The 132,433-nt window shown below is 48.4% G+C and overlaps 2 protein-coding genes across 3 annotated transcripts; one reads left to right on the plus strand and one right to left on the minus strand.

Annotated features, from left to right (window-relative positions):
• Nucleotides 1-1,934: 1,934 nt before the first annotated feature.
• On the plus strand, nt 1,935-45,625 carry LOC144115496 (26S proteasome non-ATPase regulatory subunit 5). 2 transcript variants are annotated; one of them, XR_013311412.1, is made up of 9 exons: nt 1,935-2,169; nt 13,524-13,668; nt 19,730-19,972; nt 21,320-21,572; nt 27,642-27,830; nt 31,405-31,514; nt 34,473-34,877; nt 39,402-39,563; nt 45,448-45,625. XR_013311412.1 is itself a non-coding variant. In XM_077649908.1 (8 exons), the coding sequence occupies exons 1-7, from the start codon at nt 1,988-1,990 to the stop codon at nt 34,860-34,862; spliced, it is 1,512 nt and encodes a 503-aa protein (XP_077506034.1). In that variant the 5' UTR covers nt 1,935-1,987; the 3' UTR covers nt 34,863-34,877; nt 45,448-45,625. The 2 variants fall into 2 exon arrangements, 1 of the variants encoding a protein (XP_077506034.1); XM_077649908.1 differs by lacking the exon at nt 39,402-39,563.
• Nucleotides 45,626-60,835: 15,210 nt separating this feature from the next.
• LOC144120793 (endothelin-converting enzyme homolog) lies at nt 60,836-93,889 on the minus strand. The gene is made up of 22 exons (XM_077653502.1): nt 93,810-93,889; nt 93,626-93,729; nt 93,253-93,294; nt 93,139-93,183; nt 89,775-89,930; nt 88,215-88,295; nt 80,135-80,310; nt 77,029-77,217; nt 76,886-76,945; nt 76,635-76,762; nt 75,724-75,943; nt 74,426-74,524; nt 73,920-73,997; nt 73,746-73,858; nt 73,501-73,559; nt 71,772-71,823; nt 67,633-67,700; nt 67,292-67,419; nt 67,122-67,187; nt 61,209-61,316; nt 61,047-61,126; nt 60,836-60,960 (listed from the first exon to the last, which is right to left on the minus strand). The coding sequence occupies exons 1-22, from the start codon at nt 93,875-93,877 to the stop codon at nt 60,843-60,845; spliced, it is 2,238 nt and encodes a 745-aa protein (XP_077509628.1). The 5' UTR covers nt 93,878-93,889; the 3' UTR covers nt 60,836-60,842.
• Between the last annotated feature and the right edge of the window lie 38,544 nt (nt 93,890-132,433).

Here is a 132,433-nt window from a genome sequence, read left to right on the forward strand (position 1 = left end):
CTGACGACGCAAGCCGGAAGGTAATGCGCTAAGTTGCACGTAAAGCTGCTAGACTGCTTCAAAGGCGATACCTGATCCCGCGTTTCCTTCGTAAAGTTTTTGAGAGTTACCATTGTCGCCACCGAAGCCACAATTGGCGCCAGAAAATGTGAAGCTGTGCCATATGGTTTCATCATATGGTCGGCCGCGCACTTTCCTGCAGCACTGTTTCTCGAGTCGCAGTGTTGACGCTCAACTTTAGTGGTACGCGCGAAAAATGCTCCCTGCTGTTAGTGCCATCACTTATGTAACGTGAGGTGCTGCACCATCTGCCTGAAGATAACACTGCGCGGACTACCTCAGCGCAACACGTCTTCAATTAATTTTCCTTTTAACTTTCTATCTCCCGCATTCCGTCCCCTTTTTTCAATTCTTATGCCTCATGGCACACTTTCCGAATAAAAAAAGTATATAGGGGTTCATGTATTCAATATCGCTGCGTGGTGACTCAAAACTTACTAAAATTAAAAGAAAAGTATTTATTGTGGAGTACCACTCCCATATGGCAGTAAAGCGTATGCCACTCTCACAGTTTCGCATACTTTCGCGAAAGGGGCTTTTTTGCAAAATGTTTAACTACGTCCTTGTCAGTTACATTGAACGCGTAGTTGCAGAGGAGTGGCCTCAGGAAAAGAACCGATTCATGAGCTTAAGCCTGTGCTCGTTGCTACCATCGCTGTTGCACTTAGCAACTTTGAAGCATAAAGAGATTGGACGGCGTTCTCTACTAATTAATGTAGTGAGACGCTTTTGCAAGGTCTCATCTTCCTGCAGGATGCGGTCAGCAAAAACTCTTATTGTGTCGAGAACGAAGAGAAGTTGATCTGACGGTATAGAGCAGCCCATCTCGGTCTTGGCTGCTGGTGAACTGAAAGAGTGGCTGGTTGCTAACGGCTTCGTACACAAAGTAAGGCAGTTCTCGCATTCTATATGCTCGCCGACAACTTGTGCAATGTAACCGCACACATAAGCGGTAGCCGAGTTCTGAAGCGATGGCAGGTGCTGTGTCAAAATTGTGGTAGTAAGCCTCTGATCGAAGCACCAATCTTACTCTAATAGCCTCGGCGCTGCTTGCACAGTCGACGCCAGGGGAGGCTTTGGAGCTGAGGTAGAAGTTGGCTGCGCAGAAAAGAGGAGATCAGCGGGTATAATTAAAGCCTTGACATCAAAGCACTTTCTCTGTGGGCAGTATTGGATGCTGAATTAGACGCAGCGATCATGGTCTTCAGTAGTTTTCCGAGACCTGACAGTGCAGCCCGAACATCCAACATGTCTTTATACACCCGGATGACATTCGCAAACTGCCAAACAGAGATTCAATTGGATCGCTGTTGAATTTTCGGTTGGGGACGAAAAAGAACTTCTCTTCTGTCAGCAGATATTTGACACACGCCACTGTGGAATACGTAGATCAGCATCACGTCTCGTCTGTGAGAAATTCACGGGTATGCCCACATCTTTTTTCTTTTTAGCGCTTCTAAATACATAGGGGCAGATTGCATGCGGAATACGAACTTGAAAAAGCCTCACGAAAGCATGAATACAATTAAACACGCATGCAAACGCGAAAGCAAGAATTGTACTGCGCGCGGCTGATGAGCGCCAGCCCAGCTTCTCGTATTCTCGAAGAGAGCGGAGGCACCCGAAGCGCCAGACGGCTGGATGGATGGATGGATACGGCTGAACTCTTTAAATCGGGCGGTGGCTCAAGCCACCTAGCCATGACTTATGAAATTTTACTCTTCTCTTGATTTTAGCCACCAATCAGATAACCTTCGCTTGGTTATTTCTATATTCTATTCTACTCACATTCTACTCTACTTTCGTTTTCTACTCACACAGCGCCGCCATGCGGCAGCCGCAAGCGGCGCTGGAGCCGGCGCCCGACGGCCTGAGTAGAGCGTTCGCCCAGGCACAGAAGAGGCACTGACTATACCGTCGGGTAAAGATGGCGGCTGATCTGAAGGTGGTGCTTGCAGCCTTACTGAGAGAGATTTCAGAGAGGGGTTCTTGCGATAACTTAGCTGAAGTGAAAACGATATTGAGTGCTACGCGCGCAGAAAATATTTACAACGTATCGAAAGACCTTGATCTCAGCCCCTTGTTCAACTGCTTGAACTCGTTTAGCGGGTAAGTATGTGTGCTTTCTTTCGGTGCTATTCTTTTTACTTTTTGAGTCTACTGTCTCGGTAAAAAGGCTGAGTTTCACGAAATAAGAGTTGAGTGAAAGCTAGAGCGAGAGAAGAAAGCCTTATTCAACTGTTCGCGCAAATTCCTGGCGTCAGGTGAGCATAAGGTACCGGTATCCGGTGTCCGGTGTCCGTGTTCTGACGTTGGCCCCAGCGAGTTTGTCGTAAGGTGTCAAAGCAGAGGCGCATTTGCGCGCTTGCATTCGGCTAAGCGTTTGCCTTAAAAATGTTGGAATGTCGTCGAACGCAGTGTTGGGAGTGTTGGGCAGTGGCCCGTGTCTCCTTATGGACTTAGTTTTGAATGTCCAGAACATTGGCTTGGAAAAGCTTAACTTGTATTGTTTTACCGCTTGCAGATGCAGTGGGGGCGCATCTTATTGTGCAGATCGGCCGAAAGAACGTTTTGAATGAGCATGCCGTTGATTTAATGCTTAGCACTTGCCGGAGAGCATAAGGTACCGGTGTCCGGTGTCCGTGTTCTGACGTTGGCCCCAGCGAGTTTGTCGTAAGGTGTCAAAGCAGAGGCGCATTTGCGCGCTTGCATTCGGCTAAGCGTTTGCCTTAAAAATGTTGGAATGTCGTCGAACGCAGTGTGGGGAGTGTTGGGCAGTGGCCCGTGTCTCCTTATGGACTTAGTTTTGAATGTCCAGAACATTGGCTTGGAAAAGCTTAACTTGTATTGTTTTACCGCTTGCAGATGCAGTGGTGGCGCATCTTTTTGTGCAGATCGGCCGAAAGAACGTTTTGAATGAGCATGCCGTTGATTTAATGCTTAGCACTTGCCGGAGAATGCTAAGCAATGAACACGTCCTGAATGCAGGGCGGCACTCGCATAAACAGTGCAGTCGTTCATTTGTCTCCTTCCATGGTGGTTGTAAATTGCGTCAACACCGTTTTTATTTGCGGTCAGCTTGGGTAAGAGAACGTTCTTTCAAGCTGTCGGGTGCACTGAAGCTACGAAAGAGCACAAAAAAAGAAAACCGAAGCAGTGTGCAGGGACCGATAAATCAAATAGACAGTCGACCAGCAACAGCGGATCTTGGTGGCTGCTGCTGCTTCGTCACCGCCTGCCTGCTTTGTTTCCTGGTGATGCCGGGCGTTTCCTTTGGTGAGGCCGTTCCACGTTCATGGGGTTTTTGCCAGGGTTCAGGGTAGCTGTGCTGACTCTGGTGTTGTAAGGTTGCCGGCGCGCTGTGTGTAGGCATGTCTTTCACCTCCCCGGGAGGAGGCTCGGCAGCCTGGTTTGCCAGCCTGCCGGCCGAAAGCTTGCCTTTGAATTCATTTCCAAAAAATGGTGTCGATTCAATTCCCGTGGCTTGTACCGATTGGAAATGGAATTCTCAAAACGAAGAATCTGAAAACAATACAGGAACAACTGAAAAGTCTAACCAGTCACTATCTCGACATCTCTGAAGTGCGACCTTTTGGAAGGCGTGGCATTGTTTGTAAGTCGGCAAACATCGAGTGTGTGTCGGATCTGCTCTGGTGTAATACCTTCGCTTCTCTGCCGGTTAAAGCCTTCATTCCTGAGCAGCTTGCGTGCACTAAGGGCATTGTCCGTGGAGTGGACCCATCATCTTCAATTCAAGAAATTTTGGAGGAGTTCCAGGAAGCCGGGACGGGAATTATTTCTGTATACCGCTGCTCTCGCGAGATGGCTGGAGTGCATGTTGCAACGGAGTCAGTCATAACAACTTTTGCTGGTCGCACATGCCCCTCGGAGTTGAAAATTTGGTAAATTGTCTACCGCGTGGACTCGCTATAGCCTCGACCTCTGCAATGTGCCAACTGTTGGAGATTTGGACATAGTGGTAGAGCCTGTAAGTCGTCGACCAGATGCCGGGTGTATGGCGAAGGTCACTCTTCCAACAGCTGCACTGCTGAACAACCAAGCTGTTGTCTATGCAGTAACAGTCAAAGCGCCGATGATGCCACTTGTGAAAGTCGGTCACAGGAGCAAAGTTTATTGGAATTAATTGAGCAGAATCGCTGCACTCACGGGTAGACGCTTATGAACTCCTTAACCGCAGAAAATATTCATATGCCAGCCTTGTGCATTCCTCTACTCCTGACCTCGAGGCCACATTGTCTGCCTCAATAGTGTCAACCGTCGGAAAAGCACTCTCAATTGTGGTCGAGCGCATGCTCAGCAGCTTCACGTATTGTCTGATATTGTTGCAAATCATGCTATTTCTCAACCTCAGCTTGTAGTTCCACCAGCATCAACATCACAGCAAGCCTGTGCTCAAAGTTTCGTTGCCACGTCATCACCCAAGGTGCCGTCTCATGTGCCACCTCTTGACAGCGTCCCTGTAAGTCTTTCTCGCAACACTGTGTAGAAATGGCTTGTCCTACGCAGAAGCGTCGTGCTTCAACCTCTCCTAAGTCCTCCGTTCCCCAGCTCGAAGACCAAAAAGGGGCCTTCTAGTGTGTCTTCCAAGTCAGGTATACTACAAGCAAGAGGCTGTTTCAGCCTCAATTCTCGAATAGGCATCATGGCTGGTGTAAAGGTTCTCCAGTGGAATTGCCGCTCTATTGCATCTTCTCTTCCTGATTTAAAAATTCTATCTTCTCATAACCCAGATATTGTGCTCTTGCAAGAAATTTGGCTGTCCTCTGTTAAGCCATTTTCTTTAAAAGGTTTCGTGTTTTCCATGCGGACCGCATAAATGGTAGGGGCGGCGGGTTGGTGACCCTGATTTCGTCAAAGTTGTGTCACTGGTCTTTAATAACTAAAAAAGTAATGGATTCTGATTGCGAGCTTCTAGCTATAGATCTCACTTTGCCGCACTGCTCTACTGTCACAGTCGCAAACGTCTATTTTCCAAATGGAGTATGCAGAACAGACCACCTAGACAGCTTACTTGCAAACTCTAGCAGGGTAATCATTGCTGGGGAGTTCAACTCACATCATGTCGTCTGGAGTTCCTGTACTGATTCACATGGACATATGTTATGGGCATGGATGTCTGCAAATGATGTGCGGTGTTGCAATTCTCAGGCCATAACCTTCATCCGCAGACACCCGCGCTCAGTTCTCGATTTATCCTTGACAGCAAGAGGAGTAGGGCATGGTCCACAATTGACTGTGGCACATCTAGTGACCACCTGCCAATTACTTTCACCATATTGGTGAGCCCCCTCCGAGATCATGGTTCTGCCCGAAAATGAGTTAATCTTGCAGCCTACAAATCATCTTTACGCGCCTCCCTTATATCGGATCCTTGTTCATGTAGGATCGAGAGGGCTCAGCGAGTGTTTTCTTCAGTTTTGAAGGCTACGGAGAGCTCCCAGTTCACTGTGCTTTCTGGTATTTGCAATAAATCACCATCCCCATGGTGGAATGACGCGTGTGAGACAGCTTTCCGTCGTAGGAAAGCAGCGTGGAGGACCCTTTCGCATAATCAGAGCCCGGCAAATTGGATCAACTACAAATTTTTCTCAGCCTTGTTTAAAAGAACCATAGCAAAGGCAAAGGATGACTACAATCAAAATTTGAACACATATTTGTCAAACCCAAAAAAATAGGAAGGCTTTGTATCGTTTTATGGAACGGAATGTGAACTCCTCAGCCATGCAGTTAACCAGCTCGGTGGTGCTCTCTCCACATGAGGCGAAAGATGAGTTAGAGCGAATTGCTCAAGGGCTTGCTTCACGTTTTCAGGAGCAGCGTAGGTCCCTCTGTTCGCCCCCTACCCCTGCTCAGACTATGTTGCGGTTGACAAATCAGAGTTAACAACTGCAGTTTTTTTAATGCAATCCTCAGCTCCGGGTTGGGATGGTGTTATGGTCGGTATGTTAAATATATTGGCGAAAGACTTCACTCAGGACCTCCTCGACCTGGTCAATACATCATTGGAAACTGCATGGTTGCCGCACTCCTGGAAGGTGGCGAAAATAATGTTGCTCTTAAAAGATTCAAAGAAAGGCTTCCATATTGATAACATTCGGCCGATAGCTCTAACATCCAATTTGGTAAAGCTGATAGAAAGAATTGTGCGCAGCCGCCTATCCGCGCATGTTTCAATAGTGAACGCATTGAGCTCTGCCCAGATTGGCTTTCGCCGGGGATGTTCCATTTGGTCTGCTCATGTCGATTTAGAGAGCAGAGTCCGCCTTGCTATGCGCAAGAAAGAAGTATCAGCATTAGTGACGCTTGACATTGCTAATGCGTACGACAATGTTGAATATTCGATCCTTCTCTCTAAATTGGCATTATTACACCCGCCATACTACATTTATGCATGGATCCACGAATTTCTAACAGGACGGCAGTTCTTTTGCTCTGACGGTTCCTTCACCTCGGTCACCTATGCCCAAACTAGAGGCGTGCTACAAGGTTCTGTACTTTCGCCACTTCTATTCAATTTGCTAATGTGCGACATTCCTGTGCACCCTGATGTTACAGTATATGTTTATGCAGATGACATAGCCTTCTTTGCTTCTGCAGCAGACATTCATGCCCTATATCGTTCTCTCCAGGATTACCTCAATGCGCTCGAGGTTTGGCTGGATACATTAAATTTGGTGTTAAATGTGCACAAAAGCAGCGTGCTGGTTTCTAAAACCAACATGCCTCTATATATATAGCTACACTATCGCTCGGACAGCATACTTCAGGTAGAATCGTTGAGGTATCTAGGCGTCATTTATGAAGCCAGTTTGGATTGGCTGCCCCACATCAAGACTAACGTTGAGAGAGGAGAGCGTGCACTAAGTAGGCTACTACAGATAAGTAATAGGAAATTTGGTATGTGCCGGGACACCCTTGTACTTCTCTACAAATCCTATGTCAGACTCATTTTGGAATTTGGCTGCATACTTTTTTCTGGCTCCTCTAAATATAAGCCTCATCAGTTGCTGCTGTTAGAAAGGCGCGCACTGCATCTCTGCCTAGGTTTCCCTCAATCAGTTTCCACCGCAGTTCTGTACTTGGAGGCTCGTATTCCCGACCTTAAGTCCCATTTTCACCTTTTAACTGTCAGGACTTTTTTGCGGGCATTTGAGTCGGCTCCTGGTGTGGCCACACCTATTTTCGTCTCGCACCCAGCACTTTTTCTCACTCCTCATTGGCCAAGGCTCCGCCTCCCTCAAGTTGTATTTACTCGGAACCTTTTATCCAACATTGGTGTGGGTCTCAATTTTGTATGCAGAATTGGTTGGGCAGCGACCCCTGTGGATACTACTTTTGGTTATATTTTCCCACCTAATGCGAAGCATCTGCCTGCAAGGACATTAACTGGAATCCTCTTTGATCACCTTGCCCAGTACCCGCAACATACTGTAATTGCTGCAGATGCGTCTGGGGCCGACCGGAAGGCAGGGGTTGGTATTTTTTCAGAGTATCTCTTGTGGAGCTTTTCGGTTAGAGTCCCGGATTACACAAATATATTTCTAGCAGAGTTTATGGCTCTGGGGCTGGCTGCTTTGAAAATTCCCACAACTGTTTCTCAGGTGATATTCCTCTCAGATTGTCTCTGTTTTGCTGGCGCTGGAGTCCACACGAGACACTTCTTTGAGACACTCATTAAAGTTTTTTATTCCTGGATCGGTGAAAGAGGTGCGCTTCGTTTGGATACCAAGCCACTGCGGTATTTTACAAAATGAAGCAGCAGACTTTTTAGCAAAATCAGCTCTAAATGCACCAGTTGCCTGTAGCGTCCCTAGTTTTGTTCTTTTCGGTATGACTCGATTTCAGCGTTTTCAGTTTATAACCGCCACGTGCAACGATCCCTTACTCTACTGTTGACTACCAGCATCTCATGTACCCTTGGAAGACAAGTGCGTGTAAAACCCGGCAGTGTGAGGTAGCGATGACACTCATGCGGTGCAGGATTCCCCGTTTAAATCTTTACTTATGTAGATGCGGATTCAGTCCCACAAACCTTTGTGTGGCTTGTGGTGAAGTAGAGACATTGGAGCATTTCTTACTCTCTTGCCGGAGGTTTGCACATCAGAAGTGAGCACACCTAGAAATTCCCATTATGAAGTTGGGTCTCACTTTGTCGGTTCCCCTCCTCCTCTCTTTCGGCACGAGTGCCAGGGGTTTTGCATTGCATCAAGTTTGCGAATACTTCCACAATTATATAACAGCTACCGGCAGATTCCCTTGCTAATTGTTAACAAAATTTCTGCATTCAAAAGAGCGTTTGGGTATTTTCATATATTTAATCATTTAATTCTCAGATATTCTCTCCCGATATTTTGTTTCTTCCTTTTCTTTTAAATTACTCTGAAATATCACGCAAGGCACAATCATTAGCTTGACACCAGTTTACCCTATTCTATGGGGTCTCCCCACTGAACCCTGGCCAATCCCCCGTCGTGGGTATGTGCCATGTGACCAAGGCAACAACAACAATCAAATAGTGTCATTCCTGTGGTCTGCATCCTGATATTTCATCGCGAGGCCGTTTCGAGTCATAGCTCTTTCTGTTGTCACAGGCCATTTGATGAGCTTTACCTCTCATATTTATATCTTCACTCAGTATTTGGTTACCTTGGAAACATTAGTGTGAGTTGCACTTCATGACAGTCAGAACTGAATAAATCACCTGGCAGAAGCTTATTTCTGCACATTTCTTTTTTTTTTTATAGCCAACACTTTAACCGCAGTGTACTGAGTAAGTTGCTTTGTGTGTGGGTGTTTTCTTTGCCTGTTGTAACATGCACTTGTGTCTCTTGATAGGATTGCAGCAGTTTTATGCTTTTTGCTCCAGTGGGGACCTGGTTATTTACCAGGTTCCAGCTTTTGCATTGAAACGCTGATATGTGGAGGATATCTTCTCCCAGCTTGCATTCAGCACTGGTGTAAACAGACGCTTATACTCCATCTCGCAAGTTGTCTGCAGCATTGTTAAAGCTACAGCTCTTTTTGTCCAATTGGAACTGAAGGAACATAACAAATAGGCCCTGAAGTATTGGAATGCAGTTGAACTGTTTTTCAAACAATTATTGCAATGATTGGAAAGGCAGTTATGACTTTTTTTTTTTAGGAAGTTACTGTCAGTGGCAAATGAAACGCGAACACCGGAGCTCTTGGCCAACAGATAGGCATGCTCTTCTGGTTTGCAATAGTTTTGCTTGTTTTCTTTGACGTTCATTTTCTCGTCTTGCCAGTGGAGCGCCACATTTTTGGTGGTGGTGCCGATAAAGTAGTGCTCACTGCCAGAAATAAGCAATATAGCAAAGGCCCCCATTGGACACCAACTGCAACCCGATCACTCTTTTTAACTCTTTGCATTGCAACAAGATGCTGATAACAGACAATGACAGAAGCAATATCAAAGTGCTGCAGGTCTAGGAGTTCATAGCACTCCCTTCACCTACGTGGGCTACAGTTGCTGCCACCAGCAAAGCTGCGCTGCGCAATTTGCGTTCGGTGGAAGGTATGAATTTGGCGCTGCAGTGGCAAAGCAAGAAAACGAATGTCGCAAACTATCGCAAACCGGATGAGCATGCCTATCTCTGATTACGACAAGCAGATGGTGTAAACTGGACCTTTGGCCATGTGCTCCGCTGGTCACACTTTATTTGACGCCGATAGTGCAATGAACGAAACTTCGCTGGTTAAATTAGAAGAGAGTGTTCGTGCAAACACAGCACTGTGGCGGCCTGCTGCAAAGTGGTGTGCTGCCGTTCGTTAGCATGGTTCCCATTGAGTTGACTTGAGTCTCCTTCGTTCAGCAGCTCGACAATGGTGCTCTTTCCTTCCATGTGGTGGTGCCGCCAGTCACGGGATGATGGGTGCGGAGGAACTCATTTGTGCAGCGTGCACCATTCTGATAGGCTTAGATGGCCATAGCATCCACAGTGCTTCAAACGGCTTGTGAGGTGGAGTATAGTTGCCTGTTACCCTAAAGGTTTTAACTGGAAGTCTCTGACTGAAGGAGAGAAATGACCAGTTCTAATTCATGTTGCAGCCACCGTGGCATTATACTTTTAGGCAACTCCACTACCACCAACTTTGTGGAAACCTATAGATTAGTTCTGTGCTGACACAAAGTGTAACCTGCTCTGAACTAACGGTGGGGCTGCTTGTTTTCTCTTTTATAACCACTTGTTATTTCTTATTCCCTTTTCTATAGCTCATGAGCATATTTGTTCTCACATAAATGCTAACTTCTAGCCAAAACTAAAAACTGGTGCCAGAAAAAGGCACCAAATCTGGTTAGGAAGGACATCCTCCCCATAGAGAAGCAACTGAATTTGAACCTCGAAAATAGTGTTCTTGCTAGAAGTCAATGTTAGAGCACCACCAAGGTTAAAAATGGGAAGGTATTGGGGAACAAAATAATTTTTGAAGTAAAAAAAAATCCTGCAAAAAAACATTTTACAGTGGCAGCAGTGTGAGCAACATGCTCCAGGGTAAACAGCATTGCTGTAGTATGCACATTCCCTCACATGAGTTGGCCTGATAGTGGGTGCAGTTTGAAGAGGCCATTGGGGTGGAGGACAGCAGTGCTTGGGTGGGCACAATTGCTGTCACTTCTTCGTTTTGGGTGGAGACTGGCCATTTTTCATGATGCTTGCACGATTGCTGTAGTCCTCCTGTTAATGGTAGGCAAAGAAGCTTTAGCTTATTAGATAAGTGTATTTACATTTCATCGGTATGCATTGTTAATTGCAATAAAGACACCTAATTTTATTGCGTGTTTTCTTCTGTCAAAAGATGCGTTAGACATTAGAATACATGGATTACTGGTGGTATTTACCTACAATCGCTATATAATTTATAATTGAATCTCTTCTCTCATGCTGTTTCGGTTTCATCGACCGAACGACGACTGTGACGTCAAGTTGGTGTTTTGGTCATGTGATCCTCTAGAAAAACTAATATAATCACTGATATGTAGTTTTAATTCACTACAACATTTAATCCAGCCTCTTCTAAGAACTGGAATGACAAAAAAATGACCTGTCAGCAATTATATAGCCGATTTTTTATCCATCATGTGACCTGAACACCAACTACGCGTCACAGCCATCGTTCGACTGATGAGACCGAAATATCGTCTAGATGAAATTAAATTATAAATTATTTAGCTACCATACAGGAATACCACAGGGTGCTTCATGCATACGAATGTCTAACGCATTGTTTGAAAAAAGAAAGTACGCAAGGAAAAATTTGGTGTCCATAGTCCTTTAAGGCTTGCCTTAAGTGAGGTCAGCTTGAGATCAAAACGAAGCCATGAATACAAATTTGACATGCGCTTTGTGTGTGTGTCAGATTCGTGTTCATGGTTTTCTTCTAGTGTTGGGCTAGTCCCACTTGGGCAGGTGTGAACCAGCTTACTCAGTCTGGACCCCCTTTTGAATGTTTTTTCTGTAATTTGGTGCATGAAGCAAATGTGTATTGGCAAAGCTACAATAACGGTGATAGGAGTTTCAAATAGAGAGAGAAAAAGTATGTATTGAATATGTCTGTGAGGATCAAAAACAAATGGTACAAATTGTCACATGCTGGAAAGTTGGTGCACCAAAATGTTCTGACCCCCATTTCAATTGCTGTACATTTTTGTCGCTCTGCTTGCCGTAGCTCCTTAGAATCCTAGACAGGTGCCTTTAAGAGGATTGTTGAAGCTGCCCGACGTGAAGTTCTTATCTTGCCTTAGTTTCTTTTCGTTATTTTCGTATCATGTACTAAATTCCTGAGTACTTAACTGGCACTGTTGTTCAGCCATTCTGACTGTAGTGTATTTTAGGCACATCAGTTCAATGGCCCAAAAGCAGAGATTGCAGATAGGAACATAGGGTGCGACTCCACTGCTGTTATAAATTGAGATGAATCATTCAGTTACAAAAGAACCAGCCAGCTTAGCTGCAGGACTGGTTAAGGGCTGCTTAAATAGTTAATGGAATATATTATTTCATGTCTTTTGGGAGACTGCCAAACTTATGTTTTCTACATTGTAGAGTCATGAAAGTTTGCTTTCTCCCGAGTTTTATTTTGTGAAAGCTTAGTGTCAGGAAAGTGTTTGGTGCCTTCTGTATAGCTCCACCTTGTGCATTTTTACACTGATATTTTCTCATGGTGGCTCAGTAAGCCTAGTATTGCGGGCTAAAATTAGGGTGCAGTGGGAAAGCTTAAGAAACAAAGATGGTCGATTTGCTTAGTTAGGCCAAATGCGAATTAGGTGCTCTAGCTTTGGTTTCGGCGTTCAGGTCCAGTGTTCACGGATGAGAGTTTTTGAGATAATGGAAATGGGTTAATGCCCATATATGTGGAATTGGTCATTCTTTCCTTTACATTGATAAATCCCTGGGAGTCCTCGCACCACTCCTGGCGCCAAGGTGCAGCCGTTAAGCGACGCGCCGCCACTGCCCTTCTATGGCAGGTGCTGCCATCGGTGGGACTTTTGGGTTGGGTTGCGACCCAGGTTGCTCCTCTCTAGCAGCCTCTTGCGATTAATAGAGCTGCCACCTGACATGGTGGCCAGGCTGCTAGGTTCTGTAAGCCTTCTGAAGTCTGCCACAAAGCAGGCTTCGGAAGTGAGATCTTTTGTGATGATGGAAGGGATTGGGGGGGGGGGGGGGGGGGGGGGGGGCGCGGCACGTGCTGTAATTTCTCTTTGGGGTGAGGATATGTTTGCTGCGCAGGCTTCAGACAAATGCACAATGGCTTAATGGGGGGAATGGCCACTATAAGTGCTAGTGCACTAAAAATGTGCAAAATTTTAAACATAGTTGATAGCATAAATTGGAAGTATGAGCGGGGAAGCGTGTGGGTCCTGATTCAGGCTCTGTTGCCTTGCACTGGCCTTCGCAGTCTGCACAGAATGACGTTTGAGGTTTGAAGCTCATTTTGGGGTGCGAGGCATTGAAACAGGCAGCCACTGATTACTTCTCTGGCATCTTGTTTCAGTGAATTACTTTCAAAGTAGTTATTTTTATCAACCAAAAGTTTTGCGTGGTTACCTGCCTAACTAGAGGTTAGGTGAACCAGCTCCAACTGCATAGAGGCTACTAAACAAATGCACCCAATAGGTGTCAAGCAATCTTTTTGAGAAATTTGTTGTATACAGCTGATGGGAATACGAGTACTTCAGGAGGACCCATGCACTTATCCTGAACATATTGTTTGCTTGTTTGCTGGGTTGTAAGGCTGCTCTTTTCTTTACTTAGATTTATGTTTGCCTCACAAGAAACAACAGTCGAGGTAGGATGAGTATTAATTTGTATGGTTCAAGTGGTGGGACTTTTTAAGTGTTGCTTTATGTACTTTAGGCTGCCGTTCATCTTCCTGTCTTCGTTTCTACACTTTTTTAATCATGACATTGTTCTTTTTTACAGGGATACTTTAAATGAACTCAGTGAGCTGCTTGGGAAGCTACTTGATGCATTTCCACCAACAGCACTGCTTGCTGCGCATAAGCAGCATTTTGTGGCAGCACTTGGCAGTTCTCATGACACACTCAAGGCAGTCATCTTACGCCAGGTAGGCTGTCAAAAGAAAATTTGCCTATTGTAGTGCATGTCGCCTTTTTTTTTGTTTGCTCTTTCTTTGCCTTTTGAACGTTCAATTGAATGTTGCCTTTTCCCTAATTGGACACATATGACTAGTGAAGCCGCCTGTGCAAACTGAACTGAGAGCTACCATTATTCATTGGTTATAAAAAAAAAAATGCTAGCTGTTAAGTGTTCTGCCTCAGCTTAGACTTGCAAACACTACAAATGAAATAGCATCAACATTCTGTTATAGTTCATGGTATCAGAAAGAAAAGGAGAGCTGAAACAGCGAAACCTCAATTCTTTTTTTTTTTCAATTTGTTTTGCTGCTCAGGCACTTGGAAGTCACTTGAATATGTTTGCATCAACCAGGCACTAGTGTGGTGGCTTTTTGGTCTGGGTAGGGTATAGTTGTTGACTAGTGACCTCGTATTCGTCCAGAAACCTTGTAACCTTTAGCCGCCACGGTGGCTCAGTGGTTGTGGCACTCAGCTGCTGGTCCGAAGACGTGGGTTCGACCCCGGCCGCGGCGTTGAAATTCGATGTAAGCAAAATTCTAGAGGCCCGTGTACTGTGCGATGTCCGTGCACGTTTAAGAACCCCAGGTGTTCAAAATTTCCAGAGCCCTTCACTGCGGCGTCCCACATAGCCTGAGTTGCTTTAGGATGTTAAACCCTCATAAATCAAGCCATTGTATATAAATAAATAAAAAAAAATAAGGTATTTGTCTGGGCTAGCTGGTACATGGTTCAAACTGAAGGCACAGCGCACGAAGGATGGGATGAAGAAAGAGACAAACACAGCACTGACTTACGACTAAAAGGCTTTATTGCTCGCACGCAGTATAGGCGAAAAGGACCACAATCAACAGATAGAACCACGTCAGTGATGATTGTCAAATAACAAATAAACAACAAAAGCACACAGTCGCACCCTACACTTAGCGAACTTAACTGTTAAGATAGTCAATTTCTTTTTGTGTTAGCGCGAGGGAAGGTTTGCTGCCGCAATTGTTAAGTTCCTGGGGAATTAAAAGAGCTTCCATGATTTCCCCCGTGCGTTGGTCCTTATGTTTATACAGTATTGTAGTACGGCTGAAAAAAGGAGTGCATTTACAAGAAAGCCAATGTATAACCAAATTGCTTTTCGGGGTGGTTTTAGGGAGCGTTTACGCTCACTTAGGCGATCATTGAGGCAACGCCCTGTTTGACCGGTATAACAACGCCCACAGGATAGCTCTATCTTATAGGCAACATTTTTATGACACTGCACATAGGGTGATTCGTGATTTTTTTCACATTTGGCAGGTGGAGCTCTTTCACGGTTGACGTATTTACACAAGCGCTGCAGTTTGTTTGGAGCAGAAAAGATGACTCTGATGCCGGCTTTTCCTGCAATTCTTTTCAGGCTATGTGATTCCTTGTGCATGTAAGGTATCACCGCAAAGTTTTTCAGCAACAAGGGAACTTGTTGTTTTTGTCCTGAATTCGGCAAGAATCTTCTCCGCTACAGCATTCAGGATGTGGTCAGGAAATCTGGCCTTTTTCAGACTCATGATCTGGCTTCTGAAACTAGATTTCATTTGATGGGACCATGACTTGGAAATGGCATTTTCTAGGGCGGCTGTCACGACACCTCGTTTTACTATTTTTGAATGAGAGGATGAGTATGATAAAAGCCCTTTTTGTGCTCGGGGTGAGTAGCGCCAGCATGTCCCTTTGTCGTACATGATTATCTGTATGTCCAGAAAGCGAATGCCGTCATGATCCGGAACTTCCATCGTTAGTTGAAATGGTTTTAGATTAGACCTGAACAATGTGAGGATATCACTGGCTTGATTTGCAATGCTGTGGCCACTTCTTAATCTAAAAATCATCAGAAAGTCATCAACGTTTCGGAACGCACGTACCACTGAAGATCCAAGTAAGGCTTTTTGCAAATTTTGGTCCAAGGAAGCTAGTAGACAGTCACTGAGGAACGAAGCGAGGCCCGAGCTTATACAAATGCCCTCCTTCTAGATAAAGTAGCAGCCGTTAAAAGACACGACTGTCGAGCGTAGATATAGGTCTAGTAGATCAAGGAGGCTGGCAACGTCAATTCAGCAGTGGTTTTGGAATTTGGTGCCACCATGCAAGTCAGTCGCTCGACCCACGGCAATGTGCACGGCGTCTTGAGGGAGGGAATAGAACATGTCCTCGATGTCAACAGACAATGTGCTGACAGTTTTTAAAGGCTTCTGAAAAAATTGAGACACAGCTGCTGGACGGAGCACAAAGGAAAGGGTCTTTGATAGTTTGTTCCGAAAAAACAGTTTTGAAGGTAGGACCCGAGGGCAAGTTGCCAGGTGCCCTTTTCGGTTACAATGACCCGGAAAGGATATTCTGTCTTGCGGGTTTTTGCTGAGAAGAAGCATTGCAAGCTCAAGCCAGTGCTTTTGTTTACAATGGTCGCCAGCTTGTCCAAGCCAAGCCTTTCACATCTGAGCAGTGCTTCCTTTTTTTGCCTAATTCGGGCGGAATTTCTTTAAAAAAAGAAAATTTTCACTTATGGCATCTTGAGCTTTCTTGTGGTAAACAGCCGACAGAAGAACGGCAAAACCACCTTCTTTGTCGGCCAGGACTAGCTTGAGATTGGCGTTTTTGAGAGAACCGGTCAGCTTGTTTAAATCCAAATAATTTTTGTTTACCTTTGTGGTGGGAAAAGATTCCACTGAGTCTACGAGGCACCGAGCGGCATCTGTCTTGTCCTTTGCTCTTCCCACTGTCTTCCTTGCCATGGCAAGTAGCTCTGGTTTACTTAGTGAGGGTGCTGAGCAGAACTTCGGTCCTTTTTGCAGTATTTTCAGATCGTCTGCGTGGATGTTCGGGTTTCCCACGAGGTGAATGGTTCGTTTCGCTTGCGCCCGTCGCTCTTTCTTTGGGAGCGTAGCCCAGATTTGTCACCACAGCCATTGAGTGCCGAGTGAAGCTGCGCGCAGTTCCTGGCTGAGACGTCGGGAAACACCACCTGGGGGGGCATTCTGCGAGCAGGCGATGTGCAGGCAGTCTAAAAGACGAACATTCCTCCACGCTTTGGTATGCGCAATGCGGCAAACACGTAAGCCATGGCCTAAAGAAGGTGGGAACGGTCCGAGTAAGTGGGAGACAACAGGTGGGAAGTAGGCGTTCTTCACCGTGAATGAAAACAGGTGGGCTTTGCAGGTTGCATGGGCTAAGAGGCTTGCACACAGAGTAGGATGCTAATAGGCACACTGAGAAAGAAAGCCCGATGTACTAGAAATGTATTGCAATAAGGTATTTGTCTGGGCTAGTCGCTACATGGTTCGAACTGAAGGCACATCGCACGAAGGACTGGACTAAGAAAGAGACAAACACAGCGCTTACTTAAGACATAAAGGCTTTATTGCTCGCGCGCAATAAATAGGCAAAAAGGAGCACAATCAACAGATAGAACTGCGTCAGTGATGAATGTCAAAAGAGCACAACAACAAAAGCACACAATCGCACCCTACACTTAGCAAACTTAACTGTTAAGATAGTCAATTTCTTTTTGTCTTAGCGCGATGGAAGATTTGCTGCCACAATTGTCAAGTTCCCGGTGAATTAAAAGAGCTTCCATGATTTCCCGCGTACGTTGGTCCTTATGTTTACACAGTATTGTAGTACGGCTGAAAAAAGGAGTGCATTTACAAGAATGCCGATCTATAACCAAATTGCTTTTAGGGAGCGTTTATGCTCACTTAGGCGATCATTGAGGCAACACCCTGTTTGACCACTATAACACTGCCCACAGGATAGCTCTATCTTATAGACAATATTTTCACGGCACTGCACATAGGGTGATTCGTGATTTTTTTCACATTCGGCAGGCGGAGGTTCTTCACGGTTGACGGTTTTGCACAAGCGCTGCAGTTTGTTTGGGGCAGGAAAGATGACTCTGACACCGGCTTTTCCTGCAATTGTTTTCAGGCTATGTGATACCTTGTGCACATAAGGTATCACCGCGAAGTTTCGGTTTTCTGCAACAAGGGAACTCATTGTTTTTGTCCTGAATTCGGCAAGGATCTTCTCTGCTACAGCACGCAGGATGAGGTCTGGAAAGCCAGCCTTCTTCAGCCTCATGGTCTGGCTTCTGAAACTAGATTGCATTTGATGGGAACATGACCTGGAAATGGCATTTTTTAGGGCGGCTGTCACGACGCCTCGTTTTGCTATTTTTGAATGAGAGGATGAGTATGATAAATGCCCTTTTTGTGCTCGGGGTGCGTAGCGCCAGCATACTTCTTCGTCGCACATCATTATGTGTAGGTCCAGAAAGCGAATGCTGTCATGATTCAGGACAAAAACAACGAGTTTCCGTTATTGCGCAGTGTGTCTTATGTCTTATTGCACAGTGTGTCTACTAGTAGCCATCCTTCTAAATGGCATTTTTTTGACAGCTTTGCAGAAAATTAAGAAGTGTTGCTCATGAGAAAGAAGCAACAATTTCGAAGCAGAAAGGGCCATTTGACATTAGACCAAACTTACCTCCTCTGTAACCTTTTTGTGGCAGGTACTTAGGGCAAAGACAAATAAGGTGATACAGGTTTTTTTTATTTATGTTGTACTTGGTGCTTGGTTTTATCCTAGTTACTCACAGCTACAGTAGCCAGATTTTGTTATTGCAAAAAGGAGTCTAAAGCACAGTGTTGCCTACAGTCTGTCTACAGTCTGTCTACAGTCTGTGTACAGTCTGTCTACAGTCTGTCTACAGGCCATCTACAGGGCGTCTACAGGCTGTCGACAGGGTAGGTAGTCTATGGGCCTAGCGGCAGGTTTCACCTTTGTATACCGGGTGTTTCTGCGAACACTTTCAGAAGTATTCTACAGTAAGCTTTTTAAGGTAAAAACATGGCTTTTGCGGCATAGTATTACCAGTGTTGGTGGACACCAGAAAACCGGTGAATCATCGTAAGTAGTAAGCTGGTTAACTAATTTTTAAGTATTCACTTTTTAACTAGTAGATTTAGACGCCCAGTTGCAATTAGGGATTTGTAGGCGGTCGGTTTTAAGAGCCTTATTAGTTTTTAGAATCGCGAAAATGCGATTACCCTCGCTGCTGTGGCTCGACAAAATTTGGCTGCATCGTGCGAAAATACATGTGCTTTCGAAAGCATGCAGGCAAAGCAACCCCTTCAGTGCACATAACTAGTCGAAAAGGCCAAATTTTGTCGAGCCACAACGCCAAGGATAATCGCATTTTCGAAATTCTAAAAACTAATATGGGTATTAAAAACGACCGGCTACAAATCTCTAATTGTAACTAGGCACCTAAATCTACTAGTTAAAAAGCTATTAAAAATTAGTTAACCAGCTTACTACTTAAGGCGATTCACCGGTTTTCTGGTGTCCGCCAGCACTGGTAATACTATGCCGCAAAAGCCATATATTTATCACAAAAAGCCTATTTTTGAAAATTTTTGAGTGTTCGCTGAAACATCCGGTATAATGCACTGTAGCCTGTTTGGCGTGTGGCTAGATTATGTGTATTCTTCCCTTGACTTTTAGTGTGTTAGCGTTAGAATGCCCTTGTTGCAAAAAGTGTCGGACGTTGGCATAGAAAGCGTTGGTTGGCAGGAAGCAAAGTGGAGAGACTGATGTCCCCCTCTCCACTCTCAGGGAAGAGGAGGAGGAGGAAGAGAAGGTTGGAGGTGACAGGTGGCGGGAGAGACACTGTGATCTTCATTCAGACTCTATAGGTGGGGAGAGTATAAAGAGGGGATAACGACGTGTCACACTGTGATTGTGAGTGATTGATGGACCGATTCATGCCACTTCCTTGTACAGTCTGAATCTGGCAGCGGCAGCTGCTGCTCTATCTGGGGAGAACAGTAATGCTCTTGCTTGCTCTGCCGCATGAATTGCATTGATCTGTGAATTTTTTTTTCTCGAGTATATGTGTCATTTCATTTCTGTGGTTTCAACTTGCACAACACCAGGAATTTTCACTTAAAATTTGAGGTGATGACTGAACTTTTTTTCCTCCAAAATTTTGTGTTCTGTTCAATGCAGCTGATCCGGTGTTCAAAGGACAATGCAACATTGTGCCAGCTTGCTCGTGACCACCGCATCCTTGAGTCAATTTTGTGGCTACTCGGTGGCGAGGACCTCTGGTCATCTAAGCAGAGTGCTACTCTGCTGAAGCAGATGATACGAGAAAAAGAAGTACTGAGTGCCATGCTGCATCCTCCTGTGGCACATGTTCTCGACAGTGTCATGGACCATGGTGATGTGTGCCGCTTTAGAGTGTTTGAGGTATGCTGATTTGGGCTCTCTGGTGTGCAAGTTGACTTAGTAGTGTAGCAGCACAAAATGTTTGCAGGTCTAGCAAACTTTGCATTTTGTCCTGTGAGGCTTGCTTTAAATAGAATTATTATACTTTGTGATCTGAAGGGTGCTTCATTCTGTTTGTTATTACAAAAGCTAACAATGAACGAAATGGAAGTGCTGTACAGACAGCAGTGCATATTTTTATATAAACTAAGGCTTTACATTTTTGCTGTGGGGTAGGGTGCTTTGTCATGTTAACTTGTCACAAGCTTTCAGGAGAACGTTAACATATTTACTTGGATTGATTGTGCTTCAATTGAACATGGACATTTTGTGTGTCCTGATATAACTGAGTTATATGTCACAAGGGCCCGCCGCGGTGGCTCATCTGGCTCAGTGGTTAGAGCGCTCGGCTGCTGTCCTGAAAGATGCGGGTTCGATCCCAGCCGCGGCGGTTGAATTTCGATGCAGGCGAAATTCTAGAGGCCCATGTACAGTCATTGACAAAAGTTTGCAGGATGCAGATTCGCTGAAAATATTTATTGCGCCGAGGTCAGGCATGGCCGATCTCTGAAATGCATACCTATATGAGGAGATGTGCCTATTCCATCTCCTGCAAAAATACAATCTGCCTGTCTAGTGTGACAGTGCAGAAATAAATTTTTTTCCGCAAATCCGCATCCCGCAAACTTTTGTCCATGACTGTTCTGTGCGATGTCAGTGCATGTTAAAGAACCCAGGTGGTCGAAATATCCGGAACCCTTCACTACGGCGTCCCTCATAGCTTGAGTCGCTTTGGGACGTTAAACCCAATAAACGAACCGACCTATATGTCGCTAGGACTGTGATGTCTACTTTCTGCTGCTTGTCTTTGATGCTCAAGATTCTTTGAAGCATTTTTGTGCTCATTAATGACAAACCTGATTATGACTCCATGGCCATGCAGCGTTGGGTTTATCTCACGACGTGAAGTTCTGTGTCATGGGCAGACTTCATGTCTTGGTTTTTTTCTTAGCAGTTTTCTTTTTAAGCAATAATTTAACCTGATTTCAAGTAATCAAACAGGGAATGTTAGTGCTGTAATTGTGAAGTTTAAAATATATCTAAGCTATAGAACTTATTGCACACCTAAGAAGCATATTCTCGTGCTGGATAGGGGATGATACTTTTAAATTCCATGCCGCATGGCAAAATTAACATGTGGCAGGCACTAAGGAACCATCGCTCTGCATTGTCAGTGCTTCTCAAGTGTGGTGGTTTCTGTTGAAGCCTTTTCAACTTTCCCAGTTTTATTGGGGATATGCAGCTCTTTAAGTGATATGTTTAATGCAGGTCTTTGTGGATGTGGCCAAGGCTTCTCCTGACAACCTCGAACGACTTTCAGAGAGTGGCCACATGGAGAGACTCCTGAAGGAAATGGACAAGAATGACGTTTTGGTTCAGCTGAATGCACTAGAAGTGCTCACTGAACTTGTGTCTTGTAGCCACGGTCTGGATTACCTCGAGCGCACTGGCATCATATCTAAACTTCGCCTGAAGGCACTCAACATTAGCTCTGACCCCCTTGGCAACTTTCTTGGCCCAGGTTTGTGCTTTTTCAGCTTCTTTTTTCCAGCTTTGTGCTGGTGAGCTTTGTCTCCAGCTTTGCTGTACAGGATGTGCGTTTTGTTGCAGGGAATGCCGCTAATAATAACACAGGTGAAAAATTTCTCTACTGATGGTCATTCCTGGTGTATGCTCTGTTTTATACTTATCACCCAATGCTGCCAAAGATAGCATGCCCATTCACGCTGGCTATGTCCGCGCCTGGAAAGTAGGTCATCATACGTCCAAAGTAGAAACAAGCATGTTTCATTGTGACAAAGTTTGAGTACCGTGACTGACAACACCCTGAACTTCATTTGACCTCTTCGCAAGTTTTCGTCCTCTTCTCACTGAGTCCTCAAGAAGAAGAGCGATTTGCGGCACTGATACACGGCTGGCTCGCCTATTTGCTCTGACTTCATTTGCACCCCAAAACTAGTTCGCCACCAGGGAAAATTATAATCAAAGGTTTCAGTAACTGAACACCTGATTCCTGTGTTCTTTTCTGCTTAGCACGTCGTTTTATACTGCTCGACGTTTTCGTCTAAAGCCTTACCGAGCCTTGGAAAAGCACGAGTGATGTACGGCGGAGCGATGTGGTTTTGTGGTGCGCTACTTGCTCAGCTTCTACAATTTTTCCCACAACATGTGAAATTCAGTGTAGCAGTGAAAATCAGGATGGTTTATTGAAGCAAATTTGCTCTTATGTAACCTGTGTAAGATTGATGCAGATAGGATTGCAGTCCTGGACACTTAAAGTAGTCAGGTGAAGAGCTGTATGCCTGAAAAAAGGATTTAAGAGTGCTATTAGTGCCCTGAAGCCTGTATGTTATGGTTTGTTTGGTATTTTAACTGCCGGTTGAAATTAGTGGAATGGCCTGTATCACCCCATTAAGAGCTGATAGACGGGTATGCCCTTGTGAAATGTTTGCACATTGAGTTAGGTGCATAAATGTACAAATGTACACCAGGAAAGATAGAATTATCATAGTCAACTCGTAATGAGGTTGAAGTATTAATATTTGTTGTGATTATGACTCTTGACTGAAATCATGTGATACTAAGCCATACCTGTAAAATTGCTAGAAATTTTTATTTTAGTGCTGCTCAGTTCCATGCTATTGTTACCACTGGGAACTGGATGTATTTTTGGCTGATTTGGTTCTGTTTAAATTTCTGCAAGACGTGCATTTTTGGCTAGAATTGTATTGTACATAGATTTCCCAGATGGGAACGGAATGGGTTATGCAGATCTTCATTCACTATGAATACTAGTGTTCAGCTTTCAACCGCAGCACTTATTTTGTGGTTCACTTGATTAATTTAGACTGCAGATGTGCACGGTTCATGGTGTTGTGAAATTGTAAGCTATCCAATTTCTGCATTGGTTGGGATGTACTATTGGGGACAAAAGTGACCAGGACATTTGAGTGGCAAAGGATAAAGGGCGAGGAATCGCTTTTTTCGCTGCAGTTGTGTAAAATGTCAGTCAACCATAAATGAGGGTGTGACACACAGGACTGAGTTTCTGCTTTATCAGTCTTACAGTGGTCAAGTTACAGCGCAGATTCTGTACTCTAGATATAATTTCATTACGTGCACTTGTCATTTTGTCAACTTTCGGTGTATAGGCTTCGCAGCTGTTCGTATCAACATGCAAGTGTATGGCCTTCGGCACAATAAGCACCATCCCTTGGTAACGACTGCAGTCATCAACGAAGTGCACTTTCTGTGATAGGCAAGCTTGTCTGCTCAGGAGTGTACCGTATTTATTTTATCTAAGCTGATGGTTTTTATTGAAATTCCGATTACGAAACTGGGCTGTCGGCTGAGATTCGAGGATGTGGCTGCGCAGTCGCCATCGACGATGTATGGTTGGAAGATGGATGGATAAGGTTGAACCCTTTAAATCGGGCGGTGGTTCAAGCCACCTAGCCGTGACTTGTGAAATTTTACTCTCGTCTCGATTTTAGCCACCAATCAGATAACCTTCGCTTGGTTATTTCTACTTGCTTGAAATCTACTTTTCCTTCACTGACCTTAAGCCCCAACGCTTTGAATAAATCAGCCCCGCTGCTTTCCACTTCGGGGTGAAACCCTTTACAGAAAAGTATCAAGTGTTCAGCTGTTTCCTCCTCCTTTCCACAAGCACCGCAGAACATGTCTATCTTGTGGTACCTGACTCTGTATGTCTTAGTCCGCAAAACTCGTGTCCTGGCCTCAAACAACAAAGAGCTTCCCCTGGTGGGAAGTTGCTCAGTAGGTTAGAACACAGAGGGCTGGTACTGTGCATGCAGCGCCTCTAGCGCTTCGTTCCTGCATGCTTTGTCAGATCAGTGGATCGGCTCGTTAGGCCTGTGGCTAACGTTGCTAGCGTGACTCTGTGATCTCGTCTCACGACGCGATGGCGCCAACAAATAAGCGGTGTCATTACACCGCTGCTTTCAGGCGAAAAGTTGTGCTTGATGTGGAAAGCTCGACCAATCTTCAAGCACAGCAAGAGTATGGCGTGGACAAAGCAAATATCTGCCGCTGGCGAAAACAATGGGACCAGTTGTTCAACTGCGCTGCAACACAAATGGCGTTTTCCGGACCTTGAAGAGGCTGTCACCATGCTGTGGAAGAGGAAGTTGCTCAGTTTTTAGGACGCAGAGGGCCGGAGCATTTCCTGTTACAACAGAAATTTTTCAGGCGAAGGCCAGGGAGGTCGCGAAAGCACGAGGCATCCCCCGCACCGCGTTCAAGGCAAGCAGAGGCTGGCTTCAAAAATTTATGAAGCGGTTTCGCTTTAGCATGCGGTGACGAACTTCAGTGTGCCAGAAGCTGCCTGGAGATTTTGAAGAGAAATTGGTATCTTTTCAAAGGTATGTGATAAAGAAGAGGATTGAAAAGGGACATGAACTTGGGCAAATTGGGAATGCCGATCAGACCTCAGTCTATTTTGATATGCCTATGGCGTACACAGTGGCCAAGAAGGGGTCTAAAGAAGTGAAACTACGTACTGCGGGCTACGAGAAGCAACGTTCGACTGTGATGCTCTGCTGCACTGCCGCTGTACATCATCTTCAAGTGGAAGACTCTTCCTGCGAAGGAAAAGTTTCCGAGAAACGTCATCGTTCATGCGTACGAAAATGGGCGGATGACCGCGAAAATGGTTGAAGAATGGATTAGGCTGGTCTGGCAGCGCCGACCAGGTGCACTGTGTCGGGATTCCCTCCTGGTTTTAGACTCTCACAGCGGACACCTGCCGAACGGTGTGAAGGCTGCGCTCTCACGAGGTGGGACAGATGTGGCCACCTTACCTGGCAGCATGACCAGTCAGCTGCAGCCACTCGATGTCGCCATCAACAGGCGCTTTAAATCTAGTGTGCAAGTATTACACTGACATGTTGACCGAACAAGATCACGAGCTCACTCCAACAGGTCGCATTAAGTGGGGACACTGGTCTTAGACCTATTTTCTTTATTTTTAGTCCAATCCTAATGAAACTGTGTCACCTTGCTCAGTTTTTTATACTGATTTCAAATATAGAATTGCTTTTCTAATTAATTCATTAGTTCCTAAGATAATTAATTTCAATTAGTCATTTATTAGTACCTCAGTACAGAAATATTGCCGCAATAAAAAACAATTTTTAACCCATGGCTACATAGTATGGCGAGTAAAGAGTGCAATAATCATAGCACTTTTTCCGTTTTGCCCTCATTAGTAACTTTACAGCACTTAGAATAGCAGCATTCAAAGTGTGAATATCATGCATCGATAAATTTAAAAAATTAGAAATTCTTGAAGCATGATTGAACCATTGTGCTTCGATTATTGCATACACTGTGCCTTCAGCTTCCCTTAGCAAACAGTATGACATGTCTGTCTGTCCTAGAGGTTGAGATATTGACGTACTAAGACAGCCAGGTGTCCAAAATTTTCATGGTGTTAAATCGCCTGCTCCTACACAAATTGAGCCCACACAGTGGTCTAAATTTAATATTATGGTCAAAGTACAAATTTCCTGGAGGAGAAAACTGGTAGAGTTAAAGAATAATAGCTATAGGCCCCAAAAATGTCATTTTTAAAAAATTGATTTTTGGGTCATTTTTTGGTCCCAAAGATCAGTGTCCCCCCCCTTAAACGCTCATCGTTCAGTCAAGTGGCCAACTGGTTTGCAGCATCATGGGAAGTTATTCTGGCAGAGATGATCGGGGGTCCGGTCATTCCACAAGTGCTGCATTTCAAACGCGGTGTGTGGTACTGATGACAGCGCGCTCTGGGATGAAGACAGTGACAAAGAAATCTCCAGCGAGGAAGAAGATGAGTGATCAGTTGATTTCATGCAGAGCACATCCAGCTTTCATTTGAATAAATGTCTTTCTTGTTCAGGGCAGTCTTTTTCTTTTTTCTGTCGGATTGTATGTGAGGTTTATTTTTCAGGTTCGCGATTTTTGGGGGGTTGGCTTGCAATCGCAGCTGGCTCAGATTCGAGTAAATATGGTATGTCAGTCCTATCTGGAATATCACGGGCAACACATGGCTGTGGACCTTACATTGGTACTCGGTGTACGAACGGCGATTGGGTGCTGACAGTGTTATTGACTTGAGTTGCTGTTAGCTGCGGTTAGCTGTAGCAGAAAAAAAATAAACACTGCTTGTTGAAGAGGGCTATTAGGTAACTTTGTGATAAATGGCTAAAGCACATTCTGTGACATTTTCATGCGCCATATTTTTGCGCAGGGCTCACCAGTTGAGCCATGCTTATGAACTGTTGAATTGTGTTTTGAGCAGCACTTCAGACAAGATGGAAGAGCCTGCCATTGAGTAGTCGAACTCATCTAGCACAGTGTGTATGCATGACCTTGCTTATGATGCCAGTGGTTGCCATAAGATGGTGCTGACTGTGGTGAAGGCCATGTATGTATTATTGTTAGCAGTTCTGACTTATTTTTTTTAATAATTGAGGTTAGTCAGGTTGCATGCATATACTTGGCTGGTGTATAGCCAGAGGCAAATAAATGTTCATTGTGAATACTATTTTTATATAACAGAAACAAATTTTGGTTCCATGCTTTTGTTTTTGTAATGATGTGTAAGACATTACCATTCATGGATCACGAAGCGGTAGTCGTCTACGACCACTACATAATTTATGATTTTATTTCTGGTGGCCAAGTGGTTGAACATCCACCTCGCATGCGGGAGGTGCGGGGTTCGATCCCCAGTGCCGCCAGCTACCCACCAGTGATACAATGGGTACAAGCTTTCCCCTGGCCTGGTGATCGGCTTGTCTGGGGTGAAATGCTTTGAAAATGGGTTTTTGACCCCATCTTGAGTAGACGAAAACACCTTGTGCGTGGCGCTCTTTGGCCACAGATGCCCTTGCACCTTAAAAATCCATCATCATCATCAATTTAATTTCTGCTCTCACTTGTTTCTGTTTCAACACCCAAACATTGGTGATGATGTCAAAGGTTAGTATAGGTCACATGAAGCATGAGAAAAACTAGTTTAATTGCTGCTGCTTCATTTGTTGTGATGCCAGCTCTTGAAGCAGGCTGGTTGGAGCATTGTAATGAATTAAAACGATGAAGCTGCTATTATATCGAAGTCGTTTTATGCCACACATGGCCTATGCTGACCTTTGATGTAATAGTCATCGCTCGACTGTTAAAACGCTAAACCGAAATAGGTGAGGGAAGGAATTTAATTATAAATTATTTATCTGTTGTAGGTGAATATCACTTGATGATCCATGTATACTAATGTTTTGCACATCATTACAAAGCAGAAATCACACAACGTTGAATTTTGTGCCTATACACGTTTAAGAAATGACTTCACATTTCACTCATGTATGATAAATTTTTACAAGCTAGAACTGTTTGTCACATTGATTCCAGTAATGTTGTAGCCCATTATGAATTAGGTTTGTCACTTGGCTACCGTCCAAGTGGAGTTAGAAAATTTCTACAAAAAGGAAAGAGCACTCTTATTTTTGGTTTTGTGCATCGGTAGTTGGTGATTAGTCTGTGTTTTGCCTCATCCGAAAGTGTGAAAATGCTATTGACATTCTTTCAGGAGTACTCAAGTTTTTTGGCAGCATGGGTGTGACAAGCCCCCAGCGGCTGCTGCTCGACTACCCCCAGGTGTTAGGCTTTATCTTTGAAAGTGTGCAGAGCGATGAGCCAACATACCAGGTGGTCGCTGCTGAAACAGTTGGCATTATTAGCTCTACAATTCAAGGCAAACGAGTCCTCCAGTCTCATGGTATGTAGTGCTACAAATTCTCTTAGGCCCTCACTATCGTTTCACTTAATTTCACCATCATTTCGCAGGTCTTGGTCTGCTCAAAATGGGGCTGCAGATTGCATGCATGATTTATGTGCATGCTGGTCATGCTTTGAAGATGTAAGAAGGACAGCTGAAAAAAGCAACTGCTACCTAGTCAACACTGGTTACTGGTTACTACAACCCCTTCATTAGAACATGAATTCACAGAGCTGCAAATTAAATGTTAATCGAAGTTATTAGTTTAGCCATTGATGTGACAATAGACGTCATTAGTACTGGCCCTGCACCACCTGGTCAAGAGTGCTGCAATTTGGTTTCCTTGCTCTTTGACACATTTCATGCAAGTTCTGCTTTTCTTGGAGTTAGGTTCAGCTTTTGTGAGTTTTTCCTCATCTTACTACAGGATTTAAGTGGCATTTAAATTAGAAAGTTTCAGCAGGCGTGCTTCAGGTGGTTTCGATCCTAAATCCTTTGTTGGGTTTAAGTTGCATTGTGGCATGCGTGCTTTGAAGTATACTGGGTGTTTCAGCAAACACTTTCAAAAATTTCTAAAAATAGGCACTTTGAAACAGGCAATCTTTTCAGGAACTGTCGGCCGCGGCGGACGTCAGTTACTATTAAAGTAATTGTAATTATGTAGCTAATTAATTAAAAATCAGTCATTAACTTCTGAGTTAGCACAGTCTGATGGATAGTGCCGATGGGAAGTTGGAAGCCATGAACAAGACGATGCTATATCAGTTTTTGAAGCAAAGAGAAGGCCGTTCTTTAAAGCTGTGGAGCGTGAGGAAATCTGGTACTTTTTGCTGGACAAAACCGAAACTAAGCGCATGAGGCTTATAAAAAGTCTGGTGCAAATGCAGCGTCCACTGATGACGTGTTGCAATACCCACAGCATCTAATTCAAACTGCGTGTGTTGTACCATGTCATGCACATCTTTTTGCTTTGCCGCTTGGTGCAGGGAAAAGGATAGTCATCGCCATTTGTGGGGTCGTTATTTTTGGGAGGGAGGGACCGAAAGAAAGTGCATGCTATGGTACAATGGAAAGGACAGTTCATACAAGGTGTTCCATATTTATCTGTCTGGGTTTTAAAATATTCTCTTGCGCAAACTGCTTTCCTGTTTGGGCTCAAGAACAAACCATAGGGTAGCTTAGGATAGTCTGCATTTTTCAATAAATAATGTAAACATCGGATTTTGATTGAATTGTCCGGATTCAGTGAAAAACTGCAGTCGTCTCTGCGGAGAACTTTCGTCTAGGCGAGCGGAGCAGCAGATTCAACAGGCTGCGCCATCTGGAGTACGGCGAGACCTACCCCAGCTCCGAGCAGGAATATTGGTTGCCTCGCTGTTCGCCAGATGGTGCAGCCTCTCAAATCGGCTATCCCGCTCGCCTCGATGAAAATTCTGCGCGTAGACGACTCCAGTTTTTCACCGGTTACGGGCAGCCCAGGCAAGTTTTGATGCTACATTATTTATCGAAAAATGCAGACTATCATAACCTACCTTGTGGTTTGTGCTTGAGCAGAAATAGACCGACGGTTTGCGCAGGATAATTTTTTTACAGCCCAGACAGATAAATATGAAACACCATGTATTTGGTGCTGTCGTTGCTATAAGTTATCAGTGGATGTTGTGTTCGCACCGGGCTTCTTGCGTGCCTCATGCGCTCAGTTTTGATTTTGTCTTGAAAAAAGCACTGAATTACCTCCCGCTGCAAAACTTTAGAGAATAGCTTTTTATTAGTTTAAAAACTGATATGGCATCATCTTGTCCCTGGCTTTGAGCTCTCCATTGGCACTAGCCATCAGACTGTGCTAATTTGAAAGTCAGTGACTGGATTTTAGTTAATTACTTACTTAATTATGATGTTTTTTATAGTTACTGACATCTGCCGTGGCTTACAGTTGATTTCTGAAAAAGTTTCTATTTCGAACTGCCTATTTTTAAGAGATTTTTAAAGTGTTCACTGAAACTTTAATCCTGGTGTACTTCATTGCAAAGCCACTTATTAATTTTAAATTCCTTTGGTTTGTTGGCTCACTGTGATCTGCACTCACTGTTTGTTCAAAAACTACACTAAAGCATATTTTTGGACTTCAGACTTCTTCTAGGTGTTACTTTTCCTTGAGGATATCTCATTTATGTGTTCAATATTATATAATTCAAAAGACAATGAAGGAAGAACAGGAAGTTACCGTATAAACGCATGTAAGGGCCGCATTTTTTTTCCAGATTTCAGGGCCAATTTTCGGGGTGTGTCCCATACACGCGATGTGGCAAAAAAATTTTTAAGAACTCACCAATCAGGGAATGAGCGGCATTTATTCTATGTTGAATCGTCATTTGTGGAGTATTCCGACTCCGAGCTGGTGCTGTGCTCAGGTGCACACTCTCATCCCACAAGAAGTGCAGCATTTCCACTGTCGACGCGTAGCCGTTGTTCCGCGCTTCCATCACTTAGCAGAGCAGCTCTTCTTCCAGTTCAGGAAACTTGCACGGCTTGCCTTGGAAAGCGCGGTTTTTACAGCTTGTGTTCCTCGATGCATCCTTTTGGTTGTACCATCGTCGGACGCACTTCTCAGCCACGTCGAATTTCCTGCCCGCCGCATGCTTGCTGTGTTCGACAGCAAACTCCCAGCCTTGTATCCATTAAGGTGCTTGCCTTATCGGGCTAAAACTGCAACGCTCGGCTACAGCACATGAAAGCCACAGCTACGGCAAACTACCATGCTACCACAACTCCTGTGCTTTTGACAGCCACATTGGAGCTAGTGATACTGATGCCGATATGGGTAGCGGGAGCTTGCAGCAGAGGAAAATGTTGATGATGATGATAAGCCGCCGCCTTAGGCGCCATCCGTGGGCGGCACCTGGAAGCTCCTGTGCGCATGCGTTGCCTCCGCGATCAAGTGCACCGTTGCTTTCAGCCGGAGCTGATCGCGGAGGCCACGGCGCCGCATGCATTTTTTTTTTCATTTATTGGTTTTGTTTGGCCAGTACAGAGACTGCAAACAAGGCTATTCTAAGGCTATTCCCGCTAAGGCTATTTCTAAGGCTATTCCCGCATGGGTCATGGAAAGTTTGGGTGCAGCCCTTACACAGATAATATTTTTTGGTAATATTTCCTTGGGGAAAACGGGGTGCGACCCATACACGGGTGCGGCCCTTGCACGCGTTTATACGGTATTTGTATGTTTCTGTGTTGGCTTTTCCTGTCTTTTTTCTTTATAATAACGAATCTACACCAGGTCACCCAAAGAACCACTCTTTCCAATAATGTCTGCTACCAGTATCACAGTATTTAGTAATATAGTGAAGTGGTAGCACATAAATCGTTAGTGCACATAGAAGGTTGGCGATACTAAGTCCTTAGTGTGGGTCAGGTTAGTTGGAATGAAATATCAAACCATGGGCCACTGAAAATATGTGGTTGTACCATTATGCATAAGTTCTCTTCAGTTACATTCTGTAGTAGATTGCAAAGTGTGACACCATGCTAGCTTTTGTGCAAAGCAGGTACTGCTGATTGTGCATTCTCATTTCAGAGGACCAGATGAGTCGCTACCTCAAGACTCTGAGGCAGAGAATTGAAAGTGGAAAGGTTGATTTTAAGGTGCGGTACCTTGGTGCCCTGTCTAATGTTCTGCACATACAGGTAAGCCTCCATGGAAAAGAGGATGATGACAGTGAATGAAAGAACTGGCAGATGGGCTTCGCCCTTTCCTCTTGAGGTGGTGCATTTCTTGAACCGCATGACTTAGATTTCCATAAATCACATGGTGACAAATAGTGATTTTCTTTGGCGAGCAGGTGAATGTGGCAGTGCTGTTTTTTTTTAGGTGAGATGGTGATTACATGATCACGGAGTGACGGTGTCCCTGAGTTTTCTGTTATGACAGACATTGTGCTATTAAACCATAAATACCACCGGACCTAGCCAGTGCAGCTATTGCTGTGAAATGTTGCATGCTAAAAAGCTAATTATGTGCTCATCTGCATGCCTTCAGACAGCTGACCTAAAAGCATGTAAGTGCACTAGAACCCCTTAATGGTGAAATCGCTCGGACCAGCAAAAATCTTCACTATATCTGTTGTTGGTTATTGCACGGCTCCGAGGATGCTGCCTTATAATTAATTGGCTAATTACTGAACTCAGGGTATATATATTTTTAAAATAAGCACTCAGTTAGCTTTCATCCTGTTCTTTGTCGTTCATTTATGTGGTAGTTTTTTTTTTTTTCAGTTCTATTGAAGTTTGTTAGGGTGTTATTGATTTAGTTTACGTTGTCTGGAAGTACCGCATTTGCACGAATACAGTGCAGGTGCTCATGCAAAACTTTGCATGAGCATGGTGTTGTCTTCCACGGCATCAGTCTCATTTAAGAGGCAGTAGTTAAGAAACGTGCACGACAGTCAAGCACGGCAAACCCAGCCACTTCTTGCCACTGTTGCCTCATGCTTCGCGCTGCCTAGTACTGTGAACGTTCACCCTTTTCTTCCCTTTTCTACTTCTCACTGCACTTTTACCGCCTTTCCTTTATCAGTGGGCTGTGCTGCCTTTTCCTACGTTTGTAGCCAGCTTTACTTTTTTTTTTTTTCCGCATGCATGCCACGTGTTTTTGCACATGGTCACAATGCCTTCGGAAAGTTGGCTTCTCCTCGCAACTCACCAGCTCTGTAGTTAAAGGAGTGTAAACACATAATTTTGGTGACATGTTTTCTTGTTTGCAATGATACATAAGACATTACTATGGACGCTGAATTTTTTATAATCGAATTTTTCTCTCCTGGTGTTTCGATTTTGGTTTCAACACCTCTGAGGTCAACGTTCCGTATAGGTCACAAGGGGCATAAAAAAACTGCAGTATAATTGCTGCTTCTTCATTCATTGTCATTCCAGCTCTTGAGGCAGGCTAGCTTTACTGTTGTAGGGAATTAAAACAACAAAGCAGTGATTATATCGAATTTTTTTATGCCTCGCGGGACCTATACGTGACTTTGATGTCACAGTCATCATTCGGCTGTTGAAACCAAAACAGCGTGAGAAAGAAATTAGTTTAGAAATTGTTTAGCGGTCATAGTTGAATGACGCATAATAACCCATGTGTACTAAAGCCTTGCGCATCATTACAAAGAAGAAAGCATGCACCCAAAAATTAGGTGACTGTACTCCTTTAAGCCACCTCAAAACATGCCATTTTAACATCTTCGGTATGCATTTGCTTCCGATTGTTGGCCTCACGATCCTAGACTGCGTGTGCCGCGATGTCTTCTTTCTGTGGGAAGTGCGCTGCCACGGCCAGGTGCTCTTTACTATAACTGTTTATTAAAAATGTGTCTATTATGGAAGGCAAAATGGGACCACAGTTTCCCTTCGCTATATCTGAGTTTACTATAGCAGGGTTCTACTGAACGTTTAAGATCTTCATAAGGAAAAATAAGCTTCATCTGGTAGCTTATTTTAAATATAGTTATATCATTTGCGTGTCAGTATTTCGTAATGGTGACACTTTGTTATTGTGCCAGGACAGCAGGTGGCTGTATTAGAAGGCTGAGAGGCTTTCACGTCAGTCAAGGCAACAACAGAACTTATTGCTCTCACAGTGATAGCTGTATATGGTAACTGCTCTAGTGTAAACAGTGTTGCTGTCCCTGTCATAGTGGTGTACTGTTGCTGAGAGCTCTCGCGTTCATGTGCCGGCCAATGAGGATGTTGTCTAAGTGGGCCTAGGGCACAAGGGACATACCTATTGCATTTGCAGTGTAGGTGAGGCATTCTGCTGCTGCAATAAAACAGTGTCATGGGATTGAACCCTGGCTGAAGCAACCGCATTTCGATGGAGACACCTGAAGGCTGGTGAAAACTTTTCCGCATCTGGCTGACATGTATTAGAAACTCTGTGACACAAGTGTTAATTTTGCTTGCAAAAGTTTCCACCACAGTACAACCTCAGTGCAAGCATGGCTTCTCTCTGCACTTTACATCTTGTTGAGTATGGGCAAACTTTCTTTATGCATGGGTGCTCCTTGAGCCTTTAGTTTTTGTGGTCAAAGCAGTTTACATCTTGTTTACTTCTGTCGCCTCTCGTCTTGTAAGGGTGAAGTCTTTGGTTAGAAAACATTTTTACAGTCTCAAGCTGAGACACGCAGGCACTAGTAACCTCAGAGCTGTTCTGGGCTCACTTGTTTCCTGCCCCTATTGATCTGTACATTGACTGGGTGCTTACAGTCGTACATAGGATTTTGTGAGGTGGGTGTATAAAGCACACTGTGATATTTCCGTCCTACCAGCTTGCATCTTCCGCTCTGAAATAAAACATCTTGTGGGGCAGAATTTGTTGCCCCACATCAGCTGTAATTTTTTATATGATTAATGCTATTGTGCTGTCCCTTTGTGCTCATCTTGAGGGAAGTGATTTATATTTCTTTAAGGCCATTAGCAACCAGATCAATGGTTACTTGAAGGCTCTGTGTATCTCAATTACGCATGAAGCAGTGCATTTTTTTTCAGACTGCTCTGGCTTTCATGCAACCCTTTGCAACGTCGCATAACAGTGGTTCTGTCGTGTCTTATTTTAAACATATTTGTGGGCCCATTGATGTTCGTTTGCAGGACAGGAGCTGTGAGGACCTGGAACGCTTGACAGAGCACTGGTTTGGCCTTCTAGGGCAGGAGCCCATGAAAATGCTGCTCAGCCTGTGTCGGCAGCCTTTTCCCGAGCTGCGATGTGCTGCTCTGGCTGTGGTGGCAGAGGTTGCACGTACGGCATGGGGTCAGGCAATGCTCTCTGTGCAGCCAGGCTTTCTTGAGTACCTGCTAGATCGATCCACAGAGGCGGACAAGCAGGGCAAAGAGGCCAAGTTTGCCATTGTGGCTTGCCTGGCTCAGGCACCACCCCGAGGGTTCGCTGCTGACGATTGGCAGCGCATCCGGACTGTCTACCATGAGGGTCCCTTCTACGCGGCAGCAGACGCTGCTGTCACCTTTGAAGGACTGTCCTGAATCTCTTATCTCTTGGTAAGTGTGGCAGTCAGCAGTCTATTGGTCCAGGTTCTGCAGCGGACTACCATTGAGTGAAATGCGGTACAAATAGCCCTTTCCTTTCAGATTTTCACCTCTAAAGTTGTAATAGGAAGTAGGGATGAATAATTTGTCATTCAACCCTCTGGTTAAGCAACTAATGCTTCAGTCGCTATTTAATAGTTAATCATATTGCACCATTGGTTGTGCACAGCAGATTAAAACGTGGCAATATAATTGGTGTAATTACGGGAGCCAGTGAACTAAATCTGCCCTAGTAAAACCATGTGTGCACTTGCCGTGAGGGTATCTTTTTAGTGCTCAAGTATAACATGTTTTCTGCTTCAGCAGCAAATCAAGTGCAATTAATATTTTTCTTTGCTGAAACAGGCTCAGGCAGTCCAAAAAAATGTAAAAAAATTTGTAGCCGTTCTTTAAATTTCCAGTGAATTGGGAAAACAATATGCTAGAAAACTTAAGAACTCCAGTGTTGCAGTAGAGTACTGCTAAGATCAACAGTGGTGTATACCATGTGAGTTTCAGCTGAACTGCATAATACCTCCACGTCACGCCCGTGTTTAGTGTTGAGGCAGTCGAAAGGGGTACCGTTTTTGTCTACAGGCATGTCAGTTTCCTTGTTTTGATCCGTCACGCCCCTGTTTATCAAAAACGCTGAAAACCTGACTCGGCGAAGCAGCCTAGTCGAAGCTGGCATGATGTACCTCTTTTGCCCCCAACAGTACATTGCAATGAGTTTGTTGCTTCTGTAAATGGATGATTTATTTTTCTGCAGTAACCCTGCAAGTTTATGCATGGTAATGGTGATTGTGATGGCGTTAAGAGAGAAGACAAAAACTATTTTTCTTTTTGTCTCCTGTACATGATGCAATACCAAATTTTCATCATTACTGAGATATCCTGGGCTACAATCAAGTGGGCTGAACATGCCTGATTTACATGTGAAGTGAAAAAGATCTGTTTGTCCAGCAAATGAGATATACGGGCTGCAGTGGCTCAGTGCTTTGGCACTCAGCAGCTGAGCTCAGTCAAGGGACCAAATCCTGGCTGCAGTGGCCGCATTTCAACTGAGGCAAAATGTCTGTGTTCTGTGTGATGTTAGTGCACTTTAAAGAACTCCATCTATAGTCAAAATTAACGGTAATGGGAATGCTGCTCCAATTCCACCAACCTGTGCCATTCCATTAAACTTTCTACATGCTGGTACAGATTGGTGGTTTTTGATGAAATTTTGCCAAGGCTGCTCCAAAATGCCATTCCATTTGCCCTTTTATTGCCTATTATGAGTACTATACATGGTGTACGCACGTTTTGCACATCTACTTTGGCGGTGTTGCCAACGTTGTCCCAAACAAGCACGGTGAACACACATGCAAAGAAAAAATTGCTTTTAGAAGGCTCAAGTGGTGCAAAATTTTGGTCCTTCTAGATTTATCGGGATTTTGTGAAGCACTGTCATGTGGCTCATAAGGTCAGTGTAAGACGGCGAGAAAAGTTTTTGGACGTGCTCGAGGGGATAGTTTAATTCCACGGACCTCATTCACACTTGCTGCAACAGCAGTGTTGACAACAGTAACAGAGGCAATAGTTTAGAAATACGTGTGACACAGTCAAATGCGGCAAAATCGCCCACACAGGGCCACCGTGCCTCCGCTCCTTGCCGCTGCTTCCCTGTGTTTCGCCCTTTTCTTCCCTTCCCTACACCTCACTGCACTTATACTAACTTTCCTTTCTCAGTGACCCGTGCTGTCTTCTTTCTATGTTTATTGCCAGCTTTATTTCTATTTTCCGTGTGCGCCTCACGCGAGCACCGATGCCATCATTCCGCGAGAAATACATCGCCACGGCCAGAGGCTGCTTACTATAGCCGTTTCTTTGAGAAAAATCATTAGTATAACCGAATAAAAATGTACAGTCGTCTGTGGAAGGCGAAGTGGGACTGCAGTTTCACTTTACTATATCCGAGTTTACTATACCATGATTCTAGTGTAGTATAATTGGCATGTCCTCTCTTCTTCATGTCACACTATGGAAGCTCAGTCTGAGGATATGATGCTGAGCCAAAGGTTGTAGGGTGAATCCTGGCCATGCTGGCTACATTTTGGTGCAGAAGTGGAAAAATGCTTGTGTACTGAAATTGAGTTGCCCGTTGAGCCCCAGGTAGTCGCATTTAATGCAGAGCCCTCCACTACACTCTGCCCCATAGCCCACAGTGTTGCTTTGGCACATAAAGCAATCAGGCTTTTTGTGTGCCTTGTCCCTAGGATGAACATAAAGAAGGGTGGTTTCCAGCCTTTGTGTTAAGTATAGAGCCTGAGGGTTTTGATTTCGGGATATGCTGTGTGGTTCGTGATGCATTGCCAGCATTCCAAATCTCTTGAAGGTGAAAGGAATTCTTGTTCTTTCTGCAGATGATTCAAGAGCCGCACTACACAGCTTAGTAGCAAACCTCTTGGTTCTTTTTTTTACTTTTGACAAAGACTACCTTGAGCATGCCAGGCTTGCTTTATGGATTAATTGCAGGTGCATGTAAATTTTCATTCTTTTTAAATTAACTGCGCACATCAAACTTGGGTAGCCTTGATGTTTCTCCGAGCCCCTGAGCTTACCAATCGTGCCAAGCCAGCACTGCTGAGACATGTTCATCTACATTTACCAGGTAGCCTGGCGTCTCATCATTTTTAGCTCAACACTGCTACCATATTTGAAACTATAGGGGCATGCTTGGTGCAGGTTATGACATGCACATTGTGACAACAGGCATACCGTATTTATTCGAATCTAAGCCTATGGTTTTTATTGAAATTCCGGTTACGAAACTGAGATGCCAGCTTAGATTCGAGAATGTGGCTGCGCAATCGCCATCGGGGGTACTGCTGACGTAGAGTTTCTTATTATTAACTAGAGGGAAAGCTGGCAGCACTGCACCTCAGCCACCATGGACGCTCAAAGCATCGTAGGCCGGTGAGCTACTTGGTGTGGGACAGTCGGATTTTTTTTCGGGAACACAGAGTAGCGTAACTGAAATGTCCCATTCTGACTTTGGCGCAAACGTAGTGCGCAAAAGCCATAGTAGCGAAAATGCAACAGCACACGCTGCCAATAAAAGGTTTCTGTTTTCCGAAGTGCCATTAAAAAACTTTTAAAATGTTTAAGCGACATTTTTTTTTTGAAAACATAATTATTTTTAAAAGCGCGCCTGTTAAGCATGAAATACCGTATTTACTCGCGTAATCCTCGCACTTTTTTTTCTTAAAATCTATGCGAAGTTTGGGGGTGCGATAATTCTGCGGGGAAAATTTTCAAGCAAATGTTTCGGAGTGTTAAATGCAAAGATGAATTTGTGCAAGATCAGGATTGTCAGGTCCGCAATTGTAAATATAATAATAATAATAATTGTTTTTTTGGGGGGGAAAGGAAATGGCGCAGTATCTGTCTCATGTATCGTTGGACACCTGAACCGCGCCGTAAGGGAAGGGATAAAGGAGGGAGTGAAATCTAGTGTGCAAGTATTACACTGACAGGTTGACCGAACAAGATCACGAGCTCACTCCGACAGATCGCATTAAACGCTCATCGCTCAGTCAAGTGGCCAACTGGGTTGCAGCATCGTGGGAAGATATTCTGGCAGAGATGATCGGGGGTCCGGTCATTCTATAAGTGCTGCATTTTATACCGCGGTGGGTGGTACTGATGACAGCGCGCTGTGGGATGAAGACAGTGACAAAGAAATCTCCAGCGAGGAAGAAGATGAGTGATAGTTGATCTCATGCAGAGCACATCCAGCTTTCATTTGAATAAATGTCTTTCTTGTTCAAGGTAGTCTTTTTCTTTTTTCTGTCGGCTTGCATTCGATTTTTTTTTTTTGTTCACGATTTTTGGGGGCTCGGCTTGCAATGGCGGCCGGCTTAGATTCGAGCAAATACGGTAAGTGTAGTCTGACAATCTAGCTTCTTTTCTCTCATTTTTCCACTGCACTTGTCTTCAATCCCCGCTGTATTCCTTCTTTCTTTCCTAACTACTTTGCATCGTCCATTGCTTTACCCAGGTGTTAAGATTACAGTAGGACTTTTTTAGCTCTTTGCAATATACTGTTAAAAAAATGATAGTGATGGTGTAGTGAATGCTGCTTTGACTGGGCGTAAGTTAGGGCATTTTACATTTTTTATATTTTTACTTATACTTATCTAGCTCTTCACAACCCTGTTAAAAAATGGCGGTGGCGGTCTGGTGGATGTTGCTTAGCTGGGGTGTCTGCTATGCCCTGTGGATGCAAGATAAGGGGAGAGTGGCCTTGGTTATTTGAATGATTAGGCACTTTTTATTTAGTGACGAATGATTATTAATTATTTTTATTAATGATCTTATCCTCTGTGCTGCAATCACAGTCTTGAAATTTATTGATTAGCGCCCAGTGCACTTCATACAACCTCCCTAAGCGAAATAGCTCTTGAGATATTCACTGATCGATTGTCTGCCTTTTCCCACCTGATTCCAAAACAGGGCACTCAGAGAGTGCCTGAAGTCCCACCCGCAATAGGTAATGCATTGGGGACTGACAAGTTTGTGACAACACCCTTTCACAAATGTGTACCTGCACTTCGCCGCAGCCAGCTGTGAGGGCAACACACAGGAGTTTGAGCTGCATCATCACTGCTACCATGGGTGGGGTGTGCTTATGGTATTTCGTTATTTTGTGAGCGTAGCTGCCATGTTGGCCTAATGCTAATTGTTTCCTTGCAGGGGTGGGACAGCTGCGCCAAAAGCATTAAATTGGCCGAAATTGCACCAAACGCCACGCGAGCCCTACACCTTTCTTTGCTCAGTGTATTACAGCATTTGTTTTTCACAGGAGCAAGTGAATATTTGAAATTCTGAATACTTTATGTATAGTGCTTGCTGGTCAATTCGATTTGCACCACATTTTAATTATTTGAAACATTTGACCCTTAATATTCTGTAATTAAGTGATTTTTTGTTTATCTTAACTCGCAGCTAGCCATCCCAGATTCTAGACAGCATTCACTAGTTGCAGCATCTCGGATCAGTCTCATCGTGGTATCGGCAGCCAGCACGCGCGGCCGCAGGGCGCTAGCGGGTCAGAAAATGAGGTGCAGCACCATTAGGCATGTCACAGTGTCGGGCCTCTACGCAGTCAACAAATGGTGATGAACGTGTTGGCGAAGGAAGCGAATGAGTGCTAGTGCTGCAATCATTTTTGATTATTGTACTATCAGCAAGAAATGAAATGGGAACAAGACAATTGAGACACGAACAGAACAATGAGAAGCTTTCAGTCAGAGGAAACTCAATACTAGCTCAAGTTAATTTAACTTTGAAGGTGCAAAGACTCTCCTCCAGAAGTGTTAACGCTTGTATTTCTTCTCCAGGAGCTAATATGTTGGTGTTTCCGTGTTGCCACCTCAGTTATTTTGTTTGCATTTCATTTGTTGCTGATAGTACCATGAGAGACTCGGCACGTGGAAACATGTCCTGGGAAGTTCGCGAAACAGGCGAAGCCCTGGTCAGTTTGCGGCGGCTGCTTTCATCCTACACAAATTTCTATGTTAGAAGTCGGGAACTGTGTGTTTTCAGCAGCAGGGGACACAAAAAACTGCATGACTAAAACAAAACCTTTAGAGCCAAGCACAGACAGTTGCATGTCGTACAGCGTGACTTGCGTGCTGCAACTCGTGGCATAGTATTGTTTTCGCGCCTTCGGTTTGCAACATTTTTGCCCATCATGCGGCTACCTGTGCGGCAAGACTGATATGCGAGGGCCAGCGGTTTACATATTGTTGAGAACAGCGTGCAGTGAGGCGGTAAGGGGAGCATGGAAGGAATGGTCCTGCACGCTCTGTAACCCCCAAGTTGCTGCTTTTTGTTTTCTGAGTAGCTCAGCATTGCGTGAGCTCTCATGTAAGCAGTAATTGAAAGCCATCTATGTGCAGCGGAAAACTTTTCACTGAGCAAAGTAGTATTATCCAATGAATTGCTTTCAGGTTATTACTCTGCAGACTGAAGTTTACTACTATCACGACTCTGATTCCTTCCACTCCCTTTTTTTTTCTTATTTAATGCCTAGTAGGCCATTCACGGACATTATAATGGTAATGAGTGAAACAAAATTATTGTGGAATGCAGCTGTTTTTCATAGCTGTGGTTTGCAAAAAACGTTTATTTTTTTTTAAAGCTGCTTGTACTGTTTGTTTTTACATGTGTTCGAAATTATTCAAAATAGTATTTGGAACCAGAAATTTGATACTTGCACGCCCTAAGCTTCTCACTTGTAAAGAGTAAACCTAAGTCACAATTCAGAGGCCATCGCTTTATTCTGCATGCCTCTTTCCTTGGTCTGCCTAGCCATCATTTTTCTTGGAAGCAGTCTCTGTCCTTGCCTATCTTCACAGCTGGGAATATATGCGATGCACGCCAGCCGGAACTGCGTGGAGTACTGAGTGGTGCAAAGAAACGGCAAGAGTCATGCTTTGCAGTGTGTGAGCACAGAAGTTGGCTGGCTCATAGCATAGTACACAGCTTGACCTATGTAGTCCGGACTACTCTGACCGTTGTTTGACTTATTCCAAACTTTCACACACCGTGTTTATATATTTCTGAATCTTCTCACAAGAACCTTTCGAGTGAAGTGGTGATAAACGAAACTCTTATTTATTGTGTAGTGTAAAACTTTTTAACCACACCCGTATTTAGAGACACTGGATTGTTTTAACAAGGATTTACTGTGTTGGTGATCTTAAGTTTTCTGCTCCATTGGTGCTCCAGAATGCACATTTTTCTGGACCCAGAGCTGCTCCAAAACCTGTTTTGGTTGTCCCACCCCTGCCCTTGCTAAGAAAGGTGGCCAAGAATTTCGTATATTTAAAAGGAATTCTTTTTATTCTGAAAAAAGAAAAACAATCACTCATTTAACATATTCCATTTCCTTTCACTTCTTTTTTTTTTTTGCTATTTCCACAGGAGTGTCACTAAGGAGACTTGAGGGGAGGCAGCCAATCCATCAGTTTTTAATTAGCTACCCATGGGACACCAGAGGGCGAAGGCCTCCTGCCTCTTACACTCATCACATTATTAGTACTCAAACCATATCTGCATGAAAGTAGATCAAATCAACCGATATCTGAGTCTCGGTGGCCACCGCTGTACAGAGGGCTTAAAAAGCGGCAGCACTAGCGCTGTGCATTTCTGTGTGGGACACATGAGAGTTTGATGTCATTTCCTGAGTACTGCCTTTAATGTAGTGTTTCTTGGCCGACGATAACAATGGCCGTGAACCTTGATAAAAACGTGAGAAGGCTTGGGGTAATTGTGGAGGCAGTAATGTTTCTGGACTTTCACTAAAGCTACTACAGAGATACTCTTTCACCTTTGAGGAACTGCTGTTCCAAAGTTAGCATTAAAAATGGGAGCAGCAGTCACAAATAAGCTACCTCGTGGAGCACATAAACAAAACCATTGCTAACATGATTGTTGATAGTAGACATGAAACATGGAATGCTGTCCTGCTATTTGCAGTCATTGCCTGATGACACTTATGGGTCAGTAAACAATGGCGATGTTGTTCAAGTCTGCCTGTGGCAAGGAACTTAAGACCACACTTGATGCTTCTGCCATGTATTTTTGATGAAGAATTATGACGTTGCCACCTTTAACGGTATGCAGAAGAGGCCTGACAGCTTGCCCAGTTGTACATAAAAGCTAACAGGGGAGACTGCCACACTTGTAGCATGAATGACAAAAAGAAAAAAACACACACCTTTGTTTTTTAGGGTCACTATTCTTTTTAGACACCGAGTTCAATTGGTTTGGGAATTAATGGAGGCCTTCCGCATAAACATGTGCAATGGATTTTGCATTAGTCAACCGTCGATCAGTTTGACTGATGGAGAGTTTGATTTCCTAGACAGTTCACTTGGGTATTAATGAGAGAATCGGCCCCGTGGCATCTTCGTTGTTTCTTTTGACTCATGATGGTTGGTGATATGTTTTGCTGACTATTGGTGCTATGTGCCGGTTTTGTGTTTTTTGTTCTATTCTGTTGACACTTCCTTTTAATTCCTGTACGTTAAACGATAAATCTTCAGTTGTGAGTTAGTGCGCGTCCTTGTGGTGCCTTGTCCTTCGTCTTTTCTTGCGTTGTTATACCTACCATGCATAACAGGAAACTGATGCTGCGTGCAGCACTTCAACAAATTTACAATGATGTGACAGAGAATAGAAGTCAAGTGACTGTGCGTGTAGGCACCTATTGAAATTAAAGGAGTGACAGCAGTAGCACAGCCCCGCTAAAAGCATATTTGATGTATGCTATGCTCACATTAATTAACATTCCTTTAAAGCCAACATGGTGATTTGAATAGGCCATCATACACTTGAGGATTTAAGATGTTTTTATTTTTTTCTTGACTTTATCTCATGAAAAGCTGAACATTTTGTGAAAATTCTGAGGTCGTCACTTACACAGCTATGCGGCTGCAAGGAAAGCACTTGCCGAGATCCTTGATAAGCCGCATAGTAAATTGCAGCAGTGGAACAGAAAAGATCTTAAGCATACAGGAGCAGTCTGGTATGCTTTGACTGTTTCCGTGGCAGCGGATGGTTGCTGCCAAATTATGCTTAACGAGGACAGGTATCTGTGCTTTCGCGGGCAAAACGTGTTGCTGCCGCCACTAAGGGCAGGATTAGCAGTCTAATTAAACGCCTTGCCTTGCCTTTTGCGACGTGCTTGAGAGTGGAACGAACCCAGCCAGCTGGCTCCAGTTGAGCCTACTCCATCAGTATTTTTATGAATGCTTTGCAGAAATCTGGAGGCCAGCTAACCTGCACTGCAAAAACTCCTTCACCATGGCGGTCGACATGTTTTGAGGGCAGAAATTAGGTGTTCTGGACATTTGTGGAGTAGGAGAAATGTCGCGCATCTTTCTTGCACGCTCCTGCCGTGTGTCGGTATAGAGAGATTAAAGGGTAGCTCTGGGGTTTTTTTCTTTATAATTTTGTGTTGGTAGTCTATAGTTCCTTCTCTCCACCGCAACGAACCGTTTTTCAAAATACCGAGTACAACCATGCTAAAACTACTAAAACAGCTAATCAAAACCGAAACTTAGTCTGTGATCAGGGACAATGCTTTACATGATGTAGCGATGACGTCGCAAACAATAGTAGAAAAACGCTCATAGGTGCTTTGAATGGCTAAAGTAGCGTCTGAAACTGATCAGTCCTTTAATAAAATGCATTAGGCGACATTGTACAAGCTTCAACATTTTATTTGTTTAGCAGGAAGCAGGTGTTAGCGTGCAGAGAATGTTCATGATCTTGAAAATGCAGTTTTGGCATAGAAATCATCTGCACTGACGCCATGGAAACGGCAAACTTTAAAATCGATTTTCGCCGGATTGAAATATCACCTGGCTGCAAAATTTTGTTACGAGCAATCAGACACTAGAGAAAAACCTGCAGTATGAGTTTCATTGGAGTTTGATAACCTAGAAAAACTCCTGGATCTGCTCTTCAAGAGTACCTCTGCCAAATGCTTGGCAAATGCAACACACGTGCCGTGCATACCAGTCACAGTGGGAGATGATTGCAGCTGTGCCAAGCTGCTGCTGATTGCCGCATGCATGCAGGGCATAAGGCTTGCGATAGGAAGTATGCACTGAAGCCGCAGCTACCGCCATTTCAGCGTACATGGAACGCAGCCGAAGGTGGAGCAGCATGTCTAATCAATTTATCGCCATCTGCTGCACCGCTGAAGGTGCATGCCGTGCACAAAAATGGCGCCCATGAATACCCTCTATACAAGCCTCCTATGCTGCCCCAATTTGGCCTGCAGGACAAGTCATGCCACAATTGTGGGAGTTTTTGCTTTGCAGGGTAGCTGACTACGAGATTTCTCTGATCCGTCTTCGGTGAGATCCGTTGAAGACGGATGTGCGCTTCTTCACACACACGTCCGAGTCGTGTCAGGTCCACGTAAGACACACATTGCATTTTCAAGCCTAGAGAAAGTGGCGGGGTTGCTTTCTGCATTGGTAAGGAGAGGTTGTCTCCGTCTGCACACAGCTGCACAGAAACCCACACATGTCGATCTTTCATTTCAAACTGCATCCCAGATGTAGTTGACACAGCAGGTCCTAAAGATGACGTCGTAAGCCAGTTGACCAATCATGCGCGCCATCGCTACTAGACTCCGCTGCGGCAGTAACTCCCATCATGAGGGGTGAGAGTGAAGCAAGTCATGGTTTTTTAATTAAAAAAAAAATTGCCTTTTGCATTAGAGTTTTAATCTTTTGCTTAGGTATTATAACAACATGTTCACTAAATTTAATTTTGTTGTGTAGGATAGTGAATTATAATGTCTGTGATGTGTATCAGTCATGAAAATCCTTCTGATTCTCACTTGCTTTAGAAAATAATTATTTTTTCCTTCTTTGTGACCTTCACATCCCTGGACAATAATGCACGCATTTGATTTTTTTTGCTCTAAAAACCCTGCATTCACTTGCAAACTCAATATATCTTTCCTTCATTTCAGGGAAAACCTCAAATTCCACTGTGATTTCGAACTCCACTCGATGGTTTAGGCTTGCTGTCTGCAGCTCCTTCTCACACCTAGTGGTGCACAGAACAGTCGATCAAGATATCTGTCTACAAAATTGTCACTGAACAATGTCACTGACATAAATAAAGACGTCACGTCCCGTCTGAAAGTATGGCAGTGTGGTTCAGTGTCTTGGTCATATATGACACTGTCTTTTGTAGATGTGTTTACACAGGTGTCTGAATATATTAGATTGTAAATAATCGCACACTGAAGGCTTGGTGCCGCCACTTCTGGAATGGACTCAAGGTAAGAAATTATTGCACTGCTAACTTCCCGTTGATAACAGCACAAATGAAAAAGAAATACATTCTATGCGCTATCCTTAAGGCTGGTTCACATGCAAGTGACTGGGCGAATTGAGCGATGAGCGGCAAAAATTTTCCAACTTGCTGGAACCGCGTCACTGGCCACTCAAGCCGCCGCAATGGCTCGAAACTGATTTTTGTGCCGTGGTGGCAGGAATTGCAACAGTTTTTGCTTGCACGTGACACGGGCTTTAGTTTCAGTGGATGTTTGCTTTCTTCATATGCTGGTAGTAAGGAGCGTGTCATGTCCCTGCCATTATCTTCTCATTTCACGGATGCCTATTTACAGCAGACGGCCACGCTGGTCAGCGTGCGTAACTGTTGCTGTATGCCCCTGAAAGATCGGTCTGGCATGGGAGCCAGGTAATGGAGGGGACGCAGATGCCGTGGCTCGCGTAACCAAAGGCGGTGTCCCGACAAAGCCACGGCACAGAATTTATTTTTCTCAAGTTCGAGTTGAAGGCGCAAGTGGAAGCGTGCGGGAAGCAATGACTGGGTGCAACGAAAGTTGTTAAATTTTCCTAACTTAGGAAACGAGTACTCTTCAAGGAGAACCTGCCAGTGTTTGTTGGCGTGCCTTATTTCTGATTTCTATTGTAGAAGAAACCTCTCCAGGCAGGTTCAGACTTTTATACTTACTGTTTCGGGCATGACTGTTATACTTGCTTGTGCGGTCGGCCGCAGTTGCATTTGGGTTAGCAGGAGCGGTCGCTAGCTGCGCTGTGCAATCAGGTTCTTTCGAGCGTTTCTTGCGGTGATTTTTTACGAGACCATTGAACTGTCGGTGGCCCGGATGTGCCTGTGCGCATGCCAAATGTACTGAGCATACATTGCTCGTCCGACGCGTGTGTTGTACTCAAAACCGAAGCGGCTTTTTCCCATCAAAGGGCCTCCTTCCAGTCAATGTCGTCGGCCGATTTTCATGAACCTGTTAGCGTGATTTTGCAAGGTGTGTCATGACGATGCAGGGAGGGGACTATCCCAGACTATGGAAGGAGAGGGCTATCCTGTTTCATCGGCGGCTCCCTGCATTGTAGCACTAGCAGGCTCATGAGAATCGCTCGACGCCTTTGTCTGGAAGGGGGTCCTTTTGACAGGGAAGAGCCGCTTCATTCTTGAGTTGTATCCGACTATATTGAAGTAGTGCTTTTCGCACTACAACGACATCTGTACACTTGAAAATACTTGTGCGCAGTTTGTAATTCCACCGTCTAACCTGCACTGCACTGTTCTTTGCTATCTGTCTCATTGTCTCATTCCGGTTATACATATGAAAACACGACAAACGAATCACCTGCTGGCAAATACTGCCAATCAGCAAGATTTAAATCTGTACATCGATCTCCTAAAATTCTTCACTGAAGACAAATATAGATGTGGCAAAAAGAATAAAGAGCATGCTTCACATTTCAACTTTTCTCAAGTGTTCCATACAGAAAAGAGAAAACATAAGAAGTGCGCAAACTATCCTGTGTAGGAAACACCACATTTTGCTGGTTGTCTAGTTGGTCCGACGCCAGCCAGGTAGGATGGGGGTAGAGAGAATCCGAGGACGGGAGTTCGGAGGGCTACTACATAGAGAATGCTCCAGATTGGCTAGGGTAAGAGGCAGGAGGGGTCAGACTGCATGTGAAAACTGCAGGCGAGCTGGGGTAAGAAGGGTGTTTGTGTGAAGCTTGCGGAGAATGAGTCTTCGCGACGCTGAGTTGACTGTGCGGTTTGGGGAGTGTCAGAAAGGAGTCGTGGAGCTGTATGTAGTGTTCCTTAATGATGCGGTTTTAGCACACGCCCGTCAGGGTTGGTGGGTTTGACCGGGGGCTCGCAGACACCCGGATAAGAGTTTCACGGGTGAGCTTGTGGACCAGCTAGCTCACTGCCTGCGATCCAGCGTCCAAGACAACACAATTACTGCATCCTTGACACGTCTTGATAATATATTTATGAGGACGTTGCGTCGTCCTGGGGATGCTCTCTAGTGATCCTCAAGTCGTCACCTGGTCTTAGTCCGACTTTGATAATTCCTAAGAAAATCCTCAAAATTGCCACAGAGGACCTTTTTAGTCGGCTTTGAAAACATAAGATGATTTGGCGCAGAGAATGTGCGCTATGTGCTTGCTAACTGTGGGCATGCATTTACAGGAACTGTGAAACAGCCTTCTTTTCCTTTTGTGTGTTTGACTGCAGTGGTGGCCTAGTGGTTTGAGCATTCGCCTTGCATGCGGGAGATGCGGGGTCTCTTACCCCACCTTGTGCAATGAAAGCTACCTTGTGCCATGGCGCTCTTTGGCCAAAGCTGCCGTTGCACCATAAAAATTCATGATTGTCGTCGTCGTCCTTTTGTGGTGGGTTCTGACACAAACACTTTGCAAACGTTTGGCCACGCTTAGCGAGACTGAGTGGTTTGATCACCAGCTTTGTCAGTGCCCACGGGCTCTTTTTGCTGTATTTTCTAAGTGATTGTTCTCTCTCAATTTTATCTTGCCACCTCAGTCATGAAGCCACAGATGAGTATACTACTGTGGGCTGAAAATCATACAACCCCCCGTGAAACATCCAATGTATTTTGAGATATGCTGAAGGCAAATCATTTCCTGGGTCAGAATTCTTTCATGTCACTACTGCACACAAGTTTCTTTCAATTAAGCCTGCAGTTTTATGTAGCGAGAGCCGTGTGTGCGAGATAGGGTGGGGTTGATTTCAGTGCAATGCCACAATATTGTCCTGTGAAAGGACGTTTGTAGGATACGAAATTTTCATCCTCGCGTTCAGCAGCGTACAAACTGAAGTCATCCATTTGGGGACGTTTGGCCATTATGAACTCAAAAGGTCCCGAGGACGTCCTGTTTGTGATGAAGAAAATTGGAAATTGTTTTTTTTTAGGAAAGGAAATGGCGCAGTAATTGTCTCGCACATCTAGGTGGACACCCGAACCGCGCCGTGAGGGAAGGGATAAACGAGGGAGTGAAAGAAAGGTGCCGTAGTGGAGGGCTCCGGAATAATTTCGACCACCTGGGGATCTTTAACGTGCACTTACATCGCACAGCACACGGGCGCCTTTTTGCATTTCGCCGCGGTCGGGTTCGGACCCGGGTACTCCGGCTCAGTGGACGAGTGCCTTAACCGCCGAGCCACCGCGGCGGGTAATATGTGCTGAAGACGTTTGTACCATTTGAGGACGTCCTCGGGAGGTTTGTTGTCTCGGGGATCCACCTGTGACCGTGGCGGGGGAGAGGGCATGAAGGGCTTCAGTGACGTCGCCGTGGAGGTCTGCAGGGATTGTGTAGTTTTGACTGGAGCGAATGACGTCTATGGAGCCCGTGTGCGGGGTAACTGAGCGAATGAGATGGTATGCACAATGGGAACAATTTCCAGGTAGGAAGCGGTAGGATATTGACTCACCCGACTCCCCTCTTCCCTAAGCACTTTATACAAAGCTTCCTTTCATCTTCCAATTCATTCCTCAAACATCAAACTGTATGGCACAGGCCTCTCTACCTCTTCCCTCGACATTCACCGGGACCGTCAAATTGCGCGATTATCTTGCCAACGTCGCTATAGCTACTTCATCAATCCAGCATTTTCCCAAATCACTTCCCTCTTCACATTTACAATAACCCCTCCCATCTAACCCTACGGTTCGCTCCTTCGTCGCATGACACCAGGGCTACACGAAGGCAGGCAGCTCGATCGTCAGCGCGACACATCACACTCCTTCGTTCCTTAACCAGATAGTGACTGACGCACGGGACTAGGTGCCGTACAGAATTATGACGATTTCGTGGGGTTACGCGCAAGCGCACCAACGGCATCTGCTAAGTTAGGCATGAGAGTTTTATCGTGCTCCGTATTTTGGCGGCGACTGTACAACTCGAATTCACCATACGTCCGCATGAAGAATCACTTTGTGCTTCATTGAAAAGGAGATGTTCTGTGTGCAAAGGCGGCACGAAAACTTCCTGGCATGTTCGTAATTAAACCGTCCAGCATACTGTTGCCTGGAGTAGGAAACGTATTCTGATGAAGCCCAGTATGTTTTCAATGCATGACCATGCGGCACTGCCTGAATAAAGCGACCACGCCAGCAAAGCAGTAACGCCGCGACAGTTATGTAGTGCACCTTTCGTTTTCGCTCTTTTTCCTCCTAAAGTTCGAGTCTTGCCGAAGACTAATGTGGAGCTCATTAATGGTACTGAAAAATTCTGCTTTGTTAAGATGCGCTGGAAGTGCAAGAAAACCACTGGTTTCCAAGCCCAGCGCAGCGTACGCAGAGCCTACCACTCGTCCGCCGCGCAAGCCAGCGAGAAGACGGGTCCCTTCCCTTGCGCCGCGGCCGGTTCCCTCCTCGCCCGTGAAAAACCCTCTACCGCGCCTCGTACCGCAGCAGGTCTTCTGAGTCGGTGGCTTTGACCTGACAAAGTCAGGACCCAGGCGAACGAAAGCCCCACTTCAAACTTCGAAATGGTGCTTTCAACCTCGAAGAAGCAATCGAGCATTTACTTGCCTGGAGGTGGAGAAAGTTTATTGTGAGAAAAGGAAATTTAAGGCACAGTGACTGTCTCACTTCTCGGTGGCCGCCTCAACCACGCCGTGAGGGAAGGGAGGAAGGTGGGAGTTACGGAAGAGGTGGCGTTGTGGTGGGCTCCGGAGTAATTTCGACTACCTGGGGTTATTTAACGTGCACTGACATCGCAAAGCACACGGGCGCCCTTTGTGTTTCGCCTCCATCAAAACGCGGCCGGGCTCGAACCCGGGTACTACGGCTGAGCTAGCTAGTAGCCAAGCGCTGTAACCACTGAGCCACTGCGGTGGGTTAGAGGTAGAGAGGAGGTACGGAAATATAGTCGGATAGAACTCAAGATCGAGGAGGCAGATCCCCTGAAAGGAGGCCTTCGAGCCATTGGCGTCGACCGATTTTCTTGACGCCGCGGTTAATCAGATTAAGCGGTGGTTATTCCCATTTCATCTGCCACCGCCTGCGCTTTCACTTTAGCAGATCCAAGGGGGAGAATCGGTCGACGCCAACGGCTGGAGGGGCTCCTTCGAGGGGAATCTGCTAATCTGCTGCTTCGTTCTTGAGTTGTATTCGACTAGCGGAGAAAAAAAAAGGAAAGGGGTTTGCACTGCCAAGTACGTCCCACGATTTGCAGCGCGCGGAACGTGAGTGGTGAACTATATTGCCACACTGTTCACATTCTGTGAGCGCCGCCATGCGGCCGAGCGGCATTACTGGGCTCGTGTGGGAGCGAAGAAGAGGACGTTCCCGTTCGAACGCGCGCTGCTGGGTTTCTGGCCTTCGGATTAAAAAAGCCCCTTTTCGTGCCGCCCTACGTTTGTCGGCGACATTTTGGTGGAGGTGCTGGGTATCGTTCCATGAACGCTCACCCCGAGGGCAACTCTGACGCTGATCAGCGACGCTTGGACACAACACCCGTCCACAAAGCGAGCCGCCGCCTGCGAGGCCTGCAACCTGAGTGTCAGCCACTGACGAGGCCGGTGCGTACCATGACGTCTACTACAGGCAGTCAGACAGGCCAGCCTTCCGGCACTGTCCCGCCCGTTGTAGTTCTCACCCCTCGCTCACCACCATCCTTCCACGGCGATCGGTTTGAGGACGTCGAGGACTGGTTGTCCAGCTTTGACCATGTGGCCACTTTTAACCAGTGGGACGACGACCGAAAACTACGAAACGTCTATTTCTCGTTCCAAGACTCTGCGAAGACATGGTTCGAGAACCATGAGGCATCCTTTACGAACTGGGAAGCGTTCCGCCGTCAGTTGCTGGCTACCTTCAGCACAAACGCACGCAAGGAAAATGCCGAACTCGCCCTTCGCACCAGGTCACAGCAGGCGAACGAAAGCGTCGCTATGTTTATTGAAGACATGGCACGTCTTTTCAATCGGGCTGACTCTGCCATGCCAGAGGCTACCAAGGTGCGCCACCTCATGCGTGGTGTGAAGGAGCAGCTCTTCGCTGGCCTCATACGCGACCCACCAAGAACCGTCGCTGACTTCGCTAAAGAAGCCACAGGCATGGAACGTTCCTTACAGGAACGCAGTGCGCAGTACGGTCGTCCGGGAAGTGTTGCGGCCAGCAACTATTGTGCGTCCCTGCCAGTCGCCGGGGACGAGGCTCTTCGGGAGCTTGTGCGGAGTGTAGTTCGCGAAGAACTGCGCAACCTCCGCTTAGATGCTCCACCTGCCAGTGTTGCAGCTGTAGCCGATGCCGTCCGCGAGGAAATTCGGCGAGCAGTCCAGCCACCACCGGCACCACAGCCGGAGCCGTACGCCAGCAGCTACAACGAAGCCCTACGGACACCGCAGCCGGAGCCGTACATCATGAGCTACAGTGAAGCTCTGCGGAGACCTGCGCCAGTTCCACATGCGTTCCGCCCTGCTGCCGAACAAACGCAGGGGTACTTTCCCTCCGCCGAGCTGCGTGACCCGCGCCCTGTTCGAAAAGCTGACGTGTGGCGCACACCCAACAACCGGCCACTATGCTACCACTGCGGGGAGCCCGGTCATATCCTCCGCAACTGCCTCTACCGGCGAATGGGATTAAGAGGATTTCCACCGAGCGCACCTCGACCGCGCTATGGTGAGAGACCGCGAGACATTGAGCAGTACCTGGCCGATAATGTGCTGCCCTCAACGCCTCCACGACGCCAGTCTAGGTCGCCGTCTCCAAGACGAGTTCCTCCACCCAGTCATGCACCATCATCTGGCCAATTCAGAGGCACGTCTCCCCGCCGGGAAAACTGAAGACGGCGTCCTCTGGGGGTAGGACCGCCGCTGCCGCAGACAGTGAACAGCCTCCATCCGACGATTTTATACGACGACCCCACCCGCCGACCTTAAAGACGATCCCACCGCCGACCTCACCGACGACCTCAGCGACGACCCCATCGACGACGGCACCAAAAACCTCGCCGACAAATTGTCAAACAATTGTTTCCGCCGCCGAAATTCTTGTTGCCGCCGATGGCTATGACGTATCTGCACTCGTCGATACCGGAGCCGACTTTTCTGTCATGAGTAGTAACCTAGCCGCAACCCTCAGAAAGGTTCTAACACCTTGGCATGGGCCGCAGATACGCACAGCTGGTTGCCATGTGGTAACGCCGGTTGGCATCTGCACCAGCCGTATAAAGATCCGCGGTGCAACTTTCACTGGCTCCTTCGCCGTGCTACGAGAGTGCTCTAAAGAACTGATTCTCGGCATGGACTTCCTTAAAGAGTATGGGGCGGTCATCAACCTGCACGAGCAATTGGTATCGTTTTCGACACAGCGAGCCGTTGATACCGACCCCGAGCCGCACAGAGCACCATTACGCATCTCTGATGACCACACAACGATACCGCCGAGAGCAAGCAAGTTTGTCACAGTCCAGTGTGATACCAGCTCCGGTACTCGGGGCATTGCCGAAGCGAATATATCGCTGCTACTGTCTCGGCAAGTTTGCGTTGCTCGCGCCCTTGTCGACCTTGTTCACGCGCGTACCACGCTCTTAGTGACCAACTTTAGTTGTGAACCCCAACATTTGACGAAAAACACGGTGATTGCCCATTTTGAAGAACTTGGCGAACATGCCGGCCAATGCTCCTTATCAACAACGGCCCCCGAAATAGCTGAACAGGACACTGCAACAGCCATTAGGACCGACGTGAACCCTGACCTTCTGACCAATCAGAAACGCCGCGTGGAAAGCCTTATTGACTCTTTCCGCGACTGTTTTGCGTCAACATCCAAGGTTCGCCCGACGCCAATAACTAAGCACCGTATTATCGTCGACAGTGACCAGAGACCGCTATGTCAGCGTCCTTATCGTGTTTCGTCGAAGGAGCGCGATGCTATCCGCCGCCAAGTTACCGAAATGCTCCACGACGACGTCATACAACCATCGACGAGCCCCTCGGCGTCACCTGTTGTTCTCGTCGCAAAGAAGGACGGCAGCCTACGGTTCTGTGTAGATTATAGACGTCTCAATAACGTTACTAAAAAAGATGTCTATCCACTGCCGCGCATTGATGACTCATTAGACCGCCTCCGCCATGCTACCTACTTTTCGTCACTCGACCTTCGTAGCGGTTATTGGCAAATCGAGGTCGACGAACGTGACCGAGAAAAGACCGCCTTCGTTACTCCTGACGGACTGTACGAATTTAAGGTGTTTCCTTTCGGCTTGTGTCCAGCCCCTGCGACGTTCCAACGTATGATGGACACCGTACTAACTGACCTGAAGTGGCAGTCCTGCCTTGTCTATCTCGACGACGTCGTGATTTTCTCCGACACGTTTGAGGAGCAGCTGAAACGTTTGCGTGCCGTCTTCGAAGCAATTCGTTCTGCGGGTCTGTCTCTCAAGCCTGAAAAGTGCCACTTCGCATTTCGGGAGCTCAAGTTTCTTGGCCACATTGTGAGCGCTCAGAGCGTTAGCCCCGACCCAGAAAAGACCGCCGCCGTTGCTGCATTTCCCCAGCCAACAGATAAACGAAGCTTGCGGCGTTTCCTGGGGCTTTGCGCCTATTATCGGAGGTTCGTTCAAAACTTCTCCAAGCTCGCAGAGCCGCTGACTCGCCTGACAAAAGACTCCGAACCCTTTTTCTGGGGCCAAGATCAGGAAAAAGTTTTCATAGAGCTTAAGGCCCGCCTCCAATCTACGCCTATCCTTGCCCACTTCGACAAGTAGGCCGACACGGAACTGCACACAGATGCCAGCAATGTGGGCCTCGGTGCGGTGATTGTGCAGTGGCAAGACGGTGTGGAACGCGTGATCGCATACGCAAGTCGCACTTTGTCCCGTTCCGAAGTGAATTATTCCACAACGGAAAAGGAGTGTCTCGCTGTTGTGTGGGCAATCACAAAATTTCGTCCATACCTGTACGGCCGCCCGTTTCGAGTCGTCAGCGATCATCACTCCTTGTGCTGGCTTGCGAACCTCAAAGATCCATCGGGGCGAATTGCACGGTAGAGCCTTCGGTTGCAAGAGTTCGACGTCACCATCGTGTATAAGTCGGGTCGGCAACATAGCGATGCAGACTGTCTCTCCCGAGCTCCTCTTCCGTGCCCACCAGATGAGTCCGACGACGATTCTGCTTTCCTCGGCGCTGTCACCACATCCGACCTTGCCCACCACCAGAGGGCCGACTGCGAACTGCTGCTGCCTCTAATCGAGTACCTCGAAGGAACCGCTCCGTCTCCGCCCAGACTCTTCTCTCGCGGACTTTCGTCGTTTTGCTTAATAGATGGAGTCCTCTACAAGAAAAACTACGGTCCGACCGACACTGCGTATCTCCTCGTTGTCCCAACCGTGCTTCGTAAGGAAGTTCTCGCTGCATGCCACGACGACCTTTCTTCTGGCCACCTCGGTTTTTCCAGAACATTGGGACGCCTCCGCCACAAGTACTACTGGCCACGGCTTGCTACGGTCGTCCAACGCTACGTTCGAACCTGCCGTGAGTGTCAACGACGGAAGGTACCACCGACAAAACCGGCCGGCCTTCTGAAGCCAACTGATCCACCGCAAATCCCATTCCAACACGTCGGCATGGACTTACTGGGCCCATTCCCGGTGTCCTCCATGGGAAACCGGTATATTGTTGTTGCCACGGACTACCTAAGCCGCTATTGTGAAACCAAGGCTCTTCCCCGTGGCACCGCGGCTGAAATTGCACAGTTCTTTGTTCACCACATCGTGCTTCGCCACGGCGCCCCCGTGGTTGTATTAACTGACCGGGGAACCGCGTTTACGTCGGCTCTTACACACGAGGTCCTCCGTCTTAGTGGCACCAGTCATAGAAAAACGACTGCTTACCATCCTCAAACGAATGGACTTACTGAGAGGCTGAACAAGACCATCACAGATATGATGTCTATGTATGTCGACGCTGACCATCGCAACTGGGACGAAATACTTCCCTACATCACGTTTGCGTACAACACCGCCCTCCAAGAAACGACGCGTTTCACCCCCTTCCGTTTGGTGTATGGCCGAGATGCCCCGACCATGCTTGACGCCATGCTGCTCCCGGATTGTACCCCCTCGTCTGTTCCAGGCGCTGACCAATTCGTTCGCGATGCAGAAGCCGCTCGCCACCTTGCTCGACAACGCATTCGACACCAGCAGACAACTGACGCCCGGCGTTACAACCTCCGCCACAGGGAGGTGATTTACCAACCCGGCGGGCACGTCTGGGTATGGAGCCCTATACGTGTGCGCGGTCGCTCTGAAAAGCTTCTGCGGCGCTACTTCGGCCCCTACGAGGTGCTACGTCAACTCAGCGATGTGAACTATGAAGTGTACCCGCAAGGAGTTGTCCGGTCTTCTCGCCCGCCCAAGTCTGAAGTCGTCCACATGTCCCGCATGAAACCGTATTGCGCCCGTTAGCCCCTCCCGGAGTTCACATTCAGTGCTGCCACCACACGCCATCGCATTTTCGGTGTCTCCACACTCCTTATCCCCCTTGCCGGAGGCATCGAGGCGATGCCTCTTGAAAGGAGGGGGGCAATGCCACACTGCTCACATTCTGTGAGCGCCGCCATGCGGCCGAGCGGCATTACTGGGCTCGTGTGGGAGCGAAGAAGAGGACGTTCCCGTTCGAACGCGCGCTGCTGGGTTTCTGGCCTTCGGATTAAAAAAAAGCCCCTTTTCGTGCCGCCCTACGTTTGTCGGCGACAATATATTAGTAGCCTCTTTCCTGTGGACCAAGTACCAATAAAAAGTAGATACGAAGGAGTATTTAAAAAGATAAAAACCAGGAAACCGAAACTGGTTTTCGACCAAACGATGACGCATCACCACTACACACCGTCCTATGACGTCACGGGCGCTGTCACAAAACCCAGGGTGTCTAGAGACCTGGCATTGTTAGGGAAATTTCGTGCACCAAGAGAAATCGGGGAATTGTCAGGGATGCCATAAAAAAACCCGGCAAAGTTAGGGGAAAAGGCCGGCTGAAATTAACGTGATGGTCTTCCTTGAATTACAAAGGTTCAATCGGCACCCGGGGCGCAGTCCATGCACATAGTCATCACATCCTTTCGTTTCACGCGCAAATAAGGCATAGCATCTAGTCCACCTTCATTTTAACTTTTTTTTATTAAGCACTGCATAAACCCTGTTTCGTATTGTTTGTCGTTACATTGCTCACTAAGTTTGGGCTTGTGCAGGTCAAGGAACATAGCTACATTCAAAGATTTTCCGCGTGAATAGCCAGAACCAGTATAGTGCAGAATTTGCATACTTTCGGATTGCTCATGCTAGGCGGCACGCTGCGCCCTCGTGGCATCAAAATCATCCGTTCTTATGGAAGGCTTCCTGTCTTGGCCGCACCAATAGAAACTGAAACAAATGCATGCTGTTTCTCTGTGGTTCGAGCTATGGGGACAAGGCCACTATAGAAGCCGTTACTTTTTGTGAAGATGGTCTTGAGCTTGCCCTATTGTACTGGTGCTGTTGAAATGGGCGTCCGAATGAACATAAGCCTTGCCTTGTTAAAATCTTGAATCTCTGGCAGCATAACGAGTAGTGATGTCATGGTCAAATTTCCTGATCGTTGATGGATGGATGGACGGACGGACGGACTGTATTTCAGAAAAGGAGATAAAGTTCTTTGTGGCGTGAGGCGTTCAGGTGGTCAGGAGCTCTTGGGCCCTGACGACCTCGATGGCTTGCTCCGTGGCGAGGCGTTGCACGACCAGGTCTGAGCTAAGCAACGCGGCCTCCAACTGCTCGAGATTAGCGAGCTGCAGTGCCTGAAGGGGGTATCTGCAGAGCAGTCCCACAAAATATGTGGTATGTTTGCTCGGGTGCCACACCGTTTGCATGGGGGAGAGTGTGTAGCCGGGTACATGGATGCATACTGGGCGGGGTTAGGTAGGGAGTGGGTCTGGAGCTGCCTGCATATGACCTGTTTGCGGGTGAGGGAGTTGTGTCCGGGAGGACACACCGTTCTCGCCAGGCTATAGCACTGGGTGATTTCGTGGGGAGGGAGTGTATGGGGCGAGGATAGCGAGAGTTGCAGGGGATATCCTGCTTTTTTGAGAAATTTCGGATAGCAGCCTTTGGAGTCACTGATTATGTATTTACCGCTGGCGGAGGTGAGGGCAAAGGAAATGGTGGCCTCTTCAGCCTCCTCGGGAGCGGCAGCTCTGACAGAGGTAGTGGAAATGGGTAGTCCCTGACTGTTGACCACCGCTGCTACGAAGGCAGTGTGGTTAAGGTATGTGGCGGCTTCGACGTAGACAACGTCTTCTCGTTAGCCGTATTTGTTGTGAAGGGCTTTATTCCGTTCCTTTCTCCTGCCCTCGTGATGTTAGGGTTGTATGTTGCGGGGGACGGGGAGGATTTTGAGGTGTGACCGAATTGCGGGAGGGATATCTGCTTTGTCGCTTAGCGAGGACTCGTGGCCGATGTGTCGCCTGTTGAGGATGTAGAGGCCTGTGTGAGTTTGGGAGAGCCGCTCGTATTGCCCAGTGAGGTGGGCCTCGTATTGTTCGGATAGGGTGTTATGAATTCCTAGTTGGAGAAATCCATGTGTAGCTGTGTTGACTGGAAGCCCCACGGCCGTTTTGTATACTGTTCTGATAAATGCATCAATCCTCACGAGATGTGAGCTTCAGGCAGGGTGTGGAGTGTGTGAAACGGCTAACCACGAACGCCTGCACAAGGCGTTCTAATAAATAATATACATATCAGTTTTTGGAGTTTCGTAATTGCTGTTACCCTCCGCGATGTGGCCAAACAAATTTTGGCTACATCGCGAAAAAATACATGCGCTTTCGAGAAGCTTGCAGGCAAATCAACCTCTCCAATGCAAGTAACTCGTAAATTCTAAAAACTGATACGGATATTACTTACGATGGTCTACACGCCTCTCAATAATTAGGAAGCCTAATGACAATAGTTAAAAAGTAACTCAGCTCTATTCTGACGTTGTACACCGCTGCTGACAATGTTATGCCCAAAAAAGCGCTCTTCTAACTCAAAAAGCCGGTTTTTAAAATTGTGTAAAATCTTAGGTGAAACACCATGCAATACAAATCTGCTCTTCGACGAGACAATAAGTGCGATTTGTTTTTTTTCTTGTTTTTTTCGCCTTTGCTTTTTGTGACTGCGTTTGATTTTCTGACATTTATTTTGCTTTAACATTTACAGCTTTTCCAACGATTTATGACTTTGATATGAATTGTTAGTGTGTTTAATTTGCTTCATGCAGCCGCCTTGCTATTTGCCAGGAACTAAGGATAAGGGCTTTTCGGTTTTTGTATTTGATGAGCCCTTATATGTATATATAATGTATACTGTTCCTTGAAATTTCCTTTGGTTAGATTTCGTCGTACGTGCTCCTTCAAATTCTTGCTACGGTATATTTTATTAGGTCGTTGTAAATGGAAGGGCGCAGTAGATGTGCGGCGTTTTGGACCAATAAATTCAGTTGGCATTCATCGCCCGGAGTCGTTGTCGCCAGGCACGAATTCTTGCAGAAAAGGAGATACAGTTGAAACGCGTTTGAAGAGGATAGTGTTGTTACAGCACTTGGAATTTCTATAAGCGCCCCGAAGTTTTTATGATCCGCGTCTTCTCTTCCTTTGAGCTATCGTTTTGAAACCTGGAGCACGAGGTACACCACTACGACCACTACCGCTACTTGCAGCTTCACTAAGGCACTATCATCACTAGAACCCAGTCACTATTACCTGTCACTGAAGTGTTCTTACCAAGTTGCTATCGCAGGTCTTGCATTATAGTCTGTGTTTCAGTATAGCCAGTGTTTCATTATAGTCGGCGTTCTAGCCGGCGACATTATAGCAGGTGGAAAAAGGAGCGGTGGCAGATGAAGAGCAGGAGGTGCCCCTAAACACCACCTGCCATGGTTGGCAGACGTTGATGCTAGACAGTTTTCGCCCCCATGAGCGTCCTAATGCGTCCGCATTAAAACGCAGCAGGAATTCTGCCTCTAAATTTCAGTTTCATGGCAATCACCTGCCAGAATTTCAAAAGACCGCTGTTGTCAAATTAGTATGTTCGGTACTTATCCAGGAGACCAACGCCTGGCTATCAGGAGGCGTTACCATAACGGCTGCCACCACTGTTAGCAGCAGACGTTTTTAGTACACCGGAGACGTATTCGCGTACAAGTATACCGGTTTAGCGGACGCCGGCTGCCTGGCCCCACCCATGTCACTGCGCATGCGCAGGAGGCGTCCGGTTAAACGGCACACGTAAGGCCCGTTTCACATGCATGCGATTTTCTCCTGCCACACTGCGAATTCTGTCGGTCTGCGACTGGGGAGGGCCGTCGGTCTAGTCGCAGACGGCTTGCGATCGAGTTCCGTCCGGTTGGTATTCAGTCGCAGCGTCGGTGTGTTCGCTGTGCGACTGACCATTGGGGAGCGACGAGACGGCGTGCGACGTGCGGTCACGTGGGAGCTGTTGCCGCGGCGGAAGCAAAACTGTTTATTCTAAGCAAAACATACGGAATAATGCCTTGCATCTAAAAATACGCTGGTCATAAAATCATGAACACATTCTGCGTGATGTTTCTGTCGCGTTTAATAATGGGTTGCCTATGCAAACATCAAGGAACCTTGCCTGTTCTTCCGACCGAATTCGTTGTGTCGGTGTCGCATGTGAAAGCAGTGACCGAAAATTGCACTGCGGCCTCACCGAATACACCGGGTATTTTCGGTCCTGTCGCAGCATGTGAAACGGGCTTAAGTCTCCGGTATGCAATTAAATTTCAGCACAGCGGAGACGTACGCCTCCGAATGCCTCCTGCGCACGCGCAGTAAAAGTCTCCTCTGCCCTAAATCTCTAATGTGGATAAAGTGTGCACGGGAGTGTAGGCGTCACTTTCGCCCTGGAGTTGTTTTCACATCGTTTTGATGGCTAATTGGCATATGCCTGCCGAAGCTTATTGTTGAGCCCCATTGATAGACAACTCGCCACACAGTAGTTGTAAAGAAAATTGCGTTCATTAGCGACATTTTTATTTTATCCACCTTATTGAACGCCGTAGATATCTTCAGTATGTGTTCCATATTTGGCAATGCCGAATCCTCGACAGTTCGTTAGCTTGGGCTGGCTCGCAGTCCGAAACCTGGTCTTCGTAATCGGGAAAGTTGTAAAAGGGCACGTTCTGCCTGCAGAAATATGTCGCGCGCCGGCATGACACGCGTGCACGTAAGCTCACAAATCGCGCAGGTTACAGGCTCTTTAGGGCGCTTACCTGAAGAAATCGAAGAGGTCTTCGTTGAACATGCGATAAATGAAAGAGTTCTGGGCCGTGTCGGTCTCGTCACAGAGGGCCTACAAAAAAGACAAATGGAGAACCTCGCTGTGCTTCGAAGCTGCTGCTGGTGCGAGCACGCTCCGAAAAATCGAGTCTCACCGTCATGTGCGCCGCGTAGAACACCTGCTTGCTGTCGGCCAGGAAATTGGGATGCAGCCTAAAGTTGAGCATGCTGTAACCGGACGCCTCGAGGCTGCTCTCAAAGGCCTGTGAAAGGGGAAATGGTTCTCGCGCTTAAATTTTCGCAATTGACTCAGAAACATGAGAGCATTATTGCTCCACTGGTTCCGGCACGACTCGCACATGACAACTCGAGTCACGTCGCTACTTCAGGGGAACGTCCTCGCGGCAGCGCCCATAGGCGGTTAGCGGGGCCCTGAACACTGCTCAATAAAGTTGCAGTATGCCTGCCTGGGATGAGAAAGGGTGTCCCGCCATGGCTGCTCGCTATGTCCCGAAAGTGGATCCTTAGTGCCCACACTCTGACGAGCTCTGTTCTCTATCACACATGGTGTGGGCCTGTCAACACAGTCCCCACTTCCCCCCACCAAAGAGGCTTGGAGACCTTAATCCTTGAGTGCTGGAGTGCGACTGCACAAGCTTCCCTCGCACGCCGGGCTCGCGAAGTGGCGGGATCTTGCAGCATCCCTGACTAGGGACGCGGACCCAAGAAGATGTCGGCATTCACCAACTGCGCCGACTCATCCTCTCTATTTCCTTAAAAAAAGGTTTGCTCTCTCTCTCTCACACAAGTATCCTCCAGCAACCATTTTTTTTTAACATGCGTTCTGAGTAGCCGAGTTACTGTAGTCATAATTTGAATTTCAGCGTCTTCGCGCCTTTCCCTCCTTTGTCGTAACTTTTTTCACGCCACAAGGCCGACGCTCCTCCGCCGGCGGCTGCCGACACGCGCGGGAATTTCCCGGGAGGCGGAGGTTCCTGACCTTCGACGCGGCTGACTGGCCTTTGGACATGATAGCTGTGTGACGTCTTAAAGAGCCCAACCAATAGTCTCTATTCAACCGACGGAGGAGAGCGAGTTTCAAAAAGCCGCCGGAAAGGGGTGGTCAACTCTCATGGTGGGTTCTCTGCTGCTTGTAGAAGTACAATATTTGGCTTAGGTGTTCATAACAACATAATGTCATCAGCATTCTCCCTGAAAGTTCGGTGTGTTTCGCTCTGAGCAACGCAGCATCCGATCGAACCAACACCCTCTCAATGCTAAGGCCTCTCCACCGGCCGCGTGACGTCACGCCAAGGGACCGTGCAGGCCCCGCGCTCCGCGATTTCAGCGCGCCGCGCCCGTCTGCACTATTCGGGTACTGCCGTACGTAGCTGCCTTATAAGTGATTCCTTCATTTTCATTTTTGTCGTTGCTGCAGAAAAGAAATTCGCTAGTTTGTGCGCGCCTTAGGCTATCATTTTATCTGCTTTATATATTTTTTTTATTGCAGAACACCTTATTGTCAAGAAAGTTCGAGCTGCTAATACAGTTTTTTATAATAAACAATTTAGCATACGGCCGCCAATTTCGCATTATTGGTCATTATAATAAAAAATTGATTAGTTAATTTCAATTAATCATCTAATTATTAGGTTCTATCACGTACATGATGTCTGCCGTGCGGTAAAATCCATCCGCACAGACCGCACATGCGTATATCTAGTTGTTAAAGTAGAAGTTCGTGAACATTGAAAAAAAAAAACACCGTCTACTGCGCATTGTGTTAGTTTTATTCTGTATTGTGTTTTGCTTAAAGCTTTCACACACAGCAATAATGACACTCACAATAATGTTGCGCTGTTGAGTATTTGTACAGCTAATCTGACCCTTACAATAAAAAACGACGAGACACCAGCAATGAAGTGTGCGCAAAGCATTTTTATTGCTTGGGAATAAAACTTACTTCTTCTTAAGCGTTGCTGCTTTCCGGGCTGCGGCCTTCTGCTGCGCATTGTCTTGTATGGCATCATTTCTTAGTTTGCAAAAGTTGTTTAGAACAACGTTGGTTGCAACGCGTACTACCAAGCGCAGGAGAGTTTGTGCAGTGTGGCCATTTTCACATGTCTCAATGTCGTGTTCGTCCAGGAGGGAAATCGTCTGTGAAATCACGACACCACGTTGATTTCTACAGGAGAGAAAATCTTCCGCGGTTGCTCCAAAAGACAACTTCTCTGCAACTAGTTTAGTCATCAGTACCATGTGAACTGTGCATGGCTGGGGAAACTTCAGCCCTCCTCTCGACAGGTTAGCTATCATGGCAGTATTTTCCGCTTCGATCTCTCGATTTTCAATCACCAATGTGCTGAAGCAAGCAGAACATGAAAGCTTCTTTAAAGCAGCATGAGCAGCGTATCCTGCAATGTAGACAATAGCATCCATGTCAGAGTGGGCGTGTGTAATATCGTCGTCGCTGACAGCCACAGAAAAGTTGCATGGGACAAGATCCTCACTTACGTCTTCAAACTCTGTTTCCTCGCGTGGAAATGTCAAAAGTTTTTGAAGACGAAGCTTCTTCTCACATTCGTAGAGCTGACGCACGGAAATGTGGTACTGTGATCCTGCCAGCTGGCGGTAACGGCCGAACCGGTCTTCTAGCGCATCCGTCTGAAATTTGCCCAGCAGTACGTACTTGAAGTGAAGTTCTTCTAAGCAGTAGCGCGAGAGTTCTACCAGAGAATAGCATGTCAGTCGCAAAGCACTGTGAGTCTCTTTCGTCAGCGAGCCACTGGTGATGTTTATTCTTGCCCAAGCGTCCAACCAGTCCACAACGCCGCTCAGGAAAGCTAACTGTGTGTCATCAACAGACCTTACAGGGTCTTGCATGCTGTCCCTTAGCCTCTGGCCTTTGCAAGGGGTCTTAACATTGACTATTTGCCACCATGTGAGGATAACGTCAATGAAAAGAGCAGTCGACTCAGCTTGAGGAATCTTGAACGCGGAACCATGTGTCCTGAGGGCATTTGAAACAAACTGATTAATGACGTCGAGAGCGAGCTTTACATTTTGCCGCTCCATTGAGGTTGGATTCACGGCTTTTGCGTTCAGTCTGTAAGCAGCCTTCACAAGCGACGTCTTCTCTGAAGAATAAAGCTGCCGCACAGCTGCGAAAGAAGCAGCTTTCATACGAGGAGGCCCTTCGGGCATTGCTCCACTCAAGTCCATTTCAGGGAAATAGAGGCATGTTCCAGGGTTTTTCTGGTTAATCCAATTGTTCCTAATGCACTTCAAGAGATGCACAGGATCGACCACGTAGAAAAGAGGGCGAGCGTTATCGGCTGGATGGGGATAGACAATGCTCACCTGAGGACTTGTAGCAAATAACGACATCATCTTGCGGTTCAGAGCATTGTTGTCCGTTATCACAGCGATAATTTTGAGCCCCATTTTCTCAACATTAATGATTATGTTCTTAGCATGCTCGTGCAAAATTTCTGCGCTCAGTTTGCTCACAGGTAATATGTGAATGACGTCCTTGTTTGCAGAAAGGAGTGATTGTACCATGAACACATGGGCTGTTGTTGCTGGTTCCGTTGAATGAACCGACGATCCTACTATTGTGCCCCCTTTGTAGTCGAAGTATGGTTTTATGTGGATCTCATCGATCATCAGGGTCACTGTCTTCTCGTGGTCTTTCATTGATTTGACTCGTTCTCGGATGTAGGAGAGACAGTGCGGTTGATTTTGCTCCACAAGAGGGTCAGCTTTGTAATTTGAGCAAACACGGCGCAGTGTGGAAGGATGGGGCAGAATGATTCTTGATGCAGCTCTTGTGAAGTGATATGCGTGAGGAGAAATTGAATTCAAAATACTGGCGAATACCAGCAGCTCTGCGCTATACACATGCTGTTTCGCGAGGAGAAGCTCTATCTGCTCAACCAGAAATTTCAGCAAAGAAGACTGTTCTTTCGTCGTATCACTGTCCTCAATGAGGTCTGCAAGCAGTGAACCGACAAACTGCAATACTTTAGTATGTTTCGACTCTTTCGTCACCTCAGGTATAATATGCAAGCCTATCTCGAGTTCTTCTAGCAGCAAGGACAGGCTGGAGGTGTCGCATACTTGAGCTGGCAGAATCCTGCCTGAAGGAAGCGACAGAAGCTTCACTCCATTCAAGAAAACAGAAAGTGACAGATCAGGGAGAACTACCAAGGCGCATTTCACATTAGGTGAAGGATCATTCTCGATGAGAAGGAACCTAACGCACTGCTCATCGACAGAAACGGTCCAGAATTTCGTGTTGCAGATTCCAGGCAACTTAGATTTGAACTCCTCGTAAGATGAAACTTTGTTTCTTTTCTGTTCAAGCTCATTAGACTGAAGTGACTTCCTCATAGCCTCCTGCAAAGCAGCGTTTTCCCTTCTTGCTTTTTTCGTCTCTGGCGATTCACTCCGTCCAGGCGTTGAGGACAAGTATTTTGGGCAGTTTGGAAAAACAGAAGGCGCAGCATCAATCTTCAACTGTAGCCTGTCACGCTTCACCTCTATTATTTTCCCTGTCAGTTCATCTTGGTGTGACAACGTCGTAATGAAGTCGCCTGCGTGGAAGTGCAGTTCACACACCTGCACGAGAAAATGAAGCAAGGCCATTCGCCATGACTCTCCATTGCCTAAAACACTAAGTAAAAAGAGTCTGAATAGTGAACAGCTTTTACATATTTACACAGCTTTTACACAAGCCTTATGCACATCCACAGAACTAAATGCTTCCTGGACAATTCATACATAAGTGTAAGAAGTGATATCATTGCCTACAAAGACAGCATGCCTTTCCGGGAGCGACAGCTCACAACTAAGATAATTACCAGCGCCTATTAAGCAATATTTCAGAGTCTTACCCTCGAATGCTCTGTAGGTGTGAAATCCTTCCGTGGAATGGCTCGCAACCAGGCTTTTCTTCGTACTTCGTCTCTTGGGAAGCAATAAACACGTACTTTGGGACCATTCTGGTAGTTCCCGCGGCACCCGGGAACACAGCACCGGCCCATGTTTCACGAAGTTGCACTCGCTACACGGCAGGCAATCAGTTTCCCATTCGTGCGCTAGCACAGGTACGCACGCCACACAAGAAACGGCCACACGAAACAGACACAGCCGTGCGAGGAGCGAACGGAAATGCACCCAACGCCAGGCTGAAAGACTCAAGCAGCAGCTAGACGCTCACTGCAAGACTGCGTTCGTGTCTGTGCTTGCCCGGGCAAGCGCGAGCACATCGAGGGAGACAACCGAGCGGAGCGGAGCCGCGCTTGGTGAGCAGCCTGACCGGACACTTGGCGTGACGTAGCGCGTGTGGAAAGGAGGGCCTGGAGAGGCCTGAAGAAAGTATTTAGAGGGTGTTGATCGAACCGGTGCCTCCTCCGTCAGCCCAGGTAAAGCACCCTGAGCTATCCGGTGCTGATGGTAGGGATAAGTGCGCGGAGCGGACCGTCGTAACGTATTTGATCCCCGAGTACGAGCTCGTTTTCTCGAAGACGCGCGTTGTAGAGCATGTTTGTGTTTCAGGCGCCGCATGGACGACAGCCCTTGTTTACAGAGGATTCACTTAACAGTCGCGGCGTTGTCGAGAATCGGGGCCTTTCTGCTCTTTCTGGCACTCGACTGTCCAGTGGTGGTTCAGATCCCTGACGCTCGCAGTTTAGTTGCTTCTCAGTCACGTTTGTTACGCGACAGCTCAACGCAACTTGTACGTTTTAGAAGATCTCCTGCGTGCGTTCCGAGGAGTTTTGCAGCAAACAAGGACTGGCGCTGCAGCATATATCCTCGCTTGCTTGGGTATGTACACAACACTTTTGGAGATCCGGGAGTAGCATGCCAGGTTAATTACACCTCTCCTGTAATTATTAAAATGTCGCTCTCTTCTGGAGATCTGACACCATGCCGACATTCAAGCGAGCGCGCGCCAGTGCGGCAACATTGAATGCGGAAACAAAGCGGTTGCAAAAAGCCGCTGCACAAGGGCCTAAAAGTTATTGCTCACGTTGCGCGTGTAGTATAGATCGAGAGACGCTCACCCTGAATGACGGAGCAATTATGAAGTTTTGCTTCATGACTTGCGCAGCCATTCCTTTCGCTTCGTCCTGCAATAATGACAAAAAAAGGTGTCCGATAACAACTGATATTACCTCCACTATACCTATATTCGTGCTTCATTGGCTGAGAACGGGAATACTGCAGCGTTTACTCGTGAGGCATCCACTCTGCTTGATTCAAGGTACTGCTGCACGAGGCAGTCTTCGGCCCGCGCGAAGCTCTCCTCGTTTTCAAAGTTCCACCATTCGTTGTACGCGCCCCTCTCGTCGAACACGGAACCTGAAAAGGACGCAAAGGTGCGTAGGCGCCCGGTGAATGTGCGCGTGGGGTTGCGCCTTTAATTCGGTGTAACAGCTGTAGTGTGAGAGCCTTTGAGTTAAATACCTGCAAGTACTGAAAAGGGTATACCGCTTCGAGAGAGCAGCAGTCAAGCGCTTGCCCATTCTGAATTTTTATTTAAATGAGAAAAGAAAACATGCGCACAATATTTACCGGCTTGGAAGAACATAGGCAGTAGTGCGTGAAGTACGTAGTAGGCAAGCACTGGCATCTGTAAGAACCTGAAACATGACGAACAGTGAAATGAATGAGTGAATTTCTATTTCTATCCAAAGTGCAGCACCAGCAAAGAACCAAAGCTTAATACAGTTAGCTGCCCCACATCGCAATTAAAAACGACGTCTGATATGTGTAATTAATGATCCCTCATTTAAAAATGTACCGGCTTCGTCATTGAGGAGGTTGCATAGCGCTTACGAAGCTTTCTACGATGCATATATGCGCTCGTTATATACTATTCTTAAAATCACGTGCATGACAGAAGCCAACAGTCACCGAAACCAAGGAGCATGGGGGGTGCTTTTTTCTTTGTTTGTGGTTTTCATAAATGGAGATTAATATGACAATTATATTTAAAGATAATTAGGAAGCAGAACAAAAAACAACCACATGCCGCCGGTGGGATCGAAACCCGCGACCTCCAAATGGCTAGACTCGGCCGACCTACATCGCTGTCCACGCAAGGAATAATGACTGAGGAGCGCATTTTTTTTTTCAGATAACTTTCAGACGCGACGCGACGAATTCTACTGTTTTTCCGGGTAAGCCTAACAAGCACAGGACGGGCGACGACCAGTAGCGGGCGGTCTTCCACGGGAACACAAGCCCACACGATGCGACACAAATGACATGCTGTTCGGCTTCTGATCCCAAGGTCGCGGGTTCCAGCCCGACCGCAATGGCTGCATTTCGATGGAGGCGAAATGCGAAAACACGTACCCATGTGCTGTACGATGTCAGCGCGCGTTAAGAATCCCAGATGGTGTAAATTAATCTGGAGCCCTCCACTACGAAGTCCCTCATAGCCCATGAGTCGCTTCGAAATTTTAAACAGCGCATACCATACCATACCATACCATACCATACCATACCATACCATACCGTACCGTACCGTACCGTACCGTACCATACCATACCATACCATACCATACCATACCATACCAAATGGCATGTGCCGAACTTCAAAGAAATAAGCCAGCTAGCAAAACTGCGAGGAAAGGTTCCTTGCGTCTAGAAGGTATGTACGCTAGGGAATCGAAGACGTTCACTGTGGACACGAGAGGAGGTTCGCTCATTCCGGGACAAGGATGGCACTCTGAGGCGAGACGGAGCACGTCCGCGAAGCCATGGCCCAGGAGGACACGTGTCCTCGCCTCACTTATGTCAGCTGGCTACGCTAGAGGTGCATCGCTGGCGACTTCTGATTATTGTCTGACTGCGCACTAGCCACAATGAGCCGTCACATTCTACGGGCTCCTCTCTGGTTGACGTTTAGGCTGGTGACGGTGGTTGGTGAACAGGTTTGAACCAGACTGCTAAAGTAAGGGCGGATTTGGAAAGGAATCGAAAGGGATTCCGGCCACGCCCCGCCCACTGAGCGAGAAAATTTCCATGGAAAAGCAAGCTGAACCCGTTTCTTTTCGCCGATGAAATGCCATGCAATGTATGCTGCAGATGGGACGGCCCCCTCCAAGAGCTGCTCATAAATCCGCCCCTGCGTCAGGGCTCCTTCTTGCTGGAATAAAACATGGCGAAAAAAGTGCAGAACAGTGTAAAAAGAGGAAGGCTAACTACGCGGGATGCGAGGACGGCGCGTCTCCTCCGCGTTTACCAAGCAGATGGGAGCTAAGCGTGCAGCAGATATGCCCATCTTGCCCCTACCAGGCGCCGTACAGCACTGATTCTCATTCGACTTTTCAATGTTGCCCCTGGTTGAACCCGCGCTTCGGGGTAGACTGCATTAACGGAATTTTTACGGAAAACAGTTTCCTTAATAACCTTCATACGGCAGAGTACCTGCCGTACCGAACCATGAACAGAGGCGCGCTTAACAAAACGGTGTGGTTATTTTCAAATTTTCACTGCAAACTTCCAAGTGGTCGTGCGAGGACATGCGTAGACATGGACCGGCGCGGTACTTCATTCACGTCGGAAGCGAAAGTGAAGGATCTCTGGCGCAGGAAGGCTCTGCTTCACTTGACTAGTTAGCGATTGCACTGGGAGCCAGATTACGTTTGTTTTCTGTATTGGACTCGCATGTATTATATCACCGTCACACGGGAACCCTGTGTCAAAGGTGATTTAAGAACACGGTGAACATCGAGCGCTGCTACGAGCGTTCGACTTCGATCTCGCTTGGCTCAATAAACGTTCCTCAATCGCGATCGATATTTTTGCACAGCGCAACAAGAGTCTACCGCCTGCTGTCTTCAGCTCAGCGAGAGAGGAGAGCAAGTGTAAGAAACCTAACAGAAAAAATGAGCCCTGAGAATATTAAGAAGTGAAGTGAAGTTTGTTTAGGTTTCTCTACAGCAGGTAAACAGTCCAGGGTAAGAGAGGCAAAAGGTGTTATGTACACCTGACACAGGCCTGTCCTCTCAGAACAAATAACAGATATTAAGCCACAGTAAGGTCCCTTTATAATTTTGCGGATGAACTAAATATGCATATCTGTATTCCTGATGCAGTGCTTCTTTCTAGGCTCACGCGCAAAAGTGGAGGTTGATGCTTTAAAACGAAAGCATATTTTTAAAAGCGGGAGCTGTGCCTGTATCATCCCCCGGAAGAGCGCGGCCGCTGTTACGGATATCACGTGACCTTGCTCCGTTTCACGTCCGATGGATGGTGCCGGTGCCGCTCACAGCGAGAGACACGTGTCTCCGTTTCGGCGGTGTCTAATGGCAGTGCGCGGTTGAGGGGGAGGCGTTGTGGAAGCTACATGCGGAGAACTCGCAGCGTCTGCGTACTCCGCCTTCCTGGCGAGGAGTAGGTGTGGAGAGCGAAGCGCAGAAGAGAGTTTACACAGCCTTGGCAAATTACGCAACGTTGCGCAAATCGCGAGAGAGAACGGGAGCTGTGCTGCGTGGGATGCATATGCTGCGTAGTAAAAATATCAGGCGCAGCCTGAAACCACCCAGCATGCATCACACGCAGCATGTGGCCCACAGCTCCTGCTAAGCTTAGCGTATTACGCAGCGTAGCGAAAACATTTCGTAATTTTTAAAAGAAAAATTGCAGTCTACATCGCTTTCTCAACTGAGAGATTGAATATAGAGTAAGCAAGAAGAACGGGCGCTGCAGACGCTGCGTACGCAGGCACCCGAGATATTCGGAAATAGCGTCCCTCTGCTACCGCACGAAGCAGAGCAGTTTTCTGCGCGAAGCTTTCACAAGGTAAAGCCATCGACAGGAAGCATTAGCATCGCCTCAAAGGAATAAGCAATTTTTGTGTACTGAATACAGTTGTTCCTGGTGTTGACAATGTGAGTGACACGCGCCTAGCCGGACGCATATCTAGCCGCGCCTCGTGGGGAGGAGGATAATCACGACGGTGAGCATTCAGTCGGAGAACGTGGCAGCGGCTTGCTTCGATCGAACTGGAAAAGGCTGGATGCACATCCGTGTGTAATGAGTACCAAATACGAGAATCGTTGCAAGGTTATTATACTATTTGTGAAGGATGCTCCGCCACACAAACACTTTCGTTGCAGTGAAGCCACAGTCGCGGGATGGCGTGTTTTTTTTTTTTTTCGCTCTCTTCAGAGCCACCGCAGCCGTCCAAGTTTGAGATCATTTGATGGTTAAGCGACGCGTAAAACAAAAGCACTACGCAATTAGGCTACACGAGTGTGGTTAGTTACGATGTCTTGCTTTGTAATGAGGGGCGACTCAAAATCGCAGCGTCGCTCGTGCATTAGGGTCAGTACACCGTGTTTCCACTTCAGCGGCCCCGATCGTCACGGCACGCTTGGCTCCCAGCGCAATCTTACCTCCGTCTGCAGCTGTGTTCACTTCATATTTCCCTCTGCGACTACCGGATAGCTTATCCATGGTTCGTGCCCGGGGCCTTTCTCTCAAGCTGTTCGCGTTAAGAGGCGCGTTGCTGTGCCCTTGCGCTGAGAGCGTTGAAAACGATGCGCTTGCTTGCAGCCAATTAACAATGCAGGTGGAAGAAGGGGCGCCTCAGGTTCACATGGGTGACAACAGTTTTTTTTTCTTTGAACTTAAGTCACTCAAGCCTGCCGCTGTACCAACATGACATTCAGTCTCCATCGCTTACTACACACACTTACTTCACGGTCCTTGTTGATTGGTCCACCAGAATAGTGTGTATTGCGGGAATGTCTGTGCGAGATACAAGAAGAGAATGAGGCGTATGGGGACAAAGGTAGTGTCGTTCAATGTGCTCCGTGTGTCAGGCTCAGAAAGTGGGAAAATTTCGAAACATGTTGGCTTACGGAACTCGGTAAATAGCAAGCAACGACACTCACTTTTAGGAGGTATACTTACAAGCCTAAACCGTAATAAACTCGGCTAAAAGCTACGCGTTCTTAGTTTCCGGATGTAAAGTATCAGACACGCATTCCAGTTTTCTGTACAAACAAATTATCCAGTATAGGTCAAGCGCACAGAAAACCACTTCGTCCATCGATTTTGCGGAAACGTGAATACTCTGCTTCCTTTGCGCCTTGGTTGTATTCCGACGCCGCACACCTTTATACATGCGACCTCTGCTCCAGGAGCCTGTGCCTCTTGCACACCTGGCAGCTTCTGCAGCCTTCAGCCGTTATCTCTGGCAGGGTCGCCGCTGACTAATCTCTTAGACTGTTTATTTTTTGTCTACTCATCGACAACAGATAATGAATAGCAGGTCTTGCGAAGAGGAAAGACTACTACCCGAGAGCTTGGTTTCCTTTTTTTTTGTTTATAAAGCGCGATGACTGATTAAGCCTATCACTTGATCGATCAAATTGTTTTCGTATCCAGTCGGCGAGGGAAGCACGCAATGCACGTAAAAATATAGCGCTTGAGACGTTGCTGCCCAAAAACTAATTGACCATTCCGTGCAAACAACAGTCACAGTCAGGCACTCGTCCATGAACGATTCCTTTAATACACTGCAGCGCCTATTATAAATGATTTGTAAAAGCATTTTTTTTTCAAAAAATATTTTCTAAGGAATAGTTACCAGACGGCGTTTCGCCTCTGGCCGCTTGCACCTGGCCTCTTTGCGCTCCGACGCCTTGCTTGGCTTCTGAAATTGGCGACTTTGATACGGCCAAGCACAGGAAGTTCCCGACCAACGACTAGGAACGCTGCTTAGTATATCAGCTTGCGTATCGCTTCCGGGCACCAGCGCGCCGGCTAGTTTCCGCACTGAACGCCGCCAGGTTGCAGGCGCCACTTTTGCCACCAGCGCCCACTGCGTCGTTTCCGCCCCGCCGCGTTCGCTGGGGCATCGAATGCGGCCACGAAGACGAATTTCACGCTTGAGAGAACTGCTGTCACGGCGCACGAGCGCATGGTCACGTGTGAATTTTTCACATTTTGTGGCTCTTTCTAAGGCGGGAAAAAAAACTCATTTGCAGCACGCATCAAAATAATAACTGATGATTTAGACATTTTCTGGGACGCTCTACAATTTCGCACTGGGGTTAGCGCCCAAAACGCAATAGCTGAAAAGTAAATTTTTAATTCATTTAATTATTGAAGACAACAAAATTAAAAGTACTCTGACTAGATACATAAAGTGTTCAACAACATGTTTGAAGTTGCCTCCATCTATTATGCCTCGGCATATTTTTATCTAGGTCTTAAGCTAGCTGGAACACCTGGTATAACGAAATGCTCTAAAATAATTATTTGTCAATTCATTACACACTATAGTAAGCTTACCAAGTTACCCCATTTTTGAAATTTTAGTCTTATAAGTTTAGCTATGGGAGGGGAGGGCGCATTTCGCAGGACATGACGCCAACTGTGTCTGTACGCATTTCCGAGAAATCTCTTCAGAGTACTTACATAACTTGTTAGCTTGCATATCAAGCAAGCATCTTTTCCTCAGCGACGATACTGGCCATCTGAAACAAGTGCCCATCAGCGGTGACAAATAATGTAAATACCGCAACTTCGTTCTTATCACGTGAATTTGGAAACTGATACACACATTAATTGATCTCAGGCACGCAACCACAATGGTCATTATCTTGACCACATGTCATCAGGCAATAACACGATAAGTAAGACTTAAGTGGACGTGAACGCACGTGTAGGCCTCAGCGTTGGCACCAATGGCGAGGTCTAGAGACCTTTCTGTGACAAACTTCTGCATCTTGAAGAGATTTCGGAGAAAACCATCTTCCATGTTAAGAGCCGGAACCTGGTGAAAGAGTGATGCCACTCAAGAACTGCTCCGTCGTTTGAAGCACGGCGACACTCACGTCGTTGTAGTACTCCTGGGTGAACCGACGTATCTTGGCGACGTCTGGGACAAAAGCAATTACCTCCAACGAACCAAGCTGTGAGGAGACCAAGACAGAAATTTTTCGGTAAAAGATCCAAGAAAGATAGAATACAAAAGTCTATCTGACGATTGTAAACGCCAGGCCAATAGAAACCGGCAAAAATTAAGAAGTGACCAGTTTTCATTAGGGATGGAAATGACATCGTCTTGAATGTAATGGTAATGCCGTGATCCGATTTTTCTTGAGGTAGCTCCCATTTTCTCAATGTCTTGGCTGGTAAAGCTCACCACGCAAGTAAGACTTGCCTGACTCAATGTTTGAGTATTTTTCCCTTTTTAGTCACGTGACGCTGAGCACTTTCTTTTTTCACTTTTTTTCCTTTTTCCTTTCTGTCTTTCAAGGACGTAGACGAAACAATAACCATGTCTGTATACTGTCACGATGTACAGCTTGCATATGCAACAGTGGTGAAAATCTCTCACCTTTTTATGCACCATCGCCGCATCTTCCTTTCTGAACCACGGAGTTAAAAGCGTAAATTCCTGCAACGTCTTTATGATCATCTTCGTGGCGTTAATGACCTGGACGGAAAGAAACGAGAAGAAACAACAGCAGGCCTTTTCCGTTAATGGTGAACAAATTTCGCGCGGAGTGCCGAATATCTTTACGTTTGAAGTAATCGGAGAATTCATTCCAGCCTTTTCCGCGACTGCGAAAAATTGACAGAATTATGGACTCGGGTGTTCCCGGACTGCAGTGTGATTTTATCGACATAATCTAAAATGCGAATAGATTAAGTTAAATGCTTACGCATTTAATTATGCGTTGCCACTGAACAAACTTTGCCATAGCGAAGCTGCATCCGAATCAGAAGGTTAATTAAAATTGTAGAACAGGCTTGATTTTTCCCTGCTCTGTGGAGCCGTCTTCTGCAGAATGCAATTCAAGCTGTCGTGCATACAGAAACGCCTATACAGTGTTGTGCATCGTACTAACAGTGTGGAGCGAGCTAGACATACGTCGGTGGGCCGCGCTTTACAAAAATGGCATCATTAGTCTGACATTCTCCTCGCGGATATTGCGCGCATGTCGTCTGAAAGCCGTTTATCTACATCTGCCTTCCTAAAGAACGGATACCAGTCTGTGAGGCCCTGAAAGCAGCATCGAAGGAGCAAGTACAAACGCCTTGGAAAGCCACTTCGTCTGCTAACCCGACGCTGACAAGTTTGCCGCCAGCATGCTCTGCTGCTAAAGACACGGGTAGCGGCGTATAACGGTACGCACTAAAAGCATGCTTCGTCAGAGGTGGACAGCGGTGAGGGGATGGGGGACCCGATAGGATGCATACACGAAAGAAGCCAACACTCACTCAAACCACGGAAAGCATAGAGAAATGCATTCTTTATTTTTATAAGTGATGTTGATTATGGCGGTAAATTAATTGCGTAATCCTTCAGGTTGAAGATAATTTCACAGAAACTAGAAGGAAAGACAACCATCAGGAGGGATCACATGTCGCACTACCTGGTAGTTGCGCTTGCGCGCACATTGATGCGACCTTCCCAACGCTAATTGGATTTTCCATTTTCTCGTCCATGCCTGCGTATGTATGGCCCTCGGGATGTCCTTCGCATGCTCTAAATACCTCGCGCAGCGGTGCTGATATACAGAGCGAGAAGCGCGGTCAGATGCGCTGTGCACCAACGCTCGTTCGTCCTCAGCCACGCGAACGGGTAACCAACAAAGCAGGGTCACTGACGCCCGTGTTGGCCCCACTCACCGCCCTTTGCGCCGAGTCGAAGGCGGGAAGTGAGGAGAAAGCGTGCAGGTAGGCGAAGCCGAACACGCCCTCCGACAGCAGCAGGCACTGGAACTTGGCCCACTGGCGGTTCTGCTCAGTGCTCGGAGACAGGATCGTGTTCGTGGACGCGTCCAGGTTCACGATGAGCGGCGCGAACCACGAGAAGATGGTGTACCCCACGTACAGCGCCACCACGGACCTGCGAAAGCGACGTAGCACGCCTTCCTCCCATGTTACCTCTTCACTCGGAAGGAGACATGCTCGGTCGGCCAGAACGACTGCTCCGCCTCTGAGGCGGTTGTTGACGCACGACGTTCCCAAACACAAGGGCACTAATAACTATGCTAGAAAGCGCAGTTGCTGCCAGGCGGGAAGATGGCATTACAAAAAGGCCAGAAATATGGGCTAGTTGGTTATGGCAGAATAGCATATGGTGGCTTCCGAAATGAAAGTTTACTAAGTGCGTGGTCGAATCCGGTGTTCGGGCAGTGGTTGTACCGAGTGACCGGCCAAAAAAGCCGTCGTTGCCCCATTGACGGTCCACAATTATAAACACTGTTTATGGCGGTTCCACTGAGAGCAGAGTAGTGAGTGCCATGAAGTGAGTGCTTTTACTTTGCATGTTACAATACAGGACATTCTATGCTGCCTTTGAATCACTGAGCAACACGCGCCGCAGTGACTCGGCGCTGGCTACAGCGTTCTCGTTCTGTTATAGACATGAGGCGGCAGATTCGTTGTTGGGTAGCGGTGCTCGTATTTCAACGCCTGAAACTTTGGACCGCAGTGATACAGGTACGATATACAGAGATGAAAGCGCGAGAAGCACGCTGGATCGAACGGGCCAGATAATGCACCAATAATGGGAACGCTGTATTCCAATCACTTACTCGCTGCTCTTTTCAAGCACCTCGTCCAAGCCGTTCAGGTAGTGTGGAGACTTAATTACGACGTCGGTTTCTGCCGTAGCGTTAAAGTGCTTCCCCAGAACTGCGGCGAGGAGGGTGGGCCAGTGTATCTGCAAAAAAAGAGAGAAAAGATTACGTGTGCTAGGGAGCAGTATACGTTTACCTTTTCGGTACGGTATACCTCCGTGCCAGTGTGTATCAGGTCCCCGTACTGTCCCGCAGCGAACACTTGCCTTATTCGTTTTCATGTCTCTCAGCTTCATCCTCGTCTGCTTGCCCGGGGCTCGCATGTACTGTGAGTCAAGAGAAGGGAATCCGCCCATAAAGGTGGCTTCCAATGAAACTCACGAGCGCAGCCGAAGCGAGGCCAACTCACAAAGCTCAAGAGCTGTTCGAACTTGATAATGGTAGTGACAATGTGCTCGGCCTCTCCTCTCTGCAGGCAGATGGCGAAGCGGTCGCAGAAGTCCCTGAGGTACTTGGCCAGCGTGAACAGCAGCGTAGCAGCCATGGTCATGTCCGTCTGGGATCCAACTTTTCGGAGTAGGAGCGTTGGCTTGTCAAGCTGGCGATCCATATGGAAAAGGAAGCCTCATCGGTGATACACGCTGGATGTTCTCGGAGCCCTAAGCAAACAGCAGTGAAGAGGGGCGCAGCGTGGAAGAAGGCTAAAAGCTAAACCTCCGTAACCTACCCCTCCCCGGAACGCGACAGACGTCATTAGAGCGTAGCTCCGCAAGATCTCTGTATACGCCAGTGGCGATGAAGTACCGCATTAAAAAATGACTTTACTATTGACTTCGTTTTTATTAGCTTAATTAGCTTCAATATGGAAAGCTTGGAAAGTGCAGGCGCAGTCAAGAGGCGTCATGGTGGGGCTCCCCATTGCACATGCGCTGGCACTGAAGGCGACTTTCTGCGTGGCAAGTCCTTGGCACGCGCGTCGGCCTTCTCAACGCAAATCGAAGCGCCTTCTAGTGGTTCCGGCACGCAACAGCGAAAGAAGGAATGGGGAAGATTCGTTTCGTTTCGATTATGGGGGTTTAACGTCCTAAAGTGACTCAGGATATGAGATACGCAGGAATGGGGAAGGTTTGGTGTGGTTTGGTTCATGGGGGTTTAACGTCCCAAAGCGACTCAGGCTATGAGAGACGCCGTAGTGAAATGCTCCAGAAATTTTGACCACCTGGGGTTCTTTAACGTGCACTGACAACGCACAGTGCTCGAGCCTCTAGAATTTCGCCTCTATCGAAATTCGACCGCCGCGGCCGGGATCGAACCCGCGTCTTTCGGGCCAGCAGCCGAGCGCCGTAACCATTCAGCCACCGCGGCGGCTCGGAATGGCGAAGGAACATGAAAAACACCGTGCTTTCATAAACTACGAAATTGACTGCGTGCGTAAGTCACGAATATGAGGGATACCTGTCTTTAATTCCTGGCCCTTTCACTCCATCCTTCAAGGCAGGGTCCAGGTGTCGACCCACTGTAAGGCTGCTACCCTATACACAGGCGGCGCGCACAAAGCGTCTGAAAGGCGTTACGAAACGTTTGGCGGCGTCTTATATCGCGCGTCCTGTGAGGCTCGAGTCACGGGCTGCTTGCACGGGGTGGTCACCTGATCATGGTGGAACCTACGCGTGATCGGAAGCGGTAGATGTCTCATTAACAGCTCTCGCTATAAAAGAAAAGGAACTTTTGTGTGTTTTGAGCGGGATTCGAAATCACGCCGGGGTGCAGGCAATAGCCCGATTGAATGACACTCGGCTATCGTCGCGGCTGCGGACGGTGCGCCTAACCGCTTCTTCTTTTCACAAACCATATCTACGTGCTCACCAGCAGTAGTGCTGCAACTGGTTGGTTTGACGGTGGAGCAAAGTAGCACTCGACTGCTCGGCAATGGCAGCGTTATGCGGCCACACACTACCACAAGAAGGGGACCGAATGCGCATCTAAATCTGGAGAAGAAAAGCGGACAAACGCTGTACTAGACACCTGGCCGAAACCGGCTCAAAAAGTGCGACTGGCAGAGCATTTGACCCGTGCTAAAACGTGCTATACGAACCCCAACCGAAGAACGGGTCTTCAAAGGAGTTCCCTCAGCTATCGCTTTGGAACATCAAACGCATCACGTAGAATAATGATATCAAATATCCTTCGTTACAACCCACGCTTATTTTAGGACGACTTGGCCGCGACGATATACTCCATAAACCTAAGGATATTCCACTAACACTTTCGGATGTGACGGTTCGAGAAACTTGACAAGCGCGAAAAGCTGCATCACGCGGAAAGAGCCGATATAAGACGACCCGTGCTCAGTCGTGCCCGCTCTTGTTACGCTCGCTTTCTTCCACGCGGAAGCTTTATTTCTGCGGTCACTTTATGAGACTGCCAGTCTCTGAAGTATATTCCGGATAAACTGGTGAGGTCTGAAATGAGTGGCTGAACTTAGCTGCAACAATAAACTGCTGGTCAACCTCAGCTCTTCCTTCATTCCAATTCCTGTATCTCATGCCATCTTAAGAACCGCATTCCCAAGCGATTTATGATGTAGCGGTACCTCCTTCGCGTATTGTTCGATAGTCACGAAAGTATGGAATGAGTTAAATAAAGCTTATTAAATAATCGAACACATGGGAAAGAAACAGGGCATCACAGAGCTGGAACTGCAAGAACCGGCACCGGAGCGCCGGCAGGTACCACCGTATGTCTCCGTTGCTCTCGGTAGCTACATTTCACTCCATTCTATTTTTATTTTAACAATTCAGTGCGTATTCCGGATTGCACAAACTCATCCTTGTTTACGTAAATGTAGGCGCCTACATTACCGGGTGCATTCGCAATGGCGCGTGATCTATCCAGCACAACTTCCCGATGGCGCCTACTTGTACATCAAGGCCCAGACTTTGGATGTGTCGCAGTATTTCTCGCAGCGAAGCTTTTACGTTCTCGAAGCCACCACCAAGAAACTCTGGCTCCTTGTGAATCGCGCGCCAATGCGCCGGCGTGTTGACTGACTCGATCGCTACTCGATCGGCGCTGCTGCTTGCGCGCACAGGCACGTCCTTTGTCAAAAGCCTTCAGCCCAAGGAGTTTGGGTTTTAACAGTATGGTCGGGCGCTTAGCTACGGAGCCCCTGAACTCTAACAAGTTCGGAGGGGTGAGGAAAAGAGGTTTCCTCCTCTTCCGAAGATTTAGAGCTTCAGATGTGTCGCAATCGCCCTAACTACACGACTGAAAAGAAAACCCTGTAGCCTGAAGACTTTCGACCGAGGCTGCGCCTGTCAGTCTACAGCGGCCATGCACGGTAGCACTGACAATTTGTGCAGCGACACGCTGCATCGTACTGGTACCGGAAAAGCAGTCTTGGACCCATACATCGTTTGTCCTTCCTTCATTTTCTCGATCTATTTACCTTCTGTTTACTGGTTCACTTACTTTCGCGCTTGGAGCAGGTGGCCCACCGGGCCGTGCGCACTCACTCTTATCACGGGTCCGCGGGACTCGTATCCCCTGCCCAGGGAGATGGTGACGAGTGGGCAGTAGCCCAGCTGCGTGGCGATCGCGGCCAGCAGTCTGGTCATGTTGGCTGTCTTGGGCGTCACGGGCCACTGGTGCATCTCGAACCGCCGCATGATGGCCACGAAGTCGTTGATGCCTGCGCCAGCGAGCGCTGCCACTGTCGCCCACGCGTGCCCCTTGAAGGGTCTCTCGCGAGACCGACACACCGCTGTGACCCAAGAGCTATGGCCGCTGCCCGTCGCATAAATGAGGTAATTCAGATTTCCGTGACTAGTTTTTCTGTGATAACGAGTGTGCAACTTTTATTAGAACACTGAATAGCGAAGGTCCCAGTATAGACCAACACCGATCTGTGATGTAAGCAGGATGCGGTGGCGCTGCTGTCGCCGGCTGCAACGACGGGGTATGGTGGCTAGAGGGGTCAGGTGTGAAAACCGGCCGGGGAAGCATGGCCCCGCGCGCCGATGCCGTATGGCGGCGCTGACGGCAGAGGCGCGGTAAGGCGTGCAGCCGAAATGAGCGCTGCGCGTAGGCTAAATTTTTACCACTGAGGCGAAAATGAGCCTGCCTCGCTTACCGTGCGTTTTCTGCGAGTGTAAAAGAATGAATCTTTACCATAATATAATGTTTCGTCAACTCGCATCATTATTCCCGTGAAATATGCTGCTTCATAAGCCCAGTTTGCATTGTGTAGCTGGACTGAAGCGCGTTTTGTGCATGCACATTTTGAGACGTTGCCCAGGATGCGAGCGACGCTGTACTGGAAGGTTTCGGCATGATTTCAACCGCCTGGGTTTCTTCAACGTGCACTGACTCTGTGAGTTGCGCGCCCTCGAAACGCGGCCACTACGGCGAGAATAGCACGTTGTAATGCGTGCCGTACGACCTCGCAACTGCAATCGCATTGGCTGAAGGCGCCCCAACTCACAAACCAGTTTTTGTCGCCGCTTGCCAACCTGTAGTATGTATGCCATCTTGACGCTCATGTAAGCAATCTCCGACGATTCTAGGCAGTGAAGCAACACATCTGGCCATGTAATCGTTTATTTACAACTGAAGGACCCATTTCAAAAATTAAGCTGCAAACCAGAATTGGCTCCCTTCTGGGACCAGCAGACTCGAGCTCAAAATATCAGGCTTCATTATGGGACGAATAGATCCAAGCAAAACACCATTGGGCGCATTACAGGGACCGCTTCAACCAGCAGCAAACCAGGTCTACGGCTTCCTTCTGGGACCAGATGAAACCATTAGAAAGCAGAATCCTATTAACAAATTTTCACCTGGGGAGGGCTTACTTTTGCAGAATTTGATCTACAACACACAAATTTCCGTTTCTTCTCACTATCTTCATACCCTTAAGCAAAAAGTGAATCCTTGTGAGGCAATAAAAAACGTACACCTGATGCTGTCAGCGGAACAGAATGCTCAGAATAACCAATTTTTTGCACATCACCAATTGACTGTAGAATCTCTGCCGTAGCTTAAGCTGAACGCGTTTGTTTTCCCGGACGTTGACAAGATTGTCAAATGATACTGACGGTTGTAAAAGGCCCCCAAGGTCCAACTCGTTAGTTGTTTCAGCTGGAAGTTCTTTGGGTATGTTGTCTTTATCTCAGAGACAGGCTGTTCTGCTGGGACTCCGGAAGTTTTTTTCGAGTGGGGGGCAGGCCTTTGAGTATTTTAGTTGTTTGTCTGTTTATTCCACTTTTATTTAAATGATTAATTAAATTTATTTGCTTTTTGTTAATATTTTCATATTTGGGGCTGTTCAAAAGTGTATTTATAATGCATATAAAACCTGAACTAAAATGGGTATCTTTAATATATATATATATATATATATATATATATATATATATATATATATATATATATATATATATATATATATATATATATATATATATATATATATATATATATATATATATATATATATATATATATATATATATAAAGATGTACAGATGAGCAGTGATCGACTGCATTAAAAAAAGTTTGTTCATACTGTTTCAATGCTAGTAATCATGCTCATGAACAGATCTCAGTCAATTAACAATTTCTGCCTGTGCTTTACATTTAGAACGTCCTGAAATTGAAGCGTTTGTCAAAAATCTGATCTGAGTGCAAGAAGTTGGAGACTTCCCCCCCCCCCCCCCTCCGAGAAATGCTGGGGGGGCAACCCCCCCTTCCCCTTGTTCCGGAGTCCCTGGAGCTTCTGCAGGCTTCACAATGAGTTGTCAAAACACCCTTCTTAGCCACATAGCCTGCAATGTAATATAATCGCTGTGTCGCTCAGCATAGCTGTGATGGTCTACAGCCACTTCCACTTTTTCCGGCGCCACTTTTGCTGTTGAAGGCATCTCGCCCTCGCATAAAAAAAAAACGCTGCTATACAGGCGGCTCCAATACAGGCGACGAAACGAACTGAACTGACAAACTGCAACGGCGTGTGCAAGGCCGACGCGGCTGAGCGGCTGAGCTTACCGCGCCGCTAGCTGCAGCGCCGCATTCCCCCTGGCGGCATCGGTGCGCAGAGGGGTCACGCGCGGCTGAGGGAAAGCACCGCGATTTTCATACCCCTCCGTTCTAGCCACCCTAACTGGGGTAAAACCTGGGGGTGAAAAGTAGGCTTAGCCCCATTGGAATACGTGGAAGCAAAAGTGTTCAAAGCAGTTTTCTGATTTCACAATACAACTACGATGTCGCCCCTTCGTGAAGAATAACCACGTTCATCCTAGAACAGATTCTGAAAGCATGAAGCATAATTTCGAAGGCGATGCATTTCTAAAACAGATACGCATAGGAGTGACTCCCGGAAAGGGTGCGAAACGGGAGTGCGGCCCTTATAAACGCATGTAAGCAATACTTTCTGAAATATTTTTCTCGTTTCACAGAATACCCATGCAGGCGGCTGTTTGTTAGCAGTTGGCGAGTGCGTTGAAGAAGAGTGTGACAAAGTACCCTTCGTCATTCCGAAGCAATCTTTGTAAAACGCCAGGATAAATGTGTGTTGTGGAGTCGGACACGCCCCCCAAAAGGCGCTCTATATGCGCTGGTTGTTTCTCCGAATCACGGAAGCTTCTTATGTAGTCCGGCATGCTGCCGCGTGCGCTACATTTGCTCACTAATACTACAGTGCTCTAGAGCACTATACTAATACAGTCGTTTAGACCCAGGCATCGGTATACCTGAGAAGGCAGTTCTCAAATGCCACGGCACGTGCACGAAAGAAAACCACGCACTGTAGCAGACAGCGCCACAGACGACACATCGGCCGCCTGTGCGGTTCGTTCATATATATACAGTATTGTGCGTTTTTAACGTGAACACTTTCAAAAATTTCCCCACCTCAACCGCTGGCTCATTTGCGGTGAAACTGCACGCAGAGCTTGCGTATTATGGTAATTTTTGCATCGTGGCAAGTTTGACAACGGTACTTACTTAGTTCAGCCGTGCATGATGCGAAAACGTAATCGTCTACGTAAAGATCGACCCGCCGTGGTGGCTCAGTGGTTAGGGCGCTCGACTACTGAGCCGGAGTTCCCGGGTTCGAACCCGACCGCGGCGGCTGCGTTTTTATGGAGTAAAAACGCTAAGGCGCCCGTGTGCTGTGCGATGTCAGTGCACGTTAAAGATCCCCAGGTGGTCGAAATTAATCCGGAGCCCTCCACTACGGCACCTATTTCTTCCTTTCTTCTTTCACTCCCTCCCTTATCCCTTCCCATACGGCGCGGTTCAGGTGTCCAACGATATATGCGACAGATACTGCGCCATTTCCTTTCCCCCCAAAAAAACCAATTATTATTATTACGTAAAGATCGGAGAACCAAAACCCGCAAACGACGTTTTTTTTTTTTTTTTGCTGAAGGGCGGCAGTGGCGCCATCTGTTTTTGCAGTGGAAAACGTCCCGATGAGGCGAACGTTGCAAGAAGCACGGGCCCTTTGAATATGCCGTTCCGGCCGTTTCTACTGAAGCGCTTTCAGTATTTTCGGCTAATTGAGCGGACAACTGATTTAACGGGGCTTTACTTTTCAAAGAATATTGTTGGCAGCGCTCGCCTCGGCGGCCTGCTGACGTTTTCTACTGCAAAAACAGATGGCGCCACTGCCGCCCTTCAGCGAAGAAACGACTTTTTGCGGGTCTTGGTTCTCTACGTAGACGATCACGTTTTCGCATCATGCACTGCTTAGCCAAGTAAGTACCGTTGTCATATTTGCTACGGCACAAAAGTTACCATAATACGAAAGCTCTGTGTGCAGTTTCACCGCAAATGAGCCAGCGGTTGAGGCGGGGAAATTTTTGAAAGTCTTCACGATAAAAACGCACTTATATATATATACAGTAACCTTAATGCTATCGTTTGAACTACAGTATTTACGAGATAATGAAGTGGCAGAATGGCAGACAACACGAGAAGCACTTGATTTGTGGGAACAAACACCCAGCGGACAGAGCGCCTTTTGGGGATACATCTGGCTTCACAAAACATACCTATCGTGGCGTTTTTCAAAGATAGCTTCGAAATGATGTAACATACTTTGCAACGCTCTTCTTCAACGCACTCGCCAACTTTTAACGAACGGTTGTCTCCATGAGTGCTCTGTAAAACGAGTAAAATATTTCTGCAAGTTTTGCTTACATATATGGGCCGCGCTCACCCAAATGCGTAGGCGTTTTGAAAATACGTCGCCTCCGATATGACCCTTCGTACTTTCAGAACCTATTCTAGGATGAATCTGGTTGTTATTTAGGAAGGGACGACGTCATAGATGCACAGTGAAATCAGAAAAATGCTTTGATAACTTTTGCTTCCATGTATTCCTAAGGGAGCTGCGCCTACTTTTCACCCCAGTAGGATCCGCCTGCCGTGAACCCTCCGCGTTGCTTGTAAATACGATGTTGGTCTGTAGTAGCGGACTATGGAACGTCCTCCTACATACAACTTTTGTAGCAACCGTGAATGCAGCAGAATAAGCGCGAAGCTTGAAGAAACAAATCCTATGAAGAGGTCGTTCGGATATTGACATGCGCCACTGCTGTCTGCATTTATAAGGCCACATAAAAAGCAGGTTCAAGGTTCCTTCACATTTTGTCCCGTATAGTAAGCCTCCTCTGAGCCTTGAATGACCTGTAGATAATAAGTAATCAGTTGTGTTACTGGTAAGTGTAAATGAATAAATAAATATGCTTATATGCTTGCCTCCATTGAAGTATGTGCGTCTTAGCATTAGGCATGCCAGCTAGATATACTAAGAGGAAAAATTACTATTCCGTGCGGCATACAGGTTCGCCGCTGTTCTTGAACACCACCTGCAAATAAATTGCGTCGTCACGGATACTGCGAATCACGCTTCGGCGTTGCAACTCTTCTCTGGCGTTGTGTAATGGAAATAGAAAGGTTTACAAACAATCGATATTTACTTGCGTAAGTATCAACGCATCAAATAGCCACTACTTTTCGCTTGCAATAACGCGTCTGAAGAGTTTGACCGCTGAAGCGTGGTACTTATTATTCTGTCGTCGAGTGAACATATCCTTGATTTATGTCGGGAACGTGTTTATTTTGCTGCTTTTTTGTATTACGACAACTTCGAGCCTCGACAAAGTAAACGCCGCTCGGAACGAAACCATAGTGGAGACAAAAATCACGGAAACACTTGGCAATGGTGGTGAACAGACTTTCTCCTTAAAGGGACACTGAGGAGAAATTGAAGTTGGCTTGTATCGATGGAATACCAGCTCCTGATCACAAAAACGCCGCTCTTACTGAAAACAAAGCTCTTGTAAGGTAGAAAATAGCAAGAACCAAAATACAGGTATCGCCACCACAGGCCAATCTCGCAAGTACAAGCGTGGTGACGCCATAGGACAAGAAACGCCACCTTGGAGGAATTTTCCATTCTACTTGTGTCGCGAATCTCTGAGGCTGACAAAGGTAGGTTGCGCAGATCAATATTGAAGTAAGTTTTGTTTTAAAACCAATGGTGCACTTTTATCACAGAAGGAAGGCAGGCAAAAGACAACGTGAATGTTGGAAGCAAAGAAAACGGATGCTTGGCAGCGCCACAGGCGGCCAGGAGAGTTTCGATTTTTTATGGCGCTTCGCGTCTATGAGCTTTGCGTGCCCCGTGGTTTTGTTTTTGACGCGCTTCGATTTACAAGCGCCGAACAGCAGAGGAACTTCAAGTGCCAGTTAACCTTTGAAGGAGCCTGTTAAGGCTTGTCAGATGATCGCCACGGTCGATGAAAAGCTATGATGGCACGATGGTCGGTGATCGTACAAGGCAGCACTTGTGTATTCGCGCGCTTGCCCGGCGAAACATTCCCGGCTGTGCCAGTCAACTTCAAACTACTTAACGGAAATCGTTTATTAGGGACGGGAGACAAGGTACAAGACAGTTCAGAAAAATTGCTGATGGCCTAGCTCTGTTAGGCCAGGATATACCTAGCGAAAGCGCGGAGATTTCTGCATCAGAAGAGTGCATTCACTAGATGCGCCTTTATTGACGGCTGTAACTTGAGCCGTCGTGGCGGAGCGGTAGCGTTTCCGCCTTAAAGGCCGAAGGCCCTGGTTCGATTCCGAACCTCGGCACCGGACTCCTTTTCTTTTAGTGAGTGGGCTGGGGGTTTCAGCGGCTCCCATGGATGCCGCCGCTGAATACGTTGGTTAGGGGTTAAGCGCAGGCTCTGTTAAGGCGCGTTTATGCTGCGGCGAGGCGCGCGCGCCCTGCACGGCGAAGTCACGTCGGTCAAAGCGAGACCCTCTATACTGCACCTAAGCTTGACCGCGACGCTATCGGCGGCTTCGGCGCACTCTGACCGCATTGGTGGGGAGATTGGAGCATGTATCTATTTCGCGCCGAGTGCGCCAGCCGCCGCCGGCCCGGCCAGACTGATTTGGCTCCGCGGCGAGGTGCGCGTTATATTCAATAGCTGCGGCAGTTCGGCGGAGCTGTTCTTCTCGAGCTCGGCTATTTTAATCCATTCACAGTACATATCTGAAGGTACATGCAAGTTGGCGAGAGAGCCAGATCCAGTGGATCCGTTGGATCTAGCGGAAGCCGTTGAAGCGTCGTGCTCCGGCTTTGGTTTCAAGCCGCCGACTTTAAACGCGACCGCCCTCGAGCACCCATTTGTCTTTTGTGGCAAAAAATAAATAACTTGGCCCCTGCAACCGTGGGAGACTTCGACGCTGCCGACGCTGCCGTGCAACCGCTCCGTTCAAGGAATCACAATCCGTTGGCCCCAAAGCCGCGGCCAGCCTCCGATGGGCGCAGCGCACCCCTCGCGACTCCCCGCACTGAGGTATTAGTTTGCAACGGCTGCTCTCTGAGCAAGGGGGAAACCACCCGCCGGCGCCTAACCTAACCGTGCTCCCTCAAAAGCATCGCACGCTCTGTGGGGCTGAGGTCGCCGAAATGCAGGCCAGAGTTTTTGCGAGAACTACGTCGTCGGGTTCAGGAACGGGATCCATCGTAACGCTGGCAAGACGCCGTTGCAAACGTAAACGAAGCGACGGTGGCGACCCCCGATAGATGCCTTCAACGTGCGGCGGCGGTAGCTTTCATTTCGGCTGCTGCCAGACCGCACCGCTAGTCTTCAGAAATCACGGAGTCTGCGTTTACGTCACGTTTCACGTCACTCCGTTCTGTGTCGTCATAAGAGTTCTCCGTGTCGTCATAAGAGTTCCCGAGTTTGAATCGGAGCGGCGGGAAAAAAAATTTTTCAGCTTCGAATCCAAATTTCTTTGAAATAAATGCATCTTTCGCTCCCGGACAAGCGTCAACAAAGCCATGAAATGCCGAACTATGAGATATTGCTAACAAAAAATTTTTGATAGGGTTCTCCTCAGTGTCCCTTTAACTACTTCCTGGCGAATTTCTGTCACAACCGCTGTGTGAAAGGGCGCAAATCGGCGAGTGGTAGCGAAGCATTTCCCGCAGCGCATAAAAGGGGAAAAAAAAAAGAATCGGAAGAAACGAGGCGGCCGAGAGCCCGGCGTCACTTTTTGCGCGTGCGTGCGTGTACTTACCACTTTTGCGCGTCGACTTGATGCACATGTGGAGGAACCGCTTGAGCTGCCCGACGGGGAAGTACTTTTCTTTGAGCATCGCTGCAAAAGCAGGAACATGTGCGGGCCCAGTTACATGTGACGGATGGTGTGTGCTAGTGCAAATAGTAAGCATATGCAGTTAAGTATAATCAGGCACCACGTGCAGGGCAGTGACGTGGACATGACCAGCAACGCGAAAATGTTGATGCGATGAAAACACACACACACACACACACACACACGCACACACACACACACACACACACACACACACACACACACACACACACACACACACACACACACACACACACACACACACACACACACACACACACACACACACACACACACACACACACACACACACACACACACACACACACACACACACACACACACACACACACACACACACACACACACACACACACGCACGCACGCACGCACGTACACGCACACACACACACTCTCTCTCTCTCTTACTCCTAGGCGAAGCTTCTTGGAAACGGGTTTCAAAGTACCTTTAGGTTTCATTTTACTCGCAAAAAGAATGGGTTCATTGGACCGTTTATTGTAGACTGTTGTTCTAATCTGGATCCAAGCGAATGTGGGAGCGTTAGCCCACTACGTCGTTTCGGCCGAGGAAGACCAAAAAGCTTTTCCGGGTGTGATGTAACCACTTACACTCCCATTGAAATAGCGGCGCATTACAGAGGAACCAAAAAAGACTTGTGCACGTTACAGAAAACAAGTAACCGATTGTAATTGGCATTACTTTACCTGAAATGTAACTTATTTTAGTGGTCAATTACAGTCCATAAAAAGTAACAGGACAAGTACAGAGGCGTAACCGATTACTATAATCTGCTAATCTGATAGTGTCTAGTCTGCTGCAGTACATTCGTTAGTAATTCCACCTGGAGTTGTTTTTCGACGTTTTTCTCAGCATTTTTTCCACATTTGCTTGCGAACACATCAGCAGAGACACGGAAGAGTATGTGGATATGCGCACCGGATGGAAGCGCGTTGCTTTAACATAGGAAGACCTTGCATACCACCTCGAAGCTACGCAAAGCGCCGCGCTTCATTTTGTTCGCACTATTAGGAGACAAGGATGCAGGTCACTCCGTTGTGTCGTCGTCTTGAAATGTAAAATGCTAAGCGCTAAGTCAGATGCAGACAAAACTCGGTCTTGCATACATGCGCGGACATCATGAAGAAGGAAGCAACAGAATACTCGTAATCGATTACTGAAAAAAGTAATTGAATTACAGAGAACATTACACCTTAAAAATGGTAATCAATGCATTTGAACAAAATCTAATTTATTACAAATAACGGTACCTTTAACGCGTTACGCAAAAGTCTAGAACCAAGCGATTAGCCAAGCTTGTTTACAAAGAGTGAGAAGCTCTGAGTTAAGATCATGTATTTCGTTTAGCTTTCTTGCCAAAATCGACTGCGTTGTAGAGGTCACCTTGGAATCGCGTATGCATACGGAGCGCACTTATGTACTACGCCCGCGCGGTGTCTCACCGTCGATGTCGATGCCGTGCAGGTGCAGGTGACCCTTGACCATGCGCACGGGGCTGATGGAGGAAGCGTTGCGACCGGCCGTCGCGCGGCACAGGGACGTGGCCACCTGGTCGCACATGTCCAAGGGAGCCCGCAGCCGGCCCATGTAGTACAGCGCTGCCCCCAAGCGAGGGGAGAGAAAGAGGGCGCTGAAGAGTTTGCGTGCCCGATTGCGGGTCTATGCGGTTGGAAAGCAACCCTGTTGTGACGTCAGGAGAAGCAGTGGAGCGCCTGCACAGCCGCTGCTCGGGCGCGTAGGGAAGGGTCGTAGGGCCCTCGCTGACGCCCGCAGTGAACCGTGGCATTAGTATGGTCTGTGGGCACCCCGCAGTGCTGGCACCGCTCATGCCGCGAGCCCGAGCAGTTCGTCTCCCGCGAGCAGTGGGCCTTCGCGAAAGCGGTCGCTGTCGCCGACTGTTCGAGAGTCTGTCTAGTCAACGAGAACTTCGTAGAATCCTCATTATTCAGCCAGCTAATCGTTTCAAGTACTTTGCTGCGGGATTTGAAAGAGCGGAAACAGCTACAGGTATAGGATGACACGAAGCACATTACAGATTTTGTGTCCCCGACGAGTTCGCTTGATTTAATTCGCGAGAAGCTCCCGTCGTGTCCGCTCCTGGCGGTCATCGCTTCTTGAGTCTTGCGGCCTAAATTCATGACATGCGTGGTCCACTGGGAAACTAGGTGCGGGGACGTCACATGAGGGATGCAGATGCCTCCTCTGTTTCCAAAAGGCACTGGTCAAGGCAAACTTAACGCGCGTGCGAACCCCAAGGGGCGGGCTCTCGAGCTTCACGCCGCTCATGATGGCTGGACAAGCAGAAGCCCCCCGTGAAGGACGCCATGCAGATAATCAAGTTCTGCCTAGCGAGGAAGAAGCCACTCGTGAAAGACGCATAAATGGAATTTGCGCTTTATGCAAAAAAAATCAAAATAATTGATCAGAGACGCACATGCGGAAGCCAGGCAGCGCTCATCGTCCACATTACCAATATTGTGTAATCGCCGTGTTTTTTTGCCCATTTACACATTTTTAGGGTGTCTGTGGTGTCCTTTAGGCTGTCTTCAGCTGCGGTGTATGGGGTTCAGAAGCACGCCAAAATTGCACGTTACGCGGCTATAGTTTATGGGGGTTTAACGTCCCAAAGCGACTCAGGCTATGAGAGACGCCGTAGTGAAGGCCTCCGGGAATATCGACCACCTGGGGTTCTTTAACGTGCACTGACATCGCACAGTACACGGGCCTCTAGAATTTCGCCTCCATCGAAATTCGACCGCTGCGACTGGGACCGAACCCGCGTCTTTCGGGCCCGCAGCCGAGCGCCCTAACCACTGAGCCACCGCGGCGGCTACGCGGCTGTAGTGGCTACACTTCATATGGTCGGTTAATACAACTGTTTTTACGGCACCACAGCGTCAGTACGAATAAGCCGGAAGTTCGGATCATGTGACGTCTAATTAATGATATTGTTAAAGCAAAGAGGGACGTCCATCCACGTCCGCAGTTGCTGTCCGTGATACATTAAAAAAGTATCTTTACCCTGTTGGAGTTCAAAGTCCTTTACGTCTGTGTTTTGAAGCCAGCGCCTCGTACCACACGTTGACGTACGTACGGCACGTACGGCTCCTTCGACTTATTTGGCAGCCCCTTCGGGCCTTTCCGCACCGCAGCGACTATTCGAGCAATGCCGGTCCTCTCCTGGCATACCTGGCTGGCTTCTCGCGAAGATCAGCTCGGCCTGGTGTGGCAGGCGAAGCTTATTTTGAGCAGTTGACTTCTGCTCTGAAATAACGCGTTTTTCTACTACAACTGCCATAGACGTCACCACGTTAGACTGCAAGAAGTTTTTGGTGTTATGCCGTAAAATGGCGCCAACGCGGTAGTGCTCCTGCTGCAGCATGCACCACGGTTCTAAGAAAGTTAACTGCTTGCGGTCATGGCGGATCCATCGCTCTGACCGCTGCTCTGTTTATTCTTTGCGGCTTACTGCAGCTCAGCTCTTTCACTCACGGAGTCACGTGGTAATTTTAAATGTCGTTTGCTTTATTTTAAGCTTGAAAGGTAAAATTACTTTGAAGGAACCAACTGAAATTGGCACTTGTGAACACACTATATATAAAATCTTTACATAGAAATTTTGCGCGAAACTGCACGATTACAAACTCGCTAATTTACCTTTATTAATTAGCAAATCAGGCGCATTTAAAAAAAATATGCTGATCTGTGTGAGACGACTGCTTACAGCCGTGCACGAGCCGAACATTCCTAGGGCGCGTTGTCGTTTTTCTAAACTTTAGCACTGGTTTGATTAAACAGCCTTGATATCGCGATAATTTTCGCACGCGATCTGTTTTCAAGCGATGAAAAACTGCCCTCCAGCGCTTCCTAGGCGTTCCCTGTACTCTCGCCAGTGCTACTGTGCTGGACTGCGCGTCGTTGCCGGCACTGCGAAGTGCTCGGAATTCTCCGCTTTTATATATTTCTTTTTCTAGCGCGCGTATCGCCTTGGCGCGCGACTCTGTAGGCTTGCCCGGCCTGCTATCTGTGCCCACCGGTACCTGACGTCGGTGGCATAACTAGCCCATCCAGTTAACAGCTGCAATTTATCTGCCGTGTCGTAACAGCAATGCATATGTGATCTAAGGGGAAAAAATGGAAGCTTTGATTTCCAAAGATGCAAGATATGGCAAACAATTTTTGCAGCGAGGTTATCCGTCTTTCGCTGTTGGTCACGTTTATTATCATAAAAGTATCAGGGCCACTTGAAGCAGGTTAGAGCGGAGGACATGCTTCCAGTGCCACTTTGCCGCTTTCCAGCACAATTCACAGAGCCGCAAATGGCGTAATATGCCCAGCCTTCAATCATCAGTCCACAAGATTTCCTTCTTCTAGGCAGTACAGTCGGGCGCTACGACACCCCTGAAGGTCGAGAAGTCTGCAGGGGTGAGGAGAAGTGCATTCGGAACATCGGGTGTGCCTTAACTTCAAGCTGCACGGTTCAGAGGAAAACCCTGCGGCCTGCAGAATTTTGACAAGTTGTGTTCATGCGGTACTTGTCACGGCCGCCTTTGCTCGCCCAACCCGTCTCCGCTGTTTTTAAGTTTTCTTTTTGGGGCCCTCACCGGTACCAGACGAGGTACCGGACAGAGTACTATAGAAGAAACATCTGTTAGTTGGCTATGGGTAAGCGGAGCCGATTCCGCACAAAAAGAATGGAGGCGCTTCCCCATAGTTTGTGCATCCGTATACGGCTCCTACCGTCCACATATGCAGGTATGATTTCTTGCTGTTTCCCAGCTGGAATTAATGAATCGAAACACTTACCAGCGTTTCTGCAGTAGGTGTCGTTGCAGACCCGGTATATGATGGCTAGGAGGTCCAGAAAAAAGACGTGTCACGCGTACAGCACTGCAAATCGCTGCGCGCAACTATACTTACGTTCTCTTCTAGAGCCATTTATGCCACTTCCAACAAGGCTATCTGAGTGCAGAAAAATGTCATTAAGTTTGCTTTATGGCATCGTACGCGCACCATAACACGTAAGAGAGACAGGTGAAGGCCTACAAAATTACATTGTTACAGCGACAGCACCTGCTACCTTGGAGAAATTCGTGCCTGACGTATTTTAAAATTCCACTTCTGTATGGTGGTCCTTGGAGCACTGAACTCAGCAAATGAGCACAGCGTGCGTAGGTGACCCCTACGTGCCCCTCACTCCCCCCTGTTCGCACTTTCCACGCATGTGTGCTTGCAGTCTGTATTGCAACAAGGTATCGCACAACTTGGGACGGGCGCCAATATATTTCCGTACCTGCTCCTTCCTTGTAGACAACGTAGGAGAATACGAAGGCAAAGAGCGTCATCAGTGCCAGGAACACAAGAACGCCCATCAGGTACGTGACGGTCAAGGGTGACCTGCGTGCACAGACCACCGCGCAGTTCACTCGCTTCCAAGCACAAACGCAATATTCGCACGTGCTTCGTTGCATAAGTACCCCATCGGATTGTTGGGCCTGAGGCGAGGTGTCGTGTACAGAATCTCATGGAAGCCCCTCGCTTCCATGGTGAAGTGCCGGATACCCGCTGCCTCTGGCGCCGCCTTCTGGCGCGTTTATCTGCATCGAGGTTGAAGCCAGTCACAAGAGAGCACGATAACCTCGACCCCTACAGAGAATGAGTAGAATAGATGGGCTGAGGAAAAGAATTAAAAAGAAACACATTGAGCAATACGTACCCTTGTTGCTGTTGCTGCAACAACAGTCACATGGTCTCGGGTGGGGCAATCGGGTCTACTACAATTCGGTTGTTGTTGTCGCCTTATGAACATGACACATACCCACGACGAGGAATTGGCCAGGGTTCAGTGAGGAGAGCTCAAAGAAGAGGGTAAACTGGAGCCAAGCTAATTCTTGTGCTTTGGGTGATATATCAGAATAATTATAATAGGAAAGAAGAAAACAAAATCCGCTGCTGTTGGAGCCCGGTCTTTTTCTTTTCTTTTCAGGACAAAGAAGAAGAAGCGGCGAGAAGCATCACTGCGGGACAGGAAAGAAAATTTAGCCAAGAATTTATTAGCTTTTTTCTCTAGGAGGCAAAACATAAAAGTGAAGGATAATTTTGACTACCTGCGGTTCTTTACCGTGCACTGACATCGCACAGTGCAGACATTTATCATTTTGCCTCCACTGAAATGCGATCGCTGCGGCAAGGATCGAACCCTTGTCTTTCAGGTTAGGAGCTGAGCATCATAACCACTGAGTAAAAGTAAACACAGTGGAATGGCAAATTGTTATATTTCTAAGGATTAACATAGCAGGTATTACATGCAAAAAATGCAGGTAAGGATGAAGCGAAGATCGAATCGGAAACTTCTAAAGCAACGAAGGAGCTAGACACCGCAGCGGACACGGGACAGAGACAGAAGACGACACAGGGCCCTGTGTCGTCTTCTTTCTCTGTCCCGTGTCCGCTGCGGTGTCTAGCTCCTTCATGTCTCACCAACTGGCCTACACATCTACCCTCCTAAGTTCTAAAGCAACCTTCTCACGGGTACCAACCCGTGCAACGCAAAACCAACCGTGGGAGGGGTAGGAGGAGATGGGCCTGCATGATGTGGCATCAGTTATCAGCGGCATCAAGCTGTGCAGATTCAAATCGAAGAAATGAAGAAGAAATCAGGAAATCAATAGCGCTCCAATTCCTTCTCCTTATCTCGGTTGACCGGCATGTATAAAGGATAACACACTTGTATTTATGGCTGCAATGGACGCATTTTATTTCATTGACGAGAGCAATGATAAAGCCCAATCATCTTGATGTTGTGCACACAGAATAAATGGGCAGTCACTCCCCTCTATTCCGTCTATGATTCAGGTTGGCAGACTCGCTTGCAAACAGTGGTAATCAAATTTTGAAACGGCCCACTACTGAAAACGTGAAGACGTGACGTTCTTGGCGTGCTCCCACAACGTGGACGGTTCCTAAAGAAAATGTTCAGCGTAACAAAAGACAACGGAGCCGGTAAGTAGCTGTTCTTCCATAGCAGAGCCGCTGGAGAAAAAAATCATATGTGCAGCAACCTGAGGATGAAGTACGTATGGCAGCTGACAGGTGGTGATTAAGCAGCGAGCCTTGTATTGAAGAGTTCGGAGGCATCTCCGCATTTTTGGATGATCCACTGATTCTTAATCGGTACCTCAGACGGTTTTTCGAAGTTGACAGGCGTGAATAAAATTTGCATGGCAGGTTCTTCTCGATGTGCGTACGCCGCAGTTCTGGACAAAAACATTTCTTTAACGGAAGAGATGATGATGATGACGACAGATTTTTATGGCGCAGGGCATCTGTGGCCAAAGAGCGCCATGGCACAAGGTTTTTTCTTCTACTCAAGGTGGGGTCAAAGACCAATTTCCCAAGCATTTGACCCTAAATAACTCGAGCACCAGGCAGGGTACAGCCTGTACCCTCGGCTTGTATCCCCGGTGGGTATCCGATGGCACTGGGGATCGAACCGCGCACCTCCCTCATGCGGGGCTGATGCTCAAACCATTAGGCCACCGCTGCGGTCAATTAATAAAAAATAGTTTATGAACGGATTTGTTTCATATGTTTTAAGATTTCACTGTAACAATCCGCTGACCTCCCAACAGGAGGCTAGCATTTATTCGCTCTCTCGCTATCAGCGTTATTCCTATATATATATATATATATATATATATATATATATATATATATATATATATATATATATATATATATATATATATATATATATATAATTTCTCTATCAAAATTTTTCTCCAAAAATACTGAACATGAACATCTTGCGTACCAAATGACAAGGCTGAGAACAGCCTACTTCTCTGGCAAAATAATATTAAGGATAGGACCCTATCCTCCCGTTTCCTGCTGTCAAACGCGATTTTTGCGGCTAAAGCTGTGTATGATGACGTCACACTTGTCGCAGCCTGGCCTGGAGTATCCCTAGATCAGCTGATGTGGGGACCTTAGGAGAGAGCAGAGGGTCGGCGGCCCGGTAGCGAACTGGTCTCATGCGTTCAGGTGCAGTAGGGTTGAGCTGTTTGCTCGCAGTTTGTATCTTTTGGTCCCTGAGGTGGTGGTGGTGACTATTCTGCTGTTGGATATGTACACAAATCCCTCGAAAAAGACGACGGAAGCGCCTTCGAAAACCGACATTTAACTCGCGAAAAGTGGACCAATGCTGTTTAGCCCCTGAACTAGCCCCCGACTTCAAGAGCGAGTGCTTGCATGGAACGTTTCACACCGGAGTGCATGTAACAAACACAGCATATTTCTGAAGGAGATATTGCAGGAGACTGTTGAGGACCTGTGCCGCCGTTGCTCTGATACACGATGCCTGTTAAGCTGCCTATTTCCTGACGGGGCAACTGTGAAAAGGAATCGAGGGGTGGAAAGTTTAGCAGATAGAAGGTGTTTTATTCTGGTTAACTAACCTTTACTACGTAAATTACTGCTAGTAGCGGACAGGAACAAAAATACTTGTAGCTAACTACACAAATTTCACTCGCGCTGAAACGGGTATCTGAGGATGCGCATGTTTGCTTCATCATGAACTAATCACGTGCGCAACCTGTACACATTTCTTATTGTGTAAATAGTTTGTGTATATTACCTATCCCCCTATCCTCTCTTCCTGTCCCCTCACCTCTTTCAATTCATTTCTCCATTCTGCCTGCTATCCTTTATTTCCGCTGCCCCAGCTCAGGTGCTTCAGTATCGATGGCAGATTCCGAGGCTAGCAAAAATCTTATCCTTCCTTATTATTATTACTTTAATGAACCACCACTACTACTACTACTACTACTACTACGACTACTATTACGCATGCCTGGGAGACCACACCTGACTCAGTGCGAATCAAATATTTTAACGCGATAGCGTTAAGGGCCCAGTTCAGAGGAAAAGCCGGCGTCGTAGTTGGCGCTGGCACGTCGAGAAAATCGGGATTGGTCGAGAGGGTCACGACGCCACAACCACATGACCTCCCGCGGGTAATTCAAACACACCACGGCCATTAAAGAAATAGTCCAAAGTTCTGCACCAAATGCGGGACAACAGCCATTCAGTACCATCTCATTTGGAAATGCCGACATTCTCCAGGGATATTCATAGAATCACTGAGAAAGAGACCTGGGATGCTCTTCTCCGGAGCCGGGCTCCGGAGCATCAAGTTCGAGCAATCCGCCTGGCACGGGACGCTTTGCGGAAGAGGTCCCCCTGCGGGGCTTCCTCTCCCTCGGAGGCCCCCTAGGGCCTGACTGAGGGAGCGGACGGGCCTCTACATCGACGGCAATAAAGTTATGTTGACCTTGAACTTGAAAATGCTCGAGCCGGGCGCGCTACCCCTCGACCACTGAGGAACGTTCGTTCGACTTTGTTAAGGGAGGCCTTGTGTGTCCAGTGATAAATAAAAAATAAAACTTCAATGAAATAGAAATAAAATAAAGAACAGTGTCCGTTGTTGCGAAATGATATGCAAAAAGGCCGCCACCGTCTAGAAGACGTTGAAGTAACGACCGTTAGCTGTTTAGTTTGCTAGACGAAGAAAGTGAAGAACAACGCGCCCGTTGTCGGGTTACACTCCCTCAAGATACGTCCCAAACGGAATTTGCTTCGTTTAGGAGGTCAAGGTGGGCCTAGAATTCGGCTTGTGGTGCAATATGGCAACACTTCAATTAAGAATTGCATGTATATAATGTTTAACTATTATTTATTTGCGGTTTTATTTCTATGCCACAACCCATAGGGTTTTATTTGCCTGCCAGATATGGTACACAACTGTCCGCGGACGGGTGCCCCTTGTTGCCGGAATATATATAGCGGAACGAATGTATGCACATATAGCGGTCCCGTAACAGGACTGTGTTCCTCCCGTTATAGGATATTCCTTTGGGGGGAAGGGATGGGCGGGCACAACCAATTTTAATGGCCGCCTTCTTCAATTCGAGAAACGGAAACTATACCGCCATTTCGTCTCCATTTCGTCATACTAACATAGATCCACCTCTATCCGCCATAATGGACAGTGATGTCATCATTGACACGCGGCTGGTTGTTTCTACAATCCTATTGCAGATAGTGCTACAAGTCTCAATGCGAGATGTGCTGTTTTCTAGTTGCTGCCACAGATGGCGCTGTGATCTCAGGGTGGCAGCAGACCCCACGAAATCTCGAAACGTGATGAGTAAGAGCTAACGCTCTTAAAAAGATCTCAAGTCGCTAAAGTGACCCTTTAACGCACTGCCTCAAACCCTTAAGGCAATTACTTTTCCCATACTGTTTCACGTGTCCGTCAGGCACTGGCAGTTTTCTGCCTAAGATGTGGGTTGGCTTTACGCTGTTTCCCCTTCCTGCACGTCTCTTGCTCAGAACACTAGCATTACCCTTAGTTTCGAGACAACGAATGCCTAGCCGTCACAGTCCGGAAAGAAAAGGCGCGACGCGCTACGCTCTCCGAGCATCGTCCCTTTTCTCGCGGGCGCAGGCAGTCGGCAAATGGCGAGTGATTTGTACAGTTCTCTACACGCAGTCGTCACACGCAGTGTCGGAGACATGGAGAAATAAGTGCGGATTTGAGCTCAGTCTTCGTACGGGCTGTGCCGTCGCTGATTCGCTCGTGGCGTAACTCGGCAGACCCCACATGCAGCTCGCTTGCCAAGAGCGGCGTCATCACTGACGTCACGCAAAGCAGCCCTTCGGACAGCACGCTGGAATTTCAATTTTTATTCAAGCTGTTCGCCGGCTAAAACTACTGTTAAACTATTAAAAAAAACGAAGTCTTGTACTCTGACGAGAAAGCCCTCAGCAATATAGTAAATCATCCATAACTGACTAAATAAAAAAATCGCCGGAGTTGCCATGAAAGAATGGGTCTGCTGTGGCGAATCCAGCGCCAGAGTCGTGAGAAGTTTAAGTGTTCTTTTCATTTGTTCCGCTTTCTTAGCGTTAGTTCGCACCGCAGATTGAAGTGGGGGATGCTTCGAAACATGCACTAAGCAGCTATCAGGACCTCGTGGTTAAAACCCGCAGTGAACCCAGAGGTGGCTCGTTACTGTGATCGATAGCCTTTCTTGGTCACCTCAGGTTAAGAAACTTCGTGGGTAAACTGCTACAGCGTTACAGATGTTCATGTACAGAGCGTGAACACGATGCGGCAGTAACTGCCGCCCAGTAGTACTCTTTCAAAAAGCTTATTTGGAAGGACCACTGCGTTATATACACTGCATGTTCTCCAACGAGTATCTCTCGCGAGTAAGACGGTAAAGCTGCGCGCAACAACAGCCTTCGGGTCTGTCTGGGCTGCCCAAAGGGATCCTGTTCTTTTGGAATTGGGGCAGAAGGCGGGCGCCTACAACTCTACGTCATCCCCTCCCAGAAGGGAATGCGTATAGGCTGCTCCGGCGTTAACTCCTATCCATGAAGCACTTCTTTCATTGCACTGACGCGACCCACAGCAACTCTGGTTATGGCCAAGCCATGCAACCCCTAGATCGTCCTGCTCGCACCCAGCCACCGAAACGGCTGCCTTTATCTTTTTCTCCCTGAACACATTTACCGCCTAAAATCAATTTGTACCAGGTGTAAATAAACAAATGATAAATTAACGCCTGCCACAGGCTGCGCGCTACTCCGAGCTGCTCTGAGCTACAGAGTTGTAAAATACTGACAAGAGACTCAAATCTTCACCGAGGGCTCTTCTTCTAAGGAGGTGGTTACTATGAGACCTCTGCAGGGCAAACGCTGTTCTAACGCCTTCAGCGGACGGTGTACTCCACACCGGCAGAGCTGTACGGTACCAAAGAAGCTGTCCCGTATACCCTATGTCCAACAGCTGGACGATGTTTGATATTCACAAACCTAAAAGCAGCTTTGCAAAACCTCTCAACCATGCTTAGGAAAACCACTCGCAAGCCACTCCCTCGTGACAATGGATTCTATGGCGATCTGGGATGGAATATTCCTCCCCAATCCGCGGATTTCTGCGTTATCGCCCGTTTACCGCCGTCGAGTCCGTGCTCAAAGGAAAAAAAAATGGGGGGGACGAGAACACGTGTGCACTATAAGCTGTTATTTGTTGGTCATTCAAATAACACACAGAGAGAGGGCCAGCTAGCTGCAAAACATCCATGAGCGAATCATCGGATGGTGAAGGCTACGTGACAGGCTTCCGATTTACCGGCTCGGGTAGAGACGCAACTTCGGCGGCGAGCGTTTGCTCGCGCCGAGAACTGAGGCGTTGCGCAATGGGGCCCTCCCGTGCGAGTCGCTTTCGTGTGACAAATCCATCCGGCGCCTGGCGTGGGAGGCCAGGAGCACGCCTCGCTGCCTGGAACCGAAAGCGCCGCGTGTAGCTATAGAGGACAGCGTCCAATAACGCGCTCACTAAATACAGACCACGACGTTCGAATGGGGGGAAGCAGCGTTCCCCGCAATACATACATCACTTAGCCAGGGTTGCAGGCCACTCTATGCTGTTCCAATGTATATCAGAGCCAGTGTTGGCGGTAACGCGTTACTTTTTTCGGTAACAAAGTAACGTACCCGTTACCATTTCCGAAGTGTAACGGGTAACGTACTTACGTTAACATTTTTCGGTAGCGTAAGGTGTCACGTTACTAGTTACTTTTAATTCCAGTTGTCCCCCACTCCGCCCCTTATTTAGAAAAACAAGAGCAAATCACCTAAAGTGATGTTGCAAACAAACAAAATGTAGAGGTGCTCTCGACGACCCTTGTTGCCGCTCGCATGCATGCCATAAGCACCTGCCCTCGACAACGCACCCCACTAAAAAAGAAAGACAGAATAGCCATAAAGCACGAAACACGTGCACGAACACGCATTCACACACTTGCCTTCACCTACCTCCCCTTCCCAAAAAACTCACACACACAATTCTCTAAAGAGTGGAAGCATGCCCAGCATTTCGGAGTATCACATTTTTCAGAATTCATGTAAATTTGTTGAGAGTTCAGCGATGTTTTTTTTTGCGAAATTAAAATTGATGATGAAGTGTCAATTTGTGTTTAATGTCACATTCAGAAATAGCTTCACCATGTCGCACAGGGTTAGAAGCCATCCCATACAACTCTACAGGCAACTTTAGGGCACTGTAACATTTCTAAGCTCCTGCACATTTGTTCAATGTATTCTCGTTAAATCAGGATTTTCTGTGAAATTGTTGTTTGGGCTAGAACTTTCATGTGAAAGCTTTATAAAATTGTTATCGTGAGTTATTAAGGCGAAGACGCACAAATTTTAATTTATGGCCATGAAGTAACGGCAAAGTAACGTGCCGTACTTTTTTCGGTAACGGTAACGGTAACGCGTTACGTTTTTTTTGTAGGTAACGTAGGGTGGTAACACCTTCCTTTTTTCTGAGTGTAACGAGTAACGTATTTAGTTACTTTTTTTTTCGGTAACGCCTACAACACTGATCAGAGCACACTATGGTGTTTTGGGCAACGACAAAGGCTGCCGAAGCGGCCCACAGAGGTATTCAGCTCCAAAGCTTCAGGAAGGTTTACTTTACCAAATCCGACGCGTCCCTAACGGTGAAAAAAATACGCTTATGATGAAAGGGATCGGCTCTGAATTCTGCCACCTCATCATTACGCATTTTTTCATTATATTGACCCACACCTGAAATCTGGACTTCCGCCCGCCGTGGTGGCTGAGGGGTTAGGGCGCTCGGCTACTGAGCCTGAGTTCAAGGGTTCGAACCTGGCCGTGGATGCCGCGTTTCGATGGAGAACCGGAAAGGCGCCCGTGTGCTGTGCGATGTCAGTACACCTTAAAGATCCCCAGGTGGTCGAAATTATTCCGGAGCCCTCCACTACGGGACCTCTTTCTTCATTCAATCCCACCTTCCTCCCCTCCCTTAGGACGCGGTTCAGGTGTCCACCGAGACGTGAGACTGATACTGCGACATTTCCCTTCCAAATAAATAAATAAATAAATAAATAAATAAATAAATAAATAAATAAATTATAAACACAATATTAAAAAATCATTTCATAGACTTCCTGGTCATCTGAAATCGGTGTTCGACTCCGACTGAACGCCGTGTTCACAAGCAGCTTCCACATACCGCTTTGGTTAAACAGTCTTATTGTGACAACTGTGTCTCGTTGTAACAATGCAGCGCATTTTGTTAGAATGTTCAGTTTATGTAGAAGAGTGAGCATTTTACGAGCACAAAACAAACGCCCACAGATGCCACTATCGATAAACTACGTGTTTTATGCTCCTTGTCCAGCCTTTCGCAGCAGCGCAGTGCACTGTACCTTCTATTTGCCTTTATAAAGGACACTGGACTCGTCGACAAACATTTAACCCGTCTTGTACCGCCCCTTGATAAGTATTCGCAGGGCGCTGAACTTTTCGTCCGACCACCTTCAGGCAACTTGCGCTCCCTTCGATGTGTATTCACCCCAATTCAATGTCGGCATATTTTTATTACTTTTTTAATTATTTCAACTTTTTTCAGCCTTCTTTCAATGCCTTTCTCTCCAAAAGATCGTCCCACACCCATATGTCACCGCTTTCAAATGCCGGCTAAAATCGCCAGTGGCGTAAATGGCGGGAAGGGAGGGGGGAGGTCCTGACCCCCCTTCGCTTAGAGTGGGGGGGACACAGCATGCGAGCGTCACCCCCCCCCCCCCCCCCCCGCTTGTGATCTGTACCGGGACTACTCGGTCGGCGTCGAATGATGCCACTGTACAGGGAAGCCGCAGGAGCGACGAGGCGTCTTCCCTTCCACAGAATGGCTCAGCAGAATCACATGTTCAAAAAAAAAAAACTGCTATCATAATTACTGTCTGCCAACAACCAAAGAATATGTCATGATTAGGTGTGATTGTGTTTAAATTAACTTTAAGCCTGCTTTTCTGTCATCGATTCAATGTGTGATGGAGATAGTGGTTCGGCACCACGCAAAGGTTGGAAACTTCCATCGGGGTCCTTATCTTGTTCGAACCTGGCGAACGTTTTAACACTGCTCGAGACAGGCGCTGACAGATGCGACACGCCTTGGCAGCATGCATAAAACTACTTCATACCAGTTGGTTATCTTTACTTTAAAAAAAGGAAATGAGTAAAACATACTGAGCAATGCCTACCGCCGTCCCCTTCAGTTTCTTAAAACTGCCGGTCCAATTAGAAATTTGTAAATGTCCCTTCCACTTTCTCGGGACCACGCCTCCTGTGAACCAAAAATAAATGAACATGGAGGCTGTGATTATAGAGCGACAAAGCAGTGCTGCTTAAATGCTGCAGAAATAGCCCAACTTTTTCGACCACCTGGGGCTCTTTGACGTGTCCTCATCACATGAATATTATCCCTAGCACATGTACTTGGTGGCTGCTAAGTGCTGTAATAATGTCAATACAGAAGAAAGAGTGGCAGTGCAGTGCATCCACTTTAATACCTCGAACATGATCAAGTCACAGTGACATCAAGTGAAATCCTCCCAGGAAACAATACAGCATTTTACAAATCTAGAGAAGTCATTACAGCGACTGCACAGAAAAGCGCGTACACAGATTCCACTCCATGTCCTCATCGCGAATGTGCCAGAACCATAAGAATGCCTAGATTTTCACATCTGTCGAAGGAGCTTTCGTGTAAAAATATTAACCACCGTCTAGGCTTCTTGTTTCCACGTCACTGTACGTGGGCACAAAGTCAAGGACAGAAGGTGTAAACAGTACTCCTTCCATCACATCTTTGGCCCCCTGGTGGCTTCTTTGGGACGGGTGCTTGCCTTTAGTGGAATTTTTCCCTCTGCGATGCTTCCTGCTTCGTATGAACTCGATGAAGTACCAGCCGGCCCCTCGGCACGGTAGTATTTTCGTGAACTGTTCCGGACATGAAAGGTTTGGTACAATACAGGGTCTTCGTCATCACTCTCGGATGGTGTCGACTTGATGGACTCCGTTTCTTTGTCCCAATCTGAGTATGGGGTGGAACACTCAGCCCGACAGTTGTCAGCGCCCACTGAGATGAAAATGTCATCTTTTTCGGTGAGGTTATTGCGCTGTTGGCTTTCTTCGGCGCGCGTAGCAGAGGGGGCACATTTCACACGATCAGGGGACTTCGGTTCGACATTAACCACGGTTACATGGCAGGGCATAACTTGGGCACGTGGCAGTTATGACCATACATTAATGGTGTCTTGCAGCCTGTGTACTTGCGTCCCTGACAATCTCTCTCCGATGATTTCTCTGTAAATTTCCCCACATGTGACCTCGTTGCAAATAGCGGTGGATCTTCAGGGATTTCATTGTCAGGAATACTCACAGTTTAATCATGCGTAGAACACTGCTCCTGGTTTTAGTTTTAGCGGACTAAATGCTAGCTGTCCTTTTAGAGCTAGTAGTCTGCTTCGGCCGAGGGCAGCTGCTGACTTTTTTCCTTCGCTGCTAGCGCGACGCCTTGACCTGATGCTTGCTTTCCACTGGCCGTCTCGTTGAGCTCTTGCTCACTAAAGTCTTTACAAGACGCTTGTTTTCGCCAGAGGCTCACGGCCTCTGCAATGGCCACAGACCATGCCTCGTCGTTCGGCATGGACATCTGAACGTTTCTGCAACTTCCGCCATCAGTGAAATCGCTGCGTGCAGAGGTGCGCGCTCGCTTGCGTCCTAAATTATCGGCCTGCCCAACACTCTCCGCTGGCCTCGCTCTCCGAGTGTTTTGTGACGGCGCAGTGTCGCGGCTCGGCTCTCTTGACCTCAGGCAAAAGGATCTCTGAGAAGTATCTGACCCACTGCGATTTTCTTGTGGGCTTCCGCCTGTGTTACCTTGACCACAGTGAAAGTCAAGTGGCCTGGCTCGGCGGTTGTTAAGCCGATGCCTGAGGTCCTCGCAGGAGGCTCGTTCATCCGGAAACCCTGGCGCCGTAGGCGGCGGTGGCCAGCATCCAGGAACACCCGGTGATGGCGTTGGCAAACAGGGCCCCAGCCGCAGAGACCGGCCAGATGCCCTCCAAGTGTGTCCGTCACGGAGAAGCGGCTCGCGGTGTTCAGAGCTCATTCTTGGAGAAGGCGTTCCCCTGGGTACCTCAATGAACGTCTGCGGCTGTCCCGAGCTGCAGAATGCGGCAGTGCCGCGGTCGAAGCTGAGGCCCGGGTTGCCGCGGCCGCTGTCGATGCCGGTGTGCGGGTGCAGCTCACCCTGCAGAAAAAAGGTGTATGCTCCTGGAAGCTGGCGACCTTCGCAGACAGATTGAACCCATATGGTGGGGTCCAATCCAGTGTGCTCCATCTTCGGCGTCCTGAAGCTCGCGTCTGAACGAACGCCCTCTCCTGTTGTTGTTGTTGTTGACCTCGGTCTTTTTCGTCTTCTAGCACCGAATTGGAAGGAGTACACGGACACGATTATTTCGTGCATTTTTTTACGATATGCGCCAGACATGGATCGTCCCGAGCAATTAGCTTTCGCCCAGTAAATAATTTATAACTGAATATCTTCTCTCATGTTTCTGCTTCGGTTTAAGCCATCGAACGGCAGCTCTGCCATCAAGAGCGAGGTTTGAATCAGGTGAGGCGCGTGGAAAACGAAATATAACAGCTGACTGATTCGTTTAATTACAGAAAAACGCTCTTATTGTGTGAAGATCCTGGTTAAGGTTGCGCCATGCTTCTGAGGGCCTACTGACCACGTAACAGCCTACTGGGCGGCTATAATCTAGCTGTTTCGCGAAGAGAAGCCGTCTTATGTACGTCTCAACCAGCCCCGAGACAGTAATCTTTTTAAGATGTCTTGACAAATTATCTTGCTGTGTACTTGAAGAACATTTCTAAACATCTTGACAGATATTGAAGTTCAGCGCAGCTAATGCGCCAATTTTTTTAAATCTACAAGACATCTTGCAAAACATATTAGAGGAATCTCAAAAGCAGAATCTCTTCCTCTACAAAAAGCCTTTTTTGACTGAACACCAACCCGCCTTCTCGGCGGCTTGAAGGCCTCTCGGCAAGATTAAAGGGACAGTGAGGAGAACTCGATCAATTTTTTTTTGTTCGAAAAATCTGATAGTTCGGCATTTCATGGCTTTGTTGCCGCTTGTCCGGGAGCGAAAGAAGTATTTATTTCATAGAAATTTGGATTCGAAGTTGAAAAAACTTTTTCCCGCCGGCCCGATTCAAACTCGAAAACGCTTATGACGTCATAGGACGGAGTGACGTGAAACGTAACGTAAACGCAGAGTCCGTGATTTCTGAAGACTAGCGGTGCGGTCTGGCAGCAGCCGAAATGAAAGCTACCGCCGCCGCACGTTGAAGGCATCTATCGGGGGTCGCCACCGTCGCTTCGTTTACGTTTGCACCGGCGTCTTGCCAGCGTTACGATGGATCCCGTTCCCGAACCCGACGACGTAGTTCTCGCAAAAACTCTGGCCTGCATTTCAGCAACCTCAGCCCCAGACAGCGTGCGATGCTTTTGAGGGAGCACGGTTAGGTTATGCGCCGGCGGGTGGTTTCCCCCTTCCGCCGTGAGCAGCCGTTGCAAATTAAATATCATAACCCCAGTGCGGGGAGTCGCGAGGGGCGAGGACAAGGTCGGCGCGTCGTGCCCATCGGAGGCTGGCCGGGGCTTTGGGGCCAACGGATTGTGATTCCTTGAACGGCGCGGTTGCACGGTGCAGCAGGCGGCGTCGAGGAGGTCTCCCACGGTTGCAAGGGCCAGGTTATTTATTATTATTTTTTGCCACAAAAAATGAATGGGTGCTCAAGGGCGGTCGCGTTTAAAGTGGGCGCCTTGAAACTAAAGCCGACGCACGACGCTTCAACGGCTTCCGCGCGTTTCCGGAGGTACGGGGTCCACTGGATCGGGCTCTCTCGCCCACTTGCATGTACCTTCAGATGTGTATTGTGAATGGACTAAATTAACCGAGAGCTAGAAAAGAACAGCTCCGCCTAACTGCCGAAGCTGTTGAATGACGACACAACGCGCACCTCGCCGTGGAGCCGCGTCGGTCTGGCCGGGCCAGCGGCGGCCGGTGCACTCTGCGCGAAATAGAAACATGCTCCATGTCTCCGCCAGTGCGGTCAGACGAACGCGTCGGCGGTCAAGCGCAGTTGGAGTATAGAGGGTCTCGCTTTGGCCGACGTGACGTAGCCGTGCGGAGCGCGCGCGCGCGTTACACCAGAGTATAAACGCGCCTTAGCAGAGCCTGCGCTTACCCGCTAACCAACGTATTCGGTGGCGGCATCTATGGGAACCACTGAAGCCCTTCCCGCCCACTTACTGAATTAAAAAAAGAAGCCTGCGCCGCGGCTCGGAATCGAACCACGGCCACTGGCATTTGTGGCGGAGACGCCACCACTCCGCCACGGTGGCTCACGATTTAAGCGCGAATAAAGGCGCATCTAGTGAATGCACTCTTCCGATGCAGAAGTATCCGCGCTTTCGCTAGGTACATCCTGGCCTAACAGAGCTATAGGTCTCCAGCTTATTTTTCTTAACTGCCTTGTACCTTGTCTCCCGTCCCTAATAAACGATTTCCGTTAAACAGTTTGAAGTTGACTTGCACAGCCGGTAATGTTTCGTCGGGCGAGTGTGCGAAGACACAAGTGCTCTTTATACTGCGAACTGCCTTGTACGATCACCGACCATAGTGCTATCATAGCTTTTCATCGACCGTGGCGATCATCTGACCAGCCTTAACAGGCTCCTTCAAAGGTTAACTAGCCCTTGAAGCGGCGCTTGGAGTTCCTCTGCTGTTCGGCGCTTGTAAATCGATGCACGTAAAAAACAAAACCACTGGGCACGCAAAGCTAATAGACGCGAAGCGCCATAGAAAATCGAAACTCTCCAGGCCGCCTGTGGCGCCGCAAAGCATCCGTTTTCTTTGCTTCCAACATTCACGTTGTCTTTTGTCTGTCTTCCTTGTGTGATAAAGTGCACTCTCGGTTTTAAAAGGAATCTTACTTCAATATTCAACCGCGCCACCTTCTTTTGTCAGCCTCAGAGATTCGCGGTTTCCATGCAGGAAGGAAAATTCCTCCAAGGTGGCGTCTCTTCTCCTATGACGTCTTCCCACTTGTACTTGCGAGATTGGCCTGTGGCGGCGATACCTGTATTTTGGTTCTTGCTATTTTCTACCTTACAAGAGCTTTGTTTTCAGTAAGAGCGGCGTTTTTGTGATCAGGAGCTGGTATTCTATCGATACAAGCCAACTTCAATTTCTCCTCAGTGTCCCCTTACAGTTAGTGCGCGGGGGTTTCAGTGGCTCCCCCCCCCCCCTCCCGACCACATGGTTGGTCACGTGGTGCGGAGCAAGCTTCCGGTGGCACGGCGCCGTGGCTGGTCACGTCATTCGTAACGCGGTTTATAACGTGACCAGTCACGTTTTTGGTCACGTGGTGCGGTGCGACCACGGTGGAACTGTCAGCACGGCGAAGCTCCGAGTTCGTGGCCAATGTAGCTTTCGATACAAAAGAGACAAAAATAAACATCAAGATGCAGGCTATTTGAGCCACGACAAATAGTTGGCCACCTCGATGGAATTAGAGGTGGAAGAAGGGGTCACATGAGCCATGTTTACTGAGGTAAACAACAGGAGTCGAAAGAATGTCAGTGGGGTAACTTCTCACGGCTCCGCGAACGACGGATCGCCTTCGAAGTGACAGAAGGATCATCGTCGCAAGCAGTTGGCGAGCGCAGCGGAGCGACAAACAGCTTATACATTGCTGTCACCGGCATGTGTAGTCCAGCCAAGCCATTATGTCGCCCTTGGACACTCAGCCGCGGAGGAAGCTTAGCCGGAGATTGAGGTTTCCTTGCAAGATGACGTTGACCACTGGTTGCCGTCCTTGGCGACGGCACGAGAAACAAGGGAACGCAACAAGTGCAGAAATGTGTTTAGTGTAAAAAACGTACATGCACACAAAAGACACTCATATACACACAAAACAAACAAGACCACATTGGTCCTCCAATGTCCTTGCAGTCGGTTAGTTATGAAACCACGTCACTCAGTTTCAGGTACTGCACTATGGAGCGCCAGCAGTCAACATTAAGTGCATCTAACTGCGTACTGCCATCACCAGCCTCACAGAGAACCCTCGCACGCACAACGCCAGCATAGACCATGTAGTTATCATCCAGGTAGCACCTTGCCTTCTTCACGTCCATGGACACCTGGAGCTCGGATTTTCCAGATAATGATACCAGGTGCTCCTGCAGTGATGCTGTACCACACAAATCGTCGAAGGCAGATGCGCAGCGATTTTTGGCAGAAGCTGTTGGGCGTCCGTCAAAGCTCATCACGAATTTCGCTGCCTTGTTCAGCAGGCCCCGGTTCTGCTCTTTAGCGTCGTCCATCGCTGCACAAGCCCACACCACGTCTTCCCAGGAAGAGCACCTCACAGTAACTCTCGATAGGAAGACATTCTTGGTAATCATATCTTTAAGCGCGCCAAGGACCGCGTTGGAAATGCTGCCGGTGCTCCCGATGCGCAGCTCAACTAAGCTTCTCTTGATTTTGGGAACCAGGACTGAAAACAACTGAGCAGTCTTCAAGGTTAGTCGAGAGGTGTCCAACTTCAGTTTCCTTAGTCGTGGGTTGCATATCAGGGCATCAAAGATCTCGGCGATTAGTGGGGCCGTCTCATCCCACTCATCGTAAGCCCTCCGCATGTCTAAGTGGAAGCTTTGGAGGCACGCACATGCCTTGAGTGCTGCACAGAGCGCATTGGAAATATCTCCTTCTGTTGTGCCGTCATTGCCATTGACAACGCCCCCGTAGTCAACGTGTAGTGAGCGCAGTGAGGGATTTGAAGCCAACGAGGCATATACAGAGCATAGGACTTTGCCGTCGAGCAAGCTGTGGCTGATCTTCACCTTTGTAGCGAATCCGAGGGCCTGTTCCAGGGTTTCGGTTACGACCAAGGGCACGTCTACAAGCAGGTAAAATTGCACGCGGCCAGGACACTCCAGTCTGAGCTGCTCAAGAGTGGAATTTTTCTCCTGTAAAAATCGGCATCTGCTGCTGAGCTGCGGCAGAACGAGGCTCCTCAGTGTAGAGTTGGAAGGAAGTGCCAGGCACAACTTGCTGAGAGTTCCTTCTTCAAGGTAACAGTTGTGCAAACTGAGGTGCTTCAGAGTGCAGTTCGCAGATATTGCCTTGGCAATACATGTAGCCCCTCTGCCATCAATGGTGCAATTTAGCAGCGACAGTGTTTGAAGCGAGTGGTTCACAGTCAAGAACTTTGCCAATGGCTCTCCCACTGTGTCACTAATTGATGTGCCTCGCACAGCCAGATGTTGTAATGATGGAATGCCTTCTAACGAACCAAACAGATTTGTCAAACACTCAAGACAACCTCGCCGCCCGCTTAAGTGCCCGCAGCTCATACTTGTTTCGCATAGACCCCCCAAGGAGAGTTTCTGCAGAAACCTGGTGCTCTTGAAGGCCTCTGTCATGGCATCGCAGGCGAAAGAATTTCGGTAGTCCTGGAGGGTCAATTCCTCAAGCCGTTTGCATGCGAATAGGGCTAGAAGCAGGGAAATTGCAGATTCCCGAGACAGTTGGTTCCCGATCAGCTTGACGCTGTGCAGAGTTTGCCCGTTTCCTCTCACCACATCAGCCACTTTGGGCGCCAGGGCGTCGCTGATGTGAACGTTGGTAAGGTCAAGCTCACGGAGGCACTTCGGAGGTCCAAAGGCTTGGAGAAATCTCTCAGGCAGGGGTCTATGGCTGGCATGAAGTACGAGGCTCTGCAGGTTGTTCGCCGATCCAACGATGGCAGACGAGATGACGGACAGCCGGTCAATGTGTGCTCGGTCGAATACACGGACCTCGCGGATGCAGGGATGTTGTCTCGGAAGCCAGGCGATGAGCAAGGCGCCATCGTTTTCATTTCCAGAACCACGGTTCCTCGCCCACTGGTCACCACGGTCGTCATAAGAGCGCAGACAGAGCTTGCCCGGTTCAAACTGTGTCAACACAAGCCTCGTCGCTCGCAGAGCCTTGTTCCACGACTCTATATCTTCAATGAGCCAACATTCTTTGAGCTTGTCCGCGGAGCAGGAGCGTTCGCTGCGTAGGCCACCTAGCAAGTGTTCGAGTCTCCAACGCCAAGGATAGCGGTTACCTGCACCGTCCATGCTAGTATCGCCTTTTCAACACGCTTGATTCAGTTGGTGTCGTAATACCAAATGAAGCAGGTAAATTTCTTCCGTAGCGGTCTAATCTGTGCTTGGACGAAGAGTTGGTACTCACGCGCCCATGCGCAGAGTGTGGGCAGTCATTGTTGGAACACGAGTTCTTGCTTTTTGTCCGGATCTTCAGATCAGGCCATGGCGATGCCAGTGGTAGCACACTACCTGATCAACCGTGAGGGCGTGCTTCGAGGCCACAGGATTCGGGAATCAGCCGGGGGAACGAAGCCTAGCACGGTTTCGAACACGAGAGCCTCCAGCGCTGATGTGCTACGGCTTCATCTTCTTCTTAGCAAGTGGCCCCATCTGTTGTCACTTCTGATTACGGATTCCATGCTTGGATGTGATGTGGGCTTCAGGAGCAAGAATATATAAATATAGGTCTCTTGAACTAAATGATATGCTTTTATAATTATAGGAATTGATGCCTGTGGGGGATATCGACAAACAGCTAAGGCGTGTTAGCGTTTCAATTGGTTACCTGATATTAATAGTTAGTTCCTGAGCGTTAAAGTTTGACTCTTCAGTGTATTTAGAGGTTTTTTTAGTCAACCATTACTCGCCATATCGTTGTCAAGATTCTCGAGAAGGCGGTTCTGGGAGGCGCTGCCACGCAACGAATTCTAGCCCTCCACTAGCGCCACAAATTGCGGGTGTTAGCAGCGTCCGCCAGGTACCTCCACCGTGGACGCTGCGTTCAGCTCCACCAGTGGCGAGTCTTGCCTGCCCAGCGGGTCAGCGCCCCTTAGGAACCCGTGCCAAAAAAAGTTCTCAATGCACTTATGATTTCACAGTGCACCCATTATGCCGTCCCTTCGTGAAGGAAAGCCGAGTATGCCCTAGAAGAGGTTGTTAAAGTCTCAAGCGTCATGTCAAGCGTGCTGTATTTTTAAAACACCGCCATACGAGCGCGCTTGTCAACCTCGGCTGTGGGTACCGGAAGAGAGTGCGACCCATAGGAACACACGTAAACGAAGCTTTCCGAATAATTTTTTTTTTGCTTTCGTTTCGCAGTCTACTTATGGAGGCAGCCGTTCGTGAACAGTTGACGAACGCTTTGAAGAAGACTGACAGCATGCAATGTCATTTCGAAGGCAATCTATTTTTTAAATACCGCAATTAATGTGTGTGGTGAAGACGGACATCCTCCCGAAAGGTGCTGTATCCGCTGGGTGTTTCCCAAAATCGCACAAGCTTCTCGTGGAGTCCCACATGCTTCCGTGCGCGCTGCATTTGGTCATTGATATAATCGTTCAAACTGTACAGCCTAGCCAGCTCTACACGAACAGAAGTTCTCAAACGCCATGATAAGCGAAAGAAAACAAACCGCGTTACGCAACAGACGTCGGCGCAACCGATGGCCCAACCGCGTTCGGCATTCGCTGGCGTGTTTATCATCGTTGCGGGGTTTCGGTCGGTCAATAGCCTCACCGGTTTCTTTCGAGGTGGAAACTTGAATAAAGGCGTCAAGCTTTTTGAATCCGGCAATGTCCACGACGTGAGGGAACGAATGACGGAAAATGGATGTGAAGTCGGTCGTCGTCTGCCACAGGTCGACGACAAAGGAGCCGCGGCAAAGGAAACGGGGGAATATTAACTTACTGTATTGTTGCACTCCAAAGAGCACTTATGCAGCAAGAGAGAAGCCTTTTATAGATCTTTTAAAACGCCAACAAACACTTGTGCGATGAAAATAACCGCGAAGAAAGATTGCAACAAGATCTTAGTTTTGACATCAAAGTATTTGAGTCCATGCAAAGTCTTCGCCGTTCATGCTTCCTGTGTCCCGTCTGAAAGCGGCACGATTTGGTCCGCACAGAACTCCGACAAGTGCTATTACAGCCAGCAGCACAGAAGTTAGCGTTACTCACTTTTTACGTTTCATAGGTGACGGAAAGAAAGTATGGGACAAAACCGCTCGCTGCTATTCCATAGCCCTCGCTTCCCCCCTCCGGACGCTCGCGCCGCCGCTAGAGGCGCGCGCGTCGCAGTGGCGTTAGAAACGCCGGGCGCTTGTCGCGTGTTCTTTTTTACGGCAGTCGGGGAAACAGCGAGCAACATAAATATCACGAAATTTGAGCGGAATTACATTCTAGGCCCGGAACGGCCATTTGGACTCAAGTGACTTCCGCGGTGCTCCACAGCTTTTTTGAAGGCAGTCGAAATCTTCGGCATATACTCGGCATGCTGCAGTGGCGCTGAAGGTGTCATGTGTCGTTTTGCCAGCTTTAGCTGAACCTTTGAACAATATTGCTGAACCCGGACTGTGATGTAGCTTAGGACAACAGTATATTGTATAGTGATTCGGGCCGAACCTTAATTGAGTTTATCGAACACTCACTGAATCGTTCAGCGCGTAACATGGTTTAGTGAGCCGGTAAAGGCGCCCGTGAAAGTGAAACGCGCCCGCCTCGCCTTTCCGTGTAGTTCTCGCGTATGACTGCCCCGGAACGAATACAGATGCACTTAAGTTTCGAAATCGAGTTTTTAAACGGCAGTGCAACGTGTCACAGATGCAACGTTGATCGCTCATAAATCGTGCTGTTTCTTTTTCTGGATTCTGTAGTCCGGACGGAAGCGTACAGCGCACTAAGGGACGGGGACTCAAAAAAGCAACACACGTGAGACACACGAGTATGAGATATCCCGGGGCTTACTTGCCGTTACTGCTCAAACTCGGAGCTTTCGCGCTCGGACCTACTAACCATCCCTTCCTACGCGTACTGCGACGACCGTTATAACCCTGCGGCTGGCCAATATGGCCACTTCCCCAGGAGATCGTTTAAGTTTCAGAGGCCGGCTACGGGGAACCCACCGCGAGGTCCATGGTTTTTCCCAGCAGAAACCGCCGCGTCGCTAGCCGGACGGCACACCCCCACTTGCAGGAGGGAGATAGCAGTGTATCTGAAAACCTTTTGAATTTTTGCACACGCCGACAGAGCCGGATTTCATGGATACAACATCACTGTGAACCAAGGCCTGGCTCCGCCAGGCATCGGACTTCATGAGCGCAATTGGCCCTCACAGTTGCGTGAAATTCGCTGAAGTCTCCCATGTGGTGTGTTGCCACAGTGGATGGGTCCTAGCCACGGTTATTCTTACACCGTGGTCCCAGCCATATCCATCTCCACCACCCGGGTTGCCGGTAATTTATATAGTAGCTTCTTGTGAATCTAACGATAATGTTACAACTTTTAACTTTAAACTTTTGGGGCTCGAATAATAGCGGATAAATCACACGGGAACAAAACTGTTTAACGATAACAAAAACAGTGGCTATATTCAAGAAACATTACACACGTCTTCTTCCGACGACTCTTTTTGCACTGGCTCCATCCACCCGCTTTTTCACCCTCAATGTCCATGAAGCACTTTTTCTCTCTCCCCCGCACGTGCACATGGTTTGGTGGTCGCGTCCCCCCCCCCCCACCCCCACCCTCCCCACTTGCACCGTGTTTTATATCTGGAGTTCATTCGGGAAGGAGACCGCTTGCGCAGTCTGTAGCCGACCGCGCGGCTCTCCCGTATGTCGCTGCCAATTAAAGGCGCCGGGACTCGCCCCGCGCCCACCGACCGGAGCAGACGTGCGCGGATGGGCTCCCGCCCGACCCCGAAAGCTGCGAGTATCTCTCCCCACCATCGCCTGCTGTGAGCCGGCTGCCCCGACCGCCTCCCTACCGACCCGACTGGTTTCGGCGTAAAACCTGCTTGCCGGATCGACGGCGCCGTGGTATGAGGGGGGCATTCCGCTCGCCTCGCGCCCCTCGTTCTCGAGCTTCATGTTGGTGATTTTCATCGAACTGATTTCCTGTGAGGCTACAGGACCACCAAATGGCCACTGGGTCGTCGTTGAGCGGCGCGACACCGCTATGCGGCACCTACCCGAATGCATACTCTCCAAACCCGTTGCACGACGACTCCGAAATGGATTCCCGTGACACTCCCCCGCAGAACCAGGATCTTCTGTCCTCTTCGTCCGTGGAGAATGCGAGCCCACCTCTTGGCGGTGGTCCAGGCTGGCAGCACGCACTCAACAAGCGACGGGCAAAGAAGCTCCGCAGACAGGCCAGGCAAGCCCGGAATCCATCCACTCCGGACTCTTCTGCCTCCGTGGGCGGAAACCCGCCGAACACGTCAGGACAGTCATCGAACGCAATCCGTCAACCGGGCTCTCGCCGTCCCAAGCTTCAGCCCCTTCCAAAAAATGATATAAAAGTCGTCATCCGACCGACACGTGGGCTAGCGCTCAAGACCTACCCGACCCGCGTCATTTCGGCGGCGCTCGTTCATTCCTGCCGAGACCCGAACAAGGTGAAAGGCAAATACATACTCCGACCTCATGTCGGGTCCAACATCCTCGTAATCAGCACCCCGCACGAAGAAACAGCGGCGGAGCTCTGTACGATCACCCACCTCATCCTGGGCGAGAGCCCCCACCCCGTGCGAGCGTACGTCCCTTTTCCAGCTACCACACTGCGAGGGGTCATTCACGGACTCGATCCCCAGGAGACACGCGACACCCTCATGGCGGGGGTGCGCATCAGGGACAACCGTATCGAACTGTTAGACGCCAGAATCCTTGGCTCTTCAACGACAGCCCTTCTCACGCTCGAAGGACCCCAACTCCCCCGATCCGTATACTACGACGGCTGCGAATACCCGTGCTTCGTGTACAGGCCAGCCAGGCAATTCTGCCATATATGCATGCAACCCGGACATCGCCCGGACGTCTGCCCGACACCAAAAGTCAGAGTCTGCCGCCTATGCGGCGCCCAGGACCCGCCCATAACACACCAGTGCCAACCCAAGTGCGGACTGTGCGCCGGCCAGCACGAGACGGGGTCTCGGGAGTGCCCAAATCGTCTAAAACCAGCCAGAACACCACGACCCGCTACTAACAAAGGCGCCAAGAAGACGACTCACCAGTCCCGTAAAGACGCGGGACCCAGGATCTACAACAACAGATGGTTCTCATCGGACGACGAGGAGACTACAGGTCGTAGCCAGAGCAGCAGCCACTCACGGAGCCGTTCCAACTCCAGACCCCGGACGAAGACACCAGTCCCACCCCCAGCCCTTCCGGCCGCGGACGAGGGAAAACGAAATAAGAAGACGCCACCACAAGGCCAAAAGCAGACAGCACCTCAAGGCAGCAGGCGGGCGAGCCAGTCTGGGAGCCGTTCCCGTTCAAAGACCAGGATCCCGGTGCCGCCCCGGACCACACCGAAACCGGCGCCAAGGAAAAACAAGCCGCCGCCGACGACGAAACAGCTGAGCTGGGCAGAGAAGGTTACGGCCTCCCTTCCTCCTTCGTTAACTGACTCCCGAACTGCTAAACTACAGGCCCAAATCGCGGCCCAGGAAACCCGCTTAGCAACACATGAAAAGCTTATAGCGAATATCAACGCCAAACTAGATCGCCTCCTCGCGCAAAAAGAATCCCCTGTCCCTAGCCCGACGTACGTCACGCAGGAGCAGCTCTCCCGATTCGCGGAGCGTCTTGACCAAACAATCCAAACCGAGGTAACCTCCCAACTCACGCACCTCCTTGAGACCAAAATCGAACCGCGCCTTGCTCGTATAGAAGCGCAGATTGAACACGTTCTCAGTATACAAACACAAAACGCGGCGGACATTCAGTCCCTCCGGTCTACGCAGCGAAAGCGTGCCGCCTCGAGCGACTCGGGCCCCACCCGAAATCGGGGTCGTGCAGAATCGACCAGCAGTGGGGCGGGCGTTTTCCTTGCCCCGCAAGTCCACCAACATGGCCCCACACCCTAGACAGACACCCACCGAACACGTCGAAATTTGGCAGTGGAACTGCAGGGGGTTCCGACGAAAGTTAGGTCTCCTCAAGCAGTTCATTGCTAAAGCTCCTATCAGACCCGATTTGATATGCCTGCAAGAGGTCAAGGCCGACAGAGCCCCCTCCGTGCCGGGATACTACACGGTCGTTCATCCCCTCATGCCGACGGTTGCAACCCTGGTTGCAAAAGATGTGACCGTTGTCGAGCACACGCTACCTGTGCCGGATGTAGAGCACTTAGCGGTCGAAATAGTGCCTAATAAGCGTGGCCGAAAAAGCACATTCGTCGTGAATATGTACAAACCACCGACCCCAGCGAGAGCTGACTTCACAGATTTCTTAACGGCGGCCGTGCAAAAGGCGCAATCTAACCAACTTGTCGTAGTCGGCGATTTTAACGCCCCGCACAAAGACTGGGGATATCGCACCAACTCGGCAAGAGGAGCCTCAGTGGCTAGGGCGATAGCAACTCTCGACCTCGAACTCCTCACCGATCCAGCCTATCCGACACGAGAGGGAAACAGCGTCACGAGAGACACTTGTCCGGACCTGACCCTTGTCAAAAATGTCACCCATGTCACATGGACGAATTTCGGAGAAACTCTAGGAAGTGATCACTGCATCCTCAGTACCTCGCTCACATCGACGAAAATTCGCAGAAACCTTGGCCCGGCACGGATAACTGACTGGACTAAATTCAGACAATCAGAAATTTCAGAGGGCGCCATCGAGTCGTTCTCGGATTGGTGCGACGCCATAAGACAGGCGCATGCTTCCGCCACCGAGATAGTACAGCGTACGCCGGAATCGCCGGAAATAGATCGGCACCTGCTCAAGCTATGGTAGCAAAGAATCAAACTAGTGCGACGGTGGAAGCGTCAACGCCTGAATCGCCCCCTAAAGAAACGCATCGCAACACTTACAGAGGAGGCCCAAACGTATGCCCTACAGCTTTCTCAAAGGAATTGGCAACAGTTCTGCGAGTCGCTGAGAGGCACGCTGGGAACATCGCGTACTTGGACTATCTTGCGAAATCTAATCGATCCCACGAAGTCCAAGACTGAATCAACTCGTACGCTAAAGCGCATCGCTCATCTGTTCCCGGGAGACGATGCAGCGCTGCTCCGAGCCCTGGAAAACAGATACGTCGGCACAATGCCGACACCACCGAGCACGGTCGAGTACCGAGGAAATCCCAATTCGGCCTTGGACGCTCCCATCACTACGGCGGAAGTCTACGCTGCGGCCCGTTCGTGCGTCCGGAATACGGCGGCGGGCGTGGACCGCATCAACAACGCAATGATCCGGAACCTCAGCAACGCTCAAATTCGAGACCTGACAAAATATATCAATGATTCGCTCTGGGAGAAGAACGTCATCCCTGAAGAATGGAAACATTCGGAGGTGATCGTAATCCCCAAACCCGGGAAAAAACCTACAATTGATGCCCTCCGGCCCATCTCGCTTACATCGTGCCTCGGCAAGTTGTACGAACGAGTAGTGCAAACAAGACTGCAAAATTATTTAGAAGAAAACAACCTTTTCCACCCATCGATGCTGGGATTCCGGGCGGGTCTCTCTGCGCAAGACGCCTTCCTCCTTCTGCATAACGAGGTCCTTGTCGGCATCCCGAGAGAATGCGAGCACGTCATCATGGCTCTCGATCTCAAGGGAGCTTTCGACAACGTCTCGCATGACGCCATCCTGAACGAACTGAATAACCTCCACTGTGGTGAACGGGTATTCCAATACGTGAAGAATTTCCTCTCGAACCGCACGGCCACGATTGGCATAGGCGAAACACGCTCCGACGTCAAGAGCATGCCCAACAAGGGCACGCCGCAGGGATCCATCATCTCCCCGCTCCTATTTAACATCGCCATGATTGGAGTGGCAAAGGCCTTGCAAGAAGTCCCCAACATCGAATTCACTCTGTATGCGGACGATATCACCATATGGACCACCAAAGGCTCTTTGGCGGCCAAGGAACAAGCGCTACAAGTGGCGGCGACATGCGTCGAAAGAGAAGCACTATGCCGCGGCCTGCAATGTTCCCCCGAGAAATCAGAAATAATCAGAGTCAAGGGGTTTGCTTACAGATCCCAAGACACCCCGGTCAACGTCCTACTTCACGGCACCTACGTCAAGGAAACCCCTCTAGTCCTCATACTAGGTCTCTGGATACAAAGCGACCGCAAAGCCACACACACCTTCAAGCTCCTGTCCCACGCCACCCAGCAAATCGCCCGAATGATACGCCGGGTGGCCAGGAACAGAAAGGGCATGCGAGAAGAAGACACATTAAGACTGGTGCAGGCGCTTGTCCTCAGCCGCATCTCTTACGGTCTTCCGTATCACACACTTCTCAGACAAGACTTCAAGAAAGCGGACGCGTTGATCCATACGACATACAAACACGCCCTCGGACTGCCCCTGTATACGACCAACGCTAAACTCGAAGCACTGGGACTTCACAACACCTTTGACGAAATCAGAGACTCTCTCCTCCTCGCACAACGAGAGCGACTCCTTCGCACGGAAACCGGCAGGCAGATACTGAGTAGAATCGGCTTCCCGGCCGATATCCAAGTCATTGAGTCGACGGAAAATCTTTCACCTAAATACCGCAATAGGGTTCATGTCAATCCATTGCCCAAGAACATGTCACGCTCGCACAACGAGGGCCGACGCAACGCTCGGGTCGACTACCTAAAGCGCACAGTCGCCCGCAGCTCCAAGACTCTATATGTAGACGCCGCCCTACACAGAGACGCAACGCGCGCCACGGCAGTGGTGGTGGACTCGACATTCCAAGAAGTGGCCAGCGTTTCCCTGAGGCACTGCACGGTCACCGAAGCTGAAACGGCCGCGATAGTGCTCGCCGTCCAATACGGAGATACTCACGGCAAAGAAGTACAGACTGTGTCGGACTCCCAGGCGGCATGTCGACTTCTTCTCGCAGGAAGAATCCCAAAAAAGTTAGCCAGATTTGCAACAACCTCTCCTGTACTCAATTCCGAACTCCAACACGAAATCACTTGGGCTCCGGGGCACTCGGGGCTCGAGGGAAACGAGGTCGCGGACCTGTCAGCTCGAGGGCACACCAACCGAGCGACAGACACCCCCGACCCGGATACCACACCCGAAATCCCCACTGCATACAGTGCACGGCTCCAATACTTTAGGATGCTTCGCCAGCATTACCCCCCACCGCATAAACGGCTAAATGCTCAGGAGGCACGTGAATGGAGACAGCTCCAGACCGATACCTTTCCTAATCCATATAAGTACCACATTATTTTCCCAGGCCGTTACAAAGGTTCCTGCCCGTGGTGCGAAGAACGTCCCACAACCTACCACATTACAAGTGGATGCGTCGGACCAAAACCATTACAGCTAAAATTCCCTAGAACGAAGGAGCAGTGGGAGGCCACTCTGCTCATCTCGGACCTTGCCATTCAGCGAAAGCTGATTATGCAAGCCCGGGCGGCAGCGATAGCCACTGGGGTCCTGAAATGAGGACACCACCCGTTCTGCAACCTTTCCTTTTATGATTTTCTTTCATTTTTGTCAATAAATGCTTCAACAACAACAACAAAGGCGCCGTGCTGTTGGTGGTCTTTTGTCCGCTTTCTTTGGGGCGGCGCCTTTCGAGTGTCTCCAAGGGCCCCCAGATTTCTGTTGCCGTCTGTTTCTGTTTTGTAGCACTTTACCAGAGCTTGGCGCTTCTTTCCGGTGGAACTGCTGGTTCTGCTTCTTCGTTTCCTTGTTTCTTTACATTGCCATTCTACAAAGCTATGCAGCCGAAACCGCCCTGGGCCCATCCAGCTGGCGGGTCGCGGACGTCGTACACGTGCCAAATCGGATTTTCCCCCACGGCAGAAAAAGAGCCCGTATTAGAGAGAGAAAAAAATTTATGATTGCCTAGCTCTGTTAGGCCAGTATATACGTAGCGAAAGCGCGGCGACATCTGGTTCGTAAGAGTTAATATATGAAACCCGTGCATTCACTAGATGTGTCTTTATTAACGACTAAAAATTGAGCCGTCGTCGCGGAATGGTAGCGTCTTCGCCACAAACGCCAAAGGCCCAGGTTAGATTTCCAGCCTCGTAGGTTTTTTTTAAAGGGACAGTGAGGAGAACTCTATCAATTTTTTTTGTTAACAAAATCTGATAGCTCGGCATTTCATGGCTTTGTTGCCGCTTGTCCGGGAGCGAAAGATGCATTTATTTCAAAGAAATTTGGATTCGAAGTTGAAAAATTTTTTCCCACTGCTCCGATTCAAACTCGAAAACTCTTATGACGTCATAGGACGGAGTGACGTGAAACGTGACGTAAACGCAGACTCCGTGATTTCTGAAGACTAGCGGTGCGGTCTGGCAGCAGCCGAAATGAAAGCTACCGCCGCCGCACGTTGAAGGCATCTATCGGGGGTCGCCACCGTCGCTTCGTTTACGTTTGCACCGGCGTCTTGCCAGCGTTACGATGGATCCCGTTCCCGAACCCGACGACGTAGTTCTCGCAAAAACTCCGGCCTGAATTTCAGCGACCTCAGCCCCACAGAGCGTGCGATGCTTTTGAGGGAGCACGGTTAGGTTAGGCGCCGGCGGGTGGTTTCCCCCTTCCTCAGAGAGCAGCCGTTGCAAACTAAATATCATAACACCAGTGCGGGGAGTCGCGAGGCGCGAGGACAAGGTCGGCGCGTCGTGCCCATCGGAGGCTGGCCGGGGCTTTGGGGCCAACGGATTGTGATTTGACTTTTTGACTCTTTGTGTAAATAATGTATATAGTATATTTATTTTGCATTTATAGTGTTCACTTTTAATGTTTTTATGCAGTGTATATTTATTTTATGTAGTGTACTATTTACCTCCCCCCATGTCTTTCTTCTGTCCCCTCACCTCTTTTATTTCATTTCTCCCACCTGCCTGCTATCCTTTCTTTCCGCTGCCCCAGCTCAGGTGCCACCGCACGTGATGGCAGATGCCGGGGCTAGCAAAAATCTTTTACCTTCCTTTTATGTTATTTTAAATAAACCACTACTACTACTACTACGGCGCGGTTGCACGGTGCAGCAGGCGGCGTCGAGGAGGTCTCCCACGGTTGCAGGGGCCAGGTTATTTATTATTTTTTTTGCCACAAAAAATGGATGGGTGCTCAAGGGCGGTCGCGTTTAAAGTGGGCGCCTTGAAACTAAAGCCGACGCTTCAACGGCTTCCGCGCGTTTCCGGAGGTACGGGGTCCACTTGGTCGGGCTCTCTCGCCCACTTGCATGTACCTTCAGATGTGTACTGTGAATGGATTAAATTATGCGAGAGCTCGAAAAGAACAGCTCCGCCTAACTGCCGAAGCTGTTGTGACATTCCTTGTGTGCTACGAGGTACATTCCTTGTGTGTGCTACGAGGTACATTCCTTGTGTGTGCTACGAGGTTCCACGTTCGACGGCGCGGCGTAGACGGAGACCCAGATGACAGGCATCATCAATTACCCAGCCATGCTCGTTGAGAGTGACAACCAGAACGAAGGGGTTTAAGCCCAACCGGACCCAACCGGACCCGCCGCCGCCGCCGCGGGGAAACAGGCTTTATCCTCCCCAATTGGCGTGGCGGTTCCAGGGGCGGCCCTCCCGAGCACATTCCAGGACAAGGGAACTGTCAGCGATCCAGAGGGCGCCTTACCTTGAGGAGCGAGTGTCAGTTGATGGATGAAGAATGGAGGCCGGTGACCCGCGGGAACTGTCAGCGGGCCAGAGCGCGCCGTACCACAGCCGACGCTATGCGCTACCGCGAAGACAACCTTCTTTCCCTCGGACTAAACACGTGAGGGGGGCGAGACAATAAGTGCGGTGGTATGTTTGTGCGCCCAAGTGAAAGCCCTAGCCCCCCCTCCTTCCCCTCCGGCGTGGGCGTCCTCACCCTAGCGAGTGTGGAGAAGAGGATATAAAAATCGAGAAGCAGTACGGAAGAGGGACGCTCAGGACGACATCGTTCGCCAAGAGGGCCTTCAGCGCCGAAGCCCGACGGCGTGCAGCTTCTGCCAGCAACCGCTCGAGCCCAACTCCGGAGCCACTCCATCGCCCCCATGAAGTCGTCGGCACGTAAGCTCGGACGCCCCAGCCTCTGATGTATAATCTTAATCATGTGTAATTATTGAATATACCTGTTTGTTTAAACTGAGCCATACGGTGTCTCTTTGCCTCTCCGTCCCGTGTGGACCTGCGCATTATGGGGGTCATCACACTGGTGTCAGAAGTGGGGTCTCAAAAGCAAATGTCCTCTGAATGCTGCGACATTCATGACTTCAAAATTGTAATCAAAAGGGAATCACGGGACTGATTGTGGGACTTTTACCCCCATTTGAGAGGCTTGAGGCACCGGAGGGCTTGAAAAAAAAAATGTCTTTATCTGAGGGAGCTCCCACTCCACAGCCGTCGCTCGGAGCAAGCATGCTGGCATTAGGAAGCGTCATTCCGACGTTTACGGGAGATAAGACAGGGGTTCCAATCTGCGATTTCTTTTCCATGCTAGAAGAGATTGGGAAAATGGGGGGATGGTCCGATGCTCAAATGCTGGGAATGGCGAGGTGTAAGATGGCAGGAGCTGCTCATGATTTTGCATGGCGAGACGAAAAAGTAAAATCCACAAAATCATTTGCGGAATTTAAGAAGCTCGCGTTTGAGCATTTTGACACTGAACCACGTCACGTGCGAGTACAGAGGTTCCGTGACGCCGGACAGATGGTAGGGGAGGACGTGCGAACGTTTGCGTCGCGGCTTCAGCGCTTAGCGCGCGATACGTTAAGCAGGGAGGAGGAAGGAGACCAGCTTAAGAAGAAATACGCGGAGGATATACTTAAAGAGGAAATGACCGCTTTGTTCGTGGCTGGTCTGCAAGACCCCGTGCGCCGGTTCGTGCTCTCGCGCAAGCCGAGCAATTTCGACCAAGCCGTGGAGGCCGCATTGGATGAGGAACAAAATGAGGCGTTAACGACAGCCGCAGCGAGAGTACGCGTCATAGAGAGAGCGGTGCTCAACCCTGAGGTTGCTCTCTTGACAGAGCGGTTAGATCGCTTAGAACAACTGCTATCTCAGCAGGTAGAACGCCAGGTTGAAGCGCGCGCTCAACAGCGCCCATTCGCTGGAAACCGGAGACCGCCACAAAGCTACAGGCGCGGTATGCGAGAGTTTGAAGAAATCGTATGCTTCGCTTGCCAGGGTCGCGGACACATCGCCAGGTTCTGCCAAAACGTGCGCCGTGGGGAGCCACAAAGAGAAGCAGGCGAGACACGCCCTAAGCAAGCCTACAGCGGGGCTCCAGATACCGAGACAAAAAACTAGATAGTCCTCCCCAGCCTGAGGAGCGTGGGGAGGGAGCAGTGGAAGATGAGGTGGTGGTAGTTTGTGTGGCCGACGAGGCATGCCCTGTTGTGCGTTGCCAGTTAAATGGTTGTTGCATGGAATTGTTGATAGATACGGGGTCAAAGGTGACATTGCTTAAGGAGAGCAGTTTTAACACGCTTCGAAGGAAGGGGGACCGCGAGGTGTTGGAAGCGTCTGGTGGTATGGCAACCAAATTTGTAGGCATAACGGGGGATCCTCTTGGCATAAGTGGACTCTACCGGTTACACTTCTCTCTCGGCGGAATTGCATTGGAGCACCCCTGCTACGTATGCTCGGACACGGTGTCTCTGCCAAACGGAGTGTCAGGTATATTAGGGCAGGATTTTTTGAGAAAAGGGAAGGTAGTAGTCTCATTCTCTGAGGAAGAGGTTAATGCGGGCGGATCAAAAGTTCCGTTTTTGAACAGGAGAGGGGCTGAGATTCGCATTACCGATATTGACACCCGTCAAACAGTGGGATCATTGGAGAAGGTATATTCGCGGGTTACCGTCAGGCTGGTCGATGAGGCGGTCGTCCTTCCTTGGTCGGAGCACATTTTGTACGCGTTTGTGCCTTCAGATGTAGAGAGCGGCGCCGTGGGAGTGCTTGAGCCGGTCGACTCTCTCAGCAATGGCCTGAAGGCAGCCGCGTGCCTCGTGACAGTTAATGACGCCCACAGAGTGCCCCTACGGGTGGTTAACTGTAGCCAGCAGCCACTGAGCCTTCCCAAGAACAAAACATTGGCTTTCTTCACCTCTGCGATAGAGAAACGTGAGCCCACCGATACGGTACTCGCAACTGTAGAGCATGCTAGTCCTTCGGCTGCTCCAAAGGTGTCGTTCGATCTTTCTCACGTAAAATCCAGGGAGAGGGAGGCTCTGGCTGGTTTGCTGAACGACTACTCGGAAGTATTCGCCGCGTCCAACCTGGATTTGGGCTGCTGTGGCGTTATAAAGCACAGGATAGAAACCGGCACTTCATCGCCCGTTTACCAGCGTGCGTACAGGATTCCTTACTCCCAACGTGAGGAGATAGAGCGGCAGGTGCAGGACCTGATTGATCGCGGCATTGTCGAACACTCAAAGTCACCCTGGGGAGCACCAGCACTATTGGTGGAAAAGCCAGATGGCTCGTATCGATTGGTAGTGGACTACCGCAAACTAAATGCCGTAACTCGCATCGATCCATACCCCATCCCCAATATACAGGAGACGCTTTCTCAGCTGGGCTCTGCCAGGTACTTCACGGTAGTGGACATGGCGGCGGGATTCTGGCAGATAGCAATGGATCCGGCAGATGCCGAGAAAACGGCATTCAACACGCCCTCAGGGCACTATGAATGGAAAAGAATGCCGATGGGTCTGGCCAACAGCCCTGCTGTCTGGCAGAGAACCGCTGATGTTATCCTGGCAGGTCTTCTGGGGAGGCTGTGCTTCGTGTATATGGATGACATTATCATATACAGTGACAGTTCTGATAACCATTTGCGCGATATTGAGCAGGTTTTGGTGCGACTAAGAGCAGCGGGTCTCAAGCTGAAGCCCTCTAAGTGCCAATTCCTCAAAAACGAGGTGAAATACCTCGGGCACGTTGTTTCAGCTGACGGCGTGCGACCGGACCCTGAGAAACTAAGGTGTGTCTCGGATTTTCCATCCCCGACTAGCGTCCGCCAGGTCCGGCAGTTTCTCGGCCTGATCGGTTACTACCGAAGGCACATAGAGGAGTTCGCCAAGCTCGCTAAGCCGCTCACCGCCTTAACAGCCAAAAATGTCGCCTTTCGCTGGGACGAAAACGCGGAGAATGCTTTTGGGGCCCTGAAAAGGAAGCTAATGAGTGCACCGCTGTTGCGCCACACGGATTTTAATTTGCCCTTCGTTATGGCCACAGATGCGTCAAAGTTCGCAGTTGGTGCCGTGCTATCTCAGGTTATCGAGGGCAAAGAAAATCCCGTTGCTTTTGCTAGCCGACAGCTGAGCCCCACAGAGCAAAAGTACGGAGCTACGGAAAGGGAGTGCCTCGCCGTTGTCTGGGCAGTAAAGCACTTCAGATGCTACCTTTACGGCCGCAAATTCAAGCTAGTCACAGACTGCCATTCTCTGAAATGGGTGATGAGTGTCAGGGACCCTAGCTCGCGACTCGCTAGATGGAATCTACACCTGCAGGAATACTGCTTTGAAGTTGAGCACAAGTCAGGAAAGACACATCTGAATGCTGATGCACTCAGCCGCACAGCTGCCGTGGCAGCTATAGATGAGTTTGTCCCCGTAGTCGACCCCGCCGAATTACGCACAGAGCAGTGCAAAGATCCTGACCTGAAGCGAATAATCGAAAGCTTAGAGGGCGCACCGTCTCACGCCGAACAGCTAGGTTATTTCATTGACAAAGACGGCACCCTGTGTCGGCGCACGAGGCCAACCAGGAAAGGGAGACCAGAGAAAACCGCTTGGGAGAGAGTCGTCATACCTCGGTCGTGGACAGAAAGGGTTCTTCGCGCGTTTCACGATGCGCCATGCGCCGGTCATTTTGGCGTAGCGAAGACACGCAGGCGTGTGGAGCGTTTGTACTTTTGGAGTGGCATGCGACAGGATGTTAGAGACTACTGTGCGAAGTGTCATTCCTGTCTCGAAAGAAAAACACCCAAGGGACGAAGACCAGCTCCAATTCAGCCGTTCTCTGAGGTTTCGGCTCCCTTCGAGCGGACAGGTATGGACATAATGGGCCCATTGCCCACGACCACTTCCGGAAACAAGTACATTTTAGTATTTGTCGATCACCTTTCAAAATACGCGGAAGCGGTAGCACTCCCAGATCAGAAGGCAGACACGGTTGCAAGAGCATTTGTCGAACAGATCGTGCTCCGACATGGACCCCCGAGACAACTCTTGACAGATCGGGGAACGAACTTCGTGTCGCAGCTAATGAGGAGAGTTTGCGAGCTGCTTAAGATCGCTAAGAAGCAGACAACACCGTACCATCCGGCTTGCAACGGCGCGGTGGAGCGACTGAACCAAACCGTGGCCGGGTTCCTGTCGCATTTTGTTTCGCGCGACCAGCGGGACTGGGACTTGTGGCTCCCGTATGCAATGTTTGCCTACAATTCCGCAGCACACGAGAGCACGGGCGAATCGCCATTCTTTCTTCTCTACGGCCGAGACCCGGACCAGCCTAGTGAAGTGCCAGAGGGCCCCCGTCGTGTCCCATACGCTTCACTGGACGACTATAAGGTGGAGCTAGAATCGCGCTTGCAAGTGGCGAGGGACATCGCAAAGGAGGCCTTAAAGAAAGCGGCGAAGCGCAGGAAGGAGGTGCACGATCGCAGTGCTAGAGACGCGCCGTTTAATGTGGGGGACAGCGTGTACATTGAAAACTGCCAAAGGCAGATTGGGCTAGCTCGTAAGTTCCAGACGAAGTGGAGAGGACCGTGCGAGGTTGTCGAGAAGCTTTCTCCGGTAAACTTCAGAGTCCGAGACGTGAACCGGCGCTTGATAAGGATACATGCAAATCGCCTCAAGTCGGCACCGGTTCAGTATTCACGAAATGAGGAAAGGGAAAGCGCGGATTTTGATGGGGACAGAAGTGAAGCGGAGCGCGCAGATAGTTCGCAAGAAACGCCCTCTCCTGCATTTGTTCGGCAGGCGCCAGAGGTGACGGCCAGAATGCCACCGGATTTACTTCATGCATTGCTAGAAGAAGAAGCGCGCGAGGTTGCCGCGCAGATAACGCCAGGAGAGGCTCCTGCCACGAGCCCTCGCGAGTCCCAAAGCAGACAAAGGGTCACAGACTTACTTAGTATGACTCATGAAGGCCGATATCCGCTGCGAAATCGGAAAGCTAAGTCGGACTAATGGTGTAAACAGAGCGGAGTTGTGAACTGGTCAGAATTGTGTAATGCCGCAGCTCATAACATTGCTATATGCGTATGTGTTAAGTTATCGGAGTTAGTAGTTAAACCTTTCTGTCATTAAGTAACACCTTCACAGGAGAGCATGCGGAGCGCATGCAGAACCTGCCCTACTTCCTTTCGTTATCTATATTTTTGTCTGTGCCGTGATCGTGCTAGAAGTGGGAGCTCCTTTGTAACTGTGGTAAATTTATTTCGTCCAGTTTGGACTAGAAAGGAGAGGCTTGGGTGCTGAGTTTCATGTTTATCTGTAAAAGAAGATCAGTGCTGCCCCTGGAGACGCCAGTTATGACAGCGGAGGCATATGGTGTTGTGCAGTGGTGTTGAGTGCAGCGAAAAGTGTTTTGTCGGACGCACTGCGCGAGGCGATTCAGAAAGACAAGGGGAGCTGCGTGGACTCAAATGTTCGGAGAACATTCTTCTGGAGGGTGAGCGTGTGTGACATTCCTTGTGTGCTACGAGGTACATTCCTTGTGTGTGCTACGAGGTACATTCCTTGTGTGTGCTACGAGGTACATTCCTTGTGTGTGCTACGAGGTTCCACGTTCGACGGCGCGGCGTAGACGGAGACCCAGATGACAGGCATCATCAATTACCCAGCCATGCTCGTTGAGAGTGACAACCAGAACGAAGGGGTTTAAGCCCAACCGGACCCAACCGGACCCGCCGCCGCCGCCGCGGGGAAACAGGCTTTATCCTCCCCAATTGGCGTGGCGGTTCCAGGGGCGGCCCTCCCGAGCACATTCCAGGACAAGGGAACTGTCAGCGATCCAGGGCGCGCCTTACCTTGAGGAGCGAGTGTCAGTTGATGGATGAAGAATGGAGGCCGGTGACCCGCGGGAACTGTCAGCGGGCCAGAGCGCGCCGTACCACAGCCGACGCTATGCGCTACCGCGAAGACAACCTTCTTTCCCTCGGACTAAACACGTGAGGGGGGCGAGACAATAAGTGCGGTGGTATGTTTGTGCGCCCAAGTGAAAGCCCTAGCCCCCCCCCCCTCCTTCCCCTCCGGCGTGGGCGTCCTCACCCTAGGGAGTGTGGAGAAGAGGATATAAAAATCGAGAAGCAGTACGGAAGAGGACGCTCAGGACGACATCGTTCGCCAAGAGGGCCTTCAGCGCCGAAGCCCGACGGCGTGCAGCTTCTCCCAGCAACCGCTCGAGCCCAACTCCGGAGCCACTCCATCGCCCCCATGAAGTCGTCGGCACGTAAGCTCAGACGCCCCAGCCTCTGATGTATAATCTTAATCATGTGTAATTATTGAATATACCTGTTTGTTTAAACTGAGCCATACGGTGTCTCTTTGCCTCTCCGTCCCGTGTGGACCTGCGCATTATGGGGGTCATCACACTGTTGAATGACGACACAACGCGCACCTCGCTGCGGAGCCGAGTCGGTCTGGCCGGGCCGGCGGCGGCCGGTGCACTCTGCGCGAAATAGAAACATGCTCCATGTCTCCGCCAGTGCGGTCAGACGAACGCGTCGGCGGTCAAGCGCAGTTGGAGTATAGAGGGTCTCGCTTTGGCCGACGTGAAGTAGCCGTGCAGAGCGCGCGCGCGCGTTACACCAGAGTATAAACGCGCCTTAGCAGAGCCTGCGCTTACCCGCTAACCAACGTATCCGGTGGCGGCATCTATGGGAACCACTGAAACCCTTCCCGCCCACTTACTGAATTAAAAAAAGAAGTCGAACCACGGCCACTGGCATTGTGGCGGAGACGCCACCACTCCGCCACGATGGCTAAGGATTTAAGCGCGAATAAAGGCGCATCTAGTGAATGCATTCTTCCGATGCAGAAGTATCCGCGCTTTCGATAGGTATATCCTGGCCTAACAGAGCTATAGGTCTCCAGCTTATTTTTCTTAACTGCCTTGTACCTTGTCTCCCGTCCCTAATAAACGATTTCCGTTAAGTAGTTTGTAGTTGACTGGCACAGCCGGGAATGTTTCGTCGGGCGAGCGTGCGAAGACACAAGTGCTCTTTATACTGCGAACTGCCTTGTACGATCACCGACCATCGTGCCATCATAGTTTTTCATCGACTGTGGCGATCATCTGACGAGCCTTAACAGGCTCCTTCAAAGGTTAACAAAGGCCTTGAAGCGGCACTTGGAGTTCCTCTGCTGTTCGGCGCTTGTAAATCGAGGCGCGTCAAAAACAAAACCACGGGGCACGCAAAGCTAGTAGACGCGAAGCGCCATAGAAAATCGAAACTCTCCAGGCCGCCTGTGGCGCCGCAAAGCATCGGTTTCCTTTGCTTCCAACATTCAGGTTGTCTTTTGTTTGTCTTCCTTGTGTAATAGAAGTGCACTATAGGTTTCCAAACAAAACTTACTTCAATATTCAACCGCGCAACCTTCTTTTGTCAGCCTCAGAGATTCGCGGTCCATGCAGGAAGGAAAATTCCTCCAAGGTGGCGTCTCTTCTCCTATGAGGTCTTCACACTTGTACTTGCGAGATTGGCCTGTGGCGGCGATACCTGTATTTTGGTCCTTGCTATTTTCTACCTTACAAGAGCTTTCTTTTCAGTAAGAGTGGCGTTTTGTGATCAGGAGCTGGTATTCTATCGATACAAGCCAACTTCAATTTCTCCTCAGTGTCCCTTTAACAAGCCGTCTTGTATTCATTACAACTGGCAAAAATTTCTTGAGTATGTACTAGATGCACTGCGTAGCGAGTACCACTCAACAGCTGACTATCTTGGCCGCCTTCCCGTACACTGCCGGAAATGTGGATGCCCGCCACACTTACCCAGGACCACTCTTCTGTTCCGTCATAAGGACGTGACTTATTTTATTTCGTGACTTGTGAGGTAATGGAAGCATTTATTAGTAGGAAAACCCAGTGCCTCAGTCAGCCTTCCGAGGCCGTCCGATAAAGAACTCCGTTACTTAGAAAACCCGCTACCATCTGCTCCTGGCTAGTATCTTTTTGTGTGCAAGGTTTTATGTGTTTGAACTTTCTCCACTCGGTCGTGATGTGCTCAGTTTCCGGTGGTTTCTCTGTATATATATTCCTTCGCCTTTTCACGCAAACTTTAGCACGTGTGGTGCCTCCTCCTCTTGTGCGTCCGTCTAGTTTGTGCTGTTTTTCGCAATCAACCTTCACTTTCATTCCTATGCATTGTGAACAAGCTAAGCCCTCGTAGCGGGCCTTGGTCTGCGCTCGACGCCCGAGGAAGACAAGAGGAACCAGCCCAGAACATCGGTGGCAGCGCCTCGGTTACTTTCCTATTAGTGCGAAAACACTCACACACTCACCAACACCTACCAAGAATCTTCTCCGTCCGACCTTTCTTGCGTCGACACCTAGCAACAGTGACGTCATGTTGAACTTTAAAAAAGCATGAAACACAGATACGTCCCAATTTCGTCTGGCCGCCTCCGAATTTGACCGCACCCAACACTATGCTGACCTCCAAATTTGCTCCGGGCAACACCAAAATTTCGCCCATTTACCCACGATTCGCCGCGGTGGCTCAATTGTTAGAGCGCTCGGCTACTGAGCTGGATTACCGGGTTCGAACACGACCGCGGCGGCCGCGTTTCGATGAAGGCGAAATGAAAAAGGCGCCCGAGTGCTGTGCGATGTCAGTGCACGTTAAATAACCCCATGTGGTCGAAATTATTCTGGAGCCCTCCACTACGGCACCGCTCTCTTCCTTCTTCTTCTTCACTCCCTCCTTTATCCCTTCCCTCACGGCCTGGTTCGGGTGTCCACCGTGATATGTGAGACAATTACTGCGCCATTTCCTTTCTTCAAAAACCAATTTTCAATTTTTCCGCCCCAAAATTTGACCTTGGCCGATTAGCACCGAAATCGATGTCCGGC

Source organism: Amblyomma americanum, chromosome 1 (assembly GCF_052857255.1).
Source record: "Amblyomma americanum isolate KBUSLIRL-KWMA chromosome 1, ASM5285725v1, whole genome shotgun sequence".
Lineage (NCBI taxonomy): Eukaryota > Metazoa > Arthropoda > Arachnida > Ixodida > Ixodidae > Amblyomma > Amblyomma americanum.

Bases quoted from the DNA above. Each gene is read 5' to 3' on its own strand.
- LOC144115496 (XM_077649908.1), top strand. From the start codon at position 1,988: ATGGCGGCTGATCTGAAGGTGGTGCTTGCAGCCTTACTGAGAGAGATT. The intron at 13,669-19,729 runs GTAGGCTGTCAA...TGTTCAATGCAG, and splicing joins AGGCAGTCATCTTACGCCAG to CTGATCCGGTGTTCAAAGGA. The intron at 19,973-21,319 runs GTATGCTGATTT...TGTTTAATGCAG, and splicing joins GCCGCTTTAGAGTGTTTGAG to GTCTTTGTGGATGTGGCCAA.
- LOC144120793 (XM_077653502.1), bottom strand. From the start codon at position 93,877: ATGGAAGCGAGGGGCTTCCATGAGATTCTGTACACGACACCTCGCCTC. The intron at 93,730-93,809 runs GTACTTATGCAA...CTGTGCACGCAG, and splicing joins AGGCCCAACAATCCGATGGG to GTCACCCTTGACCGTCACGT. The intron at 73,560-73,745 runs GTGCGTTCACGT...CACTTGTTTCAG, and splicing joins GCCAACGCTGAGGCCTACAC to ATGGCCAGTATCGTCGCTGA.